At 39.7% G+C, this 144,179-nt stretch overlaps 2 protein-coding genes across 10 annotated transcripts in view; both read right to left on the bottom strand.

Annotated features, from left to right (window-relative positions):
- Window positions 1–29,667: 29,667 nt before the first annotated feature.
- Window positions 29,668–97,550, bottom strand: srek1 (splicing regulatory glutamine/lysine-rich protein 1). Its single transcript, XM_060835542.1, has 12 exons — window positions 97,213–97,550; window positions 89,493–89,626; window positions 81,511–81,623; window positions 73,504–73,710; window positions 69,933–70,111; window positions 66,690–66,820; window positions 62,709–62,799; window positions 55,417–55,545; window positions 49,563–49,703; window positions 46,542–46,904; window positions 34,015–34,192; window positions 29,668–32,208 (listed from the first exon to the last, which is right to left on the bottom strand). The coding sequence occupies exons 1-12, from the start codon at window positions 97,329–97,331 to the stop codon at window positions 31,921–31,923; spliced, it is 2,073 nt and encodes a 690-aa protein (XP_060691525.1). The 5' UTR covers window positions 97,332–97,550; the 3' UTR covers window positions 29,668–31,920.
- Window positions 97,551–120,777: 23,227 nt separating this feature from the next.
- Window positions 120,778–144,179, bottom strand: part of erbin (erbb2 interacting protein) — a 256,213-nt gene continuing 232,811 nt past the window's right edge. For 8 of the 9 annotated variants that reach the window (XM_060835501.1, XM_060835530.1, XM_060835475.1 and 5 more), the window contains 6 exons: window positions 140,809–140,952; window positions 136,685–136,801; window positions 128,643–128,867; window positions 126,668–126,760; window positions 126,355–126,429; window positions 120,778–122,568 (listed from right to left, as the gene is read on the bottom strand). In XM_060835501.1, coding sequence (XP_060691484.1) covers window positions 122,461–122,568; window positions 126,355–126,429; window positions 126,668–126,760; window positions 128,643–128,867; window positions 136,685–136,801; window positions 140,809–140,952 — 762 coding nt within the window. In that variant the 3' untranslated portion in view covers window positions 120,778–122,460. The remainder of the gene's footprint in view (window positions 122,569–126,354; window positions 126,430–126,667; window positions 126,761–128,642; window positions 128,868–136,684; window positions 136,802–140,808; window positions 140,953–144,179) is intronic. The other variant, XM_060835519.1, reaches the window with a different exon arrangement.

Here is a 144,179-nt window from a genome sequence, read left to right as displayed (position 1 = left end):
TCTATTCTTAAACATTGAAACGGGGCTATTATTAGATGGGCTCACATTTGAGATGACGTTCATGATTGCTGACCTTCCTGTATTTGTTTGCTGCAAAGGAGGGACAGCTGCCTGACATCCAGGTTTTACAGTCGGCTTCCTGAGCTACTCTGTTGTGCTGCTAGTGGCTTCTATATGTTACAAGGGGCCCAGTGGCATTCGGTGCAATCGTGTGCTCCAATCAGCAGTTGTTTTCATTAAAGACACAGCCCCTATAAAAGGGGAGCTGCTGCATTCACTGCAGGCATATTAGAAAATCATTTTAAAACATCGAGGGCCACAGAGGGTCCCACACAACATCAGGTAAACGGTTCCCCAATCCAGTGACATTGTCTAAGGCACTGGTCAGACAGACAAAGGCCAGATTTGCGTCATGTTGCACAAATTCATTATGAATGGGTCTGCATAGGGAATGGAAGCAGATGACAAGGGCAGTTAATCCCAGAATGTTGTAACCAGAGCATAGTAGCAGCGTTGTTGGACATTTAATGACCTCACTCAAGGCTAACGTGTGTGAAGGCACCTGGTTGTCACTTCTCAGGCCCATTTACCCCTCTCATTGCTCAATGTCTCGTAACTCCCACCACTCATACAGCATCACCTGTGAGCACAGAGAACTCATCCCTGTCAATGTGACACCACACCAATTACAGCAGCTAAGCACATACCTATACTTGCCTCACCAAACTTACAGCTGTGGCAGGCAAATCACTCAACTTGGTCATAGTCACTGATGTTCTGGCCTCTACATGAGCAAATGTCAGAGGATATTTGAACGGCCTTGAGGGGCTGCTCCAGTGAATCATCAGCACCATGGCCATAGAGTCAGCAGTCGATACCAAGTACTGCCAACGGCAGTTGTATGGCTCTAACACTGTGTTAAATAGGCCAGACTTTGAACAGATTCAGTTATTCAAGACTGTGATTCCATAAGTTGCTGTGGACCACCAGCACCAGCTGAATTAAGTTCAGCCACAATCTGTAGCCTCATCGCCCAGCACATCCATCAATCTACCAGCATGCAATAGAGTGAACTGGTCCCACAACCGATGCATCGGATTTGTATTGTGTAATCCGGCTTCTGTAGTCCAGCCATGAATGATGCTAAGTTGTTGCATTGTGGAAATATTCAACTAGCTCAGCACCCTTACCCTGAAATCTCTCATGACTTGGAAACTGCGGATGGAATAAATACTGAAGACATTTTGCATTCCGATTGAATCCCCTTACATTATACTTCCTTACCATCCCCCATAGCTCCCCCTACACCACTCAACCCCTGGCACTGGGCAATTTAGTCGTCACATGGTGAGTAGTCTCAAACATCAGAGTAATACACAGGGGGCATTGGTTTTAATCCCACCTTAGCAGATGTTAACATTTGAATTTAATCATATTTGGATTAAAAGCTAATATAACTGCAACTATGTAGCTATTGTTGATTATCATAAAACCCAGTGTTTCTGTCCTATAGGGATGGAAATCTGCCTTCCTTTCCTGGACTGGTCTACATGTGACTCTAGGCGCAATGTGGTTGTTTTATAACTGTCTTCTGAAATAGCCAACCAAGCCTTCTAGTTGTATCAACTGCTACAAAGACCAAAGAAGGAATAAAACCAGACAGACCATTTGCAATGACCGAGGCACCAGAAATGAAAATGGAAAACAGAAACCTTTTTACTCTGCAATATCCCCCTTAACAATATCTGGGGCTTTGTGACAATGTTGAGAGATCTCAATAGTCTCACAGACTATTCAAGCAAAGGCCTGGCATAGTCATACTCATGGGATCCAATCTCACAATGGCCCAGACACCACCACCATCACCACCACCACCACCATCCTTGGGTATGTCCCATCCCACCAGTAAGGATATAACCAAGAGAGATTGTGACACAATGGTGTACAGTTGGGAAGGAGACTTGGGAGTCCCCAACATTGACTTTACATTCCAGGAAATCTCAGGTGAAACATGGGCATAGGAGCCTCCTGCTGATTATCATGTGCTGGCACAGTTTGGCTGATGAATTAATATTCCTCCATGTTGACCATCATTTGGAAGAAGCAAGGAAGGTGGCAAAGGCACGGAATGAGGTCTGGATACAATGTCCAATCAGCAAGAATGGCTTGGCAGAAACACTACAGACTGAGCTGGATTTGTCCTGAAGCTATACTGGGACTGTGGCAAGTGGTGAGCAAACCAATGAGAAGGAATACCTCCCATCATGTTGTGTGGCTCTAACACTGTGTTAAATAGGTCAGACTTCAAACAGATTTTGTTATTGAAGACTGTGAATCTGTAAGTTGCTCTAGACGATCAGGACCAGCTGAATTGTATTCATCCACAATCTGTAACCTCATAGCTCATTACATTCATCAATCTACCAGCATGCAATAGGGCGAACTGGTGCCACAACTGATGCATCAGATCTATATTCTGTAGTTCTGTTTCTGTAGTCCAGTCATGAATGATGGTGCACAATCAAACAACTCACTGGAGGAGGATTCATAAATATCCCCATTCTCAATGCACATGCTAAAAACAAGACTGATGCATTTCAGACAGAAGTGCTGAGTGAATAACCCACCTCAACCTATTTCTGAGCTCCCCAGCGTTACAGGTGTCAGCCTTCACTCCATGTGATATCAAGAAGAGGTCAGAGCTACCAGATATTACAAAGGCTACACTCTCGCAATAATACTGAAGACATGTGCTCCAGAACATGACTACAACACTGGCAACTACCTGACAATGTGGAAAGTTTCCCAAGTGTGTTCTGCAGACAAAATAACTGACCTATTATTGCCATATTCGTTTACTCAATTGTCAGTAAAGTGATAGCAGGGATCTTTCAAAAATACCATTAAGCAGTACTTATGAAGGAATAACCATTTACTGATCCTCGGTTTGTGTTTGGTGGGTCACTCTACTCCTGGCCTCATGACAGCCTTAGCCCAAATGTAGAATTAGAGAATCCTTACAGTGTAGAAATAGGCCACTTGACCCAGATTAACGTGGCTCCTGTTCGAGGATGACACAAAAACTCATGAAGTGTTCCATATTTTATGGCCCTCTTCTGGTGCAGTGGTAATGTCCCTACCGCTGAACTGAAAGTTCAAGTCCTACTTGCTCCAGAGGTGTGTTTTGGTATCTCTGATGGATTGGTTAGAAAACAGGAGAAAGTAGTAGAGTTGATAAGCGGGAGCCAGTGTATGTTGCTTACTTGGACATTCAGAAGGTTTACAATAAGGTCCAATAGAAGAGATTAGCATGTTAAAATAAAGCACATGAAATTGGGGGTAATGACATGGAAAGACAGCTGATTGGCAAAGAGAGAACAAAGGTTAAGAATAAATGCCTCTTCTTCTCAATGGCAGCCAGTAACTAGTGGAGAACTGCTAGGATCAGCACTTGGTCCCCAGCTATTCACTTTCAGTAAGGACTATCTCTGAGTTTGCAGAGGACACAAAGCTGGATGGGAGGGTAGGCTGTGAGGAGGAGGCAGAGTTGCTTCTGTGTGAGTTGGTTAAGTTGAGTGAGTAGGAAAATGCATGGCAGATGAGGTGTAATGTGGACCCGTGAGGTTAAAAACAGAGAGGCAGCTTAACTGAATGGGGAAGGTATAACGAGACCTGGGTGTTCTGTACACCTTCTCTGATAGTTAATATGCAGATTCAGCAGGTAGTGAAGAAGGTAAATGGTATGTTGGCCTTCATAGCGAGAGGTTCAGGGCAGGAGCAGGGATGGCTTGCAGTAATTACACAAGGGCTTGGTGACACAACATCTGGAGTATTGTGTGGAGTTTCAGACTCTACATCTGAGGAAGGTTATGGAAGGGGTGCACCAACGTTTTATCAGACTATTTCCTGGATGATGTAGGAAGAGAGACTGGATAGTTTAGGATTATATTCACTGATGTTTAGAAGAAGGCAGGGAATTTCATAGCAACCTATAAAATTCTAACAGGACTAGACGGGGTAAAGGCAATATGTACGTGATGACCAGGGAGTCCAGAACCAGGAGTCATCATCTAAGAATTTGGGGTCAACCACTTAGGACTGAGATGAGAATTTTCTTCACCCAGATAATACTCAGGAAGACTGACTGAGGGACACAGGAAGATTTGCATCAGTATAGGAGGGAGAAGGGAGTCTGTAGAAATGTATATGCTCAATGGTAAGGTCATGGGAGTGCTGCTAAATAAAGAGATCTTACAGTACAGGTTCATAGTTCCTTGAAAGTGGAGTCACGGGTAGATAGGATAGTGAAAGAGGTTCATAAAATCACGAGGGGCATGGACTGGGTAAACAGGCAAGGTCTTCTTCCTGGAAGTGAGTAAGTCCAAAACTAGAGGGCACATGCTTAAGGTGAGAGGGAAAAGATATAAAAGGGACCTAAGGGGGCAAACCCTTTCAAGCAGATGGTGGTACGTGTGTGGAATGAGCTGCCAGAGGAAGTGGTGGAGGCTGGTACAATTGCAACATTTAAAATGCACCTAGATGGGCATATGAATAGGAAGGGCTTAGAGGGATATGGGCAGAATGCTAGCAAATGGGATTAGATGTATATAGGGTATCTGGTCAGCATGGACAAGTTGGACCGAAGGGTCTGTTTCCGTGTTGTATATCTCTATGATTACCTTTCTGATAAAAATGCAATGTGATGTAAAAATGTGACTTGAGCTTTTGGTTAAGATGTTGAGAAAAAATGCCACATTTATAGTTTAGTTTACTCATTGCCTGCTTAGTAATGTTCAGTCAAATGTTGATTTTTGTTGGATTTAACATTTTACAAGATGAAATCTTGTACAGTTTCTTTATGTCAGTCACTGGGAAATTACTAGCTCTTCTTAAAAGCTTTCTGTATGAGAATTGTAACAACAGAAAGAACATCCTGAATGTAACTCTTCAGTTTCATCAGCATATAAAAGAGATTAAAATTCAGTATGGTTAAAGAATATCTTAAAAGTTAGCAATTTCTGTCATTTGGCATTTAACTCACACCACTATGATTCAGTGATTTTCAAAACAAGTAAGAAGCCATTGTGTAGGTCTGGGTGACTGCCCTCAGTCTCCAGGAAAAAAATCCAACTAATTAATTGTTAAAATTTGGATGGAGCAACAGCCCTTGTTTTGTCGGTAGAATCTTACAAATTAGTTTCCCAGCAGGTGCACAATTTTTCAGTTTAATGCTCAGTATTTGATATTCCGAGACTGAAAGTGATTCAAATGTTCATGAGAAAATGTAGCTGTGCATTGATTGACACATTGCAGATTTCTGTTGGTCTCTTTTTGAAAGACTCCCTGAAGCATTTACATCTAGGCTTGTTACAAAAATCCAACTTACCTTGGTTCCAGGTAGATGCCAAGGCTGACAGATCCTGGCAATGTGACAGTATGTTTTGTTTAGCGTTTTACAGTTGATGGCTCAAAGGTAACAGCATGCCTGCATGTGGAATGGTGTGAAAGCAACAACGACAGAATTCAGAACGGCACTGTGTAAAGGGCCCTTGATAAACAGAAGCATGAAAAGTTGAAGACTGGAGGACGAAACTAAAAACATTCTGCTATTAGCAGGTGCTGGGCAGTTAGGGCTTGCGGAGATCGTGGATCAAAAGAATCTAAGACATGGCATGAGGGTTAAGGAGGAGCCCAGCAAGTCAGCCAGTTCAGCTGAGGCTCAGAAGAAGGCATCAGGTGGTAAGGTGGTGGTAGGACATTGCTGGCTCTGTGCTGCTGGCTGCTGTGACAAAGGCAGACCTTTTGAACAGTAGTATTCTGCTCAGACTAGCTAAAGGCTTGGAATCATGTCTAAGAGTCAGTGCTAGAGTGCAGACACAGAAATCTTGGGCAAGGGATTTAATAACTGGGAGGTGAGCAGTCACTGAGGCAGTCCAAGTCAGAGCAAGTTCAGAGGATGGATCTTTGGAATGAAAGAGCTGAAATCTCTCAGGAGAAGAAAAACAATATCTGGAAGATTTTTCTGACTCACTGTGATTACTGATATCCAGTATGGCGTGTTTGACCACATTTTTTGTGATTGCACATTTCTATCAGATAACTCTAGATGCTAGAGCATAAAACAGATAATGTAAATTGTTATGCCTTTCTGAATTTGTACAATATAATTTGTTTATAAACAAAGTATCCAGGATTTCAAATTTACCCTATTACTAAACGATACTTTACTGATCCTGAACTGGAACAGGGATCTGGTCTAGGATCGGAACATGCTAACCTTTTGGCATACAAATTCAGTGCCTCCATCTCATTTGTTAATACTGTTCACTAAGATAGAATCAAAGAAAACCCTCAGCATCTTTTCTTTAGTAATGTTCTTTAATATTCTTTAATCCACCTCCCCGACACTTCATTATTTTCTCTAATAATGTGAGAACTCATGGCTGTCTTTGAGACAATCATTGGAAATGTAATAAAGTCATAGAGTCATAGAGCTGTACAGCATGGAAACAGACCCTTCAGTCCAACCCATCCATGCCGACCAGATGTCCCAATCCAATCTAGTCCCACCTGCTATCACCCGGCCCATATCCCTCCAAACCCTTCCTATTCATATACCCATCCAAATGCCTCTTCAATGTTGCAATTGTACCAGCCTCCACCACTTCCTCTGGCAGCTCATTCCATACACGTACCAGCCTCTGTGTGAAAACATGGCCCCTTAGGTCTCTTTTATATCTTTCCCCTCTTACCCTAATTCTATGCCCTCTAGTTCTGGACTCCCTGACCACAGGGAAAAGACTTTCTCTATTTACCCTGTTCATGCCCCCCATAATTTTGTAAACCTCTATAAGGTCACCCCTCAGCCTCCGAAGCTCCAGGGAAAACAGCCCCAGCCTGTTCAGCCTCTCCCTGTAGCTCAAATCCTCCAACAACATCCTGTAAATCTTTTCTGAACCCTTTCAACGTTCACAACATCTTTCCGATAGGAAGGAGACCAGAATTGCACACAATATTCCAACAGTGGCCTGTACAGCCGCGACATGACCTCCCAACTCCTGTACTCAATACTCTGACCAATAAAGGAAAGCATACCAAACGCCTTCTTCACTATCTTATCTCTCTGTGACTCCACTTTCAAGGAGCTATGAACCTGCACTCCAAGGTCTATTTGTTTAGCAACACTCCCTAGGACCTTATCATTAAGTGTATAAGTCCTGCTAAGATTTGCTTTCCCAAATGCAGCACCTCACATTTGTCTGAATTAAACTCCATCTGCCACTTCTCAGCCTATTGGCCCATCTCGTTGTAATCTAAGGTAACTCTCTTCGCTGTCCACTACACCTCCAATTTTGGTGTCATCTGCAAACTTACTAATTATATCTCTTATGCTCGCATCCAAATCATTTATGTTAATTATAAAAAGTAGAGGACCCAGCACCGATCTTTGTGGCACTCCACTGGTCACAGGCCTCCAGTCTGAAAAACACCCCTCCACCACCACCCTCTGTCTTCTCCCTGTTCTGTGTCTAAATGGCTAGTTCTCCCTGTATTCCATGAGATCTAACCTTGCTTATCAGTCTCCCATGGGGAATCTTGTCGAACGCCTTACTGAAGTCCACATAGATCACATCTACCACTCTGCCCTCATCAATCTTCTTTGTTACTTCTTCAAAAAACTCAATCAAGTTTGTGAGACATGATTTCCCACGCACAATGCCATGTTGACTATCCCTAATCAGTCCTTGCCTTTCCAAATACATGTACATCCTGTCCCTCAGGATTCCCTCCAACAACTTACCCACCACCGAGGTCAGACTCACTGGTCTACAGTTCCCTGGCTTGTCTTTATTGCCCTTCTTAAACAGTGGCACCACGTTTGCCAACCTCCAGTCTTCTGGCACCTCACCTGTGACTATCGATGATACAAATATCTCAGCAAGAGGCCCAGCAATCACTTCTCTAGCTTCCCACAGAGTTCTCTGTACACCTGATCAGGTCCTGGGGATTTATCCACCTTTAACCATTTCAAGACATCCAGCACTTCCTCTTCTGTAATCTGGACATTTTGCAAGATGTCACCATCTATTTCCCTACAGTCGATATCTTCCATATCCTTTTCCACAGTAAATACTGATGCAAAATATTCATTTAGTATCTCTGTCATTTTCTGTGGCTCCACACTAAGGCCACCGTGCTGATCTTTGAGGGGTCCTATTCTCTCCCTAGTTACCCTTTTGTCCTTAATATATTTGTAAAAACCCTTTGGATTCTCCTTAATTCCCTATACCTACCAGCCTTCCCTTTCACCCTGACAGGAATATACTTTCTCTGGATTCTCGTTATCTCACAGGAAGCCATTCAGCCCCTTGTAGGTGTTCCACAATGGACTGAAATCCAGATTAATCTTAACTCCATGTTCCTGCATCGATTCCATTTCTCTTGAATACCTTTGTTTCTTTTAAAAAAAACCTAATTGTCCATGGGACATGGTGGAGGGCAGTAGCGAGGCCACCATTTATTGCCCATTCCTAATTAAATGTGGATTGCTTTCTTGAACCATTGAAGTCCTTGCAACAATTGATCTGTCAATGTCCTTCTGAAATTTTAGCTGAAAGCACTCAGTTAAAACTAGACTAATGCCAATTGTGCTTGGAAAGTGACACTAACTTATAACCAGATATAATTCAAATATAAACCATTGGCTTGTTTGCTATGATAGGGAATATTCTGCAAATACACAACATGCTACTCATTGCAAAAGTGCAGCAATTGGTGATACAAGATGGATCATCTCAGCAAGACAGACGGGCTCAGGGAAACAACTTGATACAGAGAGTGGAGACAAATCTTAATGCAACTTTCACTGTTACATGGCTGATGGGTACAAAACGAGAAGGATAGTGAGAAGAAGTTCAATCAAAGCAGTAATGTTGTAATGCCTCTACACAACTCCAAATCTAAAAAAAAAGGTAATTTTAACAGCTAGTTTCCAGATTAAAAAGGAATCATAGGTTCAGAGAGCTGTTTTCCCTGGAGTGGCAGAGGCTAAGGGGTGCCCTTATAGAAGTTCATAAAATCATTGTTGGTCAAGGATGATATCACGTCTGTGCGAAAGGTCTTGGGTAGTGAGGCATTATAGGTGGAGCTGAGAAATAAGAAGGGTGCAGTTACATTGTTGGGGCTATATTACAGATCTCCCAACAGTGCGTGTGAGATAGAAGAACAAATAGGTAAACAGATTATGAATAGATGTAGAGGCAATAGGGCAAAGGTGATGGGAGATTTTAATTTTCCAACATGGACTGGGATACAGTTAGCGTCAGAGGTCTGGATGGAGTAGAATTTGTACAAAGCATCCAGGAGAGTGTTCTAGAGCAGTATGTCAATAGTCCAACAAGGGAAGGGGCCACATTGACCTGGTACAGGGGAACAAGCCAGGCCAGGTGGTAGAAGTTGCGGTGGGGGATTTCTTTGGGAACAGTGACCACAATTTTGTAAGTTTTAGAATACTCGTAGATAAAGATCAAGCGGGTGACTAGAGAAAGGATTGGTCCACTAAAAGATAATGAAAGAAGGCTGTGTGTCGAACCTGAGAGAATGGGTGAGATTCTGAATGATTACTTTGCATCAGTGTTTTTGAGATTAGAGATAGAAGTTTGATTAGTCTGGATCACGTTGGCATAAGTAGGGAAGATGTGTTGGGTATGCTAGAGATTATTAAGGTGGACAAATCCCCAGGACCGGATGGGATTGTTGGAATTCTTTGAAGAGGTGACAAGTAGGTTAGACCAGGGAAACTCAGTGGATGTGGTCTATCTAGACTATCAAAAGGCATTTGATAAGGTACCACACGGGAGGCTGCTGAGCAAGGTGAGGGCGCATGGTGTTCGAGGTGAGCTACAGGGATGGATTGAGGATTGGCTGTCTGACAGAAGGTAGAGAGTTGGGATAAAAGGTTTTTTTTTGGAATGGTAGCCGATGATGAGCGGTGTCCCGTAGGGTTCAGTGTTGGGGCCCCAGCTGTTCACATTATATATTAATGATCTGGATGAAGGGACTGGGGGCATCCTAGCGAAGTTTGCCGATGATACGAAGTTAGGTGGACAGGCAGGTAGTACTGAGGAAGTGGGGAGGCCACAGAAGGATCTAGACAGTATGGGAGAGTGGTCCAGGAAATGGCTGATGGAATTCAACGTGAGCAAATGCGAGGTCTTGCACTTTGGCAAAAAGAATGAAAGCATAGACTACTTTCTAGATGGTGAGAAAATTCGTAAAGCCAAAGTACAAAGGGATCTGGGAGTGCTAGTCGAGGATTCTCTAAAGGTAAACATGCAGGTTGAGTCTGTGATTAAGAAAGTGAATGCAATGTTGTCACTTATCTCAAGAGGGTTGGAATATAAAAGCAGCGATGTGCTACTGAGACTTTATAAAGCTCTGGTTAGGCCCCATTTGGAGTACTGTGTCCAGTTTTGGTCCCCACACCTCAGGAAGGACACACTGGCACTGGAACGTGTCCAGCGGAGATTCACACGGATGATCCCTGGAATGGTAGGTCTAACATATGAGGAACGGCTGAGGATCCTGGGATTGTTTTCATTGGAGTTTAGAAGATTAAGGGGAGACTTAGTGGAGACGTACAAGATAATACATGACTTGGAAAGGGTGGATGCTAGGAAATTGTTTCTATTAGGCGAGGAGACTAGGACCCGTGGACACAGCCTTAGAATTAGAGGGGGTAAATTCAGAACAGAAATGCGGAGACATTTCTTCAGCCAGAGAGTGGTGGGCCTGTGGAATTCATTGCCACAGAGTGCAGTGGAGGCCGGGACGCTAAATGTCTTCAAGGCAGAGATTGATAGATTCTTGTTGTCTCGAGGAATTAAGGGCTACGGGGAGAATGCTGATAAGTGGAGTTGAAATGCCCATCAACCATGATTGAATGGCGGAGTGGACTCGATGGGCCGAATGGCCTTACTTCCACTCCTATGTCTTATGGTCTTATGGATCTATCCCAGGTTGCTGAGGGAGGCAAGAGAGGAAATAGCTAGGGCCCTGACAGATATTTTTGTGGCATCTTTAAATACAGGTGAGGTGCCGGAGGACTGGAAGGTTGCTCATGTTGTCCCCCTGTACAAGAAGGGTAGTAGAGATATTCCAGGTAACTACAGACCAGTGAGCCTGTTTGTGGTGGGGAAGTTGCTGGAGAGGGTACTGAGAGATAGGACCTATTTATATTTAGAAAAGAATGAGCTTATCAGTGATAGGCAACATGGTTTTGTGCGGGGGAGATCGTGCCTTACCAACTTAATGGAGTTCTTTGAGGAAGTGACCAAGGTGTTAGATCAAGGAAGGGCTGTTGATGTCATATACATGGACTTAGTGAGGCGTTTGCTAAGGTTCTCTGTTGTAGACTAATGGAGAAGGTGAAGTCACATGGTGTGCATGGTGTTCTAGCTAGGTGGATAAAGAACTGGTTGAGCAACAGGAGACAGAGAGTAGTAGTTGAAGGGAGTTTTTTGAAATAGAGAAAGGTGACCAGTGGTGTTCCACAGGGGTCAGTGTTGGGGCCACTGTTGTTTGTAATTTACATAAATGATCTGGACAAGGGCACTGTTGGTATGATCAGCAAGTTTGCAGATGATACAAAGATTGGCGGAGTAGCAGAAAGCATAAGGGACTGTCTGAGAATACAGGAGGATATAGATAGACTGGAGAGTGGACGGAAAAGTGGCAGATGGTTTTCAATCCAAACAAATGTGTGGTGATGCATTTAGGCAAGTCTAATTCTAGAGTGAATTATACAATGAATGGAAGAGCCTTGGGAAAAGTTGATGGGCAGAGAGATCTGGGAGTTCAGGTACATTGTACCCTGAAGGTTGCTGCACAGGTGGATAGAGTGGTCAAGAAGGCATATAGTATACTTGTCTTCATTGGACGGGTTATTGAGTATAAGAGCTGGCAAATCATGTTAAAATTATACAAGACATTGGTTCGGCATCATTTAGAATACTGTGTACAGTTCTGGGTGCCACATTACCAAAAGGATGTGGATGTTTTGGAGAGGGTGCAGAGAAGGTTTACGAGGATGTTGCCCAGTATGGAAGGTGCTAGCTATGACGAGAGGTTGAGTAGGTTAGGTTTACTTTCACTAGAGAAAAGGAGATTGAGGGGAGGCCTGATTGAGGTTTACAAAATCATGAAGGGTATAGACAGGGTAGATAGAGACAAGCTTTTTCCCAGGGTGAAGGATTCAATAACGAGAGGTCATGCTTTCAAGGTGAGAGGGGGAATGTTTAAGGGGGATACACGCGGCAAGTACATCACACAGAGGGTGGTGGGCATCTGGAATGCATTGCCAGCAGAGGTGGTAGAGGCAGGCACGGTAGGTTCATTTCAGATGCGTCTGGATAAATGCATGAGTAGGTAGGGAGCAGAGGGATACAGATATTTAGGAATTGACCAACAGGTTTAGTCAGTACATTTGGATCAGCTCAGGCTTGGAGTGTCGAAGGACCTGTTCCTGGGCAGTAAATTTTCTTTGTTCTTTGTTCTTTGTTCATAAGGGGCATGGATTTGGGAGGGGGAAGAGAGATGGGGGAGCATCCAGAACTAGGGGGCATAGGTTTAGGGTGAGAGGGGAAAGATATGAAAGAGACCTAAGGGGCAACTTTCTCACGCAGAGGGTGGTATGTGTATGAAATGAGCTGCCAGAGGAAGTGGTGGAGGATAGTACTATTGCAGCATTTGCAAGGCATCTGGATGGGTATATGAACAGGAAGGATTTTGAGAGATATGGGCCAAATGCTGGTAAATGGGACTAGATCAGTCAAGATTATCTGATGGGTGTGGGCAAGTTGGTCTGAAGGATCTGTTTGCCTGCTGTATAAAACTCTACATACATACTAACTCTGTATTTTTAGATTCTCTTTGAATATTTCTAGAATGAATGTGATAAAACTATGTAGGACTCAAACATTACAGAACACAGGTTGGCATGGTGGCTCTGTGGTTAGCACTGCTGCCTGGCAGTGCCAGGGACCTGGGTTTGATTCCATCCTTGGGCAATGATCTGTGTGGTGTTTGCATGTTCTCCTCATGTCTGCATGGTTTTCCTCCCACAGTCCGAAGTTGTGCATGTTAGATGGATTGGCCGTGCTAAATTGCCCATAGTCTCCAGCAATAGGTGGGTTAGCCATGGGAAATAATGGGTGGGTCTGGGTGGGATGCTTTTCAGAGGGTTGGTGTAGACTCAATAGGCCAAATGTAAGAACTGTATATAATGCTGTGCAACACATTGTGCATTTTATAGTATATTGTTCTTTACTCTTTTATTCTTTCACAGTATGCAGGAATTGTAAATGTGGCCAGCGTTTGTTATCTATCCCTCAGGTCTTGGACAATTCAGAGGGCAGTTTGGAATTGTGGGCCTGGGGTAACATGTAAGCCAGATCAAATCGATAGCAGACATCTTTTCCTAAATCACAGCTCTGAACCAAATGTGCTTTGTTCAATAACTTGGGACTAAGGAATAGGTGCTGTGAGTGAGCCAAATGTGTGCCAGACATACAGGTATTCATAGTAACTCCTTTGGAGGAAATAGTCATTTCCTGTTATTGCAACAATACTATGCAGGTTCTTCACTTTTTTTCACAAATTGAAAAGTTCCAACAGTTTAGCTTACACATTTCAAAACAGAAACACAACTTAATTCTGAAAGTAAGAGCCTTTACGACATGACACAGTAATAACTTGTACCATCCTGACTTTCAGGAAGGCTGTTTTCATGTAAGATTGAGTGCCCATTACTGTGCACTGAACATGTGTACCAATTTTGCACCATAATAGAAGATTTCAAGCAAAATAGTGTGATTTGGAAATATGCTTCCTGGATTCTATCAAGCTGTTTTTGGTCATTCTTCCAGTTTTGAATCTCTGAACTATTCATTATATATCTTACACCAAAGGACTTCAGCTTTGAATATCAATTTCAGCAATTAATTGACTCAATTATTTTTGTTATGCCCTTACATAATTTTTATCTTTGAAATGTGATTTTAGTTGTTGTCCCTTCAAAGCTTTATGAGGTGGAATATCAAAAATAAATCAATGGCAACCCCAAACCATTTATTTGAATAGCTAAGAAAGTACAACCAAAATGGTTGTGGTAGCTTAGTGTATTATAAAACCTAGGAGACATTTGTTGGTTATATCAGGGCACTGGTACCATGTTATGTTCAAAAGAGTTGCCTGTGCCCTGCTTTAATGTTTCAACACCCCTGTTTATTTTAGATTACTAACCTAAGATAACCAAAATCGAGTTGGAGAGATTAGGAAAGTGTCTTTATGTATGTATTGGTTTCAGAATTCTTTGTCACCATCAGCTCATTGGAAAAATACTGAAGCAGAGTTTGTAATTTATCAATCTGCAATTTAACATGAATGCATAGAAGCAGGAAACGATTTTGGGAATCCTTTGGCTGTGGGCTGTATTCATTTGTGTCACAACCCCAGGGGAGCACTATTCGCACATACACAGTACCGTCATGGTGATCTGTCACTGGTTAGCCATTACTCTGTGGTCAAGGACACATGCTCAACTGTTCCTGAAGTCTTTTCAGGAGGTGGCAAGAATTATACAATGAGATATGCTCCAGTTGCATTGCAAGCTTATTTTTTAAAAATTTAACCTATTTTTCTAATCAACCAGTTCAGAGGTGTTATCACACACCCCTGGAGAAGATGGGACTTGAACCCAGGCCCCTAGATCCAGGGGTAGAGACTCTACCACTACACCAGAAGAGAGGCCATCATTGTAAACTTATTTGATGGAGTAACTCATTGAAAATAACACAGATTAATTGGATGAATTATCCATTGATATGTAATCGTCGTACAGACATAGTTTAAATATTCCAACTGTACCTGCAACCACACTTTCTCTGGCAGTACATACCACACATGAACCACACCATGTGTAAAAAGTTGACTCTTTGTCCTTTTTAAATCTTTCTCCTCTCACCTTTAAAATATGCCACCTAGATCTAAACTCACCCACACTAGGGAAAAGACCTTTGTCATTCATCCTATCAATGCCCCTCATGATTTTATAAACCTCAATAAGGTCACCCCTCAACCTCCAACACTCCCATCTTTGTCAGTCTATTTTTAGATCTCAAACCCTCCATTCCTGGTAACATTCTGGTAAATCATTTCAGAACTCTGTCCAGTTTAATAATAGCCTTCCTATAACAGTGTGACCAGTGTACAACCTCATTATGAAGTCCCAATTCCTATACTCAAAGGCAATGAAGGCAAGCATGTTAAATGCCTTGTTAGTGACCATGTCTACCTGTGATACAAATTTCAAAGAATTATGTATTTGAACTGCGAGGTCTCTACAACACTACCTAAGGCTCTACCATTAATTGTATAAGTCCTGTCCTTGGTTCTGTTACACAAATGCAATATCTCAATGCAATGTGCTGGAGGAATCTGAATGATTTTCTGGTTAGAAAATACAATCAATGGTGTAGTTAGCTTGTTAAGCAGAAACTCTCTCAGAAAATGATCCACCTAGATGTCACCACTGTGCTTTACCTAAAACCTAGCTGTGATTCAGTCAAGTAATTTCCATGCTTAGTGAGTTTTGAGAATTTCCATGCTTTACTGTTGATTCACTGTGAACATGCTTTTATAACAATTTCATGTTGGAGAATTCCATCAAATCACACACAAAGCAACATGTCATCACGTTATAGGAAAATTACTTTTGCATTCATGTATAAAATGCTAACTTTGTTTTTGAAGCATCAAAAATTATGGTTTTCATTCCATCAACTACAGAAATAAATCAAGGGAAATGAATACCATATGTTTTGAAGATGTTGATGTCCCACTCCCTCCACCTGTGGGAAATTCCCTTTAACTCTCTCTCTGGTGATCTTTCTGTCTCATTTGGCATCTTCAGAATCATAATTTTTCTCTGTCTGCTACCCTGTTTTTTTATCAGGCTAAATCTTTACCAATCGCCAGCCTTTTACTGTTTTACTCCATTGAATTTTAATTGTGGTATGTAGTCTGAATCTCTCAATGTATATTCATCTAACACATTGAGACAATTTCTTGGTGGCATGAGCATATATTAGCATTTAAACTCTATAGGCCTGTTACATTTAAATTGTGATAAAATTGCTACTCTACTTCAATGGTCAGTGAATCTGATCTTCAGGATGTAACTCATGTAAATGCCACAAATTAGGTAGTATGGATTTGTAGCTTTTTCAGGCTAATTGATAGATCATTAATTATTTATGCTTATTAATTGCCTATGAATGTCAACAAAGATTTGAGTACAAATTGTCAAGAGCATTTTGGTAGAGGAAATCTGTTTTGTGCCAACCTGGGTTTGAACTCTACACTTGGAATTGTAATTCAGCACTAGACAGTTGCAGAATCACGTAACAAAGGTTTGGGTAATATACTGCCATGATAATAGATACACTAACTATCTACCCTAAGAAAGTACAGTGGCTCAACATAGTGAAGGATGTTTCTTAAATGCAAAGGCATTAAAGGCACAATGGAATTATGAAACTTTGAGCAATGAGAAATTGGCTACAGAAAGGAATCTTTGTACTGACAAAAACACACCCTGGTAAAATGAAGTAATCCACCAGGAAACAATGACTTAATTTGTCCAGTGAGGATGATAGACTGGCTTTGTTCTAATCCTAATTAATTACAGAACGTTCTTCATTTCTAAGATAGATCAGTGGAGATCCTCAATAATATCATGAAGAAAGATTGAGGAGTAATTGAGAGTCGGGTCACCAAGCAGTCTATAAAGGTAATTGGCCTTCAAAAAGGAGATAAACATTGACTTATATTGATGAGGAAAATCAGTGTGGAATTAAACTCTTCAGAATAAAAAAAATTCTTTAAATGAACGTCTTCAGAGTTTAGCTTTTCTCAAGAAAACTAAAATCTCATTTAAATGTGTGCAGAACGGATGAAGGAAACTATGGTGTGTCATGATATGGAGGTGCTTAGTATTTCATTACGAGAATAAGATGTTATCAAATTTATTTAAATATGGACATTCCCTATTACCAATTTTCAGACCTGACCTGCATGTTTGAATGATCAAACGCTTATCTATGTTCCATATTTTCATTTATGAATGTGAAGAAAAACAGTACAACTTCCTTACTCTGCAGACTAGACAGAATTTGCTACTGAATATCAACACAATGGTATAACTGCGTCAAATCTTTTAATCCATGAACTCTGAACTGAATAAAGAGAATTATTGAATTTGATCAGTTCTGTGAAGTATGCACAAAACTCCCTGGCTGGTGTCAGCACAACCTGACATCTGCACAAAACTCAACAGATAACATTTATCTTTTATCTAACCTAATGAATGTGCTTGCTTATAGTCAGCAGTGCAAACGTAGCATCTGCCACAGATGTAAAGATTTCAAGTTAAAACTGACATAGCTAATTTAAAACCATTGAAAATTGAAGATGTGATCCGTGTGATCACACATACTTCTTCCCCATTTGCAGTCTTCTGCTCAAAAGACAATGCTTTGCACTGCAGTGGCCAACTCTGTATAAAGCATCATCTGCTATGGCTCAGGAGTTCCACTCAGGTATAGCAGTATCTACTGCAGCAGACGACAGTGGGCTGCTAGGTCAGCTGAGCTCTGTTTTCTCTATTTCTCTAGGCCCCATTTTAACCAGCTAAGCTTTACATAGCCACTTGTCTCTCAAAATCACATTATTCCTGTCAGCGAAATAACCTGTTGCAAGAGAAAAGCTAAATTCTATACTATTTTTAACTCTCTGACAAAAATAAAACATTTCAAATGTTATGATACACATTTTCTAGAATTATGCATTTCTGCAGAGAACAGATATTCTCTGGAGTGTGAGAATGGGCCAATTTAGTCTAACATTTTGCATGGTCATACAAATCGTCATTCTACCAAAGGATTAACAAATGGACGGAGTTTTTTTCAAAAGAATGTAGCTGGTATGGTGGACAAAATGGGAATGAGTACAAATTCAAGTATAATCCATCTAAGCTCCATTTGATAAGGTACCACACAAAAGACAAAGGGCTCATGGAATAGGAGTAGGAGGTAATAAATTAACATGGAGGATTTGTGAATGAGCATTAAGCAAGGCTATAGCCATAAATATGGCAAAAGTGGATGTGATAAGATGGCAGATGGCTCTGTGATGGTATTCACTTTGGTTATAGGAAAAGAAACACAGACTTTTATTTAGAAGGCCTACAATTTACAAATGCTTGTACAAGAAAATCAGAAGGTTAAGCTATGCAGGTACAACAATGATTATGAAGGTAAGCATCATGTTACTATTTATTGCAAAGAAGACAGAGTACAACAATAAGGGAAATGAATAAAAGAAAGTGGTTTGTACTACTGCCTCACAGCACCAGGGACACCGATTTGATTCCACCCGTGGGAAACTGCCTGCGTTGAGTTTGCACATTCACCCCGTATCTGCGTGGGTTGCCTCCTACAGTCCAAAGATATGCAGATTAAACTTTCTGGCTATGATAAATGCAGGGTTACAGAGATTGGGTAGGGAGGTGGGATGCTCTTCGGCGGGTCGATGTGGAAATGATGGGCTGAATGTCCTGCTTCCAAGCTGTAGGGATTCTATGAAACAATGCCACTAATGTACATCACATTCATGAGAATACACAATGTTTTATGCAGTTCTGACATAACCTCCCTGCTTTTGAACTCTATGCCTTGGCTAACAAGGACAAATATCCCACATGCCTCGTTAACAACTTTATCTACCTGGCCCACTGGCCTGATGGACATGTACATCAAGGACTCTTGATCCTCAGTGCTCCCCAGGGTTATACCGTTCATCATTTATTCCCTTGCCTTGATTTTTCTGCCCAAGTGTATCCAGACTGAATTCCATTTGTCACTGATCAGACCATTTGACCAGCCTATTTACATTATCCTGTAATTTAAGGATATCCACCTCTCTCCCACCCTAACAATTTTTGCATCATCTTCTTACTGATCAACCTTCCTACATTCAAATCTAAATCATTTATATATACCACAAATAGATTGGGCCTCACTGATTCCTGTGGGACCCTTCTGGAAATAATTTGACAACTTTCCTTACGATCACCATCAGTCTCCCATGCAGGACCTTATCAAAAAGCCTTGCTGAAATCCGAGTACATCAAGTCCTTGCCCTCTTCTACACACCTGGTCTTTTAAAAAAATTCAATTAAGTTGGTCAGACACTATCTCCCCTTAACAAAACCATACTGACTGCTCTTCATTAAACCCTGCCTCTCCAACTGCAGAATAATTTTGTCCCTCAGAATTGCTTCCAGAAGTTACCCCACCTCCGAGGTTAGACTGGTTTGTAGTTTCCTGGTTTACCAATACCTCCCTTATTGAATAACAGTACCACATAGGCAGTCTTCCAGCCACTTCTATTCTGGCCAGAGGGGAACTGAAATGTTTTGCCAAGTTGCCCTGCTATTTCAAGCCTTGCCTCAATCAACAGCCTGGGATACATTTAATCCAGTCTTGGGTGCTTTATTCATTTTTAAGCTTGCCAGACCACTCAGAACCTACTCTGCATGTACTAATTTCTTGAAGTATATCACAGTCTTTTCCCTGATTTCTATACTCGCATTGTCCCTCCCACTAGTGAACACCAGCACAAAGTACAATGCGGAAGCTTTGGAGAGGGTGCAGAGGAGATTTACCAGGCTGTTTGCCTGGAATGGAGAATAGGTCGTACGAGGATAGATTGAGAGTACTAGGCCTTTTCTCATTGGAACGGCGAAGGATGAGGGGTGACTTGATAGAGGTTTATAAGATGATCGGGAATAGATAGAGTAGACAGTCAGAGACTTTTTCCCCAGGTACAACAGAGTGTTACAAGGAGGCATAAATTTAAGGTGAAGGGTGGAAGGTATAGGGGGAATGTTAGGGGTAGGTTCTTTACTCAGAGAGTGGTGGGGGCATAAAATGTGTTGCCTGTGGGAGTGGCAGAGTCAGAATCATTGGTGACCTTTAAACGGCAATTGGATAGGTACATGGATAGGTGCTTAAGCTAGGACAAATGTTCGGCACAACATCGTGGGCCGAAGGGCCTGTTCTGTGCTGTATTGTTCTATGTTCTATTTCTATGTTCTAAGTATTCATTTAGAACCCTAACTACATTCTGCAGTTCCATGTACAATTTACTGTTATAACTTTCACTAATTATCTTTTTATTCTAAATATACTTGTAAAATAACTGAGTTCTTTTCCTGGGCTTAATTTCCTCAATTACACTGCTTGGTTGTATTTTAGATTTGAACTCCTTTATTCAGTCCTCCAGTGTAGGGCATCCTTAAGTAAGATCATAAATCTTGTAACTTGAGGTTAAGTCATGTCTTAGTTCAGAATGTGGATGTGCCGGTGTTGGACTGGGGTGGATGAAGTTAAAAATGTCACAACATCAGGTTATAGTCCAACAGGTTTGTTTGGAAGCACTAGCTCTCAGAGCGCTGCTCCTTCATCAGGTAGCTGTGAAGCAGGATCATAAGACATAGAATTTATAGCTAAAGATTAGTGTCATGCATGCAACTGATACTATATATTGATCAAACCTAGATTGCTGTTATGTCTTTCACCATTTAGAATGGGTTGCAGGTCATAAATCTGTAAATCACGTAGGAGATAGAGTCATAGAGTCATAGAGATGTACAGCATGGAAACAGACCCTTCGGTCCAACCTGTCCATGCCGACCAGATATCCCAACCAATCTAGTCCCACCTGCCAGCACCAGGCCCATATCCCTCCAAACCCTTCCTATCCATATACCCATCCAAATGCCTCTTAAATGTTGCAATTGTACCAGCCTCCACCACATCCTCTGGCAGCTCATTCCATACACGTACCACCCTCTGTGTGAAAAAGTTGCCCCTTAGGTCTCTTTTATATCTTGCCCCTCTCACCCTAAACCTATGCCCTCTAGTTTTGGACTCCCCGAGCCCAGGGAAAAGACTTTGCCTATTTATCCTATCCATGCCCCTCATAATTTTGTAAACCTCTATAAGGTCACCCCTCAGCCTCCGACGCTCCAGGGAAAATAGCACCAGCCTGTCCAGCCTCTCCCTGTCGCTCAGATCCTCCAACGCTGGCAACATCCTTGTAAATCTTTTCTGAACCCTTTCAAGTTTCACAACACCTTTCCAATAGGAAGGAGACCAGAATTGCATGCAACATTCCAACAGTGGCCTAACCAATGTCCTGTACAGCCGCAACATGACCTCCCAACTCCTGTACGCAATACTTTGATCAATAAAGGAAAGCATACCAAATGCCTTCTTCACTATCTTATCTACCTGCGACTCCACTTTCAAGGAGCTATGAACCTGCACTCCAAGATCTCTTTGTTCAGCAACACTCCCAATCCATGTTACATTTTATAAATGCCCAGGTTGGAAATAGAACCAGTCTGACCCAAGACTGAGATATAGACAGTCTCTAACTTCACATTGCCTGAGCTGAGATGTCACCTTTTTTAAATATGAGCTTAAGTTTTCTCGAGAATGTGATTTGAAAAACGTTCTGGGATTTACATATTAATGAAAATCCTGCAACCCATTCAAAAAGAGGAAAGACTTAACAGCAACCTAGATTTGTTCAGTAGATCATATTAGTTGCATGACACTGTAATTTTTTGCTATAAATTCTGTGTCTTATGATCCTGCTCCACAACTACCTGATGAAGGAGCAGCGCTCCGAAAGCTAGTGCTTCCAAATAAACCTGTTGGACTATAACCTGTTGCATGTTATTTTTTACTTAACTCAGAGTGATTGTTTTCATCTTGAATTTCCAACTATCACATTAGTTGCTAGGTAATGGCTTCAAAGGGGGAAAAAAAGTCCAATTCATTGGGTTTTTTTCTCCTTCTGGTATTAAATATGCTTTAGGTTGATTCTCATGATTAACCACATCATTCCCATCTTTAATGAAATATTCAATTGGAGACAGAATATATTTGGTAATTTTCATGACCTGTTAGCAAATATACGCCTTTGTACAAAATCAAAAGAATCCAGGATCTAGATACCAGATATTGTAACCATTTTTTTAGTGTTCGTCAGTTCTTCTATAACGTGATGGCTGCGTTCTTATGCAACCCTGCTTAAAGTGTTGGCACTGTACATTCCAGCCAACACACGCTTTAAAAGTTCACATTGTAGAAATAGTGTCCCCAATTTGTCAATCGCATTAGATTGAATTTGTGTTGATGGAACATGCTTTATAATAGAACTTATTTTCATTGAAGTCCCAGTAGGCAAAGAGAGAAGGCAGGCGAAAGGTCGTCAAGAAATAGTTAACATATTATTTGAAATAAATTAAATACAGTTTAGATTTATGCTTATGTCTTTTCTATATATTTCAAATTGTGTATTACTTCATCCACAATTGCAGGCGCATGTTTATCCCCCACTCTTTCTAGACTTCAGGTCGGCTCTATTGCATGCATCCATTTCTGTAAAGTGTATTGCATACATTCTATTCTGCACTGATCAGCTCATACACCTACGTTTGTCTCCCTTTACTTCTGATTTCCACAGCAGCAAAGGTAGGAGCAAATTACTGCAGGTGCTGGAATCTGAACTGGAAACCAAAAACGTTGGAGAACTCAGCTAGTCAGGCAGCATAGCTCTGAAGAGGAGTCATCTTGACTTGAAACGTTTAGCTTGCTTTCTCACCTAGGCTGCTGCCTGACTTGCTGTGATCTCCAGCATTTCTTTGCTTTCAGTCCAGAGCAACTAATACCAAATGTATTTGCTGGGCATTTAAGATAATGCCAAAGAAACAGGGTTGATGTTTGATTCTGATTTGACTTTTCGGAATCCATTATCCTGTTCTTTAGCAGCTATGCCTTTACAGGTTCTTTGCTTCTGGAAGTCGCTTGTTAATTCTTTTCACATCTTTACTTTTTTCCTTCCTTTAAAACCATCACCTAATATCTCTTTGTGCACCCTTCCCTGTATCATCTTTGTTGACTTGGTGTCCATTTTGTTATCTTTACATTTCTCCTGGGGTATGTTCTACATTAAATACACATTATAAATGCAACTCGACACTGGCTAGTATTAGTTTTCCAAATCTTAACTATTCCTTCTTCTCACTAATTTACTTTTCAGTTTTCCCCTAATCCCTTTATTTCTGTTTAATAAATATGTATCTTGCAGATGGAAGCATTAATCTAGGAGTCAGCGTGGCATTGTAAGAGGGGAGGTTAACAAACTTGTAGATGAGGCTAGTGCAAGATGATGTCATCTACATGGACTTTTCTCAGGCTTTTGACAAGTTCTTGCATGGTCACGAAATGAAAAGCTCACAACATCCAGGGAAATTTTCCAAATTAGATCCAGGAATGGCAGGAAACAGATGGTAATGGCCAAAGGATGTTTTTGTGACTAGAAGCCCCCTGTCCAGTAGCACTTCACTGGGTTTGGCGCTGGGTTTATACATCAATGATTTAGACATGAACGTAGGAGGCATCATCTGTAAGCTCACAGATGACACAAAAATTGGTGTAGTCAATACAAGTAGGAAAGCCTTAGAATACAGGACATAGAGTTGGTCTTTTCAGATGATCTTCATAAGACCATAAGACATAGGAGTCGAAGTCAGGCCATTCGGCCCATCGAGTCCACTCCGCCATTTAATCATAGCTAATGGGCATTTCAACTCCACTTACCAGCGTTCTCCCTGTAGCCCTTAATTCCTTGTGACATCAAGAATTTATCAATCTCGTCCTTGAAGACATTTAGCGTCCCGGCCTCCACGGCAATGAATTCAACAGGCCCACCATTCTCTGGCTGAAGAAATGTCTCCGCATTTCTGTTCTGAATTTACCCCCTCTAATTCTAAGGCTGTGCCCACGGGGCTAGTCTCCTCGCCTAACAGAAACAATGTTTTAGCATCCACCCTTTCCAAGCCAAGTATTATCTTGTAAGTTTCTATTAGATCTCCCCTTAACCTCCTAAACTCCAATGAATACAATCCCAGTATCCTCAGCCGTTCCTCGTATGTTAGTCCTACCATTCCAGGGATCATCCATGTGAATCTCCGCTGGACACGTTCCAGTGCCAGTATGTCCCTCCTGAGGTGTGGGGCCAAAAACTGGACACAGTACTCCAAATGGGGCCTAACCAGAGCTTTATAAAGGCTCAGTAACACATCGCTGCTTTTATATTCCAACCCTCTTGAGATAAATGACAACATTGCATTGCTTTCTTAATCACGGACTCAACCTGCATGTTTACCTTTGGAGAATCCTCGACTAGCACTCCCAGATCCCTTTGTACTTTGGCTTTATGAATTTTCTCACCATTTAGAAAGTAGTCCATGCTTGTATTCTTTTTTCCAAAGTGCAAGACCTCACATTTGTTCATGTTGAATTTCATCAGCCATTTCTTGGACCACTCTCCCAAACTGTCTAGATCCTTCTGCAGCCTCCCCACTTCCTCAGTACTACCTGCCTGTCCACCTAACTTCGTATCATTGGCAAATTTTGCTAGAATGCCCCCAGTCCCTCATCCAGATCATTAATAAATAATGCGAACAGCTGCGCCCCAACACTGAACCCTGTGGGACACCGCTTGTCACCGGCTGCCATTCCGAAAAAAAACATTTTATCCCAACTCTCTGCCAATCCTTAACCCATGCTAATAGCTCACCTTGAACACCATGGGCCCTCACCTTACTCAGCAGCCTCCCGTGTGGCACCTTATCAAAGGCCTTTTGGAAGTCTAGATAGACCACATCCACTGGATTTCCCTGGTCTAACCTACTTGTCACCTCTTCAAAGATTTCTAACGACCTCCCCTTACTAAATCCATGTTGACTTGTTCTAATCTGACCCTGCTCTTCCAAGAATTTAGAAACCACATCCTTAACGATGGATTCTAGAATTTTAACATCAACCAAGGTTAGGCTAATTGGCTTATAATTTTCCATCTTTTATCTTGATCCTTTCTTGAACAAGGGGGTTACAACAGCGATCTTCCAATCATCCAGGACTTTCCCTGACTACAGTGACTTTTGAAAGATCTCAACCAATGCCTCCGCTATTTCCTCAGCCACCTCCCTCAGAACTCTAGGATGTAGCACATCAGGGCCAGGAGATTTGTCAATTTTAAGATCTTTTAGCTTTTCTAGCACTATCTCTTTTGTAATGGCAACCATACTCAACTCAGCTCCCTGACTCCCTTTAATTGTTGGGATATTACTCATGTCTTCCACTGTGAAGACTGATGCAAAGTACTGATTAAGTTCTCCATCCATTTCCTTATCTCCCATCACTAGCCTTCCAGCATCAGTTTGAAATGGCCCAATGTCTATTTTTGCCTGTCGTTTGTTTCTTATGTATTGAAAGAAACTTTTACTATCATTTCTAATATTACTGGCTAGCCTACCTTCATATTTGATCCTCTCCTTCCCTAATTCTCTCATTGTTATCCTCTGTTTGTTTTTGTAGCCTTCCCAATCTTCTGATTTCCCAGTGCTCTTGGCCACTTTATAGGATCTCTCTTTTTCTTTGATACATTTCCTGACTTCCTTTGTCAGACATGGCTGTCTAATCCCTCTCTGGATAATCTTTCTTAGGGATGAACCTCTGTACAGTGTCCTCAATTATACTCACAAACTTCTGCCATTTTTACTCTACTGTCTTCCCCGCTAGACTCTGCTTCCAGTCTATTTTCGTCAGTTCCTCTTTCATGCCCTCATAATTACCTTTATTTAACTGTAACACCTTTACATCCAATTTTGCCTTCTCTCTTTCAAACTGCAGACTGAACGCTACCATAATATGATCACTGCTTCCTAAGTGTTCCCTTACTTTAAGATCTTTTATAAAGCCTGGTTCATTACATAGCACTAGGTCCAGAATAGCCTGCTCCCTTGTGGGGTCCATGACAAGCTGTTCCAAAAAGCCATCCTGTGAACATTCAATGAATTCCTTTTCTTTGGATCCACTGGCAACATTATTTACCCAGTCCACCTGCATATTGAAGTCCCCCATGATCACTGTGACCTTGCTTTTCTGACATGCCTTCTCTATTTCCCGGTACATGTTGTGTCCCTGGTCCTGACCACTGTTAGGAGGTCTGTACACAACTCCAATTATGGTTTTTTTTGCTTTTGTGGTTCCTCAATTCCACCCACACAGACTCCACATCATGTGACCCTATGTCATTTAGTGCCATAGATTGCTCTTAATTAACAAGGCCATCCCGCCCCCCTGCTCACCTTCCTGTCTTTTCGATAAGTTGTAAATCCTTGGATGTTAACTGCCAGTCCTGAACCCCCTGCAGCCATGCCTCTGTGGGTGCCTACCACATCATAATCATTCACGATGATCTGTCCCGTTAGTTCATCTACTTTGTTATGAATGCTACAAGCTTTCAGGTAAAGTGCCTTAATGCTAACTTTCTTATCATTAGAGATATTGGAAGTCATAAGATGTCCTAAGTTATCCTTCCTTTTTGTTGCATTCCCAGTCTGCCTCAAGCTTAAATCCACCTGCATACGTTATCCTCCTGCTTATCTTTCCATTTAACTCCATACTCCCTGTCGCTTTCACTTTCCCTTCCCCCCAACTCAGAAGTTTAAAGTCCTACTGACCACCCTATTTATCCTCTTCGCTAGAACATTGGTACCAGATCGGTTCAGGTGGAGACCGTCCCAACGGTACAGATCCTCCTGGTTCCAAAACTGATGCCAATGCCCCAAGAAGTGGAATCCCTCTTTCCCACACCAATCCCTTAACCGCGTGTTTACTTCCCTAATTTTCTTATCCCTATGTCAATTGGCATGTGGCTCAGGCAGTAATCCGGAGATTATGACCCTTGAGGACCTGTACTTCAATTTCCTTTCTAGTGCTTGATAATCCCCAAACAGGTCCTCCGCCCTAGCTTTGCCTATGTTATTAGTTCCAATGTGGACCACAACAACTGGATCGTCCCCCTCCCGCTCCAATATCCTTTCAAGCTGGTCGGAGATGTCTCGCATGCTGGCACCGGGCAGGCAACACACCACGCCTCCCAATGTGAGACTCCCAATGCAGCTTGCATAGGACACTATCTGTCCCCCTAATTATAGAATCCCCTATAACAACTGCTTGTCTTTTTGCTCCCCCCTCTTGAATGGCCTTCTGCACCATGGTGCGGTGGTCAGCTGGCTCATCCTGTCCAGAGCCCTTTTCCTCATCCATACAGGGAGCAAGAATCTCATACCTGTTGGACAAGGTCAAGGGCTGAGGCTCCTGCACTCAGGTTCCCCCTACCTGCCTCACTTACAGTCACACTCTGATGTCCCTGATCATTAACTGAATGTGAATTACTTAATCTCCCAGGTGTGACTGCCTCCTGAAACAAAGCGTCCAGGTAACTCTCCCCCTCCCGGATGTGCCGCAGTGTTTGAAGCTCAGATTCCAGATCATCTGTTCTTCTAACAACCAACACTTGCTGCAGATGTGGTCACTGCCATTCACAATGGGAACAGCCATCTCTGCTTAGTTAATTACTTTATTACTTTATATAAATTTCAGTTAAAATACTTTCTGATAACTCTCTGCTATAGTCTTTTTCTAAAAAATAATTAACAGATAAACCATAAAAAGTAAATTTTTAACCAGTCCCCATCACTTCCTCCACTGCTCCCGCTCCTTCTGTGAAAGAGGCATATGTTAGGTGATGCATTTGGTAGGGGGCTAACAAGGCAAGGGAGTATTCTTTGAGTGCCAGGACTGAGGAAGTAGAGAGGATCTGGGGGACTTTGGTGTGCACATCCATATATCCTTGAAGGTAGGACAGGCCAGGCAGATAAGGTGGTTAAGAAGACATATCAGATATGACCATAATGAAGAGGTACAGAAGTAGGCCATCTAGCCCCTTGAGCATGCTCCACCATTAATAGAATCATGGCTGAGCTGACATTTTTCATATCCACTTTTGTGTGTTTTCCCCGAAACACTGGATTCCTCTACTGATCAAGAATCTATCTCATCCTTAAATATACACAAGGATTCTGGCCCAATTTTTTGCGCTTCATAATTCTGAGACTATGCCCCCTGGTCCTTGGGGGTCCCATGAGGGGAAACATCCTCTCAGCATTTACTCCAACAAGCCCCTTAAGAATCCTCTGTGTTTCAATGCGATCAATTCTCATTCTTCTAAACTCCAGTGAGTACAGTCTCAGCCTGGTTAGTCTTTATTCAGAAGACAATCCCTCCATATGGAGATCATCTTAGTGAGCCTTCTCTGAACTATCTCCAAAGAAATAATACTTTTCCTTAAATAAGAGGACTGAACCTTCTCATACTAATCCAGATGCAGTCTCACCAGTACAACTGTAGTAGAACCTCCCTACTTTTATAATGTAACTCTCAAAATTAGGGCCAACATTCCCATAAGCCTTGATTACCTTGTGCACCTGTGTGCCAGCTTTCTGTGTTTCATGCACAAGTACCTCCAAATGCCTTCGTGAAGCAGCTTTTCTGCTGTTTCTCTCCATTTAAATAATATTCTGTTCTTTTGCTCTCTTAACCTATTAATAGCTCTCTGTTAACTGTTTGTATCTGTCACAATCTGTCTTTTCCCCTATTTTTGTACCATCTGTAAACTTGGCTACACTACATTCACTTCCTTCCTCAAAGTCACAACTCCTCTTTGTTAGTTTTAGTTAATTATTAGTTAAAGCATTGAAATCAAAATCAGAGCTTATAATGGAGCTGATTACATTGTTATTTAAGGCTTCAGCTTGCATACTTTGTGCAATTCTTATTATCACAATACATTAAGGATGAGACTGTACCAGAGAGGGTGCAGAAGAGATTCATTAGGATGTTGCCTGATCCGGAGAGAACCGCTTTCCTTAGAACTGAGAAAGCTGAGGGGTGGGGTGGGGTGGGGGATATCTGATATAAGTGTACAGAGCGCTGAAGGGCATAGACAGGAGAAACCTTTCCCTTTTGTAGAGGGGTCAATAACTGGGGGTGGAAACAGAGAGCAGGAAATTTAAAAGGAATTAGAGGAAAACATTTTTCACCCAAAGGTTCGTGGACATCTGGAACCAATGACCTCAAAAGGGTGGTAGAGGCAGGAACGCTCAGGACATTTATGATGTATTGAGATGAGCACTGGAAGCATCATAGCAGACAAGGCTACAAGTCCAGTGCTGAAAAACGTGATGAGAATTGCTAGATGTTTGATGACTGGCATACACACAAGCTGAAGGTCTTCTTTCCATGCTGTACAAACTGTCTATGTATCCTCTGCATTATTCAGAGATGACTAAACAGCCAGACTTATCAAAAATTAATAATTCAATAAATAAACCATTAGCCAACATTGCTTTGTTTCTTTTTGGCCACTGTTCCCATCTTGCTTGAAAGATATTTCCATAATTCATTAAGAGGATTCCAAAGACATTAAAGACAACTGAAATTTAGCGAAGCCATGCTCTATGAGATACAATAACTTATCAACCAGTTGTCTTATTAATTGTTTAACTATATTTATTAATTATATAACAATTAAAAAGAAACAGATGTACTAAATAATCACATCAGCAATCTGCGACTATTTGTAAAATGGATATCACACAACTACTTTTAGTGCCACAAAGATGATTTCGGTCACATTTTCTGAGAGTACACTGTAATTAGCAACTAAGCAATTTGCATGTTTTGTACTACGGTTTTTCTTGTACTATAAACTTTTAATAGAAAATTGCACTTCACAGTTTAACACAACATACAAATAGCATCCTTGCAGACTTTCAGAGCCTTACACATGCTAAATATTCCAAAATATAAGCAAATACCTCACCCTCTTCACACAAGTATCTTTCAAAATGTAAGCAATACATAATAAATGAAGCTTATTTAACAAACATGAACTATTAGCAAAAAAAAAGACATTATTCACTTTTGTGTTATTAAATCAACCAAGAAATAACATATCCTGTGGCATTCTGTATAAGTGAGGAAAATTTATTTGGACTATGAATAGTAGTGTGTTGGTAAGTAAAGTTCATCATGGTACAGTACTTCGAAGCTATTATAGGTCTTAAATTTCAGAAAGGAGTTCAAATCCCCATTCTCTTTAGAAGGAAAGCAGTAATGTATGGAAAAGGCATCAACAGATTCCTACAAAGTCAAATTAATCTATCAATACTTTAGAATAACTTATTACTTTAACTAGACAAATTATGGCTTCTAAACAGAACTTTTGATGCATATTATTGTATACGGGGCCAGTGTAATGTCGCTGTATCTTTCTTCCCTATTATACCAAAACAGGAAATTGCCACTGAAAATAACAGATTTAAAGAAACAGAGATAATAGCACTATTTTCAAAGAATGTTGAATTAACTATACTGCATATAAATATTCTTCACTATGTTACAGCACTTCAGCCTAAAAATGCAAATGGTAAGATAACATTTTCTTGTTATACACTATACCGGTTTCTTAAATACAAGGAACTATGCTTCCTTTGCTAATTCAATTTTTGTCTCTCTTCTTAATATGGTTCAGTATGGTTTAACTAAAAGTCACCCAGCACTTTGACTCACGTAGCCTCTAGACATGTTGAAGCCAATCTTCATGCATAAGCAATACAGTCAAACGTTATTCTTATCATTTAAAATTTGTATGTGCTCAGTCACTTGCAAGGATCACCGATAGCATTTATAACCATAAATGCTGGCTGCTTGATCCCTTTCCTGTTCCAAATTGTGGAAGCTTTCATATCTTAACTGCCATTTCATACAACACAAGCTACCACAGGCAGATCACTGACTATGGAATCTTCTCAAATACTATAGTTTGGTATCACTGGAAATGATGCATCCAATTATTAAAGTAATTATAGGAGATCTAGTCAGAGAACAGTGAGCCACTTCCTCATGTGTCGTGTTCTTGGTATCTTTGTTCACAAACTCAGAGCTTGTCAGTAGAGTCCAGTATGTAATAGCTGCTAGACAGAATAATAATGAATAATGGCCATAGTTTGAAACTCTCAGGACAAAAACAACTTGTAGCAACAGTAGGATTTGATTCCCATGTTCCATAAACCTGACAATAAATTAGCAGTTTTAAATCTTAATCAAAATGAATAAACCAGTCTTACAAAATAATTAGAAAACCACCTGGATAAATTGAATACTGACACTATAATTTCAGTGAAAGTACTGGTACCACTGCAATGCCGTTACTTATCAAATCATAAGCCTCTCCTTATCGCTGATGCTCAGAGAGAGCTTGATTTTATTCAACTGCCAAAGCTATAAAGTACAAATAGAAAAAAATCCAAAAAGATTGGAATCATTGGTTTTATTTTTCACATGAAACAAAATAAATGATTCCAATCTCTAATGAAATCTTGTTCTATCTGTGTATTTTTCTATTTCTCAACTCTCAGTATCAATACATTTACAAATGGTTAAGTCTACAATTGCAAGGAGGGGATAAAACGTCCATATGAAGATGGTATATGACACCGTTCCCTCCCCTTATCAACATTAGCAAAATAATGTCCGGACATCTTATGGACTTAACATTCTGTGAAGGCAAATGTGTGTATTGAGAGTTTAAGGGAAGTAGTACATATATTTACAAATCCTTTATGACAAAGGCACTACTTTGTCATTTTCAGTCTGAGTGACATTACTTATCCACCCATTCTATGCTCACTGGTTCATGCAAACTCAAGTTAAGCTTTTCATTACAGATTCTCATTTTAAAATGTTGAAGCATCATCCAGTTCTGAGATCCATCAAAGATAATGTCACACAGATGTGTAATCAGGTCAAGCTGCTAAGGACATTCCACCTCAGCTGAAGAAGCAGACTTGTTTTGCAAATCATTTAAGTCTGAAGCTAATGTGTCTTGTTTTTCTCCATTTTCTTCTTCAGCACTAACTACAGGTATATTCTCTGACTTCTCAGACTTGACTTCTTCTTCTTCTGTGTTTTGGTGAATTATGTTGTGGTCACCATTTTCTTTAACATTGACCAATACTTCACTACTAGTTTCAGTATTTTCTTTGTTGTCTTTGCTTGCATCATTAATATGCCCTTCTTCATTATTGCATTCTCCTTCCACCTGAAAAATATTAAACATCCATTAAGACTCCTCACAAATATCATGACTGATAATAATAATCTAAATATAGTATCACAACAAGGTTAGTTGTAGGCCTTAATATTTCTTTTCAAGTTCAAAACACTCAACATGGGACTAACTGGAGATCTTTCTGGATCCACATAGAATTGTCAATGAAGTGATTGTTTTTTTACCTCAGCAGTTCCTAACATAAGGCAGTAACAGCTAATATTTTGGAGCTAGTAACTGAAGTAAACATTGCTTAGCCCTAAACTAAAATCTCACTGAAGAAGTGACCACTGAAATAATGAGTCAAGAATATATGTAAGTTCACATAAAATTGCAGTCCAGATTAGAGTGATGCTGGAGAAGCACAGCAGGTCAGGCAGCTTCCGAGGAGCAGGAAGAATAGACGTTTTGGGCAAAAGCCCTTCATCATAAAATTGCAGGTAGACTTTAAATTCTATACAGAGAAAGTGAGGACTGCAGATGCTGGAGATCAGAGCTTAAAAATGTGTTGCTGGAAAAGCGCAGCAGGTCAGGCAGCATCCATTCTTGAAGGACTTATGCCCGAAGCGTCGATTCTCCTGTTCCTTTGATTCGCCTGACCTGCTGCGCTTTTCCAGCAACACATTTTTAAGCTTTAAACTCTACACACCTATTTTTGAGATCCATTGCCTTGCAGGAATGCTGTTAGTCATACCCTGGTCTATAATTCGCGATACCAATTTAAATAAAAATGCCTTTTTAATTTTGATAATATTGGCAACTTCTATGTACTACCCTTCAGACTGTAATTAATTGGCCATTACTCGACCTGTGGTCAAGAACAATGGTAGATGGACTGCCCTCAAGTGTCTAGGAGAAAGTGAGGACTGCAAATGCTGGAGATCAGTGCTGAAAATGTGTTTCTGGAAAAGCGCAGCAGGTCAGGCAGCATCCAAGGAGCAGGAGAATTGACGTATCGGGCATGAACCCTTCTTCATTCCTGAAGAAGGGCTCATGCCCGAAACGTCGATTCTCCTGCTCCTTGGATGCTGCCTGACCTGCTGCGCTTTTCCAGCAACACATTTTCTGCCCTCAAGTGTCTACCAAAGATACTCTATGCCAGCTACTAAAAGGAACATGATAGTGTCCCAGAGATGTCAATATTTCAGCATTCAGCAGAATTATCTGGTTAGTTTGTTATTCACAATCAAGTTATTAAAAGCAGTTTCACAATTCAGGAAGTTTAATAATAAAGCCAGTTATTTCTGTCAAATTGAATTGGATTTTAAAAACAGCCATAGACCAGAGTGTGACAAAATAAAATCGATAACATCACAATCATGGTTACTTTGCTTGCTGCTACTTTTAAGTATCAGGTGTATTCAAATGCTTCACAGTAGTAGAATTATACTTATGTTATGTGCTATACAAATTTTAAAAAGTATAATTAAGGAGGTTGTGGTAACATCACTGGATTAATAATCCAGAGACCCAAGTTGCCCCAGGCTGTAGAGTGTACACACTGCTGCCACTGTGTATCAGTGAAGAAAGGAATGAATATTTGCCCTGAAAGGTGACAAACATCTTCACTGTTGATGGAGCTGCACTCTTCCAGACAAGTGGAGGGCAGTCTGTCACACTCCTGACTCGAGTCTTATCGATGATCAACAGGGACTCAGGAGGTGAGTTCCTTGCAAAAGCGTCTGACCTACTCTTGTAGCACAGTACTTATGGGGGATAAACAAAAAAAAGCAGAAATCGCGAGAGAAGTAACTGTGCTACAGCTTTAAATTCTTCAATTCCTTTATTAAATACCACCTTGATATCAGTTTTATCCGGCTTGATTTTGCCATCTTTCTCCTTATCTTTCTTCTTCTTGGAGGTAGAATGATCTCGCTTATTCTTATCCTGGCTCTGAGAACTTGAATTTTCTCTGTTCTCAACTCTGTCTTTGCTGTGTCCTCGGTCCTTGTCTTTTCTTTTCTCTTTCTTATTTCTGATAAAAAATAACAAACATTTTTAATCACAACCTCTACTGCAAATGCAGTGTAAAAAAGTGGACTGTTAATATATAATTTACAACAGCTGCATGAATGATCAACTGAGCAGGTTTACTGAAATTTGCAGGACAAGAGGGGCAAGGAATAAAGGGATAAAGAGGTAAGAAAAATAAGCAAAACAATGAAAGACAGAAAGGAAGAAAATCATCCCAAAGCAATGTACAATTAATTTAGCACTTTTGAGGGGTCACTGTTGCAATGTAGGATATACCAGTTTGTACATAATAAGCTCGCACAAAACAAAACACGATAAATGGTCAGGTAGTATCTTTTATTGATGTCAGTTAAAGGAGAAATATTGGTTTGTGTATAACGAAGAGAACCCAATGACTTTTTTTTAAAAAAGAATGTGGTTTTGCAACATTGTTCTGTAGGAACTCGATATGCTCAATGAGATTCCCTAAACTTTACAAGAATGAGAGGCAATGTCTACATATTTCATCCAAACACTTTTCATAGTCTGATTCCTGCATAAAAGAGTTTGTCATAAGTTTGGGAGAAGATCTGTAGCTCGGGTGCTCGTTGTTGTGGTTTTGTTCGCCGAGCTGGGAATTTGTGTTGCAGACGTTTGATACCTGTCTAGGTGACATCCTCAGTGCTTGGAAGCCTCCTGTGAAGCGCTTCTGTGATCTTTCCTCCGGCATTTATAGTGATTTGTATCTGCCACTTCCGGCTGTCAGTTCCAGCTGTCCGCTGAGTGGTCGGTATATTGGGTCCAGGTCGATGTGCTTATTGATTGAATCTGTGGATGAGTGTGCAAGTAACTCCCCTCATATGACAAGCAACGTGAGTGCGAATGGGACAACACTACTATTATAGGACAAGCCAAACAGAGAACTGCCAGGGAATTCCTAGAGGCATGGCACTCATCCACAGATTCAATCAATAAGCACATTGACCTAGACCCAATATACCGGCTACTGCAGCGGACAGCTGGAACTGACCGGAAGCGGCAGAGACAAATCACTATAAATGCCGGAGGAAACATCACAGAAGTGCTTCACAGGAGGGTCCCAAGCACTGAGGATGTCACTTAGACAGGGGACGAAATGTCTGCAACACAAATTCCCAGTTCGGCGAACAGAACCACAACAAGGAATCAGACTAGTCAATGTCTGTAGCGCTGGGTCTAAAGTAAGTATAGACTGCACACTGTAAAACTAAACTTGTACTCCAGGATCTGACCTTATTGCCCTGTATAAATTCAGTAGGACTTCACTCCTAGAGTCAGTCATAGAGAATGGAAACAGATCCTTGAGCCCAACACATCCTTGCCAAACAGTTCTCCTAAACTGAATTAGTCCCATTTTGCCCATATACCTCTAAACCTATCCATATGCGGTCTATATGCCTTTTAAATGTTGTTACTGTATACACGTCTACCACTTTCACTAGCAGCTTGTTCCATATATGCATCACCCTCTGTGTGAATTAGTTGCCCCTCAGGTCCCTTTTAAATTTTTGCCCTCTGGTTTTGAACCCCTTCACCCTAGGGAAAAGACATTGACTTTTATCTTATCTTCGTCCCTTGTGACTTTATAAACCTCTGCAAGGTCACCCCTCAGCCTCTTATGCTCCAAGGGGATAAGTCCCAGCCTATCCATTCTCTCCTTATAACTCAGATCCTCCGGATGTAGTGATATCTTTGTTAGTCTTTTTTTCCACCCTTTCCAGTTTAGTATTTCCTACAGCAGGGTGACCAGAACTGTATGCAGTACTCCAAATGAGGCCATATCAAAATCTTGTACAACCATGACATGACATCCCTTTATCTAACTGTGATGCCACTTTCAAGGAACAGTGGACCTGCACCTCTAGGCCTCTCTGTTTGATTACACTCCCCAGGGTCCTACCATTAACTGTGCAAACCCTGCCCTGGTTTGCCTCATCAAAATGCAATGCCTCAAATTAAACTCCTGTCATTGGACCAGCGGATCAAGATCTCATTGTACTCTTTGAAAACCTACTTCACTGTCCACTAGCCTACCAATTTTGGTGTCACCTGCAAACTTACTATCCATGACTCTATATTCTCATCAAAATCATTCATATAAATGACAAACACCAGTTTGGTAGGGCAAACTAGAGCAGGACTTACACAGCTGATGGTTGGCACTAGGGAGTCTTACTGAATAGCGGGATAATGGGGAGCAGTCTGAACAACAGCCCTATACCACCACCTGTCTCCTACCGTGAAGCCAATTCTGTGTGTAACTGGCTAGCTCTCTCTGAAGTCCATGTGATCTAACCTTACTAACCAGCCTACCAAGTGGAACCTTGGCTCCTGGAAAGTACTGGAGCCGGAAAACTATGCCATGTTCTTCGCAACCTGCAACACATTATCAATGAGGATGAGCACCTCGCAAGAGCTTCCACACACCTCCACTGCTCGCCTTTAAACAACTGCCAAACCTCAAACAGATCATTGTTCGTAGCAAACTGCCCGGCTTTCAGTACAACTCCATACAACCCTGTCACGGTAGGTGCTGGAAGACTTGTCAGAGTGTGGATACATCCCACCATGTATGTGGCAGGTACTCATGCCATTCAGCCAACGTTGTCTATCTCGTACGCTGCAGGCAAGGATGCCCTGCGCCATGGTACATTGGTGAAACCTAGCAGAGGCTACAACAACGGATGAATGGGCACCGCACAACAATCAACAGACAGGAGGGTTCCCTCCCAGTTGGAGAGCACTTCAGTGGTCCAGGACATTCGACCTCGGACCTTCGGGTGACCATCCTCCAAGGCGGACTTCGGGACAGGCAACACCGAAAAGTGGCCAAGCAAAGGCTGACAGCTAAGCTCCGTACCCATAGGGAGAGCCTCAACCAGGACCTTGGGTTCATGTGACTACCACTGCACTACAACACACTCCTACGTGCATGCACGCACACGCAGACATTACACACACTTCTATAGACATGCCCCCCTCCCCCCCACATGCACCCTCTCACAGACTTATCTTTACACTCACACACACACATATACATATACATATACATATACACTCTCTTTCACAGCCACTCACAACCCCCCACTCCAGGCACACACACACACCCCTACAGATACTCCCACTCCCACACTCACATGCACACTCTCACAGACTTAGGCCACTTTACACTCACACGCACATATATGACACTCACAAACCTCCACCCAGATACATACACACACATACACACCCACAGACACAAAAACCCACACATACACATATGCATTTGTGGGGTGAATTTGTACTTGCAGAGTTCCATTGTACTTTGCTCAAACCTGCATGAATCTATGTAAGACTCCGTAAACTCACTTTTTAGATTAGAATCAGTCGAAATATTATGGCATAGATAGGGAACACAGGGGGCTAACACCATCAACATCTCAACGTCTTATCTGCGCTGACACCAATTGTTACAGTCAACCAGAGAATGTAACTTGTAAAAACGTTTTGTGATTTACACATGAAAGAAGTAAAAGCATCATGGTAATTCTAACAGATGAGAGACTTAACAAACAATCAAGGTAATTTTCAACGCATAATTTCATTTACATCACACTGTAAACTTTTGCTATAAATTCTGTGTCTTACAATTGTGTACTCCACAACCACCTGAAGGAGTGTCGCTCCGAAAGCTAGTGCTTCCAATTAAACCTGTTGGACTATAACCTGGTGTTGTGTGATTTGTAACTTTATTTTTCTTACAGCTATCTGCGATTAACCTAAATATTTACTCCTCATTTTCCCACTGACTACTGGTGTGTGCACATGCCCGCACGTGTGTGTTTGTTTGTGTGGGTTGAAACCTTCAGTAAAATCCCATCACCCTATTTTCCCAGCTCCGCTGGGTGATCCCCTAGGAATAATCAGTGTTCCGCAGTGATGTTTTCCTCATCAAAACCACCACTCCCCTCCTTTCTTGCCTCCCCTTCTCTGGCCTATATCCTCTGTACCCTGAAACCTTGAGGTGATAGTCCTGCCCCTCGCTCAGTCACATTTCTATAATTCAGCCATGTTTCCTGCATCCCAATTCTATCAATAAAGTGTAACAAGACCACTTGCCTTCCTAATTGCTTGTTGTGCCTACATGTTAACCTTGTGATTTGTACAATTGAGGTTTCGCTGAATATCAATATTTCCCAGTTTTTCAATGAAAAATGATCTGCTTTTCTATTTGTCCTCCCACTTTAGAGAGGTTCATTTTATGAAGATAAAACAGTTTAGGCCTATACTGTCCGAGTTTAGAAGAGTGAGAGAAGGTCTAATTGAGGCATATAAATGCAAATGGGGATTGATGAAGTAGACACAGAAAGGATGTTTCACGTGGGGTAATCTACAATGAAAGATCATAGCTTTAGGATGAGGTAACCGGTTTGATCCAAACGTAAGGACAAATTATTTCTCTCAAATCTACAGAATTCACTGCCCCAAAGTTTGGAGGACGCTGGGACATTAAGTTTAAATAAAAATCAATCCATCTCCTCCTTAGTCTTAATTAGTTAAAGATTATGTAGAGCAGACGGACAAGTGGAATTGAGGCTGAGATAAGATTGTTCATGATTGTATTAAATGGTGGTGTAGGCTTAAGGAGCCTGGCTTCAGCTCAGCTGGAGCAAAGGGAAGCAAACCTAGAGGTGAACGGCAGCAGCCTGATAAAGCCCGAGAAGTGGGGCCTGAATTGGGCTCGGACATGTGGGAGTCTTTTAAAAGCCAGTTGGTCAGAGTTCAGGAACAGCATGTTCCTGGAAGGAAGTAAGAGAAGGATGGCAAGATTCAAGAACCCTAGATGACAAGAGATATTGAAAGTCTGAAGCATATATAAAGTTTAGGAAACTAAAATTAGACAAGGTCCTTGAATATAAAGGGATCATAAAAGAATTTAACCAGGAATTAGGAGGGTAGAAATGAGCATGAAATATTCTTGGTAAGTAGGAAAAAGAAGAATCTGGAGGCATTTTTATGTATGTTAGGTATTTGGGAAAGAGTAGGTCCACTCAAAGACAAAGGAGGGAATTTCTGCCAAAAGCTAGAGGAAGTGGTTGAGGTCTTTAATGAGTATTTGGCATTAGTCTGTAAGTTAGCTCACTAAGCTTGAAAGTTTGCTTTCAGACGTTTCATCACCATGATTAGGTAACATCATCAGTGAGTCTCTGGTGAAGTGCTGGTGGTAATGTTCCATCTCTCTATTTATGTGTCTTGGTTTCTGAAGGTGGGTGATGTCATTTCCATTTTTTTTCCAAGGGAAGGTAGATAGGACCTAAGTCGATGTGTTTATTGAGAGAGTTCTGGTTAGAATGGCATGCCTCTAAGAATTCTCCTGTGTGTCTTTATTACGCTACGTCCTAGGATGTGTGTGTTGTCCCAGTAAATGTGGTGCCCTTCTTTGTCTGTATGTATGAAACTAGTGAGAGTGGGTGGTGTCTTTTGGTGGCCAATTGGTGTTCATGTATCCTGATGGCAAGTTTCCTGCTAGTTTGTCCAACGTTTTTACAGTTCTTGCATGGTATTTGTACATGACGTTAGTTTTGCTGGTGGTATCTAATGGATCTTTTCGGTTCATTAGTTGCTGTTTCAGTGTGTTGGTAGGTTTGTGGGTTACCATGATGCCAAGGAGTCTGAGTACACTGTAGTCTGGAAGTCACTTCCGATATGTCTTTGATGTAAGGCAATGTGGTTATAGTTTTAGGTTGTGTTGTATCTGCTTATTTGAGTTTGTTTCTGAGGAATCAACAGATTGTGTTTATTGGGTACCCGTTTTCCTTGAAAATTTTGTATAGATATTTTTTTTCTGCTTTTTGTAGAGCTTGGGTGCTGCAGTGTGATGTAGTTCCTTAAAATAATGTCTTACTACAGCCCCATTTGTGGGTGTTGGGTGACTGCTTCTGATGTACTTGGTCTGTGTGTGTTGTTTTTCTGTAGAAGCTGGCTTGAAGCTCTCCGTTAACTGTATGCTCAGGAATGGGAGTTTGTTGTCATTCTCCTCCTCTTTTGTGAATTTTATGCCTGTTATGATATTGTTGAGGGTGCTGTATGTTTCCTCTAATTTGTTCCATTTTGTGATGATGAAATTGTCATCTATGTACCTGACCCAAAGTTTGGGTTGGATAGATGGGAGGGCAGCTTGTTCATGCCTCTGCATTAATGCTTCCGCTATGAGCCCTGATATTGGTGATCCCATAGGTGTTCTGTTGACTTGTTTGTCGGCTTTGTTATTTTGTTACTGAATCCACCAAAAACTAAAACACCTAATTGAAAATTCACCACACTGCATTCCATTCCATCCAAGAATTCCTGAACACCATCAAAGACTCCAAGATAGAAGAGGACGAAATAATGGTCTCCTTTGGCATTACAGCTCTTTTCACGTCAATTAACATCGACCTGGCCAAAGAAATACTGGCATCACTACTAAAAAAACCAATACCACAAACACCAGACAGCACTAACATCATCAACAAAGACAATATCTTCAAGCTAGTGGACCCGTGTCTTACCATCCACTTTACATTTAATAACAAATATCTGTATTTAGCATTAGTATTCACTAAGGAGAAGTACATGGATGATGGTAAAATATAGGAAGGGTATGCTGATACTCTAGGGCACGTCAACATTAAGGAGGTGCTGCCATTGGGTGTGTTGAAATACATTAAGGTAGGCAAGTCATGAGGACCTGATGGGGTCTATACCAGAATACTGAAAGACAAAGGGAGGAGGTTGCTTGGGCCTTTAAAAAAGGTCTTTGTAATCTTTTTGGCCACAGGCGAAGTCCCAGAATAGAGCTAAAAATGTGTTGCTGGTTAAAGCGCAGCAGGTCAGGCAGCATCTGCGCTTTAATCAGCAACACATTTTCAGCTCTGATCTCCAGCATCTGCAGACCTCACTTTTTACTCGAAGTCCCAGAATAGCCAATGTTTGTTCCTTAGTTTAAGAAGAATGACAGGAATAATCCATCATGGGCCTGTGAGCCTTACACCAGTTGTAGAGAAATTATTGGAGAAGATTTTTAAGGATAGGATTTACTCACATTTGGAAAAGAATGGACTTACGGACTGTTGCCATTGCTTTATCAGCAGGAGACCTTGTCTCACAAATTTGATTGAGTTTTGAAGAACTGACAAAGATGACTGATGAGAGTAGGGCAGTGGATGTGTCAACATCAACCTTGTCAAATGTTTCAGTAAAGTCCTGTGTGATAGGCTGGTCCAGAAGATTAAGTCACATGGGATTCACATTGAATGTGCAAGTTGGTTATGAAATTGGCTTGGTCGTAGAAAACAGAAGGTAGTTGTAAAAGGGTGTTTTTCTGACTGGAGGTCTGTAACCAGTGGTATTGTGCAAGGATCGGTGCTGGGACTTCAGTATATGTTATGATTTGGATGAAAATATAAGTGGTCTGATTTGCAGATGATACGAAATTTTGTAAGTTGTAGATAATGAGGAAGGTTGTCAAAGGACACACCAATCAGTTGGAAAGTTAGGTAGAGAAATGGCTGATGGAGCTGAACCCAGACAAGTACAAGGTGATGCATTTTGGAAAGCCAAATACAAGAGGAAGGTATACGGCAAATTATGTGACCTTTAGAAGAACTGATATACAGAGGAATCTGTGGTGTAAGTTCATAGCTCCCTGACAGTAGCAACATAAGTGAGAAAATGTATGGCATAATTGTCTTCACTGGTTGGGCACTAATTATAAAACTGGCAAATCCTGATGCAATTGTATAAAACTTTAGTTTGGCCACATTTGAAGTATTAAAGGATGTGGAGGCCTTGAAGGTACAAGAGGCTTACCACGATGTTGCCCGAGTTGGAGAGGATGGACAAACATGGATGGACAGACCAAGAGTGTCAGACTGAGGAGCAACCTGATAATGAATATAAAATTTATCAGAGGCATAATAGAATAGATAGGCAGAGTTCTTTTGCCCGGGCGGAAATGTCAAATACAAGAGGGGATAGGTTTAGGATGTAAGGAAAGTGTTTTTTTAAACGCAGAGGGTGGTAGGTGCCAAGAAAGCAGATATGGTAGCAACATTTAAGAGGAACTTATACAGCCACATGAACAGGCAGTGAAGAGAGAGAAACAGACCATGTGTAGACAGATAGGATTTGTTTAGTATAGCATCATGATCGGCACAGACTTGATGGGCCAAAGGGTCAGTTCCTGTGCTGGGAAGGGTTGAATTCCCTCCACCTGCTCTAATTCTCATGTTCACACATCTTTGTCCACTCATTTGACTGTTACTCAAACATTTTTTACATTCTCCTGACAGCTTACTTTACCAAGCAAATTTTCCTTGCCACCAATCTTCAATATATGTTACACTTGGTCCCCTCATTTAAATCACCACTTTAGTGCTATAACCATTAGACTACTTCCAAACTTACGATAAATAGAACTTCCTGAAATGCTTATTTATTTGGTGGTGAGGGGAAGTTGCAATGAACTCTATATAATAGACTCATATGACAAGATTCTGAGTCAAAAGTTTTCACCTGACTTTAAGTTAGCACACTGACAAAAATGCAGAAGTAGCTGATTCTGATGCTGGAGACTTGTAGACTCTCATTGTTAATAAGATCTGTGAATTTGTGGAAGGTAGACCCATCATATATTATGGGCTAACCACCAAACAAACAGCTGGTGAGGGTAGAATTCACACAAGATGTAAGCAAGAATATCAGATGTTAGAGGGTAGCATCACCAGTCAAAGATCTTGCCATGAGGAGACAATTCAAGACTATTTCTATGGAGAGTGCAGAATAATGGCGAAACACAGGGATTGCATTTTCCACTGTGCTAAGGTAGGGTTGGGACAGTGATGTCGACCTGTTCTGTAATATAATGTATTAGGTGCCCATTAAAGAATGCCTCTATGATGCTGATTTTACTTTGTTTGTTACAGTAAATGTAAAATGTCATCACATGATTCTTTGAGCTGGTCACTGGGGAAACCACATGAATTTATAGAAGTCATCACCTAAATGGAAACACAAAAAGTGTTTGTAAAGAACTCAATTGCAACCACTGCCCATTGTGGAACCCACTAATTACAGCCTACAAACCAAAATGTTGCCCATTTATTCCTAATCTGTTTTCGGTTAGCCAACTGTAAATCCACAAAAATATATTACCTCAAGGAGGCTAGGTGGATATAATTACCAGGTATCATCTTAAGGCAGTTCTGCTAAATAAATTTAATGGTACTCACTAATACAGCATGCAACCCTCTTTGTGTATAAAATTCATGCTAAATTTAGACATCCCCAGGGAGAAATATATCAACTGGTAACTCTGAAGTCTAAATGCCATAGTCCCAGAGGACCAAATGCAGATGTCACCCTAGACAGAGATGAATCATAGAACCCAATAGTGTGGAAGCAAGCCATTCAGTCCATCAAGTCTGCACCAATCTGATGCACCATTCTACCCTACCCCTGTAATCCTGCATTTTCCAAGGTTAATCCACCCAGCCTGCATATCCCTGAACATTATTTGCAATTTAGCATTGCCATTACACCTAACCGACACATCTATGGGAGGAAACTGGAGCACCCAGACAAAACCCATGCAGACAAAGGGAGAATGTGCAATTTCCATGCAATCATCGAACCTGGGTCCCTGGTTCTATGAAGATGCCATGCGAACTACTAAGCCACTGTGCTGCTCCAAATGGTTGGGAGCTTAATCAAAGAGTCACCACGCCTAAGACAAGGAGTGAGTTTAAGGTCACACACTAACATCACCTGGTACAGAGAGTGAACCCATGCTGTCAGTAACACAGCATCACAAATCAGCTAAGTGACCCCCAATTGCCTCTGGTCTCACTCAACATATTCCATTAAACACAGTAATCCTTGTTCATTAGTGATTCCAAAACAATGTACAGAGGAACCTCAATTATCCAGCATGCAATTATCCAAACAAGATCGCAGTGTCCCCGTGCATGGCTAAATTGTGTTATCTGGCATTCGATTATTCAAACACTAAATTATCTGAACAAAATACTTCCTATCCGTGTCACTTGGATAATTGAGGGTCCTCTGTATATGAAAAATATGCTGACTTGACACTTACAATAACAATATAATTTTGTGGTGAAGTATATTTTAATTAGGTTTGCTTTTACACAATAATAGCATGTTTGCAATCTCAACTATGTTGATGGAGAAATGGTGAGCAGTAAATGTTTCTAAACAAGGAGAGAACAAAACAGCAGTTAGATCACCATACGTTACTTCAACAATGGTTTGAGACAAAAAGAAACTGCAGATGCTGGAATCCAAAGCAGACAAGCCAGGGTCTGGAAGAGCACAGCAAGCCAGGCAGTCTGACGTTGTAGTATAACCCTTCTTCAGGGATAGAGGAAGGGTTAGGGGAATTGCAGATAGAAGGTTGTGTGGAGATAAGGCAGGAACAGGATACTGATTAAGAATGATCAGCCATGGCCATATGGAATGGTGATGCAAGCTCGAAGGGCAGAATTGCCTACTCCGTGTGTGTCCGTGTGTCTGTGTCCGTGTGTCTGTGTCCGTGTGTGTCTGTGTCTGTGTCTGTGTGTGTGTGTGTCTGTGTGTGTGTGTGTGTGTGTCTCTGTGTGTGTGTGTGTGTGTGTCTGTGTGTGTGTCTGTGTGTGTGTCTGTGTCTGTGTGTGTGTGTGTGTGTGTGTGTGTCTGTGTGTCTGTGTGTGTGTGTGTGTGTCTCTATGCATTGCGCTGGTTTGGTAATCTGGTCAACTGGATTCATTCCTCCTATTGATTTACCAGATTGCACCTTTCACCTACCACCAACCCAGCACTTCCCCGACCTTTATCTGCAAATCCCCCCATCCCCACCTCCATTCCTGAAGAAGGGTTATACTTGAAATGTAGGACTTCTCCACCTACCGATCCTGTCTAGCTTACTGTGCTCTTCTAGCCTCCTGCTTGTCGACTTCAAAAATGGTGGTAGGAGAAGTCTTACATGTTTTTAAGGTCATCAGGCTTAGAAGTGATCATACCAGACTGCATTACAAAATCTTTGTAACACCATTGCACAAACACTCCATTTTTAAAAAAACACAGTAATATCAGACAGTTTCCCCATGTTACAAGTTGATGGAATAAAAAAATGACAAACATTTTACACACTGGTCTAAGGAGAACGTAACGAGGACTCTATTTTAGAGTCAACAGTCTGACCTAAATGGCAGGAACAAAATAGTGGCTTGTCACTGCCCAGTGAATTTGTGGTTTGCCAACTTAATTTCCAGGTTTTAGCAGATGCAAAGACAAATTCTAAAGCTGCCAGCAAAAGCTGGAATTACACAAGATCGAAGACCTGAAGGAGCTGAGCTCAGTTAGTTCATTATTTTTGAAGATTCCTGCTCTAACCAGCAATCATGTTATTATCATTGGCAATTGGGTGGGAGTCAGCATCATGTATTGCAAATGAGAGCCTGCAAGTGAACTGAACCAGACGGAGGCTGCCATGCATCCTCATCAAACAAAGCACAAAGAACAGTCTGACAATATATTACATATGGCAAACCCAGGTGTCCCAAAGAATTTAATTGAAATGGGAAGAAGAATGAAGACATGAAGCAACAAAGGGAGAAGATTTAGGTAGACGAATAAAAGCACAGTCATAGAAATACGTATGAAGTGTCTACTGAAGGCACATTAAAGTACAGGACAGAAGAAGAATAAGACAAAGACATTCATGGGGCGGTATTATGAAAGTTTAAAGTGTAAGCGTGCAACTTTAGGTTGTTCATTGTTAAAGGAACATGTACTATAAGACCATAATATGTAGCAGCTGAAGTAGGGCATTCTGCCATTGGGCCTGCTCCACAATTTAATAAGATCATATCAGATTTGACAAACCTCAACGTATCTGCCCTGTCCTTTTTCCCCATAACCCTTGATTCCCTTACTGATTAAAAATGTCTATCTCGACCCTGAATATACCCAACAACCCAGTATCTACAGCCCTTTGTGATAAAGAATTGAACAAATTCAGTACCCTCCAACAAAAGAAATTCCTCATCTCTGATTTAGAAGGACGACACCTTATTCTGCAATTATGCCCACTAGTCCTAGACTCTATCAACATTTTCACATCTAACCCGTGAAGCCTCCCTGAGAAATGTCTGTGTTTCAAATAAGTTGCACCCCACTTTCCAAACTCCAGCAATAGCAGGTCCAACATATTCAACCTCCCCGATAAGACAGTCCCATCAAGTGTTTATATTATGTCAAAAAAAACCTATTTTTGTTCATGTTATAAATCGGAAAGTATGTAAAGTCACCTTTTTGGAGATGGAGATTTGGATAGCTTTCTTTTTGGTGTCCTGGCTCGCCTTCGTGGTGATCTGGATCTTCTCCTTGGTGATCTGGATCTTCTCCTTGGTGATCTGGACCTTCTCCTTGGCGACCGAGACCGCCTCCTCAGCGACCTGGAACGTCGCCTCGGCGACCTGGAACGCCTCCTCAATGATCGGGACCTCCTCCTCGGCGATCGGGACCGCCTCCTCGGCGACCGGGACCGCCTCCTCGGCGACCGGGACCGCCTCCTCGGTGACCGGGACCTCCTTCTTGGAGTCCGGGACCTCCTTCTTGGAGACTTGGATCTTTTCCTTGATAAACTCCTGCTTTTTTTGCGATACTTTTCTCTGTAAACATAATAGTATAATTTTGCAACATGTTCACATTAACAGAGGACAATAAACAATCCTAACGGCAGCATCACCTGGACCAGAAGGATGTGGAAGAATTGACTGTATATAGTGAGCTGAAATTCCAGTGCATTACTGTGGGAGTGCCATACTTTTTCAGGTGGAGTCCTTTAAGTGAGACATTTACCAGTTAAATATTTGACAGCACCATCCAAAGAAAACAAGAGATTTCTTCATTATGCAACACTACCAAAAATAGAATAACGAGTCGATCACCCAGGTGCAATAAGATATTAAAAACAGCACTAATTAGCCAACGCAGACTTCTAAAATAAGCTAGTCTGGAGATTTCAACTGTGTGGATGATGTTTTCAGAGTCAAATGAACAAAGGCAAAAATGGGTGATGCTAAAAAGATGGAAATAGGTCAGATATTTAGGTAATGTAGACTATACTTCTAGCTCATTGTGAGATCCAGCAAGAATTTAACACAATGCCAGGAATCAGCTGAACAAATGCACACACTGCACATTTTGGCCAATGTTTCAAATTTCAGGATTGATCAAACTTCCAAATTAACAAGTGTCTTATGTTTCCTTCACTTCAGGTTTTGCTCAAATAAAACTAGAATATTGGAAGTGCAGACTTTCCACGATTACCATAGCAGCTTTTCTGTGGTCCACAAGTAATTATGTCAGTTTATGCTCTCCCATAGAAGGACTTTGTTTTGAAGTGCACCACAGTACCTCTGGTTGAAAATTGGTTTTAAGAAAAAACTGTTCTCCATGAGTGCTGCGTGAACTTGTGCAATAATACTCTCAGGCCCAAGTTCAGATTTGAAATCCAAAAGTGGCACGCATATCTGAATAATCCTGAGAACCAAACCAATTAATTTCAATTGATATAAAATAGAGTTCTTAGGGAGTGAAGCGACTAGAACTGGTTCCTGCTTAATTTCAGAGAGCTATGAAATTGATGGTTTGAGTTCATTAGAACTTCTTCAGAATTCAGAATGATAAGTAACCTGTTAGAGAACTTGCAGGTGACAGTGTTTCCATGTGCCTCATGCTCTTGTTCTTTGTGGTGCTAAAAGTTGCAAGTTTGTAAGGTGCTGCCAAAAGAGGTTTGGTGAATTGCTACAGTGTATCATATAAATGCTAGAGACCTCCACCACTTAGTGCTAATGGCAGAGTAAGTGTTTATTTAAGGTGGCAGATAGAATGCTAATTAAATTGACTACACCTGGATAATGTTGAGCTCCACATCCTGCCACTTCAAAGACTTATGCATAGTTATTGCAAAATTTCTCCTTTATTTCCCCAACATTGTTTCACATGATGAATGTTAGAAATGCCAACATTTGCTGTTCATCCTTAATTTTGCTGGTATGCGCCACCTTCTTGAAGTGTTGCAGTCCATTTCTATTCCTACATTCCCTTTCAAATATTCTATTTAGCTTTTTGCTCTTCCTCAAAATATATCACTTTTGTAACTGTATACTTTAAATTTAGTATGCTGTGTGCATGCCTAATTTGTTAATTCAAGTTCCCTGAATGATTACTCCGATGCTCAGCATTTGTGAGTTTGTGTCATGTACGAACTTTAAAATTATTTCCTACTACCCAAATGCAGGTTATTTCTTCTCTCCAAACGAACAGCAGCCTTAATTCAAAACACTGGAGGAAACTGCTCCATAACTATTTTCAGTTGGAAGGAAACCATTCATCACTGTTCATTGTTTTTTGTCCCTTGCCCATATGCATTTTAATGCAGCAGTTGCTCCTTTAATCCCAGTTCAAGTCTATTATGTGGTGCTTTATCAAATGAAAACTCATATACTCAATCACACTATCAACAACATTATGTGATACTTGCCCAAATAAAATCAAGTTAGTAGTTGAAAAAAATTGCTTATAATACATCCAAGTTACTTCTATTTAATAACTGATAATTTTGCAAGTGTCAATTAAATCTGTACTGATTATAAGACCCAAGAAGTCACCCGTACTCCTTCTCTTCATGGTACTAAACAGATGCATTCCATCTTACATCACTTTATTATTTACAAAGAAATGGATGACTGTAGCAAGCCTACCCAGAACAGGTGACTGCTCTATTTTGTCATCCATTAAACACCTGATCATTATCCTATTCAACATCTCACAGCAGATTTCATACAAATTATGTTGAGTGTGAAAAATTACCTGTGATTACTTTGGTTGAAGTGTTTACAAGTATTTTCCATGGAAATTCAGTTCTTTTGTTTTGTAGATGATAATTAGACTAGATTCCCTACAGCGTGGAAACAGGCCCTTCGGCCCAACTAGTCCACACCGACCCTCCGAAGAGTAACCCACCCAGACCCATTTCCCTCTGACTAATGTACCAAACATTATGGGCAATTTAGAATGGCCAATTCACCTGAACTGCTCATCTTTGGACTGTGGGAGGAAACTGGGGCACCCGGAGGAAACCCACACAGACACAGGGAGAAAGTGCAAACTCCACACAGACAGTCGCCCGAGGTTGGAATCGAACCTGGGACCCTGGTGCAATGAGGCAGCAGTTCATCAAATTGAAGATAACTCAAACATAAATGAGTACATATATGATTTTCTGAACTCGAGTAGATACCTGAGTTTATCTGGGTGCATACCTGCTTGAACTCCGAGATTTCCTAGATGAGCTATTTCTTCCAGGTGGAGTGCTAGACTTCTTTTCTTTCTTCTTCCCAGAATCTCCATCTCCATCTTTGCTTTCTTCTTTTGCTTTGCTGTCACTTTCTGTTGTCTTTTCTCTATTAGTGAACAAGGATTTCATAACTCTCAGGAACAAACACATATCTTAAGCAAGACCTATTTAGTATGTACACTTGCTCTAAAAATTCAAATTTTAAAGTACTTTACTGCCAGTACTGAACTTCATTTTTAAATCATATTAAATTTTTGCTGAAATATTTAGCCTCCAGTCTCTCAGATTTACAAAGATACAATAACATTTCAGATTAATCTATCTTGCATTTATATTGAAGACTGCTTACTAAATTAAATCTGATTAAGAAAAATAAGCACTTCCTGTAGAGTGGAGAAAACAAAATAAGATCACTTTTTTTTTGCAAGCGTCAAATTACTATGACTGCTTTTGCCTTATAACATGTGCACTTACAGAGTCTTTCATCAGGGTTGTTGAAACATCTCAAAGCATTTCACACAACTAATTACTTCTACAATGCAGTGATATAAACAAGAAAGCTTAAATTTTAAGCTGAGAGCTACAAAATACCTAAGAAAATCACAAAGTTCTTCTAACTTAGAACTCAGGTGAATTTCTGTTCACCTATCATAGGAACAGGCCTGTTAAGTCTTAGACTATGACAAAGGTCTTAATGTTTTACTTCCAAGCAGTACTGTATACATTCTATTCTAGTTACTTAGGAACAAAAGCAAATGAATCTTTGAATCCTAGAAGAAATGTATAGGAGCAATTTAGTGTTGTAACTTCAAGGGTAGAAAAATTTAAAACTTTTCAGATGAGAAAGAAAGCAAGTTAGAGATGCACTTGTAAAGCAATAAAAAGAAAGTTAATTGACAAGATTAATCTGAAAATTAATTTGACATGCCTTTTAAAAATTGGAACACAAAGAGGTTTTGTGTTTTATTTTACTAGTAAAATACAAATGCAGGACTAATGCAACAAGTATTTGTGCAGGTAAAATTTTGGAGTCACTCTTGGTAGACTGAGATGGTGAATCTGTAGATTTCTATGGGATGATAAACAAGTTAGGTTCTATTAGGAGTACTACTGAAGAATGAATTAGATTTCTGAAAAATGCACAGTTTGTTTAAAATGAACAGAATTGAAAAGGCCTCAGGGGCATAGTTAGAAAACAGATAGGTAAAGTTAAGTTTGACAATAGAAGGTATTAATTTTCACTGGAAAGTCCGCAATTTATTTAGTGAGCATGCATTATTTAGTCATTAAAAAGGGAGGTAGACAGTTTTCTGACAAAGAGTGCATTTCATGTTCTAACAGGTCATTTGTGGACCGACTAGGGACTAAAAGGAAATTAATAAGCTGTAGAGAGGATATAGACAAGCCTCAAGTGATGAGTGATATTAAGTTAGTGTGAAACAAATTTGCAGATAACATATAAGGTAGGAAAGTGTCTAGTGGTGCAGTGGCTGTGTCCCTACTTCTGAACTGGGAGTCCCAACTGCTCCAGAGGTGTGTAAAAACATCTATGAACAGGTTTATTAGAAAAATGGGCTAAATTGAAAAAAAAAAAGAAGAATATTTTTTAATAAGTGGGAAAATTGAAATGTTGATGTTTAAAGCAACTTAGTCGTGTTCATTCAAAGAATGCAAAAAGGCAGCATGCAGGCAGAACAAGCAATTCATGTGGCAACTGGTATATTAGCCTTTAATGCAACGGATTAAATTAGGAAGTGGAAATGCAGAATTTGGACAGTGTTTTGGTGAGAACACATCTGAAGTGTTGCATGTAGTTTTAGTCTTTACATTCACAAAACAGCATGAACATATGAATTAAAAGCAAGAGTAGACCAGGAGACGGGAAGAGAATATATTTGTTGGAGGTGGTACAATGCAAGTTCACTAAATTAGTTCCTGGGATGAGGGCATTGTCCAATAACAAGCAGAATAAAGTGGATCCACATTCTCTGGAGTTCAGATGAAGTTGAAAATCTCAAAGTTGCACAATTCTGAAGCACCCCAAGAGATTAGTTCCCTGGGAATATGGGAACAAAAGGTAGGCGCACAGCCTTTGGGTAAGGATCGAATCATTTGAGATTGAAATGAGAAAAAAATTATTTCACTCAAAGGATTGTGAATTTATGGAATTGGTCAACCTAGAGGGTTGTAGAAAGCGGATTGCTGAATATTTTTAAGGTTGGGACAAACAGAATTTTGGTTCAGTTATTTTGGAGTCAGTTATTGGAAATAGAATGTAGAGTAAAGCTTAGCTAAGAGCATAGAAATTCATTAGATTGTTGTAGCGCCTGAAGCCCAAGGAAAACATTGTTCAATTGACAACTCTGATTCTCTGGTCTCTTCCGTTCATTGCATAATTGCTTTAATACAAGGTTAAGAGATTTCAAGTTATTTCAGTTGCTGCTCCTGATACTTTAAAGGGCAAGAATAATTGATACTTTTCATTCAACGGAAACTAATGGCTAATGATTAGTTTTTAAAACTACTTCTGTACATACACTGTCTAAGTTCATTGTTTCCATACATATTGGGAAACGGATATAAGAATGCAACAGACTGGCATATAGGCTTTGGGAGTTGGATGGAGAGGTATAATTTGGCATATGTGACATGGCAATGGGAAACAGTCACATCCTGGCATGGATTGGCACTGAATTGTGGGACTGTGAGGTTAGAGGACCTGGCACTTTTGTTGTTCGAAAAGGACAAAGTCCCACAGTATTTACAGCAGCCTGCCTCAATACTGACAATCTGATTATTTCCAACCTTCTTATTGGGTTGGCTGGTTTGACTACAGCCTGCAGCTGCAATGCAAATCAGTTTCTGGAGGCACTTCCTTCTGAGGTAGCTGAATGAAACTGATAATTTTCCCACTCCCTGCAATAAACCTCAATGATGAAAATCTAAGCTCGTATGTCAAGATTCCATTATCTTGTCAATTTACTATCAAAACTCTGTAATCAGTCAAGATTTTGCTAAATGTTTTTATTCATGGGACCTTCTTTAATTATGCTGATTTTTATATCATTTTGGGAGTCAAAAGTTCCTGCAATGGTTCATTAAATAAATAAACAGACCAGACTAATATCTCTGGCCTATTCTAACTGAGTAACAGTAGTGGTATTGTGACTAACATAGACAAAAAAGCTGAATTTCCGAGGTGAAAGTGACTGCCCTTGCCATCAAGATGGCATTTGATTAAGTATGGTATTGAGGAGCCCTAGAAAAACTGGAGTCAACTGGAATCAGATGAAAGCTCTCTCTAATTGGAATCATATGTAGCAAAAAGGAAAATGGTTGTTGGAAGTTGATCATTTCAGCTGCTGCACATCGGAATTCCTCAAGGCAGATATTTTCTTGTTTTTAAATATCTCTGGAGAAAGTAGATGAACTAAGACCTCCTTGCTCTCAAGTAGGGTCATTAGCACTACGCTACTAGTGCCCGTTAGATCCTCAGGGCAGTAGTGTTTTAGACCAACCATCTTCAGCTACATCATCAATGGCCTTCCCTCCAACATAAGGCCAGAAGTGGGGATATTTTCTGTTGCTTGCACCATGTTCAGCGTCATTCACGACTCCTCAGGTATTGAAGCAGTCAATGTTCAAATGCAATATCCAGGCTTTGGCTAAAAAGTGGCAAGTAACATTTGTATCACATTCCCTGTAAAGGAGGTTGTGATGTTGTGTCGTTGTGTCATTCCCTGAATGGCAGCAGACACATATGCTGCAGTTAAGCAACTTTCGTAACATGGAACTAATCAAGGGACAATGCCATTGTTGGAAGAAACAAATGAACCATACATAGGGGAAGCATTTATCATAGATTAACTGTGAGCCTTCTTGTTTCTTTCCAGATAACGTGGAGCAATTTTACTGTTAAGGGATGGAAGGCTGCCTGACTTGTGTTGGCCTTGGTAGGTCGATGGGAGGGATGAACCTGGTTGGTAGCTGGAAGGGAGGCTGAACAAGCGCATTTCACCAACTTCACTCACAACTTCCACTCTGACCTCAAATTCATTTGGTCAATCTTGGATATCTCCCTCCCCTTTCTTGATGTCCCCAGCGACAGTTTACGGATTGACATTTACTATATTATAAACGCACAGACTGCCCTAAGTACCTGGACTAATCCTCCTCTCACCCCATTTCCTGCAAAAACCCCATCCCATTTTGGCAATTCCTCCATCTCTGTCGAATCTGCTCTGACAAGAAGACGTTCCACTCCTAAGCACCCCATATGAACAGCTATTTTAAACAGCGTGTTTTTTCTCCCTCTGTCATTCAAACAGCTCTCCACCACACTTCCACCACTCCCTGCTCCACTGCTCTAAAACACCCCACTTCAATCTTAATAAAGGGAGGATCCCCCTTGTCCTCGCTTGCCACTCCAATTGTTTCCGCATCCAACATATCATCCTCAAATACTTCTGCCAACTTCATCTAGACCTCACCATCCAGCACATCTTCCCCTTCCCACCTCTCTCTGCCCTCCCTTCGTCACTCCTTGTTTCACACCACTCTTACAGCAAACCACCATCACCTCCCCACACACCCAATCCCCTGTGCCTCCCCTGCAACCGTAAAAGATGCAAAGCCGGCTGGCACACCACTTCCCTCAACTCCATCTAGGGCCCCAACAGAAGTTCACCTGCCTCCCTCCAACCTAGTTTACTGTGTGCAGTGCACCCGACATGGCCTTCTCCACATCAGTGAGACCAAATGTAAAATTTTGCTGAGCATCTCAGCTGGGCACCTTATCTTCCGCATGGGCAGTGTACAGCGCGGAGGATTCAACACTGAATTCTCCAATTTCCAGTAACCTTTAATCTTCCCCCTCCATCATGACTCCCTCTCCAACCCTGCCTCTTCGCCTCCATTCCCCTAACCAACCCTTCCTTCTAGCTACCAGATTCATCCCTCCCATTAACCAGCTAGGTCGTACCCACCACTTGTTCACATATCACTACCTCACCGTTCCGCCCCACTCCCCACCTAAAATCCTTAACCCCTCTTTGCAACACCCCCTACCCCCACCTCTATTCCTGAAGAAGGTTTAGACCCAAAACATTGGCTTCTCCATCACCTGATGCAGCCTAGCTTGTTGTTTCTTCTAGCCATCTACTTTGGATTCCAGCATCTGCAGTTTTTTTAGTCTCTATCCTTTGATAGGGATACAGATGGAAATGGTTCAGAAGGCTAGCAAATAGCATCACAAGTCATTAATGGGGCAACATCCTCCATATAAGCTTTAATATAGTGGAGCTGACATAGTACTGAAAATGACCGCCAACATTGAATATAAAGAACAAACAGCATTCTACAAAACTACATGGACAACAAAACCATTTTGAGTAAAAAAAAAAGTGAAATACTAGCATTTTGAAAGATTGATAGCATCAACATTACAGCTCTGATAGGTGGAGCAATTTTATTTTAGTAGTAGTTTTGTTTTTGAACTGCTAGTTGGAAATATGAATACATAAAGACTTTTAAAATTCATCAGTACACATTTGCCACCGGTTCACAATCTTTTGGCAAAGTCAAGTAGAAATGACTGAAAGATCACACCAGAAATTCAGTGACAGTGGTTTTTAGTTGTGAGACAGAAGCAATGTTTCAGCATCTCATGCTTACTGAGATGCTCTTTGCTGACAGGCCATATATAACTTACTTTCGTTAGGTGTTGTTTTGGCACCATAATTCGAAGTATAAAGAAATGAGACTGCAAAGGACAAGTTGACATTTGGCTCCTTACATTTTAAACCATAACAGAAATTTACCTTGATGGCGAACAGCTTTTTGATTGGTGCCTGTCTTTTGATCGTGAACGCTTCGTATGAGGACTCTTAGAATCATGCCTATCTTTGTGTCTTGAAGGAGATCTGTGTTGTGACCTACTCCTGGAGCCTCTGAAGAATAAAGGTGGGAAGACTTTTGTTGTCACAACACAATTGCAACAGTTTTAAAAAAAAAATGCATGCAGTATTTTATAAATTAATGTCTGGCCTCATATTAGTTTTGATGTAAAACAAAACTAAACATTTCTTTCAAAGTGCTGCAGTTTAAAATCCCAACTTTAAAATACCCATTTGTGATAAAACAGCCGAGTAGTTTTCAGCATTCTAGTCATCATGTAAACTACTATACAAACAGTACTTTTCCTTGGACAGCTACCACAGAAAGCAATATCATGAGTGGCACTGTACATCCAGGTCTGGTTAATGGGTGTCCATATCCAGTGATGACATGGATGCTGTGATGCTGACTAGTGGTTAATAGTCAAATTAGTAGTAGAACAAACAATGCTTTCAGATTTGAAGAGGAAACATTGTCCATTATCCAGACTCCCAAATGCCATCAGTAAGTCACCAGATGAAATAAGTATGGATATTGCTGAGGTGCTGGCCATGGTCTTTCCATCTTCCATAAGATAGGGGTGGTATCAGAGGCCAGTGAACTGCACATCTTAGATCACTGATGAATATTATACTATTGAGTGAAGGCTATTTTAAAATTAACTCAGATAATGTCACTGGTAAAACTATCCTTTATTGCTCAGCCATTGGGAAGATGGTGGTGAGAGTCTTTTCAAACTACTGAAGTTCTTTGTAAGTACATCTATAGTGCTGTGTTGTTAGGAAGACAGTTTCAGGATTTTGATGCAGCAACAGTGAAGCAATGGCAATATAGTGCAAGTCAGGGTGGTGTTGGCTTGGAGGGAAAACTTGCAAGTGGTGTTGTTCACGTATCTTTGCTACCCTTGATCTTCCTGACTAATGGACACAAGTATGGAATGTGCTGTCAAAGAAGCCATCATAAATTGCAGCGTTTCATCTTATGAATAACAGATTGCCATTTTACTTCAGTGGTGGGGAGAGTGACTGTTGAAAATGGTGGATGCGGTGTCTATAACGCAGGCTACTTGGTCTTGAAATGCAACAAATTTATTGTGTTCTCTTGGGACTGAGCTCATGGAGAAGATTCCATCACAGTTCTGACTTGTACCTTGTAAATGGACATCAGGTTTCAAGGAGACAGGTGAATTACTTGCCACATTATTTCCAGCGTCTGTTCTGTTCTTGTAACTACAATATTTATATGGTGAGCCAAGTTCAGTTTACGACCAATAATAATCGCAAGGTCACAGACAGTTAGGAATTCAGAGATTGCAATGCCATGGATGGTCAATGGGAGATGACCAGTAAAAGGACTTCCAGAAGGCATTTGATGAAATGCCATGTTATCATTGGAATAAAGGAAGAGTGACGGCATGGATACAAACTTCACTAAATGACAGGAAACGGAATAGTAGTAAACAATCGCTTTTTTTTTGGATTGAAAAGGAGCTTGAATTCCCCAAAAGTATTGAATCACTGCTTCTCTTAATTTATTTCAACAACTCAGACCTGACTATATAGGGCACAATCTTAAAGGTTGCAAACTACACACCAAAATAAGGAAGCATTCCAAATTGTGAAGATGATAACTAACTTCAAGAGGATATTTACAGGCTGATGGAATGGGCAGACAAGTGTATATGAAATTTAATGCAGAGAAATGTGAAATGACAAATTATGATCGGAAGAAAGAGTAAACAACATGGAGATGGTTACAGTTCAAAAAGGACATGCAGGAACAAAGTGACCTATGCATATTCCTGCACATATATCAAGGTACAAAGGCAGCTAATAAAGCTTAAATAAATCATAGGCTTTATAAATAAGGACATACAGTACAAAAGCAAGGCAGGTTTGATTAAACTATATCAATGATGGTTTGAATTAACCGTAGTATAGTATCCAGTTCTGGGCACAATTTAGGAAGCACATGAAAGCTTCAGAGAAGATTGAGTAAAGGTTCACTGACAGGAATCATTCCAAAGTTCAGGTACTTTGGTTGGGATGGGAAGTTTAAAGTATTTTGAATGGCTGTCAAATCTTATGAGGAGTTGGACAGGGTAGATAAGAAGAAACTGTTCTCATTTGTGAGAAGACTGAGAATTTTTCTGATGATCATGCAGGTCAGCCTTCTTAATTTCCAAAGCTCTTCCTAATAAAAGGATTGTTGGATGTGCACTCAGAACAGAAATGCAAACAATCCTGAAGAAACAGCTGAAAGTTGTGAAAATCATGAACAGTCTCAAAATCTAGACCCAAATATTGATGAAATCTGCCACTTGTTTAAAAGCATGTGAGTTTAAGTGCTATAACCACTACTGGAGTAAATTATTTCAATGTTTACAAGCTAATTTAAGAACATATTTTGGCTAATACTAAGCATGTTGCAAATTTAGCACAGTAGAAAGACATTTTGTTTACTACTGCTGCGTGTTTCAGTAAATTCTGCATGCTGCAAATTTAATATATCTAATTGATTTAATAACCAAGCAGTAGGTTCCCACCAAATTAAACATGGAATCAGTAACAGATAGGAAAAATGCACTTATGGCTTTCAGATTTCAATGTAAGTGGCTTTACCTTACTTAGTCAGTGGATCAATGCAGGTATAATTTCAGAGGTGAATCAAAGAACTGTGTTAATGTTCAAGGAATAGAATATCTTTTCTCACTACATTTAATGAAAATCTTCAGAACCATTGCAAGGAGCTTTCCAGGACAGAATAGACACATTCAGTGTACTTCTATGATTTCTAGTATACTTTTTAAAAATAAACTTACAAGAATTTCCTTTGAAAAAGGACATGTTCAGAAGAAACAAATTGAAAGCTCAAGTTTTCTAATTAATGAAATTAGTAGAATTTAGCATAAACTGGGTCACACTCCTTCAATGATTGGACTCTAACCATGTCACTGGCATTAACAATATTTCAGCAATATGTCACACAGAAGAACAGCAATGAATCTTTAGAAAATGCCCTCACATTATCAATCATTGGAGAAAAGGAAAATCAGACATGCAATGTCTGGTTACAATTGTAAATGGCTGAAATCAGGAATTAAGGTGTAATGGGATAACTAACCCATTGCCTATCTTTTCATTAGGATCTTCAATATAATGCATCCATTTTCAACGGAAACTAGGTCAGGCACTTAAGTTCATTAAATAAAATCATTCAAGTGGTTAGTTTATCCTAATTAATGAGATGACTTCCAAGTTAGCATTTTTCAATGAATGTTAACGAATATCATTTGTGCTTTCATAGTAGCATTATAATTTTAAAATGCCACAAAATATCTTTCAAGATATTCTAATTTTAATATGCAAAAATATTTTCACTTTTGAAAGATCAGTGAAAAGAATCGGCCTTTAGTGTGCAATTATAAAGATTCTTTCACTGAATTGTTACATCCACAAATGTGATGGAAGAAATCAATATAAGTGAATGAAATAACCTTTCTACAATGTTCTAATAATCAAATGTCTTTGATGTGTAAACTAACCACAAATTTGTATTGTGTAGTTGAGATATTATAAGTGCCACTAATCACTGTATGGTATAACAGAGCTTGCCACAACAGAAGTTAACAGAAATTTTGAATGTTACTAGACTAAATGAGCCCATATCCTTAAAATGAAAGGTGAACAAAAAACAAGTAATCTTGGGTATATTGCAAAATCAGTTGAATACAAATTGTTCACAAGTCTTGTTGAAGCTATCAAGACACAAAAAATACTCAGGAGAAAGTGAGGACCGCAGATGCTGGAGATCAGAGTCGAGTGTGGTGCTGGAAAAGCACGGCAGGTCAGGCAGCATCCAAGGAGGAGGAAAATTGACGTTTTAGACATAAGCCTTTCATCAGAATGATTTCAGATGTTTATGCCCGAAATGTCGATTCTCCTGCTCCTCGGATGCTGCCTGATCTGCTGTGATTTTTCAGCACCATTATCTCAACAAAAAATACTCAGTTCTAGGTCAAGCCAAGAGTACTGCACATATTTTATTTGTTTTCATGAATCAGAAAACTATGCTGGCCTTAGAGTAAATACAAGGAAAGCCACATTATCTCAGTGTCAAGCAAATGTCTAAGTAAAATGTTTTGAAAAGAAACAGATCTTCAGGTTCTCAAAAGTGATACTTCAGAATACAAATCTAAGTGTTAAAGGATTGAATTAGGAAGATATAAGTTGTGAATTCAAATCCTAGCAAGTTGTAGAACTTAAATGAATATGCAACTTGTTCAATAACTTCTTTCAGAAACTTCAGTTTGTCATCCTTACTTGTTACGGTCAACGTGACCCCAATCCCATACTATCATTCCTATTTTCAATGTCCTAAAGACAATAAATGTTGTCGTACAACATCACCCATAGCCAAAGAACAAATAATGAAGAAAATAATTACAGGATTGAGAAAAGTGAACTGAAATCAATTTCTTAAAACATCAGGACAAGAATCCAGCAGTTCATGTTGTGAAGATGAAGTTTAGAACAGAACCATATACGTAGACAAAGTGTTTATGGAAGCTGTTCAACTGCAGGGGGTGGGAAGGGTTAAGGGTAGGAAAGTCATTAACTTAAAGAGGCATCTAAATGCAAAAAACAGGGTGGATTTTAGTGGAAAAATAAGTATTTCCCATGTACCTCTGGGCTTTCCTCATTGTGTTGTTGCTAAAATCTCTAATTCTGACAAACAGAATTTTCAAAAACAAACAAATTTGAGAGATCTAATTGTTTCACCAGAATCTACACTTATAGTAACAATCAAAATGATAGTGCTATTAGTTTTTTTGTAATTCATACCCAATAACATGGTAATACAAATATTTATTAATAAGTCACTGAAAATGGAGTTTATCCCAGTTATTAGCGACAGACAGAAGAGGTGCTTCTGCTAAGGAAATGCAGAGCAGAAGAGCGAGAGGGGCAACAGCAAAAGAAAGACAGACACAGACCAACAGGCACCATAGACACACAATCCATTTCACCATGGACTACACCTTATTAATCCATTCAATCAAAATATAATTTTTTTTAAAAATGCAGGCAAACTCCACAACCTCCACCTAATTCTTCATTCCCACTATTCACTCAAGCCAGCCAATCTTCAAATTACATATTTAAATCTTATCTTCATTCATACTTTTTGTCGTAACATTTAATCATTAGCCATAATTTTCTGGGACAAATTCCATATTCAATGGCTTGTTGCTAATACTGCTACAAAGCAATCATTAAAAATTACAAAGTACTTCAGTTATTTATTTTGTTTTCTTATACCACTCTCCTCTTCATTTTCTTCTAACCTCTGTTGTTTTAAGCCCGCTTTAAAAGCTTATACAGTAAAATTACTATCGAAGGAATTTGGTAGTATATTTACAACAATGCAGTTATGTCACTCTTACTGTGGCTACTTCAAGATCTTGAAAAGAAAGACGAGCAAAAACCTGTAATTTCTCTCACATGTATCATCAGATCAGCCATTCTGAGTTCATGGAGGTAGCCTGCATAACGCCATCGTACTCACTGAGTATCATGTTTCAGCAAGTTACTTCCAGCTGCAGTTAGGGGAAAGAAAATACCACAAAATGGCAGGCTAATTTATTATTTACCAATTAGAGGTATGCTGCACAAAACAGATTTGTAACTTTTTTATTTTTGTATTAATGCAAATCTTCATTCAGGATTCATCACAGAAAGGTCAGTGAGAAATATTAGGCAGTATTCAATAAATATAATACTCAAGTTTTGTAAAGGGACCAGGAAAAAATAATTACTTCATGTCACAAATATTAAAATAAACCTGAGATTGAATTAAAAATCAAAATCGATATAGACAGCAGTGTTGAAACTTATGACAGGAATCACCTTTTCAAGACTGAAACTATTTGGATTAATCAGTCTGCATGCTTGAATTGGAAGAAAGATTTCAATACCAATTAGGATGACTGTAGGAGTAAGCAATTATAAGATGGCTAGATGATAACCAGGAACTAGTTTGATGCTAATTCCAAACCAAACCCCGTGCTATTTGCTTTAGAACTGGTCCAATGCTTACCTTCTCAATCAAAACCCCAAAAATGAAACAAGTTCTATGAAAATAATAGAAATTTTTAAAAATATATTAAATGTCGGATAGAAGATGGTCACTTAATATACTCATATGTAGCATGTTTACTCATCTTTCTTTGGATGTGAATATATTAAAATAAACATTTAAGATGAATGCTATATTTGATTTCAATTTCCGAACAGTGCAAGATATTAAATTGAACCGTGCCTGATTTAACCGTCAGCCATTGAAAACTGGGTCAACTGATAAGTATTTGCCATTCGTGTTGTTTTGCAATTCCAGATCCCACAATGTTAACTCACCAGAGAACTACTGTATTAGTTGCCAATCTTTCTGTGCACAAAAGCTGATCAGTACCTTTCAAGCCCTGAATGCTAGTCATGAAAGGCTGAATCCAGTGTATTGCTTCTTGTAAAATGCCAACAAATATTTGTAATAAACCATATTACATATTTACAGATGCTTCCAGTAAATAATGTCAATACCTATGTCAAACAATTACACAACTTCTGTTAAACTTCACTCTTTCAAAAGATCTTGCAGTTGCATTTTTGCTTCTCCTCCTCCTCCAAAAATTATACCAAGTATTTATCATTGAAAATGTTTGGTCAACAAATGTTACATATTTTTCAAAGCATTTTTATTTTTTGTGAAAAATGTGTGACTATGATATTGTACTTACTTTATTATACCTAGTCCCAAATCAAATTTTGATTGCAACAATGTTTACATTTCCATTTAAACAAACATTTTAATACATATTTTTACTAGGTTTTCACTAGGTAAAGAAATTGATCAAGAATTAGAATGGCACAGTCCTGTATTATGTCACAAGTATACGCTGTGAAACAGTGGATGTCTGAAAAATGGACATAAGACATGACAGTAATAAGAAGAGCTGACAATAAGGGATTTTGTTGAAAGGAAATGAAATACCATCTTCATTTTTAAATGTTACTATATTTAGACATTACCAGTTTTAACAGGGGATTTACATTTTTAACAAACTGCTGCATAAATCCAAACGATAAAATATTTAATCAAACTATAAATCCTTAGAGTATTAACATCTGAGGTAAACATAGTTTGTTTAATGCCTCACCTTTGTTTTGAGCTGGAACGAGATCTTCTTTTTCGAGATCGAGAATAGGATCGTGATCTTCTGTCTTTCTCATCGGTTTCCTTTTCTGCAGCTTTAAAAAATAAATGATACTCAGCAAGTTGTATAGAAATACACAGTTTATGTGGCCAGAAAATTAGACATCTCTTCCATTTTATGTATGAGGAAAAAAAAGTGAAGAGCAGAAATAGTACTAAAATATTTTGAGGTCTAATTAAATAAAAACCAATGTGATGAGAAATAATGGCCTTGACATCAAGGCAGCATTTAACTGTCTATGGCACAAGAAGCCTTGGCAAATTTGAAGCCACTGGGAAACAGGGAAATTTCTCCATTGGCTGGGGCTAATCCGAGCACAAGGAAGAAAGACATGGTTGCGAAAGGTTAACCATTCCGGTCCCAGGACATCTTTGCGGTGTTCCTCAGGATAGTGCCTGAGGCCAAACCATTCTTAGCTAATTCATCAGTAGTTTTCCTTCCAACACAAGAACAGAAATGGAGATGTTTGCCGATGTAATATACAGTACAATTCACAAGTCCTCAGATACTAAACCAGTCTGTACCCATGCAGCAAAATTAGGACAACACTGAGGATTGGGCTGTTAGGTGGCAGAATCTGAGTATCACCTTTACATTTCATTGTATTATTGTCATTGAATCCCCTACCATCAACATTCCTGGGGTTACCATTGTCCAAAAACATAACTGGACTAGTCATATGAATACTGTAGCTGAAAGAACAAGTCAGAGACCGGGAATTCTGTAACAATAATTCAACTCCTGATTCTCCACCTACAAGGCACAGCAGTTGGACAGAATAGTCTCCAATTGCCTGGATGAATGCAGCTCAACATGTCGTTGTTGAAACAGCATTACCATTTTAAACATTGACTCTATCCATGAGTTGGACACACCTCCAAGAGATACATTGGAGCAAAGCTCTTTCTTCAGCATCTTCCAAAGCCATGACTGTTAATACTTAGAAGAATAGAGGCAGCAGATGCATAGGAACTGACTGTGACTTCACCTTCAAGATACACACCCTTCTTACTTGGAACTACATTACTATTATTTCATTGTTACTGGATCAAAATCCTGGAACTCCCTCTACAACAGCACTGAACATGCACCTGGATCTCAAAGATTGCAGCACTTTATGGCAGTTCATTGCTACATGCTCAAAGAAAAGCAGGGATGGTCAATAAATGGAATAAAAAAAATTGTTTGTATTATTCTTTAGACAACAAACCAATGTCAAACTGTAAAGACAATAAAAAAATGCTTTATTGGTTCACTTTTGCGATCAAATGTAATTTATATTTTCCTCTGCAAACAAAATTGACAATTTCTCTTGCTGCTATTTGAAATGAAAATATTCATATGCAGATTACTAAACTGCACATTACGTTTCTCATAATTGTGTTCCTTTGGTGAATTTAATTGACAAATTTATCTCAAGGACTGAATTAAACTCTTATTATTCTGGACCAGACTGCCAAATTTATGTTATGACCTGGTCAGGGATCAGAAACTTTGATTTTTGAAGTAGACAATAAGTTAGAGATCCACGGGACTTGCAAGGATATAAAAATCACACGATTCCATGATTTTGAATAAACAATGAACTTCACTAATAAAAGCAAAATCCTCCAGAGACTGGAAGTTGAAAACAAAATTCTAGAGAAACTCAGCAGATCGGGTGGCAAATGTGAAGAAACAGTTAGCATTTTGAATGTGGTATGACTCTTCTGCAGAACTAAGAGGTGGCATTTATTGACATCGACAACTGTGGGCAACCACACATTTATGTTCTTTGGAGAGCACATATTCCAAGCCTTATCATTAAAATGTAACTTTTGTGTGTGATGTCATGCACAAATGCATTAGTGCATGTGTGCAGTGTAGTGTGCGTGATTTTCAAGTGTTAAGGAAACAGTATGTGGAACTGCAGGGCGGAAGCGAGAGAGAAGGAAAGAAAAAGAGAGCGCAGGAGCTGGGAGGCCCTCTCATATGTCTTCTTTCATTGCTCTCCTGGCACTCCCTCCAACCTACCCTTCCTTTTCATGCTCTCCTACCATACCAACCCCTGGTTCTGAATTCCAAACCACTCCCCCTTCACTCAATCTCTCCTCTCCTCCTCCCCCCCCCCCACTCTCTTACTGGGTCCTCAATGACTTTGCCAACCCATCCCCAAAAGTCTGATCACAATCTCTCCCGTTTCCACCAAAATCTGCTCAAGTGTGATTTAAAGTGATGCACAGTGCATGCAGAGTCAGCAAACAACAGTTGTTGGAAAATTGACCTTTTTTCTACTTTTGACAGTCACACTATTAAGCAAGAGAGCAAACAGTATACAAGCACATTGCAAAAGATAAAGGGGCTATTTATAGTCGAGAGTAAAAAAAAGATGTTAAGGTGTGAAAGGGAAAGAACAAGTGCAAAGCAAATAAGACACAAACACAGTATGGCTGTGAACAGATCACTCTTTAGAACTGTAATAAAACATACAACTTATTTCTGTCACTCAAATAGTATATGGTAAACATTGGTAATGGAGTGCACATCAAATAGCAAATATAATTAAGACAAACCCCAAGGATTTCTCAACAAATCCCCTAGATGTTAATGTCTCAGTGGACCATCAAAAGCTCATTAAACTTCACAAGGATTCACAAGTTAGATTCACTGATTTGGTTTGAAACTCTCTTTCAAGAACTGCTCTGTCATTTATTAACAGAATGGGTTAAGTTGGTCTATTACAGTCTATCTGGTCTTTCACACTTCTTTCTTTGCTGTACTTCTGCTTGGAAGCAAAAGTAACACCTCCTGTACTCATACAAACAGCTATAATGACAATGAGCTAAAAACTGCCCATATCTTTCACAGCCACATTGCTCCACATCCAAAACATTCTTCAAACTCTTTAGAATCTGTGAGCCCTGATTCCAACATTTGCCTACATAATTCCTAGAATTTCTTCCCGAGTTTGTCAACACTGCATCACCCAACTGCTTTTAACATCTCGTGACTCTTCTACTACAGAAAGCAAGTTCAGTTGCTTTCCCAGCCTTTAAAGCCAACTGAAACACAGCATACTTTGTTTTAACTGGCACCTTATGACGTGGCATGCTTGATAAACCAGCAACAGTTACATGGCTGAAATACTAGAAGTTTATTGTATTATCATGATCTTTGGGTAGTCAGTTGAGGGTGCGAGTGTGAAGGCTCTCTGCGGATAAGGTTTACTTAAGGCAAAGGTGCACTATGACTGAAGTGACTTCTGTTGTAAATAAAGTACAATAGAGATGTGAACACACTGCATTACATTTCTCGTACTTAGTGTGTGGTTTTACACTGCTTACGTGGACCTCTTGATCATACAGAATATTTGATCAACTGGCAGTGTCTTGGTCCCATTGGTTGCTGGTTAATACAAAGTTTGCAGCACTCCTAACATGGCATCTACTGGCTTTCTCATATCCTCACAGTCTTTCTGAACAACCTTTGAATTCCTCTTCAATGACCTCCAAACGATCCCAAAATGTATCAAAATTCTTTCAACCAAACCTTTCTTTAGTGCCAGGCACAACTGCATCGACTCTTGGAACTGCCAGTTCCATAATTATTACCAGACACAGACCACTAGCTTACTCAATACAAAAACAATGGAAACATATTGTGATTTATATTTATTCATAACTGCCAGCAATTGTGAGAAAACAATCTATAATGCTATAGTTTTTTTTGTAGTTTCATGATTTCTTATCATTACTATGTGCAAATATAATAATTCAATATAAACCTATATAGCTTCAAGCCAAGTCTAATTTTGGTACCATGCATTAACTGCAATACTGAACAATGAATAATTAAGCAAATATATATACTGGGGCTAAAATGTTTGGTGTCAATTCTTGTCATGAAAATCTGAGATTTAAGTTTTCACACTCTCATTTCTTATACCTGGTTCAATAACTGCTGATATAAAGGACTGGGCTTCTCTCACTCTTTTCATCACTTCTTCAAGTTCTTTGGCAGCAGCCTGTGGTGTCATCTCAGGAGGCTTCACAATCGCATTATTTGAATGATTGATTCTAGATACCGAAAATAGAGAAAAAAACCTTTCAATCATGCAGTTTTTCTTGAAAAGGCACATTTGACAATTACTGATCTAAATGCCCACTTGCTGATTCAAGGTAGAAAATGTTCTTAATTTTTTTACAGATTGTTCTGACTTCAAATCAAACTTGTGTTTTATAATCATCTTGCCATTAACAAAACTTATAAAGAACAGGGAAATTTTCCTCCTCTATGTGATGCTTTGACAATATATGAACTAATTTAGTGGCCGTGAAAATACACCTGGAATCTTCATTGGTGCTCAAGAGTAACTTTCCCAACACTGTTGTGCAGTGCCAAGAAATGACTTTCTGACCTTCTTGTATTTTTGTTGGTAATGGTTTCAGAGCAGAGATGGCAGACAGCCACAATAAAATAACTGCCAACTGCAACTGGCAGGTACTTTTGGAAAGCTATGGAATTTTTCTGGTGGCACACATAATATCTGGTGCTTGCATTTCAATTAATTGGGTGGTTTCTTAATTCATCCTCTTCAGGAAGATTGTACATAATGTCCCACCCACATACAATTCGGTGTTCATGAGCAGCAAATTAGTCTGATGCCAAGTTTGTAGGCTAAACAGGAAAACTGAGCAGATAGACATTTCCATAAAATAAATACATGCCTGTCCAAAACTAAGAACCAAAACTAACCTTTTAGAAGAGCCAAATGCTCTGAGATTAGAAGTCAGGTGTGCAATTATAATTGTATTCCCTCCTGCTTCTGGGTTCAAGCTAACCAGGTGCTTCAAATAACATGACTCACCACAGACAAGTGTAGTGAAGTTCTCCCGGTGCAGTGGTAGTGCCCCCACTTCTGGGCCAGGGGACCTGGGGTCAAGTTCCATCTGCTCCAGAGATGTGTAATAACATCTCTGAACAGGTTGATTAGAAAAACAGGTTACAAAAATAAATAAAATGGCAGAGAACAGAGGGGCTCTTGTGGCAAAGTGGTAGTACTCCTGTCCGTGGACTGAGAGACCGTGGTTCAAGTCCCACATGCCCCAGAGATGTGCAATAACATCTCGACAGCATGGTGTCACAGTGGTTAGCACTGCTGCCTCACAGCACCAGTAACCCAGGTTCAATTCCAGCCTCGGACAACTGTCTGTGTGGAGTTTGCGTATTCTCCCCGTGTCTGCGTGGGTTTCCTCTGGGTGCTCCAGTTTCCTCCCACAATCCAAAAGACGTACAAATCAGTGAATTGCCCATGGTGCTAGGGAAATGGGTCTGGGTGGGTTACTCTTCTTCGGGTCGGTGTGAATTGGTTGAGCCGAAGGGCCTGTTTCCACACTGTAGGGAATCTAATCTAATCAAATTGATTAGAAAAATAGGTTAATTTAGAAACAAAACAGTGCCATCCAAGTGGCAAAAGTAAAACTCAAGTATAATGGAGGCTTCTGGTACAGAGTGGCAGTGTCCTTATTTTTTGCCTTGGAGTACCAGATTCAAGCCCCACCTGCTCCAGAGGTATTTAGTAATATCTCTGAACAGTTGACTGGAAAAAAATATATTTATATAAACAAAAATACAAATGTAGTGTGGGCCCTCTTTTGGTATCGACACTATGCCCGAACTGAGACACCCGGGTTCAAGTCCCACCTGCCCAGAGGTCTGTAATAATACCTCTGAACAGGCTGATTAGTAAAATGGAATTCAATATAATGGAGCAAACAAGCGCATTGCAAACCTTTAGGGACCATCCTTGCAGGATATTCTGTTCTATATTTTAAAGATTCATTGTGATGTAAGACTTGATAACTTTCTAACACTGGACAAAAGGAACAGAAGAACTTATCAGGTCCCCTGAGGGTGATATAGGCGGATTTCATTGTTCGGTAGGAAGCTTTGCTCAGCAGGTACCCAATTCTGAGTATTAGAGTCGCATATCCCTCTTATCCTGAGCAAGGGTGCTGCTGAGAACACAAGGTTTTTCTTACAGCTTGGCACTCATATTTGACTTGGTTGTAGAGCATTCATGTCCAATGACATGATGGCATTCCAATGTGGTACCAGGATGGAAATTAGGTTTTTAACTGAAATGCTAAATTAACAGTCAGCCTGCCTATTCAACACGTATGTTAGAAAGAACAGGAGATTCTGCCACGTCCTGGCTAGCTTTCATTGACCTATCAACATCACCAAAACAGTTTTTTTAAATCTCATTGTGACCTGTGGGATCATGCTTGGCCCATTTGTTACTACAATAATAGTAATTTCAATTTGATCAGTCATTCACTGTACTCTCAGATATTTTAACAGGTATATATAAACTATAAAGGCAAAATTGAATAGAAGAAATTCAAAATCAAATTAAGAACAGTAAATATTCTCCTGTTTTTCCTACAAGTATCACAAAGACAACAAGAACATTGATGAAAAAGTCAAACAGCTCATGCAAAGTAAGAGTAAAACTCCACTTTGGCACAGAGACACAAATGACAGCAGTGGATTTGCTGAATTTCCTCCACACTGATGTCAAATCACTCATTTTATGCCCCCACTTAAGCTGAACTTCCCTTGTTTAGTATTTGCAAATTGTGAGACATCCCACAATAGTTCTCTCTCATAAAGCATAAATGGAAAACAATATACAAAGAATATGTCGGACACTTAATGAAATAGCACTTAGTAGTCAACAAACCCATTTCATAGCAGAAGCAACGACAAAGACATAATTCACCACTGAAAAAGTCACCTTCTGGGCTTTAATGTATTAGATTTTTATTATAAACACTGAGGAGACTCATTTTTGATGTTTAAATTAAGATGGAATGAACTGTTGATATTTTATTTCTTTGCTATCAGGTGTCTAAATCTTTTCACTTTGTGTTGACAGTTCTCAACCCATGATTCTCAACAAGCAATTCAACTAATATATTTGTGCGGTTTCTTTTATTTGAAAGTCTAACATCGTAAGCTGTAATAAAGGATATAAATGTAAGAGCGACATCTTTAAAAAAATCAAATCGCAAATTCATAGACATCCATTAGAAAGCTTGATATTCAATTTCTAGATTTTTAACATGTATTTTACATTAGCAGCTGGCTACTATTTTAAATCAACTTAAACAAGTAAAAACTTACTTTAAAGGTCTATCCCCAAACATGGCTCCATTGAAGGCCAAAGCTCGTAGTACAGAAGATTGCTCAGCAAATTCAACGAAGGCAAATCGGGTTGGTTGTGTCTCGTCTCCTGCCATGCGTACGAACTTGACCTCACCAACTTGGCTGAAAAATTCTAGTAGCTGGTCTGCTGTTGTTGTCTTTAGAGAAAAATGAAATAAAAGAATTATTGAAATAAAGGAATTATTGTCATCATTAGAGATAATATTGCAGCTATTAACGGTAAAATGTTGTACATAGAAGATGTTACAACATGGTGTAGTCCCCCCTGCTAATTTAAACCAGCAACACAGAAAAGATTCATCCCTGCTGTAACCTGGTTAAATTTGAGAGGCAAAGAACTATCCCAGAGGTCTCTATTTAAAGTAAAAATTAACAACTTTAAGTCCAACGGAATATATTAAAAACCAGCAACTATTAACAATTCCTTTCTTTTAAACCTGTCTTTTACCAGCCACTCTACAACAGTCCAATAAAAAAAATCCCAATTAAGATTTACAAAAAAACAAATCACGTTTCAAAACTAGTCAGCTTTGCCTAGTCTCCTTCGTAGATTTTCCTCTGTAGATTCTCTCCAGGTCAACTCCAATATTCTGCTATGCAAACTCCTTCCCCAGACAGGTACCTTTCAGAAAGTTCTTGAGCTAGCAGCTTCTGTGGCAGTTCTCTCTCAACTGTTCCAAAATGTCCGGTTTTATACCCCAAAACATTGGATCGTTTTATTGGTTTTAGTATTATCAAAATACTAAATTGAAACTTGATTGGATTTTGGATCTTGGGGCATAATTTAAACTGATTGACCAAATTTGAATTTGTTTTAATCTCATGGTAATGCAGCTGCTGTTAGCTGTTTGACCAAATGTTACATTGTTATCTTGTTCAGAACACTTTGTGCTGTGTCAGGCAGGCCTTGCTAGCTTTTCAACACTCTTAAAAGGTACAGGACCTCCACAAAGAGTTCATTTGGCAATCACATTGTGAACCCATTATGGAGCACAACTCAACCATTCTACAGTGCACAGAATTCAAACAATAATGCTGCAGACTTTCAAGAGATTTTAAAGTCTGAGCTAAAATTTTAATAAAGACCTTAAGAAGAGAGATATTGGCAAATGGATCCATAGAGGGAATAAAAAAACAAACAGTGGCAGTCAACTAGGTGTCAGAGTCAAGGGAACAGAGAAGGATAACGTTGCAGAGTTTTAAAAAAAAGGTTAAGTGTGTTTTATAAGGTTCTGGATAGGGAATCAGTGCCATTCATAATGTACAACCCCCTAGGCCTTCTTAATCAGCATCTTTCAAACCAATAACCTTCAACATCTAGGAGGACAAGGGCAGCAGATGCATGAAAGTACCATGATCTACAATCTTCCCTCAGACCTAAACACCATCCAGACTTGGAACTACATCACCACTTCTTTACTGTTACTACATGAAACTCCTGGAACCCCTCACAACAGCACTGTGGGTTAACCAGATCCCCACACACATCAGCAATACAAAAATATGAGTCACCACCACCTTTCCCGGAAAGTATTAAGATCCAGAGGACAGAGTTTTAAAGTGGTTTGTTAACAAAAGCAAATGCAAAAACGTTTGCACATAGTGAGAAGTAAAGGTGTAGGATGCATTGCGTGGAAATGGTGGAGTGAGGCATTTAAGACGGTGTTAGAAATTCTTTCAACAGAAACATTGTACAGAGTTAAAAGGAAAAGGAGGAAGGAAATACGAAAGCAAAATGCATATAGCTGGTGCAGACTCAATGGATTGAACATCCTCCTTCAGCACGACAACAATTCTGTGATTCTGACAATAAGATAAATTAAATAAATGCTGGTCTAGCTATTAATGCTCAGATCTCACGAACAAATTAAAAAAAAGTAACAGCCTAGACTCAGAAATAAAATAGTAATTTACAACGTCAAATATGGAGTCAACACCAAAACTGAGTGGGAGGGGTTCATCTAGCTAACACAGATCAGAATAATGCCAATATACTGATAGACATTAGTAAATTCACAGAATGGATACATTATCTGCTAATATAAAAACACAGCAGCACTTTGTGGAAGACTGGTCTTCCTTTGGAACACAAATATCTGAATGGAATGGAGAGACCTTCATCCAGATACACAATTAACTAAAAGTAGGTTTATTAGGTACATTAAAAACAAAATTACTAGGGTTTTTTTCTAGATTTTTCAAACGAGAAGCAAAGTTATGTCAGTGTGGTGTAGAATTGCTGATCACATCTTGACAGGGTGGATGAACAGGAAAAGGAGTACAGCCCAAAATGTTGATCAGCTGCAGACCGAAATTCAGAATCTTCACCACTGACAAACAATCCCCACAGCAAGTTTGCTTTCGTCAGGTTTCTAGTCCTGATGGTAGGAAGGACTATTTGCTTTCCAAAGTCTAATCTTCCCAGTCCTCTGTTCCAAAACTTATTTGTAAGCTAGTTACTGTACCTTCTCTCATTTCTCACTGTCAAAAATAATAATGAAGTATTGGTCACATCTGATCTTTCTCTCCTCCCTCTCAAGATTAGTGTCCAGGCTGTTCCAGTTCCTAAAATAGCACATGGTCTCTGCCATAGCTTGAAATGTGAGCTTTTAATCTCTGGAGAAGCAGCAAGATCAGGGAAGAGGAGACCTGTGATTGGAGGAGCTGGAGCAGCCAATGTCTGGAATAGAATTTGAGATTGGAAGAGCAGCTGTCTCTCTTATGCTGGCAGTTCCTCCAATCACAACTTTGCAACAGGTTTCCACTGTAACTGACTAGAGTTTTGATTGCTTAAACCTTGGTAGGAATGTTGGAACAGATACTTAAAATGGTGGATTTCTGAAATGTCAATGTTGGAAATCCACTGAATAACAGAAATTTCTCATTCCTGATTGCAGTTTGTTGTCTACAAAAATGTTCAAAGTTAAAAAGAACTACATTCCTTTCCTTTTATTTTCAAGACTCAGGTGGAAAAATAAGAACAAAGAACAATGTAATTGTAACAGTTGTAATTAATATTGAAACTAAAGTAAAAAAAACTCATTCATTTTAACCGTGGCATTTAAAAAACAATGAAGAAAAATAATAAAAAAGAGCAAGCGAACATATCAGGCAGTAATTTTGAAATTAGAATGCTGTAAAAATTCAGTCACATCGCATTCAACTACATTTTGTCAAGTTTTGTTTTATAGTAAGATGAACTGCAGGATCAAAGTTCTCAACAATTGAAAGCTTTTCCACTGATGGCTGAGTGGGAAACCTTAACACCTCAACCTCTGGATAATACAGATACATTAACAATAAATTCTGAAGCTCTCTAGTACTTGCACAGTCCCTGCAAGTTTTAATGGAGTAATAACAGGGAATACTTAAGGTCTTGCTGTCATTACCATATAAATCTCTAGAGGAAATCAAGGTTTGATTTCAATATACATGCCAGTCAATTTAAACTCTCCAGTAGCAGAATATTGTAAGAGCAAGAAAAGAATACAATGTCCAATTATCAAATTAAATCAACTAACCAAATTACCTGTGAATTCAAGTTTCCAACATAAATGGTTCTTCTGATTTCTTCGATCTTCGAAGGGTCCACATTTCCCATTGCTGGAGGTTGAGAGTTTATTCCTAATGCTGTAAGAGCAGGATCAAGTCCAGCTTGTAGTGCTCCCAGTGTGGTCAAAGGGACAGAACCAACAACAGCTCCCACTGAACTCACAACTGCATCGACTGTAGTAATCTGTCAAAATAAAATTTAACGTGGGAATCAGCAAGTTGCTTCATTGAACAGTCATTTAGTTTGAAACATTACCAACTTCTATCCAAATATGTTGTACATTTAATACCCAACATCTTGAATACACATGAACTTACAAGCAGAAAGGAATGCCAAACTGAACAAAAAGGTTACGAAGAGAGGCAAAACTTCTCTCGCAGGTGTGGGTTGAATGAAGGCTTTCAAATAGGTTAAGACATTTAGAAAATTCTATGACCCATTAAAGCAGCGAAGGGAAATAAGAAAGGGTTCTGCACTCATTTCATGGGACAGTGGTTGCAAATTTTTATTTCCACGACTCAGCATTTTCCATTCCAATGCAGCCAACTATCAGTATAGTAACAATACAAATTAAAAGGAGACCGTTTGATCCTTTGCACTTGCTGCATTATTCAATAAGATTACTTATTTTATTGGGTATAGCTTTTGAGTCCCTGGTTAGTCAAGGTCTTTAAAATAAAATTCAATGACTCAGCTTCCAAAGCTCTCTGGGAAAGAGAATTCCACAGACTCTTAACAATCAAAGAAAAAAGTATGACATCTCATTCTTAAAATGGGAGACCTCTTGTTTATGTAGTTATTGGCCAAGATTTAGTTTCTTTCACAAGGAGTAACATCCTCTCAGCAACCAGTCAAATCCCCAAAAGAATCTTATGCAGCAGTTCAGTGAGATCAGCTTTCATTCTTCTTAATTTAAATGAATACAAGTCCAATCTTTCTTCAGAAGTGTGAGGCCCTTTCGGTCACGGCTGACCATGGGTTGCATCCTCGCTATTCTCGCTTGTCTGCTGCAGCACTCATCAGCTTCTTTTCCCATTTTGAGGTGTTGGTTCAGGGTGCTTCTCCATCTCGTACGGTCAGCTGCAAGCCTTTCCCAGGATTCTAACGATATCAAGCACCTTCATGTCCCTCTTGTAGACATCCTTGTAGCACAGCTGGGGATGCCCAATGAGTCTCTTTCCAGATGTGAGCTCTCTACAGAGGATATCCTTTGAGATGCGGACGTCGTCCATGTGGTGGACACGGCCCAGCCAGCGCAGTGTCCCCAGCCTGAGCAGAGTGTACATGCTGGGAAGTACAGTGCGAGATAGGATTGCTGCGTTGGACACTGTCTTGCCAGGATATGTCCAGGATACAGCGGATATTCCTCAAGTGGAAAGCGTTCAGTCTTCTCTCCTGTCTGGCATATGTAGTGCACATTTCACTGACGTAAAGCAGTGTGCTCATGATGCAGACATTGTAGTCTGACATTTCTGTCTGTACTGTCGGCTTGGGATTTGTCCATACTCAAGTCATAAGGCGAGCAAGAGTTGAGGCTGCTTTCCCAATCCTCATGTCAATCTCTCTGTCCAAGGAGAGGTTGTCAGTGATGGAGAACCAAGGTACATAAACTGATGGACAGAGCTCGTAGACATCGATGGTGATGACCAGCAGGGCCTCTGTGTCCTGTCCTAGGAAGCTTGTCTTCTTCAGACTGATAGTCAGCCCGGAATCCTTGCAAGCATGGGAGAGGCAATATATCAGTGACTGGAGTTCTTGCTGGGTGTGTGCTGCAACTGCAGCATTATTAGCAAACTAAACGTCCCTGCTGAGTGCCGCATGTACTTTTGTTTGGGTCTGAGGCGGGCCAGGTTTAAGAGCCTGCTGCATGATCTCGTGCATAGGTAAATTCCCTCCGTTGCAGTGCCAAAGGCATGTTTCAGGAGTTCAGCAAAAGAAATCCCAAAGAGTGGAGGAGCAAGGATGCAGCCTCGTTTCATGCCTTTGTGGATGTCTAAGGGCTCAGAAAAGCTGCCGTTGAACGGCACAGTCCCCTTCATGTTACTGTGGAAGGATTCCATCGTGCTCAGCAGTTTTGGTGGGCAGCCAATCTTCAGAAGAACCTTGAAAAGCCCGTTTCTGCTGACCAGGTCGAACGCCTTGGTGAAGTTAATGAAATACAAGGGCATTTTCTGGTCACTGCACTTCTCCTGCAGCTGGCGAAGGGAAATGACTACGTCTATTATTGATCTTTTAACTCGGAAGCCGCATTGTGACTCTGGCTATACACATTCTGCCAATTTCTGCGGGTGAGTCAAGATGAGCCGAGCAAAGGTTCTATGGCAGTGCTGAGGAGAGAGATGCTTCTGTAGTTCTCGCAGTCGCTTCTCTCACCCTTGTTCTTGTAGAGGGCAATGATCTTGGCATCCCTCATGGCCTATGGTACAGCTCCTTCTTGTCAGCACTGAGAGGGGACTTCATGCAATGGGAGCAGGAAGCACTTGATCAGATTTGGAGGAATCTGGTCACTACTCGGGGCCTTACCTAAGGCCAGGCTGTCAATGGCCTTGCTGAGCTCTGTATTGATGGCTCTGCATCTAGCTTGTCCATGGTCGACAAGTGATGGCACCAAGTGCTGAAGCGGACACTGTATGCTCTCTGGAGTAGAGATCAGAGTAGTGTTCAACCCACCTCTCCATCTGCTGGCCTTTGTATGTGATTACTTCCTCAGGAGAGGATTTGAGGGGGAAGGCTGTCTTGCTCTGAGCTGGTCCTAGTGCCTTCTTGATGTCTTTGTACATTCTCCTAATGTTCCCAGTTATAGCAGCCATCTGAATTTCCTCACTTAGCTGTGCCCAGTACTCGTTAGCGCAACACCTGGCAGTCTGCTGAACCTTGTTCCTGGCAGCCCTGAGAATCTACAGGTTCTATCCGCTAGCTGACCACTTGTCCTCAGCTAGGGCAACACGCTTGGCTTCAATGACAGGGATCATCTCGGTTGCCTTAGTCTCAAGTAAAAAGTGAGGTCTGCAGATGCTGGAGATCAGAGCTGAAAATGTGTTGCTGGTTAAAGCACAGCAGGTCAGGCAGCATCCAAGGAACAGGGAATTCGACGTTTCGGGGTCTTAGTCTCAAACTAGTCGTGTGTCTTGTAGGTCTTCTTTCCAAAGATAGCTAGGGATGTATGGTGTATGGTATCCCACAAGGTTTCCCACTTCTCTGTGGTATAGTATCCATGTCACAAGGTGCTGAAAGCCTCTTAGGACTGTTGAATAAGGTCTGTCTGGAGCATCTTGCTGACATTAATGCGAGGGTTCCCATGTTGCTTCATGCAATGGAATCTCTTAGGTTGCAGCCTAATCTTGCAACACACTATGGAGTGGTCTGTGTCACAGTCCGCACTGTGGTAAAAGCATGCATGGAGAACGTATTTAACGGTAGTGCACCTAACTAGGATCAGATCGAGTTGGTGCCAATGCTTTGAGCGTGCATGTCGAGGAAACCTTGTGCTGAGGCTTTGTCTGGAAGTAGGAGTTGGTGATGCACAAATTGTGCAAAGTGCACAGCTCAAGCAGTCACTGTCCATTCTCATTCATTTTGCCCACACCAAAATGCCCAAGGCAGGAGGGCCATGAGTTGTGGTCTGCGCCTACACTAACATTAAAGTTGCCCAGAAGAACAAGTTACACCTTCCTAGGGACGTTGCTAATGAGGGGTGCAAGATTGCCGTGGAACTCGACCTTTTTGTCTGGCATGGAGGACAGTGTCGGCGCATACAGGCTGACAAGGGTGACAAAGCCACCAGTGGTTGAGGCGAAGAGTCATGAGTCACTCTGAGCCATTGCTGCCCTGTTCTACTGTGTTCATCAGGCTGTTTTTACTGGAAAGCCCAAAGCTCTCTGGGCTCATCAAAGCTTTCCCCAGGCAGTAAAATGTGTAGTCCTTCTCTTTCAGTGAGCCTGCTTCTGCCAGCCTTGTTTCCTGAAGGGCACCTAAGTCCATGTTGAGCCTCTTGAGCTCATTATTTATGACAGCTGATTTTCCAGAGTCACTGATGCCCTGGAGTTTTTCTGAGAAGCCAGCATTGTCTGGACGTTCCAACTTCCCAGTTTCAGAGCTGGTCTCTTTTTTTGCTTGGTGCAATCTGTTGTTCGGATAATTCCTAATCCCCATGCACCCAATCAGGTAGCAGATGGTGGCACAACAGTACTTCACTGGCTGAGGACTGCCCAGCTGTCCAGTGGGAATTTAAAATCCATCCCACTGTAGGGAGCAACCTCTGGCATCATGTTCTATGCCAATCTAGCAATGACTTAAAATCGGTATCTGCTGCCCCCCACTCCTCCCAGTGTTGTGTCGACGTTGTGGGTGAAGCTGAAGTGTTCTCTCCATGTGTGGTGGTGGTAGGATGCAAGCCTAGGCGATGTGGTATGGGGAACAAGCTGTTGGCCATGAAACACGTCCTCCACTCCATGACACTGGCTAATCCAAAGGAACAGCAAAGCCGTTACAGTTTGGTACCAGTGCTGTCACAGGGGCTGCCAGAACGAGTAGATAACAACAAACTGCCTTCAGAGCCCTGTCTCCAGATTTTTCCTTGAGATTTACTCATGAAGCCTTTTCCACATGTGGGTCTAGTTTCAAACCTCTGCAGCCTTGCGGTCTTCATAAGACAAACTGCTCACCCCAGTAATCAAGTGACCTCTTCTGCACTGTTTCCAATGAAATTATGTCCGTTCTTAAATAAGGTCACCAAAGCTGGTGCATCAAAGCTATTTTAAATGTGATCTCACCAATGCCCTTTACAACTGTAGTAAAATAGTCCACTCCTCTTGCAATATGCTACAACAGTCCATTTGCCTTCTCAACTATGCTGGACTTGCATACTAGCCTTTTATAAGTCAGCTGTCAGGACACCTAGACCCTTCTGTACATTAGAGTTTACCTCACAATGCTGCAATCTTTATTTAAATAATATTTTATTTTCGACACTTCCTACAAAAGAAGGCACATTCACATTTTCTCACATTATTTTTATATACCAAATACTGCCCACTTCGACGGGACAAGTGAGATCCCAGAACAAAACCAAACTGGACAGATCACAGGTTTCACTGTTTTGCTTAGTTAGTTTGCATTGGTTTCTGAATCAAGGTTTCAGATTTTTTAAAAAAATTAACCATTTATTATGTATGAGGTAGAAAAGGACAGCTTTTTAAAAAACAATTCACACACAGAATGTGTGCTTTCCTGGTTTGACCAACATTTTTTGCCCATCAGGAAGTTCAGAGTCAACCACTGTTGTAGGCTTTGGAATGACATGTAGGTCAGACCAGATAAGGATGGCAGATTTCTGCGAAGACACTAGTGAACCAGACAGGTTTTTCCAACAATAATAATGTGATCATTATTAAGACTTTTAATTTCAGATTCTTTACTGAATTCAAATTCCAACATCTACCATGGCAGAATTTGAGCCCGGGGTTGCCAGAACATTAGTCGAGTTTCTGGGTTAATAGTCTAGCGATAATATCACTAGACCATTGCCTCCCTTTGACACACAGAGATATTGCAGCTGTATAGACATTTTGCTATTAAAATATCAAACATTACTAACTCCAACATTAAAACATAGTTTCAACTGGATTCCCAACACTGTACATTACTGAGACTTAGGATCAGAGAATTTATACACGTATCTCAACTCTGTGCTTCCATTTTACTGACTCCTTCTAGTTGTTCTTTCTTGAACTGTGGAGAAAGTATTTTTGATGCCTCTCAGAGTGGCATAAGCATTTCACATTTAAACAATTTGATGATTGCTATCAAAGTTCTCCTGGCTTGGAAGCTGTAGTGGCTGATTGCCTCTGAATTAAACTAAATCAAAACTACTAAGAGATGGCAGCATGGTGGCTCAGTGGTTAGCACTGCTGCCTCATCGCACCAGGGACCTGTGTTTGATTCCAGCCTCGGGTGACTGTCTGCGTGGAGTTTGCACATTCTCCCCATGTCTGCGTGGGTTTCGTCCAGGTGCCTCGGTTTCCTTCCACAGTCCAAAGATGTGCAGGTCTGGTGAACTAGCCTTGCAAAATTGTCCATAGTGATACGTGCATTAGTCAGAGGGAAATGGGTCTGGGTGGGTTACTATTCGGAGGGTCGGTGTGGACTGGTTGGGCAGGAGGACATTTCCACACTGTAGGGAATCTAATCTAATAAACTAAAATCTGCTTCTGAACTTAATTTTTAATTTCTTTCAACTAGAAGTCTGTTATTTTCTGAACTGAACTGAAGAAAACCAACAGAATAATGTGTTTACACTGTCAAAAACCCAAATGTACAAACACTTTTAATATAAACAAAATACCGCAGATGCTAAAGATCTGAAATAAAAACAAAGTGATTTAGAAACTCAACAGATCTGGAAACATCTGTGGAGAGTGAAAGAGAGTCAATGTGTTGAGTACACGACTCATTGGACTCTAAATGTTAACTCTGTTTCACTCTACACAGATGTTGCCAGACCTGCTGATTTTTTCCAGCACTTTGCTTTTAGATTAGTAGAATACAGGTATCCCCTGCTATCCGAATGTAGAGTGTTATGAAACCTTTCGTAAACCAAAATGGCATAAAGCAAAGAAGCATTACTTTATGTGTGATAAATTGTGCATTTTTCCCATAAAAGTGACAATCCTTTTGGTTAGCAAAAACAGATACGAATATAGGTGATGCATAAAAGCAAAGTTGTATAAAGCAAACTTTCGAAAAGTGGGGGATACCTGTAATCTGCTCCATTAACACTCTCAGGATTCTCTATGTCTGCTTGGATTGTTCTTTTGGATCACTGTTCCAAGATGGTTTTCAGACTATTTAAAAAATGCTCCATAGCCCTAACTCATATTCAAATGCTTCCTTTAAATCAATTCAACTTCCAAAGATGATGATACATTTTATCCATCTTTCATGATATTACTTACAGCCTGTATTTTTCTTTTGCACTCTCACAATGTACTCTTCACAACTTACTTTTCAACTTATCTTTGTGTCATCAGCAAATTTAACATTTAGCTCCATGACCCAAGTCATCCAGCATTGATCCCTGTGGCAGCCTACTTGTTACATTTCATCAATATTGGAAAAGGGCATTTATATGTCTATTAAGAGATGATGCTGCTCCTTTAACAAGGTTATGTTGGCCCTAGTTCTTTTCCCCCAGAGAGGTCATAAAAAACACAGACTGTGAAAAGTCTAAGGATTATAGGGTCAGTTTGCTTTTCGCTAAGAGATAGTGCCTCAGGTAAAAGCCTTTTAAGTTTAAAAAAAACACTTGGACAATGAAATGGGATCTAGCTATTTCTCCTAGCTCAGCTTTTCTCATTTGATTTGGCTTTTGGTCTAGCTTTTCTTTGAAAGAAATCAAGCAGTTTTGAAGCTGCTGGACTTAAGAGAAGCAGGTCCATGCTCACCCTCTCTCAGACTTCTCTCCTGTAAGATCCTGTATATGATTTTACCTTTTGCGCCAAGGGGCGCTTATGGGGATTGTTGCAAGTATTGGGAACAGTATCATCAAGTTTGTATAATCTTTTGGATTTTCAGATAGGGTAAGTTATTCAGTATTCTGTTCTCTTTTGTTTGCGTTTCATTTGGTAATTTTGTAAATTTGACCAGCTGCATCACTCATAGAATATCCGTGTTACACCCACCGAAAACAACTAGCAAAGTTACGGTCTGGGTGACTTTCTTGAAATGTCTGAGGGGGGTCTGGCCTGGTCCATAACACTGCTTCCTTTTAGTTAACTAGCCCGCTATTCATACTGTATGCCAATGCCTTTGCTCACAAGCTAGTTTCTCCTCAGACTGCCCTGTGTTCCATTAAGTTTAAGACTGAATTTTACAAAGGAAACTATCAGTCCATACAGCTTCTACACTAATTTCAAACGTTATACTTATCAATAATATTTGCAAATTCACAGATCTTAATATATTTTAAAAAAAAGCATCACTTACCGAAGCAAGGGGGTTTGAAGTCGGGACTGGGAGCAAGCCTGCACCGGGTATCAATCCTGGAGTACCAGAAGGAACTAAAAGGGACACGGCTTTGGCTTCATCTGGGATTTTACCTGTGAAATAAACAAAACAATTACTTAGGAAAATGGAATACAATTTTCAAAAAAAAGAGTTCTTCCCATCTCAAAAGCACAGATTGACTATCTGAGAGCTCACTTCTAGATCCTTCCAAAAACATACAAACAAAGATGTCTTTTTAACCTACTCTGTAATAAAATTAAAATAAAGTGCAAAACTGTCAAAACTGTAAGCAACCATATATTACAGGAAAAGTTGTTTTAATAATTAAAAATGTAGACAATAATTTAACACTTTGAGCTATGGTCACCTGTACTTGAAACTTATTGGTCATGTACCATACGATATCAAGCATGGACGCTTTCCCCAGGCGATCACTCTCAGTGTTCGAAAGTTGTGTTACACACGACAACCGTTCATGTTGGCTGCATCACTACTAGCACACAGAACATCAGATACAGAAAAGAAGAACATTTTTTAAAATTCTTTTTTCAGTCCCCAATAAAATGACATAGCCAAAATCGAAGAACTGATTTTCTTTTTTAAAAAAAAATTAAAAACCAGTTTAACAGTTGCAGCAAGACACCATAATTGTTCACGTGAGATCATAATGTAATGTAATTCAATTTGCCCTGAATGTCATGACAAATTACACGTTACCTTGCCTGTGCAACAATGATATGTGCATCTGCACAAATAATTTTACAGTCAACTGATCGCCAGTTACTGCGCAATAAAATTGGGGTAGGAGATGGCCGGGAACAGCAGGGAGCTCAAAGTTTATGCAGCCCTTCTGTGGCTGAATTGCAACTGCTTTTAGTGAATTACTTAACTATCCTTCCTCCTTCCTGGCCCAGGTAACCTATAGAACTGGAATTAGTTGATCTCCTGTAGCACTGTGTATAGCCTTTATATCGAGTTGCTTACAGCTCTGTTCCTTTAAGGTTACCGTTAAATTATTATCTTAGAAAAGAAGCATAAATTAGGCAAATACTGTAATAAGCTACCGTAGATTAACAAATACTTGTGGTGCAACAACTACTGCCAAAGTCAAAAGCTAGTTAATCAACATCAGAAAAACTGTATGGATATAGGCATTAGCTTAATATTTTTGATAATCTTGAGGTGCAACAGACATAAACTAATTCAAAAGTTTCACATCCAATGATAATTAATATCATTGCTAAACTAATTAATTTTATTCAACAAAGGGCAATAACAAAACCAATGGTCTTGCATCCTCCAAAGGGGAGGAAAGGAGTGGGGGTGAAATGACATGAGATACTGGTGCTACTGCCACAAACATATCTTTTTAGTTCTACAAGCTTCTGTCAGATCTGTTCAACTATGTGCTACGCAAATTACTGAGACTTAATTGTGAGTAACTGCAAGAAAAGAGCCAAATGCAAATAAGTAAGCAAAAACAAGTCAGAAATGAGAGCAGGAACAAGTAGAACAGAGTACTGAGTGAGTAAGAACGAGAAAGAAAACTGACAAGGACACAGAGGCGGAAAAACAGGATTAAATGATTATTAGAAAGCAAAAGGTAATCAGCCAAAGTAGAGCAAAAGAGAAAAGGAGACAGAGCAAGTGGAATTCATTAAATGACAGAGGAAAAGTACTGTGCAGATTTCAATTAAGTAGTTTAATGTAAGCCATACTGTAGCAATATCTGTAGTGCCACTATGTGTCACTAAATAGTAAATACATTGTTAATAAACCAGTTCACAACTTTTGTTTGTGCTACACATAGCATTATGATTTAAGTTTCTTGTTTTGAAAAACAAAAAGACAGATTATTAATATATTATTTTTAATTAAATTTCTGCATTGTAAGCTGGCACACAATTTTTTTTAATTTGTTAATTGGTCAACTCTTATTTTTAGTTTGCTATTCATTCTGATGTTTCACTAGATCCAATAATGAATGACTTTTCAAAATGAGGATTTGGTGCCCATAATATTTATGGAGGGAGGTCAAAGAAGCTGGAAAGTTTATGGACATGGATGTCCTGCTGAACTCTATTGCAGGATCTCAATGCGGTCAGTATCCTAATCATAAGCTAGTCAACCAGATAACCTGTTACCAGTAGTCTGGAGAAAAACTCAGCTGCAGTGGGTGCAGCTCGTACATCCAAAAATAGAACATAGAAATCAGGAGGAAAGGAGCGATGCTGAAGATCAGTTCACAATCACGAGGCTGAAAGCTTCCTTGTAAAGTTAGAGAAAGCACTCTGCTTCCCAACATGCAACAGTGCTGAAAAAGGCAATGATCTCATGAATTCAGTACTGCCTACTTCCTTTTACTGCCATGTTTGTTGACTCCTGGGAAACTCATATTGCAAAGTCAACTTTAAATCAAGCTCCCGACTGCACCGAAATCCAATTTAAGTGTACGTTCAGCACTTTCATAGAGGATATTTGAATGTCAAGGATACTGCCATCCTAAAAACGACAATGGACGCACACACTATCAGGGTCACATTTCAAGCATTTTTCAGTTTAATCCACAGCTTATCATAGAGGGAACTGATATCAATGACTGTGATTTTGCAGTTCACAATATGACAGCTTAATGATTTATCTGCTTGACAGACCTAAACATCAAAGGTGCCAATAGAAAGTATGGCCGGATTCTGGCATTGACCTTTTACATCAGGACTATTTGACAGTAGTGATAGCAACATTTTGAGAACAGATTAAGATGTTGCTTTGGTCAGATACTGCAGTCACCTGTAACAATTCTCTTGCTTTCAGAAACCTGCGATGAATTTCTGAAAGTTCAATACTAATTTTTTCAGGTTTACCACTGGATCCTTTTACTGGATAATATATAAAGTCTCTGCAGGGTCAGTTCATATTTCATACATGTTCTTGTGTTTAAAAAAAAGAATAAGTCAAACTATCAATGCTACCTTTAGGTGCTGAGTTGGTGAGAACACCTTTATCATGAATTAATGCAGGTGAACAAGAAGCGCAAGTTAACTTAAAATTGTAAAAATAATCAGTTTCCAGCCATTGTAGAGTTACAGAATAATATGCATTTTATAGCATGGAATGAGATCACTCAGTTCACTGTTATTTCACTGGGCATCCAGTACCTACTTTAGTCCATTTTCTAACACTTGTTCTGCAGCCTTGTTCACATATGATATTTCAAGTGTTAACTTAAATATTGCGATGGCTCCCAGTTCTAATACCACATCTGTGTTCCAGATGTACCAATTTCCTTTGGTATTAAAAAGGACTATTTTCCAAAACATACTGTGAGGTTACCATTGAAATTTTAAGTACCTCCAAATTTTAAAATGTCAAAATATTTTAAGTTAGGTGAACCCAACTCAAATCTTTTCTAAAAAATAATCAGTGAAAGAGACAGGTTAGTGAATAAACATGACTGTGATTCGTTAGTCACGTGGAGTTGAAAGACCACACATTTATTAATTTCCAGTCTGAACTGACTACAGAAGGCCAGAATAAAGGTAACGGCTAACAACTTGCTGGTTCACCCTTTAAATTGTGGGGAGAAAAATTAGGTAGGCTTCACACTTCTTAACACATTGATCTGTACTTAAAACCATACACATTTGGATATTGGATGAGAACAAAATGCAACTTTGCTGTATTCTTTTCTTATAGTTCAAAAGACAATTAACAATGTTAAACTATATTTATTAGTCTGAAATGTTAACTCAACTTCTCTCTTCACAGGCAATGCTTCTCTTGCTAAATACTTGCAGCAATTTCTGTTTTTATGAATCAGGTGATATTTACTGTCAGACCATCACAAAAACTAATTAGTTATTGAATAAGGGGTCAAAGAGCTATGGGCACCCAAGCAATTTGTACACTAATACAACTCACACCGTAGGTTTGAGGAGAAAAGTCAAAACCTGGATTAAAAAAACACAATGTACTGCTTCAGGCAAATAGAACAAATGCTTCCAAACACTGCCATATTTAAGAACTGTATCAAATATTACCTTATAAAAACAATATCACCATACCGCTAGCTTTTAAATAAGAATTTCTGTGTGCTTGAATATTTAACTAGTATCACAAACTACTTGTAAATAAATTACAAATCTTGTGGGGAAGTGGTGAAAATCATGCAGTACACTGCACTTCACTACTTTCAAATGCATGCTCTGTTTTCTACCACACAACAAATGTATTTTAATAATGGCAGGGTGGAGAGAATACATAGTATACAGAGAATAGCCAGTATCCTGTGACTGGATAGAATACAGGCGGAAATTCAGGTTCACATTATATCAATCACTGTATACAATTTAGTGAAAAGATTACATATTAAAGCGTATGGCTTCTGATCATAAATGAGTACATTGCCAGATGTGAAAATGATGTGTGGTAGAAAACAAATAGAATTTTATGTTATAGCCACTAATCATTATCTATATTAACTATATTGTCCCTAAAAATGTTCCTTGTTAACATACAAGAGTACAAACGCATAGTTATCATTAACTAAAACAGAAAAAAAGAGATTTCACTACAGCAGTCACAAAATTGTGATGAAAGCAAAAGAGATTGGTATCATATATCAATTGAAAATTTCAAAGCCATATAAAAAGCTTTCAAATACTTGCTGAAATAAACTCATGGTTTTAAACATTATAATAATGGTATAATTCAAAATATCTTAAGAAACAATGGCAAAACTTTATCTTGGCATTTTAAAAAAGGTACCATTATAAACTACATATCTAAAAAGAACTCCACTCCCCAATATACACACACATGCACGCACACATACAAACATACACACCAGGAACTGATTTAATAAACAGTATTTTAGTTAGAGAACATTTACAAATAACACAGTACAAAAACAGAAAGGTTAAAAAGTTTAAAGAGAAGATGTATACAAGGGACAAATAAAAAAAAAAGACAGGGTATCCATCTTGGAAGATGTCGACGGGCAGCCTCCAGTCATTATTCCCCCCGTGAAGGTTTTGCTTGGTGTCAGCATTAGTGGCATGGCAAACAATGCCTACAGTAGGCAAGTGCACAGGTCTGCCTTCGCCAGTCTAGTCATCTACTAATGCACACACATCACAGAGAAAACATACAAAACCAAATTAATATTGGTACTGGGATTCCATCGACCATTAAATATGGTTAATAAAGAAAAATCTTAAATTAATTAGGACATACTTCAATTACTTGAAAACATGATATACCTGCAGGAAAAGAACCAGCCACTGTTTTGGCTAATATGCGAGATAATGCAGCCACTTGGACTTAACAATCTCATTAATACTGAACCAGCTTTTAAAATTGGAATGTAACAGTTGGCAGCAATTTAAATGAATTAAAAATGTTTCAGATGACTTAATGCTGCACATAAGAGCATGTCTGTCAATTGAGTAAAAACTTGTTCATTCCTACGAGATTATAAATTCCATTATTATTGAAATGGCACATAAAGACCATATAGAATTTCTTTGCAAAGGCCAAAGCACAGAAATTATAAATGAAATATAACAAGAACCACGCATAGCAAGTTCTATACAACCAGCATGAGAACTTTATAAATTTTGTTTAACTCCAATTCTAAATAAGCATTTTAAGGTGAACCTTTATCTGCCATCATATCTTTTTCAGTTCAGATAATAAAATCAGTAGGACAGCACTGCATTATTAGCTACTCAAAGTTATTGCGTGTGTTATAATGTAACTCCATATAATACATTATAAAAGCCACACATTAGAATTGTTGATCACCTCTGTTAATGTCAAATGAAAATAAAGGTTGTGAGAACAAGGCTAAACATTATAAATTCTGGTGTGGTATTTCTACTTAAAAAACTTTGTGATGGATTCATTTACACTTTGATTTTGCAGTATTGAACAAAGCAGTTGGAACACATTATTGATTTCCAGCAGAACGTTAAGAATTCAGAGTATACTATCTAAGGAGAACAGTGAGTAGTTCAATAGGAGTAAAATCAATTAGCACTATAAATAATTTAAAGGGTCAGTATGGAAATACCAGTATGTTTAATAACATGACTCTGAAATATCACTAAAGTATATGGTCATATTAGATGGGTTTCATTTTTCCCTTAGCTACTTTTGTACACCCAAGTCTGTGTGTGCTAAATTCCATGTACAGAGCTCAATAGAGTTTGGGCCCTTCGTCTCCCACATTACATGCAATTACAGCTTCATAACTGGGAGCACAATGTCAGTTCCATCATAGTTTCAACAGCACATTGACAACTGAGTGCCTTAAAAACCTGTACTCAGAAGTGTGGATTCTCTGCAGTAAATCAACATAATAATCTATAAATTTGTTCCAAAACAATCATCTGATTACCATACAAAATTAAGATACTGGCCCAGAAAATGTAGCTGAAATGATGTTATAACCGTCAGTGATTGCCATCAGTACTGTGTGAAACCAACGGCAACTTCTGGCATCTGTAAATGCAGTTAAATTTGGAGGTTGCTAACATTCATACCATGCACCTCCATTGGATGTGCTGTTGCAGTCTGATCAGATGCGATCAACACAGAATTAGAAAATTTACCATAAGCTCTAAGTTTTAGTGCAGTATTCTCAATGTAAAACACTGAGCATATCGAATGAGGTTTTACAAATTCGAAAAAAAAGGAACAATCCCTCTAGTCTTGAAAATGGAGTGCCATTTCCTCCTCATACCATTTAAAAATATACTTTATTTTCTACTTAAATTTCATGTGTACGTCACAATCTTTATATTATTTTCTGTAAAATTATTGTAAATTGAATTCAAATCCATGCATTTTATTTCCTGGTTTTCCATCAGGATTCTTCAGTCTGAATGGTTGATCAGATTGCTTGAGAATTTAACGGTGAATGGAAGCTAATGGTCCCTTAAAGATTAGATCAGATTAAGTCGAATTGGAATAACCCACTAAGTCTTTGTGGACAAGTCTTTATTCACTTATTTTCCAGCAGTGAGTACATCCTTTTGGCCAAAGGCAAAAAATGACATCAATGTTTTGTATACTTTACAGCATTTATAAAATCTCACCATTTAGAAAGGATTTAAGGCAAAACTAATTATTAGCCAATTAAGAACAAATGGTGTTATTAACACTTGTGATAGTGTTGTACCTTAATTTATGTACTTTTGAAATTAATATCACTTTAGTATTAATTAGATTCCATAATGTTATTGACTCAGAACAAATTGCATCTAAGCATTTCTTCTATAAATAAAACGTATGTATAGCATGTTTGTAATTATGCTTTGCATTGGCTGCTTTACATTCGTTATTTAGTTATGGTCGCATAATGATTTGTTGAATACAGGTCTTCCAACAAATCTTGTGCTACACTGCATAAACTTTGTGTCATTTGACATAGCCTAATAGGTGAGGCTATTGCAAAATGTTTGGGCACCCCTAAAAATTCAATGTGTTAAATTTCAATGAACATAATAAATACCAAAAGACTGATGTTCTGTATTGCAAAATTAATAATTAATGCATGTGTGAGTGAATTCATGTATTTATTTTAACTTAACTAATTTTAGAGATATCTAGTTTAACATCTTTGCTTAAAAATTTCATGCATTAATTACTAATTTTGCACGGTAAAATTTCTAAAATTTCTTTTATATTTAATTCCAATTCCACAACAAAAAATAAATATTTTGTTTTGCCCGTCAGGTGTTTTGATCTGTGCTTTCAATGCAATATTTAGAGTTCTACAAAACAGGCCCAGGCTCAATGCCGTAATGGGCATTCCAGACATTGGAACAACTTGTGTTAAATAAAGACCACTGTCCACCAACACAAATCATTAGAAACTCTTTCCATTCAGCTAAAAAAAAACATAAAAATAATTACCAGAGAGCTTAAAAATTTGCAACAAAGCCTTAAATACCTACCTTCATTGAAGGGTACAACTATGAGGCCTCTGTCTATAAAAACCACGTTTGTTAGATGCTGGGCCACACCAACACTCACAGGATCGTGATATTTAATGTAACATACCCTTGTCGAAACTGGGATGGGCGAACTACTGCAAGAAGAATAACAAATTTAATACATTTAACTTACAACTGCACTACAATATATTCTTTAAAATTACAATAAAAACATCTATAGGATCATCCTGTATAATGAAACATCACATAAAACTTTCCAGAAAAACTGGACAGTAAGCAGGAAGCAGCAAACACACAATCAGAAGAAACAAGTTGAAACTGGCAGAAAGGGAGGTAAAGTTTATAGAGAGAAGCTAGATATTACATGCCCTCTCAGAGGTTTTTGCCATGCAGTATCATGTAAAGTAGAATGGTTTCTAGCCCACCATCTTCACACCCACATGTGCTCATCCCTCAAAACACAGAATGGTGAGGTCAGAGACCATCGGGAATAATGGGTCAATTGAACGTTAAAAATTCAGGGGACCCCAACAGAGAAAATGTTGGCCTAGTGGTATTATTGCTGGACTATTAATTCAGAAATCCAGGTAATACTCTAGGGATCCAGGTTCAAATCTCACCATAGCAGATACTAAAATTTGAATTCAATGTTTTAACTGAGAAGAAAAGGATGATCACCTTATTGGGATTGTCCATGCTACAGAGGCCTCTTTTGGAATATAGTGTGCAATTCTAGTCTCCCTACTAAAGGAAGGATGTTGTGAAACTTGAAAGGGTTCAGAAAAGATACCCTGATGTTACCTAGTATGGTGACAAAACATCTGAAAAACGAACCATTCCAGCTCACTGAGTAAATCTACATCCAGAACCTCAACCTGAGCTACAAATCTTCTCAAAACTTGCTAATATGTTCAACTCTTTCGAAAAAGGAGACATTATAAGAATATGTATAACAGTAGTGCTAACTGAAATAACTTCAAATGGTGGCCTCATGTGTCATATCATTCCGGTTCTACGATATTGCTTAACCTTACTTCAGGCAGTCCCTTTGTAAACAGCATATTGACAAAACTGCAAACTGAAATTCAAATGGTAAACTCGCTTTGTCACGCAATTCTTTTCCCATTCCAATTACCAGTTTATGCTCTTCATTTGAAGTCAAATGATTCAAATTGTAGTTTTTAAACAATACCTCGGGTGCTGTTCTGGAGCAGCTGCAGCTATCCCTGACCCAGAAGGCCTAAGTTCAAGTCTCACCTGCTCCTGAATGTAATAATAGCATCCCTGAACAGGCTGATTAGAAAATAACTACGTTTTTTTCCCTGTGAACAGTTGGAATTCTTTATACATCATTTAAACAATTATCCTGCATGCGAATTTAGACACTGCACAGTAGTACAAGTCATTCATTTTTCAAATTACCACAAAAACTGCAAACACTGTTAACATTGTAATTCACTAAGTGCCTTAGAATCTTATCCAGTAATCTACACCATTCCTAATTGCATGTCACCACAATTTAATTTAGAACCAAAATTTCCACTTTCAGACATTTTTGTGAATGATAAAAGTACAAAAGCAGAGAAATTACACTGAACTTTTATAAACTTTTGGCTAGGCAACTACAGCACTACATCCAGAAATCACATTTTAGAAAGAATGCAAGGAAGGTTCTTGGGAGCACAGAGAAAATTTATCGGAATGGTTCCAGGGATTTTAACTCAGACTTTAGGTTGGAAAGGGTCTCTTTGAGGAAAAGAAATTGAGGGGAATTTTGACAGAGTGCACACAATAATGAAAAGTTTAGGTTATGCTGACAAAGAAAATCTTTTCGAACAGTTGGTAGTGCAGGGAGTAGGGAACAGAGATTATGACTTGGAAAAGGATCGCAGAGGGAGAACCTTTTTTTTAAAAATAGGCAATTAAATGATAACAATCTGGAACATGTGGCCTACAAAGGTTGCAGAAACAGAGAAAATTAATAATTTCAAAAGGAGAGTAGACGAACACTTGAGGGAAATAAATTTTGACCCTCATGTCATCCTGCCAGTCTGAAAAATATCTATTATTCCTATTCTCTGCCTCCTGTGAGCTAGTCAATCTTTTATCCATAACACAGTACCCCTTACACCATGAACTTGTATTTTCAACAACAATGGAATGTTTGGTGCGGCACCTTTCTGTACAATAGTTCCATTGGTTCAGCTTTACCTAAAGCATAAGCTACTTCTTCAAAAAGGCTCCAATAAATTTGTTTAATGTGAGTTCCCTGTGACAAACCCACATTAGCTCTGCCTGATTAACGTTTTCAAGAGTTTTATTTTAATGTCTTTAGTAACAGTTTCTAACATTTTCCCTATTACAAATGTTATGCTAACTGGGCATTAGTTTCCTGCTTTTTGTCTTTCTCCCTTTTTGAATAAAGGAGTTGTGTTGGCTAATTTCTAATCTAAAGGAACTTTCCCTGAAGTTGGAAAATTAGAAGAAATGCATCAATTATCTCACTATTTCTTTTAATATATGAGGAACTAATCTAACAGGACCTGGGCACGCATCAATTTGCAATTCCAACAGTTCTATTTCTGGGATACGACACAAATCTTCTTTACCAAAGACTGACATGAAATATCATTTCAATTTAATTTCTATTTATCCTCCATTAATAATTTCCCAGACTTATTTTCAACAGAACCAACACTTAACTCTTTGCCTTCTTAAATGTTTAAAGAAACTATTCCTGTCTGTTTTTATATTTTAACTTCCTCTCACACTTTAACATTTCCCTTATTAACCTTTTGCTTTTTTTCATATTCTGCCTGATTTTTTTGTCCTGTTACCTATTCTTGTGCAATATGTGTCTTTTCCTGGAGTTTGATACATTTGACTTTTTTTTGAGTTAACCATGGATGGCAGGTCTCTCCCTCAGAATGCTCCTTATTTGTTGAAGTGTATCAATTCTGTGCTTTGAGACATCGTCTTAAAATGTTTGCTACTGCATCTCTATTGACCTCCACCTAAGTTGCCAGTTCACTTTTGCTAGATCTGCTCTCATACACTCATAATTGCAATTGTTTAAATTCAACAAGTCACCTTGGACCCAAACTTCTCTCTGAAAACTGTATATAAAATTCAATTATATTATTGGACTGTTGTAACTGCTTAACAATGAGAAACAATTAATCCTAATTCACCAGTGAAAATTAAATCTAGTGTCAATTTCAGATCTAGTATAGCCTGCTGGTTGGTTCAGTAACATTGATGGTCTAAGAAACTGCCCAGAAACCATTCAATATATTCTTCCTCGAGACTAGTTCCTTCCCCCATCTGATTTTTCTGGTATATCTGAAAGTTAAAAATGCCCCCATGAAAATTGCTGTACTTTTTTCACAAGCTCCCATTGTCATTCTTGATACTCTAACCTACCTTGCTGTTACTGTGCACAACCCCTACAAGTGACTGCTTGCCTTTATCATAACTCATCCCTGCCCAAAGCTCTTTAATAATCCTGGTTTTCTAAATTTAGATCACTTCTCTCAGAGCAGTCGTTCAGTCACACATTCAACTCTTTTCACCTTGATTACCCTGTGCTAATTTGAAAGCAGCTCAGGTCATATTTGAAAGATTACTTTGTTTAGAGGTTCTGCCTCTCAATTTGGTGCCTAGCTCCTCATATTGGGGACCACAGAGTCTTTTTCCTGATACTAACTATGTTATTGGTGCCTATATGGACTATGACAACTGGATTCACTCCCTTTCAACTATAACTTCTTCTTCAGCCCAGAGCAGCTATATGAATCTTGGTAGCAGGCAGACAGTGTGGCTGTCTGAACCTGTACCCTTCACTTCAGTGTACCTCTTTCTTCGGCTCTTGCATTGTTCATTTTTGGTTGTTCCTAACGAAGACGGGAGGGTATGTAGGGCACTGATCTTGACTGATATTGGCTCTGAATATTTATCTGATCACTACTGTTTCACTTTGTGAAAAAAAATGAGTAAAAACGCCTATTAGTTTATTCTTTCCCTAAGGACATAACTCTCCTCAGATGAGCATCAAAAAGTATATACTTGAAAAAAATCCAAACAGGAAAGGAAAATTGGAGGGAAAATAAGTTGTCAAAAAATCTTTAAAATAATCAAAATATAAATGAAATACTTCTGTGCAGCTTATGAAAAAAATATTTGAAGTAAAATATATAGATAAAAGAAAACAATTAAACAAAGAATTCCCAACTGGCTTAGGATAAACTACATATTCCGAAGAGGAGGCCTAGTGAAACATAACACAAAAGCCTGTTTTTGTAACAAAGCTGTAGAATAAGAAATCAACCAGATGAAAGAGGAGGCATTCAAAACAAACAAAGATTTTGTAGAAGATTTACTAAAATTCAGCATTTATTTTACTTGAATAAATTTGACTAATACATACAGAATATTTTGCATATATTTAACATTTAGAACATTTTTAACCTGTCAGCAATTTGTCATTATTTGACATGTTTACAAACAGGGTTCAAAACCTAGCACTGAAACTGATCAATATTTAAACATACCTGTATGATAATACATTATGTTTATGCATCTTTTTCAAAGTACTAAGGGTTCATAAAACATACTTGTGACAACTTTCACAATAACTTGTAGCTATATATTATCCATAACATTATCAATAGAACATGTTTACAGAAACATACTCAGATCAAAATCCACATTAAACAAAAGGAAATATTAGGGTAAATTGTTCAAAACTTTAAACACACGCTAGTTTTTGAAAAGCCTCTTAATGCGGGAGACAAGGAGGGTTAGGACAGAATTCATTAGCTCAGGCCAGTAGCCAAACACATTGCCATCAAACATGAGGCAAAGGGTGTCAGAGGTTACAAGAGTCTATAACTGAACAAAAAGAGCTCTTGGAGGTTTGAAGAGCTAAAAGACATAGATTTGCGATAAAATCACTGAAGGATTTGAAAGCGAGAATGGGAATTTCAAATTTGAGGTGTCATTGGACTATATTTTCAATTCAAGATGGTTTGTGCCACAGAGGAGAATTTTTAAGTATTGGTGTTTCCACATGCGTGTTGTCCTTGCTATCCTAAGGGGGAAACTCTGCAGGCTTCAAAGTCATAGAGATTTACAGCACGGAAACCCACCCTTTGGTCCAACTCGTCCATGCCGACCAGATATCATAACCCAATCTTGTCCCAACTGCCAGCAACTGACCCATATTCCTCCAGACCCTTCCTATTCATATATCCATCCACATGCCTTTCTCAATGTTGCAATTGTACTAGCCTCCACCACTTCCTCTGGTAGCTCATTCCATAACACGTACCACTCTCTGCGTGAAAAAGTTGCCCCTTAGGTCTCTTTTATATCTTTCCCCTCTCACCCTAAACCCATGCCCTCTAGTTCTGGACTCTACCACCCCAAAGAAAGACTTTGTTTATTTTGTTACTGAAAAACAGCAATTGCTGAAGTGCAACTTACAGATGTCAAACAGTACTGCCACACTGTGACGGTGTCAACAAAGTGAATATTTCAGGTGACAATGAGCAGCTTTGTCCTGAATGGTGTCAAGCTTAGAGTGTTGTTGGGGCTACACTCATCTAAGCAAATAAAGAGCATTCCGTCACATTTTTGAGGAATTAGATGAGTTACTCACTGCAGCAAACACAAATGGTGCAGTATCTCATTAGAGACAGATATGGATTACTTCAACACCATAAATCCAAACAAATACACCTCCAAACTCCAAGATCTAGGCCTCAACTTCCCATCTGAAACTGGATTGACTTTCTGACTCATAGATGCTATCAGTAATAGGCAACATCTCCTCCACCATCATAACCCTCAAAACTGGTGTTGCGCAAGGCTATGTACTCATCCCCTTAACTATACTGGTTATACATTCATGACTGTGTGGTCAAACTCTGCCCCAACTCCATTTATAGGTACATTGAAGACACCACTGTTGTAGGACGGATCTCAAACAATGTCAAGACAGAATACCGCAAAGAAATTGAGTGCTTAGCGGCATGGTGTAAAGACAACAATCTCTTCATCTACATCAGCAAAATGAAGGAGCTGGTCATTGATTTCAGGAAGCATAGTGGAGGACATAGCCCTGTCCTCATCAATGGCGCTGAGGTGGAGATGGTCGACAGCATCCTGGGAGTAATTAGGACTGACAATCTGTCCTGGTCCGCCCATGTCAATGCAATGGTCAAGAAAGCACAACGTCTGTATTTCCTCAGGAGATTAAGGAAATGTGGCATGTCAACAAGGACCCATACCATTTTTCATAGATGCACCATAAAAAACATTCTATCGGATGCATCACAGCATGATTTGGCAACTGCTCTTCCTAAGATAACAGAGTTGTGAAAACAGCCCAGACCATCACGTAAACCAGCTATTCATCCATTGACTGCATCTCTACTTCCCACTACCTTGGGAAAGCAACCAACATAATCAAAGTATCTTCAGTGCTCAATTATTTAATTATAGGATAGCATGGCTTATGATACGAACACAAAACTTTTGATTGCATGTACAAAACGTTGCGACCTCACAACCACTCCAATTTTTCCCTGGAATGGGTAAGTCCAGAACTAGAGGGCATAGGTTATGGGGAGGGGAAAACTTTTAAAAGGGAACCCAAGGGGCAATTTTTTCCAGGCTAGGGTGGTGAGTGCATGGAATGAACTGCCAGAGGAAGTGATGAAAACTGGTAAAATTACAGCATTTGGATGTGTAAATGCATAGGAAGGGTTCAGAGGTATAACAGCCAAATACTGGTAAATGGGACTACACGAATTTACCATATCTGATCAAGTTGGACTGGAGGGTCTGTTTCCATACTGTACATCCCTATGACTCCACGACTGCTTGGTGGGGATGAGATCAGGCCTCATTCCTGATGAAGAGCTTTTGCCCGAAACGTCGATTTTCCTGCCCCTCGGACGCTGCCTGACCTGCTGTGCTTTTCCAGCACCGCTCTGATCTTGACTGGGGTTGAGGTCAGGTCGATTCGCACAAAAGGCACGTGGGCCTCTTCCGCCTCTAACTGTAGGCTCTCGACTAAGATGTGGGCAACTTTGGAGCGGTTCACTTCACGCGATTGTCCACGACTGACTGAAGCGCCCGCATTACAAAAGGGGGGGGGGGGGGGTGAATCTTTACTTTTAACGGTGAGCGCAAAACAGGCGGTAACCGTCGGTTTTACCATGAGTTTTGATTTTCTCAAGAAGGACAAGGGTGTGTGGAAAGAAAAACAAATGAACCTTTGGCGGCATCTGAAGGGAGAAGGAAACCAGGACGTTGTACACGATTCCCACATCCCCGCCACTCATGGTAACGTTAGAAATCAATCATGATCCAATATTGTAATCAGGGTTAGTTGGCTGAGCCGCACTCAGGAAGCGGGCCATGGGGGGGGAGGGGGGTATTTTATAACGATATGAATCAGCTGGGATGGTCAAGCTCGGTGGGCGATAGGGCCGCCACCGGGCTGAAGGCAGGATTGTACTTCCCGAGTTGGAGAGGGCACGGGGGAGGGAAGAGAGAGAGAGAGAGAGAGCTCGACGCCAACAGCAAAACCTGCGCAACGCTCTCTCGGCGTAAAATGGCGGCAGCCTCGGGACTGGGAAGTGAAGGAAGAAAGAGAGAGATCGCAACATCCGCAGCCCCGATCCCCTTCTCCCGGCCGCAACCTCTCACTTACTCGGAAGGGAAGACGCGGAAATCGTCGATGTCTCCCAGGAAACTGAAGAGAGTGGTCAGCTGCTCGGCGCTGGCCACCGGGGAGATGTTGGTGACCTGGACCACGCAGGTGGACATCATGGAGGACCCTAAACCGAGGCTGAGCTCTGTTTCTTTCTGCGAGCGGTCTGTCTATTAGCTTCGCCCCTCTTTCTATACCTCTCTGGCTCTCACACGCCTGATCGGACGGCTCCTTCTCCCGATTGTTTTCTCTCGAATTTTTTTTCTCTCTCGCGGCGGTGCTGGAGCGTCTCGCTAGGCCCGTCTCCCGACAGCCTTTGCCTCACGAGTGATTGACAGTCACCTGGCCCCGCCCCTCCCGGTGTCTGCAGCCTCCGGCCCCACCCACTCCTATTGTTCCGTCGGCCGGTGACGGGTACTTCGGTCCCGCCCACTCTCACCGGTTCCTCAGAGGAGCCGGTGTGGGCAAAATTTAAAAAAAACACAATACAAGGGTATAGTGCAACAGGTTAATTTGGAAGCACTAGCTTTCAAAGCGCTGCTTCAGGTGGTTGTGAAACACGTAGCGTTGTATCACTTTAATCTTTTGCTATGAATGCTGTGTTTTATGGTCCTGCTTCACAACCACTTGAAGCAGTGTTTCCAAATAAACCTGTTGCACTATAACCTGGTGTTTTTTTTTAAACTTTGTCCTCGGTCAGTCAACTGAGTCGTCCAGCCTCCTTTCTGGCGGTGATGGCGTATCGTCCCCAGGCCCCGCCCATCCATTGTCCCGTCTGTCGATGATCAGGTCATCCGGCCCCGCCCCCTCGTACTGGCTCCTTCTCGCTGCATAATCCTCAGGTTCCCGCCCCCTCACTCTGGCTCCTCCCCCAGTGACTCTTTCCTGCGGCTCCGCCCCCTTGCTCTGGCCCCTCCTCCCGGTCGGCCGGGTAGAAAAGGAGGCGGTAGAATTGGAGCCCAGAGAGAGATTTAGGGGGTAGATAAACTAGAAAATTATGGATAGCAGGTTAGGACAGAAGACCACATAACTATAGAAAGATTGTTGGTTAAGGCCATAGTTGGAGTACTGTATGTAATTCTGGTTAGTTTTTACCCATGACACTAAAATCAGTGGTGTAATGGACAGGGCACGTGGTTAACTAAGAGTACAGCATGCTCTTGGTCAGCTGGACAAATTTTAAAAATCACACCACCAGGTTATAGGCCCATCAGGCTTATTTGAAAGCACTAGATTTCAGAGCACTATCCTGCATCACGTGCATAGAACAGTACAGGCCCTTCAACGTTCAATGTTGGGTTGACCTTTTATCGTTGTCTAAGATCAAACTAACCTACATACCCTTCATTTTACCATCATCCATGCACCTATCCAAGAGAAACTTCAATGTCCAATATATTTGACTCTATTACCAACTCTGGCAATGCTTTCCATGCTCTCACCACTCTATCAAGAATCTGCCTCTGACATCTTCCTGAAACCTTCCTCCAATCACCTTAAAATTTATACTCCTTTGTGATAGCCATTTCTGCCTTGGAGGAAAAAATCTGACTTTTCACTCTATCTGTGCCTCTGATCATATTGTACATCTCTATCAAGTACCTTCCACACTTCGCTCCAATGAGCAAAGCCTTAGCTCCCTCAACCTTCCTTCATAAGACATGCCCTCCAATCCAGGCAGTATCCTGATAAATATCCACCGCACTGTCTCTAAAGCATCCACATCCTTCTTATAATGAGGTGACCAGAACTGAACACAATATTCCAAGTGTGATCTAACCAAGGCTTTATAGAGCTGCAGCATAGTCTCATGGCTCTTCAATTCAATCCTCCTGCTCATGAATACCAACACAACATAGACCGTAACAATCCTATCAACTTGGTTGGCAACTTTGAGGGAACTATGGACATGGACCCCTAGATCCTTCTGATCCTCTATCCTGCCTTTAACCCTGTATTCAAATTTGACCTTCTAAAAATGAATTACTTCACACTTATCTAAGTTGAACTCCATCTGCCACTCATCAGCCCAGTTCTGCATCCTGTCACTGTCCTGTTGCAACCTACAACAGCTCTCCACATGTTCCACCACTCTACCAACCTTCATGTCTTTGGCAAACTTACTAGCCCATCCTTGCACTTCTTCATCCAAGTCATTTATAAAGATCCAGAACAGAGGCAGCAGGAGTCCTTTGATCCTGTTTACATAACTCTGCAATGATGTAGATGAAGGAGCAACACACTGAAAGCTCGTGCTTCCAAATAAACCTATTGGACTATAACCTGGTGCTATAGTCCACCCCATTCCAACATCAACACTTCCACATCTTGGTGAGCTGGGCCGGTGGGCCAAGGAATGGCAGAAGGAACTTAATTTAGATAAATGGGAGATGTTGTACTTTAGTAAGACAAATCAGGGCAGGAGTTACACAGTTAATGGTTAGGCCTGAGGAGTGTTCTCAAACAGAGACCGAGGGGGGCAGGTGCATAGTTCTTTGAAAGTGGAGTCACAGTAGATAGTGGGATATACAACTGCACAAGATGTTGGTAAGGCCACATTTAGCGCACTGTGTACAATTCTGGTCAGCCTCCTTTAGGATGTCATTTAACTGTAAGGGTGCAAAAAAGATTTACAAGGACGTTATTGGAGTGTTTGAGTTAGCTGAGACTGTACAGGCTGAGATTTATTTTCTTCTGGAGGCGAAACATTGAGGTTTAAAAAAATCACGAGCATAGATAAGGTGAATAGTCAAAGTCTTTTCCTCAGGGTAGGGGAGTCTAGAAGGCATAGATGAAATGGGAAAGATTTACAAGGAATGTGAGGGACAGCTTTTCACAGGATGTTCTGTATATAGTACAAGCTACCAGAGGAAATGGTAAAGTCAGGTACATTTACAACATTTTAAGATGTTTGGACAGGTATATAGATATGAAAGGTCTAGAGAGATATGGGCCAAATAGACTAGCTCACTTCAGGAAACCTGAGGTTTATAAGATCATGAGGGACATGGATAGGCTAAATAGACAAAATGTGGGTGTTCTTTTTTAAAAAGGGATGGAATCAGGCTCTAAAGTGATCGAACATGACGTTAAATCCAAAAGGCTGCAGGGGCCCCAGGTCGAAAATGAGATGCTGTTCTTCAAGCATGTGTGGACTTGCTGGAACACAATCTACAACAGAAATGTTTATGGGAACACAGTGGCATTTTGAAGTCCCAGCAACTGGAAGCTAGGTGTCATTTTTGCAGTTAGAACTTTGTGTTCTGCAAATTATACACCTAGCCTGCATTTAGTCTCTCCAGTGTAGAGGAGACCCCATTGTGAATACCGTAGACCAGACTGAATGAAGTGTATGTAAATGAAGGTATGACGGGGGCCTTGAATGGTGAGAAGGGAGGAGGTAAACAGGCAAATATTACACTTTTTGCAATTGCATGGTAAGGTACAGAGAGCGGGGAGATAGAGTGGAGGAGGAATGGACTAGAATGTCTGAGAGAACAGTCCTTGCAGAATTTTGACAAGGTAAGATGAGAGTCCTGTGCCTGTCTTTCCCCTTCCCCATGTGCCTTAGCCAATAGCAGAGGTCCTCTTCTAAGACTCACCAGCCAAGGGAAACAAACATGCCACAACCCATGGGGCTGCTTTCAATTTCAATGAGATCACCTCTTATCCTTTAAAGCTTTAGAAAATACAGACCCATTTTCTTCCATCTTGATGTAAGATATATTCTAGTACAAAGAATGTGGACAGGCAAAAGACAAGGGGTAGAATTTCTAATGAGGTGCAGAAGCAAAAGATTTGAATGTGTATCTGCACAGAAAGTAAGAGGACAGGAAGAGAGAGTGGAGTAAATAAAGCATGCAGAACCCTAGGTGTTCTATCAACAGATACAGAGTAAGGATGTGATGCCAAACTTACATAATTGCTTGGCCTAAGCTGACTTATTGTGTGTGTTGTGGACCAGATTCCCCCCCACCCCCCTCAAAACATAAGGAGATAGCTTTAAACAAAATAAAGGTTAGGGTCTAGGCTATGGGTAAGACATTGTGTTCTGGAGGTTATTTGATTGGTCACATTACTAGACTTTAAGCAAAACAACCTTTTCTTACACTAAACCTAAATTACTAACAAAAAATAATTGGCAAAACTTAACTCTTATCAAAATACTTATCAAACTCATGTTATTACCAATCAACTGTTCCAATATATAGCAGCATCCCACAAACATACCCTTGGCAAAGGTAAACGCTACAAAACAGATTTCCCTCACTTGCTATCTCCTCCAGCACAGGAGAAAGGGACACTAAGAATGAATCTAGCAGCAAAGTGAGAACTCAAGTTTTTTGCAGCAGCAGCAGAGAGAGAGGGAGATATGTATTTAGCAGCTCCAATTCCACAAGCCCAGTTTCAACAACTGAATGCAAAAACTAAATTCCTGGGTCTGTGCAAGCCAGATTCTACCCACTCATGCTTCTGCTGTTTTCTTTAAACATTCAAAGCTATTTATTCTGCTTTCTATGGAGCAGAAACCTGGTGCCAGATTTACAACACCCCTCCCTTAAGAGAACCTGGACAGATAAAGGCACATCTCATCACAGATGCAATTCTGAACAAAGTACTGTAAGGATGTGAATATATTGGGAGTGCGGAAGAGATTTACAAAAATTGTTCCAGGAATAGAAAACATCATTTGAGGATAGATTAGAGAGATTGGGATTGTTCTCCTTGGAGGGGTGGTGACAAAGGAGATTTGATAGAAAATATCATAATCATGTGATATATGATCAAATAAGGAGTGAGAAACAGTTTCCATTTGTAAAAAGGGTGAGTGGGCACATGGTTGATAATTTGCAAAGTATAAAGCTTTTCCACATAATGAACAAAGAACAGTACACCAAAGAACAGGCTCTTCGGCCCACCAAGACTATGCTGACACATGATGCCTTTCTAAAGTAAAAACTGTTTGCCTCTATATATCCTACATATATTCTAAATGTTTGGAGAGTTGGTACAAACATGATGGGCTGTATGGCCTCCTTCTGTGCCATAACACTTCAGTGATCTCTCCTCCTAAGACAAATTGATCATTCCAAAGTTTAGTCAGGTGAACTTCAAATGCACTGTCTCTGTTGCAAATGTATCCTTCCTTAGATAAGGAGATCAAAAGTGTACACTGTATTCCAAGTGTCAGAATTTGAGTTATTACCCCATTACTACAAAAACTCAATTGTTCCATTTGCCTGGACAAACTCCAACCTTCCACTTCTCTACTCCTCAAATATGCTGCCACCTGCTAAAGCTACGTTCATCTTTCCCAGAACCTCGTCAGCCAATCGAATCTCTGCTCCTGTCACTCTGTTAAAACAGTTCTGATCAAATGCACAAATTATACCCGATATGATTGTAACAGACATAAACTTTCTTTCCTCATTCTTCTTAACCCGATCTCAGCTTTAATATGGTCAATGACATAAGTCTTTTCCAACTCAGACTTACCCTGCATGGATTTCAACTCAAGTTGGTATGCTGCAGTGTTCCACAGCACAAACTGAAGGAACAACATCTCATCTTCAGAGTAGACACTTTACAGCCTTCTTCTTCAAAGTGTGAATACATTTCTTCCCTTTCTTTTAGCATGTTACATTCTGTTATCATGTTCTCTCTCCCCTCTCTCCACTGAAGCGGGACTGTCTGTCCTTTCAAGTCTGGCAGGAGACACACCATTGTTCTACCATTCTCACATTCCAATCACTTAATCTGAATTGTCAACATCTTTTCTCCACCAGCACACTACACCCACTATCCCCACACCTGCAACACCCCTCCCCTCAAACTACAGCATAAATGCTGTCCCCTCCACATTTCACTTCAGCTCCAAGTCATCTAGACTTGAAACATTAGCTTGCTCTCTCTTCATGGATGCTATGATGGGGAGGTGCCAGTGTTGGACTGGGTGGACAAATCACAACAGCAGTTTATAGTCTAATACGTTTATTTGGAAGTACTAGCTTTCAGAGAGTTACTCCTTCATCAGGTAACTAGTTGGGCAGGGTAATAAGACACATAATTTACAGCAAAAGATCAGTATCATGCAATTAAAGTGATATATTGAACAGACCTAGATTGCTGTTAAAGCTTTCACCTTTTAGAATGGGTTACAGGTTTTGGTTTGTTAATATGTAAAGCCCAAAACTTCTTTTAAAGTCACATTCTCGAGATAACTGAAGGTTTTTATATATAAAAAAAAGTGACATCTCAGCTCAATGATAATGTATTAAACATGCACGGTCTGTATCCCAATCTTGAGTCAGACTGGTTCCATTTCCAAAGTCGGAATTTATAAAATGTTACATGGATTGACTGCCTGCAAGTTGTGCGCTTTTTGAGCAAACTCTGATTAGAATAGATTACTTAGTATGGAAACAGGCCCTTCGGCCCAACAAGTCCACACCAACCCGCCGAAGCGCAACCCACACATACCCCTACACCTAACACTACAGACAATTTAGCATGGCCAATTTACCTGACCCGCACATCTTTGGGCTGTGGGAGGAAACCCATGCAGACACGGGGAGAATGTGCAAACTCCGCACTGTCAGTTGCCTGAGGTGGGAATTGAACCCGGGTCTCTGGCGCTGTGAGGCAGCAGTGCTAACCACCGTACCGCCCAAGACAGAGACTCTCTGTCTCTCTTCCCACTCACACACATGTAAGTCTATGGGGTGAATTTGTATTTGCAGATACATTCTGACACAATCACGCCAACTTACCGCTGTCTGCTCTCCCACAATGTACCCTGCGTAAACTTGAGTTCATTCAAGACTCTGCTGTCTATGTTTAGAAAGTGCCCTGCTAAAACTAAGGACATCCCAAAGCAATTTATAACCAATGACACCAACAATGTGGATTCAATTTCCTCACCTGCTGAGGTAACCATGATGTTTTCACCTCTCAACCTCGTTCCTTGCCTGCAGTGGGACTTAACCATATAATCCTGACTAAGAGACATGTATATAACCAACAGAACCATTGGTAATACTGGTTTAGCTGCAAAGGTTGTGTTTTTTCTGTAACCAAAGTCTCAATACTCCCAAGAATATCGACAACACTTAATTGGTCTTGTGCTTTGGAACCTGCTGCAGCAACTGTTACATTTAGGTGAGAAATGGGACACAGTAAATAGAACAATACCATTAACAATCTGCACAGCGTCCCTGGCTATTCCCTTGTTGAATGTGTTGGAAGGAAAGCAAAAAAACAACAGCTGTGTGTTTTTCAAAAACAGATAACAACTGCTGGTTTCAGGCAGATTTTCAGGATTTGCTGTCTACAGAGAAAATGGACGGTCAGTTTCAAATACAGTAAAGGGCTTAAATTCCATCTGCTAGGAGTGAAGTTTCCAAGTAGGAATTGGAAAATGTCAGATATGCAAATTGCACTGATGCATTAAAATATTGAGGGAGTTTTAAAAATAATGTAATATTAATATGGCATATGTAATTAAAATTTTATGTAGTTAACTGAGGGCTCATTCATACTTTGGACTATTGGGAGACTTTCTCAAGAGCAATTAGGGCAGATTATAAACGTCCAGCAATGCCAAAGAAGGTTTGCATATGTGAGTGAGTAGAAAAATGCAGTGTTGCATACATGCGTATGGTGGACTGTCACTTTAAAAGTCTAATTACATGACCTAATAACATCATAAGCTATTTTGGGTGGATAAACAGCTCTATAACATTGCTGCCTGTTAAATGAACACATCCATAACAAAGCTCCTGGCTACAGCGCTTTGGCCTCCTTGAAATTTAACATTCTGTCTATGTCCTTTGGGAATTGTTGGAGGTTTTGTTTAGAGAACTATTTGGTTGTTAAAAATGTTAATAGTTCCAAGAAAAAACAGAGAATGAAGCTGTCAATTAACAGAAGCCCTTCACTTGAAGAATGCCTGCATGATCTAATCGTTGTCATTTATTTAGTGCTTTTAATCATTCCTGGTACCATTGTGGTAAATCTCATCTACAATTTCTCAAATGCCTTGGCATCCTGCTTAACGTATGGTGGCCAGAATCAAACAGGGTGAAGCTCAAGCTGAGATCTACTCAGTGTTTTACAAAGATTTAACATAACTTTCTTGCTTTTGAACTCTATTCCTCTATTAATGAAGTCGCGAATCTCTTCATGACATTTTTTCTTAGAGGGAGATCCTAAATAACTAAATTACATAGAACATTACAGCGCAGTACAGGCCCTTCGGCCCTAGACTTTGTGCTGCCCTGTCATACTAATCTGAAGTCCATCCCACCTACACTCTTCCATGTGCGTCCATTTGCCTGTCCAATGACGACTTAAACTTGGTGAATCTACTACCGTTGCAAAGCATTCCATACCCTTACTACTCTCGGAGTAAAGAAACTACCTCTGACATCTGTCTTATACCTATCTCCCCTCACTTTAAAGTTGTGTCTCCTTGTGTTTGCCGTCCCCATACTTGGAAAAAGGCTCTCCTTGTCCTCCCTATCTAACCCTCCGATTATCTTGTATGTCTCTATTAAGTCACCCCTCAACCTTCTTCTCTCCAACGAGAACAGCCTCAAGGCCCTCAGCCTTTCCTCGTAAGACATTCTTTCCATATCAGGCAACATCTTAGTAAATCTCCTCTGCATCCTTTCCAAAGCTTCCACATCCTTCTTATAATGCGGTGACCAGAACTGTACACAATACTCCAAGTGTAGCCATACCAGAGCTTTGTACAGCTGCAGCATAACCTCCTGGTTCCGGAACTCAATCCCTCTATTAAAGGCCAAAACATGCCTTCTTAACAACCCTGTCAATCTGGGTGGCAACTTTCAGGGATCTGTGTACACGGACACCGAGATCTCTCTGCTCATCTGCACTCCCAAGAATCTTATCACTAGCCCAGTACTTTGCATTCCGATTACTCCGTCCAAAGTGTATCACCTCACACTTGTCCACATTAAACTCCATTTGCCACCTCTCAGCCCAGCTCTGCATCCTATCTATGTCTCTCTGCAACCTACTACATCCTTTGTCACTATCCACAACTCCACTGACCTTAGTATTGTCCGCAAATTTACTAACCCATTCTTCTAAGCCCTCATCCAGGTCATTTATAAAAATGATGATCAGCAGTGGACCCAACACCGACCCTTGCGGTACGCCGCTAACTAGACACCAAGATGAACATGTTCCAACTACAACCCTCTGTTTTCTTTCAGCAAGCCGATTACTGATCCAAACTGCTATGTCTCTCACAATCCCATTCCTCCGTATTTTGTATAATAGCCTGCTGTGGGGAACCTTATCAAACACCTTGCTAAAATCCATATACATCACATCAACCAGTTTACTCTCATCGACCTGTTTGGTTACTTTGTCAAAAAAGTCAATAAGATTCATTAGGCACGACCTACCCTTCACAAAACCGTGCTGACTGTACCTGATCAGATCATTCTTTTCTAGATGTTTATAAATCCTCTCTCTTATAACCTTTTCCAACACTTTACCAACAACTGAAGTGAGACTCACTGGTCTGTAATTACCAGGGTTATCTCTACTACCCTTTTTGAACAAGGGAACCACATTTGCTATCCTCCAGCCCTCAGGCACTATTCCTGTAGACAATGATGATTTGAAGATCAATGCCAAAGGCTCAGCATTCTCTTCCCTTGCTTCACAGAGGATCCTAGGATAGATCACATCCGGCCCAGGGGACTTGTCTATTTTCACACTCTGCAGTATTTCTAATACCTCTTCCTTGTGAACCTCAATCTCTTCTAGTCTAGATGCAAGTATCTCTGTATCTTCCTCGCCAACATTTTCATTTTCTATAGTGAACACTGTCGAAAAATATTTATTTAGTGCTTCCCCTATCTCCTCTGACTCCACACACAACTTCCCACTATTATCCTTGATTGGCCCTAATTGAACTTGCGTCATTCTTTTATTCCTGACATACCTATGGAAGGCCTTAGGGTTAACCCTGATCCTATCCACTAACAACTTCTCATGTCTCCTCCTGGCTCTTCTGAGCTCTCTTTTTAGGTCTTTCCTGACTTCCTTGTAATCATCAAGCGCCCTGAGTTTTCACATTTTGTCCTAACATAAGCCTTCTTCTTGCCCAGGGATTCCACTTTCTTAGTAAACCACAGCTCACATGTTCTATATCTTCCTCCCTGCCTGACAGGTACATACTTATCTAGGACACAGGAGCTTTTCCTTGAATAAGCTCCATATTTTTAATGTGCTCATCCCCTGCAGTTTCCTTCCCCATTCTACGCTTCCTAAATCTTTCCTAATTGCATCGTAATTTCCCTTCCCCCAGCTGTAACTCTTGCTCGGTGGAGTACACCTATCCCTTTCCATCACTAAAGTAAACCTGACAGAATTGTGATCACTGTCTCCAAAGTGCTCACCTACTTCCAAATCTAACACCTGGCCAGGCTCGTTACCCAGTACTAAATCTGAAGTGGCTTCGCCCCTTGTAGGCCTGTCTACATACTGTGTCAGGAAGCCCTCCTGTACACACTGGACAAAAACTGACCCATCTATAGTACTCGTACTGTGGTGATCCCAGTCAATATTTGGCTAGTTGAAGATACCCCATGATAACCACTCCACCTCTCTCACTCCTATCGAGAATCATCTTTGCTATCCTTTCTTCTACATCTCTGGGACTATTTGGAGGCCTATAGAAAACTCCCAGCATGATGACTTCTCCTTTCCTGTTTCTAAAATTATTTAAGGTTTTTGAAAAGGTGACCAAATATATTGACGAGTGTAGTACATTGGATGTGGTTTGCATGCCGAAAGGTCGACTGCCAAAAGTTCATTTACCTGCAAACCAATCACAGATGTTGGCAGGCCGAACATATTTGACACTTGTCTGAACTAGTAACCAGTTATCAATCAGCTACTTAAACCAATCAAAACTCCCTACTATTCCCAAAAGGTACACAACCCCTTGGCTCAAATCCGTCTACAATCTATACCTTCAACTACTGCTGGAACCAGCACCTGTGCAAACAGTATTCAAAATGAGTGTCAGGCTCCTTGCCTTCAAAACATGCAATCCTCCAGCAATCAATGATTTTAAAGAAGTTACTTTCTAATTTCACTCAAAGTTAAAATACAGAAAAAAATAAAAGACATATATGGAATATATGTCTTTTAAAAAATAAAAGATATATGGAATAGAAATGAAGAGTTTTGTCCTCAACTTTTGGTTTATGATCCCTAATGTCCTCTTTGTAGAAGTAAAGGTACAAGCCAGCAATTGTCCCTTACTTTGTGATGTTACAGTTTGGAGCTCAGCTTAAAAAGGCAAGGTAGCATCCCATTTCTCTGACAAAGATCCAGCTGGATGGGTTGATTGATTGAAGGCAACTGAGACGGTGCAGTCTCCAGAGTGAAAAGCAATGTCCCGGTAATTTCAATCAAAGTCACACAGGCCGACAACTCACCAAGGACTGCGATCATCAGTAATGCATGCACAGTATGCCCACCTTCTACTCCCAACTTAATAATCCTTCCTTCTTTTGCACTTCCTATACACCACTGGTACACCTCACCACCGCTCCTATCTCCATATCCTCTCCTATCCACTTCCATTCATACTCAATTGCTCCCTTTCTCACTGCAGCAAAAACTGTCACAAGTCCAGGCTAAGAGGGCAAAGGCATGTAGCAGCATGACAGACATTAGTTTCCTCACACATTGAGGAAAAATAAGGGGATGTCCAGGGCAAGAATAAAATTTGGCATTTTAACATTCGGATGAATAATGGGACTTTGTTGGCAGTAGGGTCTTTTCAAAAGGGATGGGGATGCCAGAGACCTCCATGGGCATCAACCAACTGAGCGGTATTGTGCTGTGCTGCTCTCCCATTAATGCCAGTGATAACTCACTTTTAACCTGAACAAGCCTTATTAAAATCAAGTCATCACTGAAATATACAGCCAGGTCCAGCACCCTCAACACCTCCAAAAAAGATCCTTCACTATAGTGAGATTGCGGGGCGGGGGGGGGGGGGGTGTGGAAACAAGGACTTTAACCTCATTCCAGATGTTCCTTTCCCCATATTGGGAGGGAAACCAACAAAAACCTTTGAGGGTACTTAGGTGGCACGAGTGACACTTCACACGTAAATAAACCAGCACTTTTGTGAACAGAAAATAAAAAGGCACTTTTCACCATATGGAATTATCTTGAAATGGGTTTTCTTGTTGCTGTTGGACCTGGTGAAGTCACACTGATTTAATCTACAAGAAGCCCCTTCAGATATCCTCAATGTTGAAAGAAGCCACAAGAGGACAAACATTACCAATCTCTCACAAGCAACTAACTCTTGACTGCAGATGGCCAAAGACATGAGGGATTGTTGAACCATCACATTGATGACTGCAGCCAAAGTGTTAACGCTTTAATGTGGACAATACTGAGGTTACAAGCAGTGTGCTGGGATTGTGATAGGGCCTGCCCAACAGAGCTCATTTGTACTTACACCTACCCCATGAGTGACAGCACAAAGTCAGTGATGGTTCTACAACGCTCTCAGACAACTTTGCATTCTTTCCGTTTTTCAAGGCTAGGTGGAGGACAGCAGGAAATTCACAGTTCCACTCTCCCTCATAATGCAGCAGTGTACTGAGACATTGCACAAAAATACTACCACCTCAGGTGAAAATGTATCCTTCTGGATGCTTAGGCATTTCAAGGTAATTCCACAATCTATGCTAGCTCTGAAACATTGAAGGCCAACCAATGATACAAGTGTATAAAAGGAGATGGCTCACAACTTTCTACTTATCATGAGGGATTGCACTGCACAGCAATCAGGTTCTCTCTGCTGGTTGATGCCTTAAACGTCATCCAACTTCAGCACTCTGATATTCCTGCCCTGTCTCACTGACTTAAGAGTCATAGAGATGTACACCATGGAAACAGACCCTTCGGTCCAACCCATCATGCTGACCAGATATCCCAACCCAATCTAGTCCCACCTGCCAGCACCCGGCCCATATCCCTTCAAACTTCAAACCCTTCCTATTTACATACCCATCCAAATGACTTGCAGCCTTCCTTGGGCCTGTAAATTGCAGATTCATGATGAGACTATACATATAATCATATGGATAACAAAACATTTATTCATGCTGTTATGAAGGTGTAGGTGTGTACTGTATCTTTAAGAGAGAGAAGAAGTGAGCAATGAATTTCTGAAAGCACAGTGTGCTGAACAAGATAAAAATATAACACTTTGTTTCAACCAATAGTTAGAGTTGTGTTGTCATGGAACAAAAACAAACTCAAATTCAGCCAGTCAGTTTAAATTATGCCCCAGATATCGAAGTCGAGTCAAGCTCAAATGTTACTGTCTGGTATGACATCAAACCAATGAAATGATCCAATTCTTTGAGGTATAAAACACTTTGACATTTTGAGCAGTTAGGGGAGAACTGCTAAGAAAACCAGCAAGAACAGACTGATAGCTGAGTAGCTCGCCACAAGATACCTGTCCATAAGAAATCTGTGCAACAGAAGACCGAAGCCAATCTAGAAAAATCCACAAAGGAGAATCGACAAAGCTGACTGGTTTTGAAATGTGGTTTTCTTTCAGTAGATCTTAATCTTTTTTTTAAAAAATGGAACAGTATTGTAGAGTGGGAGGTAAAAGATAAGTTTAAGAGAAAGGAGTTGTAAATAGTTATCTAATGTTTTCTTTTGGACTTAAAAGAATAAAATTGTTAATTTTTACTTTAAATAGTGATCGCTGGGATAGTTTATTGCCTCTCGAAATTTAACAGATGATGGCGAGAGGTGAGATTCTCTGTGTCTGGTGTAAATTAGCAAAAGGGGTAACCCCAGGTTGTAACAATGCGCAGAAATGAATAAGTCCAGTGGATTGACCACGGGCCGGGGGGGGGGTGTGCTTACTATATAATGAACAGAAAATTACACAAGGGGAAGTTCAAATCCTTGGTTCAAATCCATTGCCTTTGGAAGTGGGTCTCAATTGAGAACTTTAACTATCATCTTCATAGCTTTGTGTATCTGAGTGCTGATGCAAAGTTCGCCGTGTTCACAATTGCTTGAGGTCATTATTTGTCATGTGTTTATGATTGCCAAAAGAATAAGCTGCTGAGTGAAATCAAATTTGATAGCAGATCGGTGGACAATTGAGCTTCAATGGATGCATGATTAATATAATTGGCCTTAGAGGATCTTGCATGCAAACCACAATTCCAGACTTTGAGCATCCTTCTTTTCCCAGTCTCATGACTGTACACAACCAGCGTTCCGCCAGGACTGACCGTGGTCCACCACCAAGATGTACAAGCGAGGACAGCCCAGACTGGGCACTGTTCGGTCCTGGAACAACATCTCCACACCACCTTGATGGATCAGCCTGTGACCCCAGCTGAGTAGCACTTGATGCAGAACTAACTGTGGCCCAAACCCTTAACAGCAGCACATTAGTCCCTAGACTCTTTTAACCAAGCACACCTCCCTGGACTACAATTGTAAAAGGTCCTTGAGCAATCCCTGAATGGCCAGAGCCCCATCTTACTCCACTAAGGCTGATACCCCTTGACTTTCAAACATGACCATTAGCTTGAAGCGCATGCAATAATTTGCTGTTTTACAATGTAGGTGTGAGACTGAGGTAGCCTAATACCAATAGGTACCATGTCCACCCTCTTTCCTGTTCAGTGTAGACAATGTTGACAAACTGCTAGCTTTCTGTCTATGCTAAATAATGTCAGCCAGAGTAACGGACAGTAATTTAGATGCTTATGAGGAACAATAAGCTACATCAGGTTGGCAGCTTCATTGCGAATGAGTGCAAGTTAGGAGACAACCAGTGAGACGTATATGTCCATGCATGTAAAACAACCTGACGTAAGTGTACTAAGCATAATATCTGTGAGCTCCAAGCCAAAGTCCTGAAGTGGAGGGTGTGTTGTTTCGAAAGCAGCCACAATGATGTATAGAGATGATGCCCATTTCCCTTGAAGGATGGAACAGGATGTTGTCTATACAGCCTGCAGGGAAATGGTGACAATACTGGAGCTGGATGAAAGACTGGAGAAGCAAGTGATGAGCTGTGGTGCCAGGTATTCACTTTGATTCTCATGTTGTGAATTGAGGCGGTCTGCTTTTTCTGGGAAGGAGGGGAAATGGGAAGTTGCATGGAAATGAGGTGAGATGAGCCAATAATGAGATGCAAATGCATGAAAATAGACAGTTGCCATCCATTAGTGAAATTTAGAAATTGCCATTCAAAACCTTGAGAGGAACAGTCACAAAATATTTTTCAATGTTGAGAAGCTGCTTTTTAAATTCTTTCTTGCTATATCCTCCCAACTTTAGACAAATGCTCATATCATTCAAGACCAGGTAGAATTTAATCACAGGATAAAAACAGTACATGAAAATGCAGGAGACAACACAAACTGCAAATTGAAAGTCAAAAAGATGTTTGTTCAATAATCTACAACAAGACCACTGGGAGATTTGCAAAGAAGAATATTAGGGAGTTAAATTGAGAGGCTAACGCTGCAAAATTAGGTCCATCTGGTCATGCATTCAATAAATCTTTGGCTTCAGGTGATTCATTCATACAATCTGTGGATTCTTTCTTTCATTCATTCAATCATATGAGGAGCAGAAGTAGGCCATTTAGCCCATTGAGTCTGCTCCACCACTCAATGAGATCATGGCTGATCTGACAATCCTCAGGACCATAATCTTGCCTTTCTATACAACCCTCAATTTCCTTACAGATTAAAAATCAATCTTATCCTTGAATATACTTAACCACCCAGCCTGCACAGCCTTCTGTAATAAAGAATTCTACAGATTCACTATTCACCAAGTGAAGAAATTCCTCATGTCTCTGAAGTGTGCGGCCCCTAATTCTGAGATTACATGCTAGGGTCCTAGATGCTGTCAATTGTGGAAACCACTTTTCTGCATCTACCCTGTCAAGTCACAGAATTTTGTATGTTTCAATAATGTCAATGCTCATTTTTCAAAGAGTACAAGCTGAACCTACTCAACCTCTCCTCTGAAGACAATCCCTCCATACCTGGAATCACCCTAGCTATCCTTCTCTGGACATCCTGTGTTTACATAACCAAAACTGTTCACAGGATATTCCTAACTAGTGCCATGCATAATTTTAGAAACATCCCCTTACTTACATAAACCATTCTCTTTGAAATAAAGGCAAATATTCCATTCACCTTCCCTTTCTCCACTAAATGTGGATGGTAGCTTGTGATTCGTGGACAAGGATTCCTAAGTCCCTCAGTTCTGTTGATTTCTTCAGTGTTTCTCCACTTAAGTAATATTCAGTTCCTCTATTCTTCCTGACAAAATGCATAACCTCAAATTTCTCAGCTTGCATTTCATCTGCTGAGTTTTTGCCCATTCACTTAACCTGTCTATTTCCTTCTGGGGAGTTTGTCATCCTCATCACTGGCCTTCCCATGTATTTTATATTCCAAACTTGGCTATAATAACGTTCACTTTCCTTATCCATTAAAACATATTGTAAATTGTGTTCCCAGCACGGATCCCTGTCGCAATCCACTCATTATAGATTGTCATCCTGAAAATGCCTCCCTTATCCCAATTCTGTGTCTTCTGTTAGCCAATCCTCTATCCATGCTCAGACACTATTTTCAGTTCATAGTTTCTTATCTTAAGTAGCCTAATGTGTCAGGACATGCTAAAAGGTCAATATTCATTCATTCACGCATTCAATAAATCTTTGGCTTCAGTGATTCATTCATGCAATCTTTGATTCTTTCATTCATTCATTCATTCAATCTTTCAATTTATTTATTCATTCATTCAATATTTGAATTAATTGTCTCTTATCTTAAGTAGCCCAATGTGTGATACCTTACCAAATGCCTTCTGAAAATCCAAATACATTGCATTCATTGCTTCCTTTTTATCTAGCCTCCTTGGATTTTGGAATTTGTTGAGGTAACAAGAACAAAAGAACTAGGAGCAAATGTAGGCAATTCAGTCCCCCTGCTCCGCTGATCTGCATTCCACTCTCCTGCCTGAAAGTTCTCCATAACCTTTTAGCATATTACTACATAAAAATGTCTCTCCTCAAGTTTATACAATGTCCCAGAATCCATCACCTTCTGGGGTAGTGAATTCCACACGTTCATGACCCTTTGAGAGAATTTAAGGTAGCCAGCAGGAAGGATCTAAAGAGAGAGCTAAGAGCAGCAAAGAAGGGACATGAAAAGTCCTTGGTTGGTAGGATTAGGGAAAACCCAAAGGCTTTCTATAGGTATGTCAGGAATAAAAGGCTGACTAGGGTAGGAATAGGTCCAGTTAAGGATAGTAGTGGGAAGTTGCGTGTGGAGACTGAAGAAATGGGGGAGACACTGAATGAATACTTTTTGTCAGTATTCACTCAGGAACAGGACATTGTTGCCGATGTGAATATTGAGTCACAATTAATTAGAATGGATGGCTTTGTGGTATGTAGGGAAGAGGTGTTGGAAATTCTGGAAAGGGTGAATATAGATAAGTCCCCTGGGCCTGATGGCATTTATCCTAGGATTCTCTGGAAAGCAAGGGAGGAGATTACAGAGCTATTAGCCTTGATTTTTATGTCCTCGTTGTCTATAGGAATAGTGCCAGAAGACTGGAGGATAGCAAATGTGGTTCCCTTGTTCAAGAAGGGGAGTAGGGATAACCCTAGTAACTATAGGCCGGTGAGTCTTACCTCTGTTGTGGGCAAAGTCTTTGAGAGAATTGTAAGGGATAGGATTTATGAACATCCGGATAGGAATAATGTGATCAAGGATAGTCAGCATGGTTTTGTGAAGGGCAGGTCGTGCCTCACAAACCTTACTGAGTTCTTTGAGAAGGTGACCAAGGAAGTGGATGAGGGTGGACGATGTGGTGTATATGGATTTTAGTAAGGAGTTTGATAAGGTTCCCCATGTAAGCTACTGCAAAAAATACGAAGTATGGCATTGAGGGCGAGTTGGAGGTTTGGATTAGGAATTGGCTGGCTGGAAGAAGACAGAGGGTAGTAGTTGATGGTAAAGGTTCATCTTGGAGTGCAGTTACCAGTGGTGTTCTGCAAGGCTCTGTTTTGGGACCACTGCTGTTTGTCATTTTTATAAATGACCTGGAGGAGGGGCTAGAAGGTTGGGTGAGCAAGTTTGTGGATGATACGAAAGTCAGTGGAGTTGTTGACAGTGAGGAAGGATGTGGCAGGTTACAGCGGGATATAGATAAGCTGCAGAGCTGGGCAGAAAGGTGGCAAATGGAGTTCAATGTAGCTAAGTGTGAAGTGATTCACTTTGGTAAGAGTAACAAGAAGATGGAGTACTGGGCTAATGGTCGGATACTTGGTAGTGTGGATGAGCAGAGGGATCTTGGTGTCCATGTACACAGATCTCTGAAAGTTGCCACCCAGGTAAATAGTGCTGTGAAGAAGGCATATGGCGTACTGGCTTTTATTGGTAGAGGAATTGAGTTCAGGAGTCCTGAGGTCATGTTGCAGTTGTATAAGACTCTGGTGCGGCCGCATCTGGAGTATTGTGTGCAGTTTGGTCGCCATACTATAGGAAGGATGTGGAGGCACTGGAACGGGTGCAAAGAAGGTTTACCAGGATGTTGCCTGGTATGGTAGGAAGATCGTATGAGGAAAGGCTGAGGCACTTGGGGCTGTTTTCATTGGAGAAAAGAAGGTTTAGGGGTGACTTGATAGAGGTGTACAAGATGATTAGGGGTTTAGATAGGGTTGATCATGAGAACCTTTTTCCACGTATGGAGTCAGATATTATGAGGGGGCATAGCTTTAAATTATGGGGTGGTAGGTATAGGACTGATGTTAGGTGTAGATTCTTTACTTAGCGAGTCGTGAGTTCATGGAATGCTCTGCCAGTAACAGTGGTGGACTCTCCCTCTTTATGGGCATTTAAACGGGCATTGGATAGGCATATGGAGGAAAGTGAGCTAGTGTAGGTTAGGTGGGCCTGGATCGGCGCAACATCGAGGGCCGAAGGGCCTGTACTGCGCTGTATTTTTCTATGTTATCCTCATCTGTTTTAAATATTACTACCCCTTATCCTAGAATCTGGTGTTCTAGTTTGCACTACCGGAGGCATTCTTTCTGCACCGACTTGCTCAGTCTCCTTTAGCATCTCATGTACCTCAATTAGAGCTCATCTCATTCCTCTAAACTTCAGACAGTTTAGCCCTAAACTGCTCAATCACTTTGTAAGACAACTCTCATCTCTCAAATCAATCTAGTGAACATCCTCTGAACTGCCTCCAATACAACTACATCCCTCCTCAAGTCATGGGATCAAAACTGTATACAGTACACAAGGTGTAGTCTCAGTAATGCCTTGTACAGTTAAAGCAACGCTGCCATACTTTTATACTCTACTGCTTTATCAATAAATGCCCAAATTCCATTTACCTTCTTTATTACCTAGTGTACTCGTTTTCTGTGACTCGTACAAAGCACATCCAGGTCACTTTACTTTGATGCACTCCGAAGTTCCTCTCCATTTAGGTTATAAGTTGCCTTTCTATTCCTCCAATCAAAGTGGAAACCTTACACTTATTTACATTTTGGCTAATTCACCTAACCTACTCATATCCCTTTGTAAATTTCTTATGTCTTCATTGCAATTTAATTTCCCACCCTTTTTAATGTCATTTGAAAATCTGCACACTCTTTCACCGTAGTACTAAGTCATTAAGAAACATTGTAAATAGTCGGGGCCCAAAGACGGAATCCTGTAGCACCCTACTATTTACATCTTGTCAACTAGAAAAAGACCCGACTCTCTTTCTATTGGTTAGCTAATTCTCCATCCAAGCTAATAAATTACCCCTAACCCCATGTGATCCTACCTTATATATGAACCTTCTGTGCGGCACCTTATCAAATCCTTTGAGAAGTCCAGATGTACTACATCTATAGGATCGGTATTATCCACTCTGCTTGACACATCTTCAAAAATCTCTACAGCAAATTAATCAAGCTTGATTCAACTTTCATAAAACTAGGCTGATTCTGATGGATTGCATTTTGACTTTACAAATGTCCTGTCATGACTTCCTTGGATTCCAGCAATTTCTCAACAATAGCTGTTAAACTTACTTGTCTGTAGTCTCCTAATTTCTGCCTCCCTTCCTGCTTTTTTTAATAAGAGTGTTAAAACAACATTTTTACACTGGACCCTTTCCCGCATCTGGGAATTTTGGAACATTACAATCAGTGGATCCACCATCACTGCTGTCACTTCCACTAAGACCTCGGACATGGGTAATCACACCCTGGGGATTGCCTACCCAATAAATTTGGTCAGTACCTTATTCCCTAGTGGTGATGATTATTCTATGTTCCTCCCTTTGGCAGAGTGGACTCGATGGGCCGAATGGCCTTACTTCCACTCCTATGTCTTATGTCTTATTACCTGTTACTATTGGGATTGTACTAGTGTACTCAATTGTGAAAACTGAAATATTGACAATATGATTTTGCCATTTCTGTGTTTCCCATTAATAACTCCCATTAATAACAGTGATAGTTATTGCATTTATTTCCTTTCCATCTTTTGCCCCTCAGTTATTCAGTCATTTTGGAATGCTATTAGTGTCTTCTACTGTGAAGCCAGATACAAAAGGATTCATTCAACTCCAGTGCCATTTCTTAGTTCACGATTATTATTTACCCAGCCTCGTTCTGAAAAACTGCGTTTCTTGGTAATTTTTTTATATTTAAGGAATCCCTGGCTGCATGTCTTGATATTACTTCCAAGTTTATGCTTAAAGTTTATCTTCTTCCTCTCTATGTTTTTTTGGTCATCTTTCATTGGTTTTAAATCTTTGCCACATCGCATGTTTTTTTCCTTGAATTTGATGCTATCCTTAGCTTCCCTGTTTAATAATAGTTGGTTTATCCCCTTCCTAAAACTTTTCTTCCTCACTAGAAAATGTCTTTGCTGGGAGCAGTGAACAATTTTCTTAAGCACCTGGCATTGCTTCTCTTTGTTACTAAACTCCTTTTTTAGTCGGTTTCAGCAGCTTTGCATTCAATCCTTTGTAATGATCCTTAATTAAGCTTACTACAGTCGTTTCTAACCCAAGTTCCTCCTTCTCAAACTGAACTCTACCATGTTATGGTCACTGTCTCCTAAGGCATCTTTTACTCTACCATCATTACATAGCACCACATGCAAATGGTCTGATCCTTGGTCAGATTCACAAATTATTATTCTTTGAAATGTCCCAGTTACGCTATGAATTCTTCTTCATGGCTACCTCTGCCAATCTGACTATTCCAATCCCCATGAAGATTAATATTATGTATTGCCTTTTTTACATGACCTCACTAACTCTTATTCTCTGTCCTGCTCTATAGCTACTATAGACTACTTCTTCTAGTGTCTTCTTTATGTAAATCATACATGGAAGACAGACAGATTGAGAGAATCACTTGTCAAGGAGAATTTGAACTTGACAACTCCCTTATACCATAACTATTTGACAGAATCAGTTATGTTAATTAGCCAAGTTAGCCTTGAAATGCTATCTAGGATAGCATACACATCTTACCTTACCTGAATACGACCAGGTATCACTGACTGGTACATAAGATTGTATGACTTTTATCAATATTTACTGAATGCATTTAGGACAGTCTTATGGTCAATATTAGACAGCTGGTGGGTTGATTAGGGCTAAAAAGCTCATTACATTAGTAAAGTACATTAACATCAAATACAAGTTTACTTAACTAGCAGGGAATTAAAATGAATATGTTCACGCACAACACAATATAACATTTACTGCTGGATAATCATATCAAAACTAGAATTATTTCAGCCTGTCTGGTGACGCATACTTCTGCCATCTCTTCAGACTGTCTTCAATTTGTTCACTGTCGTAATGGAACTGTAACAGCAAGGTACCAAAACAGAGTTTAACAACTTATCTTTGCATTGGATTAAATGTTCATTGCACCTTGAGAACTTGGACATAAGCCCTAAATAAAGCAGAGCCAAAACAAAAACTTTTATAAAGTATTCATTATATTTAATGTACAGAATATGGCATGGAGCGTTCTTTTCTATTAAATATATTTTTAAACCAGTAAAAATAAATTCATGAATGTGACTGCAAGCATTTCATTTTTTGTTTTTGAGACCACTTTAAACATTGAATTGTCAGATCTATAAAATATAGTTTAAGACAATAAACCCCAAATCAATAATTTATAAACAAAACCAAGAATTTATAAATATGACTGAAAGTGGACTTGACTTCAAAGTTTTTGTTTTAGGAATATGCTTTTAAATGACAATACTGTTTGTAGAGTTCACTTCATACAATTAATGTTACAATGAGTCCATTTTGGATAAGACTGCAACCATGAAGTGCTTTTGTGTAGTATAGAAAAAACTTCAAGATAAAAAAAACACAAAATGTGGTCAAATAAAGTGAGTGATTGGATTTTTTTTAATAAACCACAATAGGAACAAAGAAGCAATTTGCATTTTTGTAAATTAAGTGGATTTATAAATCAGTTTCAGTTGTCAGTGGGACACAGCAATTTTAACTGGCCAGTCAAGATTTCATATACAACAGACTGCCTTCATTAAAACTAAAACTGTACAAATAAAACAAAGCATTTGTTTACCCTAATCACCATAGATTGTGTCAGATACCATCTAGTTATGTACAAAATGTGGAATGTTGAACAAATTCTGCTTTTTCAAACATTATAGATTTCCTCAATTAAAAAGGCAATGTTCAAAATATAATCAATGTTAGTGTGGGGACTGAGTTAAGTACAGTGGCTACTGCTGGTTCATTTTAAATTGGTTCCAATCCAGGTCATGTTCAAGTATATACAAACTTTTGAAAACTGCAGTGCACAAGAAACCATCTAAAATAAATAAGTTAGATAATAAATAAGGGAATGTTCAAAACTTTCCAATTTGTTTCTGGTTTGCATAAGCAGCTGAATTTTACCTTTTATGAATTGGCCATTCATCGTGATCCACTGGTTACTTCAAACACAACAGGCCTAAGGTCAAGCTTTGCTTTGTAAACCAGTGAACAGAAATAAAACTTTTTTTTATAAAAAGATTTATGTAAAACAAGGTAGAATGAAAACAGAAACAAATCGCTTTGAAATCAAGCCTCTTGAAATTCATAAATGTTGCATCACATTGGTTACAAAAAAAAGGTGAGATTTTGCCTTACTTTTGTCAAATAGCTGGTATCCCCTCCATTGCTATGATCCAGTCCAATCAATGGATTTACTGGTACTGTTAAGTCTGGTTTCAAAATCATTTCTACAGGTTTCCGAAAAATCAATCCAGAATTCGCAAATTCCTCAAATAAATGTGATATTAATAAGCTCTTTGATCCAACAAATTAATAGTCTGAAAGTGCATACGTAATGCAAAAATTTCAAATGGTATTTTTATGTTCATGAAAGAAAACATTTTACAAACGTCAATTCTTACTAAATGGCAATTTCATTGAAATATAATTTATTCTTTCAGTATAAATTCTGTTACAGTATTACCATGCAGCTGAACAGTATCATTCCCCCATCAGATGAAACATTTTTTTTACTTCTTTAAAGCTGTTCCCACACTTTTAAAAACCATGCCTAAAACTGTGGGTAAAAATCTTTTAAAATACCAAGTTAGCAATCAACACAGCTTGTGACCTGGTGTCAAATCTTATTTAAAAAAAACGAAGTTTTTTTTTAAAAAAACTTTCAACACACACAACAAACTCTTATACAATTTACCTTCATGGGAATGCTGCTACAGAATACCAACAATCAAGAAATATGAAGTCATGAGCTGATGCAAAATACAGAAGATACCCAAGAGGGTTTTGTTTCTGCTGACATATACAAATATTTCTGCTATACCCTTAGAACAACTTTATTGATCAATTTGATTCCAACATTAGGAAAATAGCCTTTAGCACCATCATGGGAGCATTTGTAGGGCTTCATTCAAATAATCTTGAGTGTACATTTGATAAAATAAATCAACTCATTTAATGCTTAACTTGGTATAGAAATTTTACAGGGAATTGAGATTAAAAGATAAGCACATTACTAAATTCAGATTTTTTTCTTCTAAATATACAGACAGTATTGCTTCTTTGCATGGGTAGAATCTATTAAAAACTTAATTCTCGGTCTCCTATGGCACTTCCACTGTGATACGCAAGGTTGACCAATATGTATCAGTATTGTTAATGAAACCCACTTTTAGTAAAGATAGAAAGGTTTTTTTTTAAAACATTGGCCAAATGTACTAGAAATGATAACAGTGTAACAAAATAACATTCTCATACAGTAATAACATAACCACAATCCCCGCTTTGTAAAAACACTAAGAAACCTTGAATAACTTTAGAATCCAATCATATTTCAGAACATGCTGTTTGTAACAGACCATCTCAGACTGACAGGTTTCATTTACTCTTCCTTTCCCAATCCAACTTTGAATAATAACTTCTCCATCATGTAACCACACTGTTGTACTTTTTGGCAACCTAGCCCCATATGCAGTTTCCCCATTTCCTCATAGCAAGGTCACTTTATTGTATATGCTCAAGCCATTCGCCTACCCATTCGTCTAAACAATGCACAAACATCCATTTTCCAGCTCCTGTACATCAAACATATAGGTTTCAGCGTTTAACAATTATACAAAGGTGATTAAAAATAAAGGCATACATCTATGGAACAGATAGCCCTGCCACCTGTTCATAAGCTAAAATCAGGCTCACTACTTAAGCCTTGTACAATTTATTTAGTGATGTATAAGATTATCCAAAAATAAACCTAAATTCTGTACAGAAAAGCACACAGGTTTGTTCATATTAAGAGTGATTTTGATGTTTACTATATTAATTCTTCATCCTGCAATATTTGCTTCCATAATCTATTTCAGTCCCTGGATCCACACCCTTACCATTATACAGAGTGGTTGTGCCCCTTATACCAAAGCTCTACACTGCCAACAAATTACTTTACAGCCTAAACTTATCTGACCATTTTATAGTCCATTGATCCCTCTCCCAACTCCCAGTAAAAAGTGATATCAGCTGCATTTTGCTATGGAATTACTTATTTAAAAAAAAACTGGTCACAATGGTTGATTTCTTTTTTGTCCATGATTTACATCATTAGGATGCAACTTCTCTCAGGATAATTAAGTCCACTGCATTCTGGAAGGTTTTTAATAGTGACACCGCTTGTCCATGCTCAATTTTAACAAAATTGTATCCATTTGCCTGTAAAAGAAGTCCATCCATTAATACATAATTTTAAAAACATAGTACAAGCAGCAAAATTCAATCCAAGTTTACAAAAATCGAGTCTATTCATTTGCAAAATTAAACAATGCCTGTTTCATTGTTTAATAAGTATATTACTAAAAGGTTTACTCACTAATTTTACTCCAATCCCTTTGTAATAAAGACAAACATACCACTTGCTTTCTGAATTGCTTGCTTTATCTGTATGTTAACTTACCGTGAGTCCCTCAGAATGCCAACATTCTTTGTCTGTTTTTCTACTTTTCCCAAAGTGGATAACATATGTATTTCTCCACACTGTATTGCATCTGTCACACATTTTCCCCCTCAGTTAATCTGTGTACATGGATATAGTCTTCTTTCATGTTTCATACAGTTAGCTTTCCCATCTAATTTTCTCCCATCAGAAAAACTGGTATACATCATTCTCAGTCCCTTCAAATAAATTGATGAAAATTGCAAATAGCTGAAACTCAGACACTAATTAATGTAATAGTCTACTAGTTGCAACATGCAATCTGAAAATGAACCATATTCACCTGTTCATCTATCTTGATTGTTACAGCCTCAAAAACTGACAGTTGTCAAACATTATTTACTTTCATATATGTACAGCCTTTCCACTCATCTAATTTCTGTGTACCTCACAGATATCATCATGTACTTAGTAATAGATTCTAGGGTTGCATGTATGACTGACGTTAAGCTTGAACCATACACAAACGATCCAGAATCTGCTTTCTATTTATTCTCCTCTCAGCTCAAACAGGGCCAGTTAATCTAATCAGTATCTATCATTCAATGCTGTTCTCCATTACAGAGGCAAAAAAAAAAGTGCAATGTCAAGAGTCTCATGGAAATCAGCAGAGTCCCAAAGACTAAAGTCCCATCTTTACAGACTAGGAAGTTGCAAAAGGGGAAACAAATTGAAACGTGACTCTCCTGCCTTGGAGATTAAAGCCTGAAAGAAAAATAAGAATAGACAGAGATGACTTGATCTTTGCTGCTACCATGAATTTTATGTAACTACTACCATCTTTCAGAACAAACAGCAACATAAGTTCAGCTGGAGAAATCCAAGTTCAAGGCACTGAAATTGATTTGATCAGCACCAGTTGTGAATTTCTGAACAGCATTCTCAAAACTAACATCTACCACAATGCTGACTGTGATACAGTCTGTCATACCCTCTGGTGTGCAACAGGGTTACGATACAATTCCTGAAGGTTTTCATTCAAATCAGAAATTCTGGTCTCACATCAATGTTAGTCACCCTACTTACTCCTTAAAAGACAGTTTCTTGATGGATTTGAACTGGCATTGTTTGGCATTTCCACACAGCACGGAAACAAAATGGAACATACTTTGAGAAACTGTCTACAACACATATACTCTCAACATATGAAAAACAAGAGTCTTCAAATGATGACTCCTGAGGGGCCATCATACTGCAAAACCTGCCATCGACGTTAAGTGGTGTGTTCTTAGTAATTATATATTGTATAGATGTTATGGGGCAGAAAGCCTCAACTTATTTAAAAAGGTGGCTGGATGTGTATCTGAAACCCAGTAACATGTCGGGCAACAGATCAAATAATGTAAAGTGGGATTAGTCTGGGTGGCTTGCTTTTGGGCAGGTGCTGACAAGGGCAAAGTGACCTCCTTTAAGCTGCACACTTTATGAATCTATGAAAGTAAGCTGTCTCCTGATAAAAATATTGAACTTGGAGCGGAAGTAGGCTAATCAGCTTTTCTAACCTGCTCTTCTATTCAATATATGATCAAAACTGAAATCTTATTCGGTACCCTGTACCCACTTACTCCCCATACTATTTGATCCCTTTAACTCGAAGAAATGTATCTAACTCCTCCTTGAAAACATACAAAGTTATGGCCTCACCATTTTCTATGGCAGAAAATACAACAACAAATTCATCTGTATCTTTAAACTGTGACCCCTGTTTCTGGATTCTCAAGTTTTATTTTTATTCATTCATGGGATGTGGACATTGCTTAGATCAGAGTGGTACTGGAAAAGCACAGCATGTCAGGCAGCATCGGAGAAACAGGAAAATCGACATTTCAGGCAAAAGCCCTTCATCAGGAATAGAGGCAGGAAACCTCCAGGGTGGAGAGATAAATGGGGCGGGGAAGGCCTGGGGAGAAGGTAGCAAAGAATACAAGAGGTGAATGGGGGTGGGGATGGGGGAGATAGGTCAAAGAGGAGGGTGGAGCAGATAGATGGAAAGGGAGATTGGCAGGTGGGACAGGTCATGGGGACAGTGCTGAGCTAGAAGGTTGGAACTGAGATAAGGTGGGGGGAGGGGAAATGAGGAAACTGGTGAAGTCCACATTGATGCCCTGGGGTTGAAGTCTTCCGAGGCAGAAGATGAGGTTTCCAGCATCTGCAGTCCTAACTTTTGCCTATGTGGACATTGCTGACTGGCCAGCATCTAGTGCATCCCTGGTTGATGCATTTGTGGTTTCAGAACTGGAAACTTTACAATTGACTTGATCTTCTCAGTGTCTGGTAGCTGCAAAACAAATGCCACGAAGGAAGGACATTGTTTATTTGCCCTCATTGATCTCGTCAAGGCATTTGACCATCTTAGTGACAGTGGTCTATTTAAAATAGTAGAACTGACTGCCCAAGTTGTTCAATGTGATCGGCTCTTTCCGTGACAGCATGATGGGTAAGGCCATCCAGAGTTTGAGAGCAATACTGGGATCAAACAGGGCCTCAGAAAAAGGACATTAATTGTATGGGGGGGGGGGGGGGGGGGGGGGGCAAAGTTGCACAACAAAGGGAAAAATCAAGGAAGCAAAGTGTGATCTCATGGAAGAGATGGAGAGGGTGAGTGTAAAAACTGAAAGCATGAGAGATTTGAGATTTGTAACGAAGTGGCTAGGAGTATAAACCTGAGAGACTTGTGCATATCGTTTTCACTCTTAGAAATCCATGAACACTGGTATCAATGGGGTGAGAGAAAGGGACAGGTGAAAGGACTAGACAAGACAGTTCATCTTTGTCCAGCGAGGGGTTATTAGCTTCCTTACCCTTGATGATCCTAAAATAGTGGAAGAATGGGAGGCAGAAATGGTTCAACCTGACTGATGATGGTGAACAAGATCAGTCACGAAAGAAACGTAGAAGTATTTTGGAAGAGGCAACCGGTAATTTGGTTTTATTCTAATCAGAAGAAAGTAAAACACAACTTTGGGACAAAACAAAATTGTGCGACGATTCTCAAAGGTGTTGTATGTACTTCAATCAGTCATTTACATTTAAGTAAGGAGTTTCAGAAGAAACCTGATGACAGATATGTACATCGGTAATCATAGAAAGCATAGCAGCTATAAAGAAAAAGCAGAAGTTCACATGAAATTATGAATGCCATTTCAAGTTAAACAATGCCATGATAAATGTCCTATAGCACTGGTTACATTTGTTCATTTGACCTAAAATGCATCACTTCACATTTGTCCACATTAAGCCCCATTTGTAATTTCTTTGCCCAATTAATCTATAACTGATCTGATTAAGTTTAACATTTGGAGATGATTTTAAGGCAAGAAATACGAAGGAGAAAAAGCTATTTTTAACTCATCTGGAGCACATGAATGAGAACATGTATAATAGAGAATAAAAGAAATAACCTGTGCAAAACATTGAAGAAAACATAAGTGCAAGTACTTTAGAGTTCAAGTTTTTTAAACACAGCATGGGCATCAGAAGATAAAGTAAGATTAATGAGAAATTACCTGAACTATTTTATCTCCAGGCTGCAACAGTTTTGAAGCTGGCCCTTCTGGTTGAACTCTAGTTACAAATATACCCTAAATAATGAACAAACATTAAGAGATTTAAACCATATTTTCATATAATCTTTAATAATTATAAGGAAACACACATGTAAATAGAACTCAATAGTAATAAACTTATGACACTGAATTTTGAAAATATCACATGCAATTCTAATCAAACAAGTTTCAGCGATCTTTAAAAATTTACTACAATTACTTGGATTGCAAAAAATTATCATGGTTTGAAGTAAATATATAGTGAAGTACTCACATTATCATCAGGTCTGAAGGGGTTCCCTCGACCTCCAATACCTCCAGATATACTGAAACCCAGCTCAGGATTCTTATCTATTCTAATGTGCATCTAGAAAATTGGATACAGGAAACAATTTAAGTAAACTGAAATATGCTGCTGTTATTTAAGTTGGCATCGATAACATAAACTGAGAGGGTAGAGGGACATTGGAAAAACAACGTAGATTAAAATCTTTTTCATTATTGTACCTCTGGGATGTGGGCATGAGTCTTGCCTGCTGCTGGGAATACTTTGCATTTCCTAAAAAAAAATCCTAATTATAATACATTTTGGCAAATTATAACTCTGAAGTACAAAGGTTTCCCACAACTTTAATAAATATTTCAAAACTCTCTGTCAGCCGCTCAGTCACGAACACCTCTATATGTTTCAAGCTCTTCAGTCAGCTCAATGTTTTTTAAACCAGTGATACCAGGCAAATACAATGGGTATAAAGCCAGTACTGAAACTTTATTGTTAAACTGCATTCATTTTAAACTTTAACTGTAATAACATCTTAAGAAAGCTTAAAAAGGTCAAGATTTGCACGTCATAGAAGTACTCAAGGCTGCACATAAGATGAAAGAGACTGATAGTGTATTCCAGACTATGAAAATTCAATGTTTATTCACTAATATGCTATTAACCAATCTCAGTTAGGTAGTGGTGGAAATGCTGCAGCTTTAATGCTCCTGGACAAAGTGCTGTGAAAGGAAAAGATCCAAGATTTCTGAATCTATGAATCAGTGAATCCAATCTACGAGTTAACATAGCAAGATAAATGAAGATAATTATGGCCCATATGACAATATCCTGGGATCAGTTATCTCTGATTTCTCTCCACAGATGCTGCCACACCTGCTGAGCTTTTCCAACAACTTCTATTTTTATCTCTGATTTACAGCATCTGCAGTTCTTTCAATTTTCCTGGTTATCAGTTGTTAGGTTCAAAAGTAGAAGATGTTACAAATACAAAGTTTATAAGATTGCAACATCTCGGGATTCTCTCTTTGAGTTAGGGCAAAATTAAAGGCTGAAGAGGATTATATAACCTGTTCCGAATTGTACCCGATAAGTGGTGATAAAGAAGGGGCCCAGATTGTTGTACTTGGAACAAAAACAGGAGTTGCTGGAAAAGCTCAGCAAGTCTGGCAGCATCTGTGAAGAGAAATCTAACTATAACAATTTGGGTCTGTGATCTTCCTCAGAACTGAGCTTTGAGGGGGGTCACCGGACTCGATTAGTTAACTTTGATTTCTCTTCACAGATGCTGCCAGACTTGCTGAGCTTTTCCAGCAACTTCTGATTTACAGCATCTGCACTTCTTTCAGTTTTTATTGTATTGGGGAACCAGGTATAAAATGCTTAAAACCTCTAAAGATGGTGAGGCAACAGAATGAGAGCATGAAAGAGAACATTGCAGGGAAAGAGAGAGCAGACAGAGATAGCGAGTCTATTATTTGCCAATCAATGTGGGAGAAGGCTTATGTTCAGACTAAAGGGACAAGTTACTGAGAATTTAAACAAAGTTGAAAGGTTCACCAAGCTCTACTTAGCAGTATAACAGTTTGAAGTTATCCAGTGGAAAAGAGAAACAGATGCAAGGCACAGGGAGTTGAGAATAACTTTGAGGTGGTTTCTGTAGAATGAAGCTCTGTTTACGAGAAGAGGAATTTTGATTGCTTTAACAGTTAAATGGAGGACCTTTTCTGGTGTATAGAGTATAAGTTGCTTATGCAATGGTGGTTAGACATTGTTTCTTTTAGTTTGTTTTCAGCAGAAGCCTGAAACCTTGAGAATTTGCAGTGTGGACCTTCCACGAATACTGGAAATTTAAATATCCTTTTACAAGGTTTGGGTCTCTATGGAGAATCTAACAGGGACAAGAGAGGGGAAAAAAACAGCAAAATATTAGGATTATTAGGAGAGAGGACCTACAATTAGTTCTTACCTCCTGCTGTATAATATCACGACCTTGTCTCATCAAATGGTTTGCTGACGCACTTTGTGTTGGACAATGTGGAGGTTGGTGGGATACTTTTAGCATTAAATAATCAATCAGCTGTTCCCGAGAAGGATGTCTCCCAATGGTTGCTTGAGACATTGTGTGGTGGGGTTGGTTGCAGTTAATTGGAACTCTGGAAGATTGGTATGTCTGACCATTTGTCAAAGGCACCTGGGGAGGAAAGTAGCAATGAAAAGTTCAACACACGTGCTTCAAACTTAATTCCAAAAGATTTCTGAATATTTTTGTGACCAAGTATCAGAATTCTAAGAATAGATCACACAGTTATAATCTCTTAGTTTATCATCTTGGGTCTGTTTTACCCAAACTGCATGATTTTCATCTTTTTCTATTCGGAACCCATCTTTCATAACTCAAATCCCTAGCTAAATTCCTTGATTTTGTATTTCCACACTAGGTGGCAGCATCATAGAGCAGACAAGACCATATTATACATATTTATCAAATAATGAATAAAACCCCAATATAATCATAAGAAACATAAGGGACGCCTGGTGACGTCTTTCCTCCTTTTGGAAGATATTCCTCTCTCTCAACAATCATATAGTGAATAAGACACTCAAGCATGTAGGAGATCATGGGAACAAACACAGACACTTCCATTCAAGCAAAGCTTTTGTGCTTTAATGCACCGGACTAATTTGCTCCGCCAGGTTTAGTTCAATAATCCAAACGCAGCACGCTGCAAATAACTCAATAACATTTTGAATACATGAAAACCAAGAGATCAGGACATAAAAATGCATTAACTACTGGCACACAGACACATTCAGTTGGTGATTTCAAATCAAAATAAAGTCTCATTTCATGAGAAATCCAGCAACAAGGGCTCGCAGGTTGGTGAATTAATCAGACTGAAGGATTTGCATTCACAGCAAGTCAGGAACTTTAAAAAAGTGAAGATATTCTATTTGAATTATTTATTATTACTTTCAGCCGCTTCGTCAAAGACTTTCCCTCCAGCACGAAATCAGAAGTGAGGATGTTTGTTGATTGCAAAATTGTTCAGCACCATTCACAATTCCTCAGCTACTGAAGGAATTTACGTTACTGACCACTGAACATAGCAAAATAAACTGAAGAGTGTGATATGTAGATAACTGTGTATATTCAAGAATATGTTAAATTGAAGTAGAGACCTTAACTTTGGCCAAAAAAAAAATCTGGTATTTTCCATATATTTCATGTATATGTTGACCCTACTATATCGTACTAAAATGCATACATTCATTCATACTGGTAACTCTATTCACTGCTCTTTGTTTATCGCATCTCTATTCATTCATTCATTATTCTACTCACCTTGATTTACAATAGCATGTTTTAATTCATTCATTCAGACCGGTACTAGAGTCATAGAGATGTACAGCATGGAAACAGACCCTTCGGTCCAACTCCTCTATGCCGACCAGATATCCCAACCCAATCTAGTCCCACCTGTTAGCACTCGGCTTGTTATCCCTCCAAATTGTACTCATCTCCTCCACTTCCTCTGGCAGCCCATTCCACACACACACCACCCTCTGCGTGAAAAAGTTGCCCTTTAGGTCTCTTTTATATCCTTCCCCTCTCACCCTAAACCTATGCCCTCTAGCTGTGGACATCCCCACTTCAGGGAAAATATCTTGTCCATTTGCACTATCAATGCACCTCATGATTTTATAAACCTCTATAAGGTCTACTAAGTCTATTGGCATTTATCGCACTTTGTTCACTCTATGTTCTAAAGTTAATATCGTTAGAAGGTTGATCATTTTAATTGTGCCATTATATCTGAATAAAATTGAGATATATTAGCTACATACTGGTATATCATTAATTCTTTGACAAATGTGTTAATGTTACTGAGGTTCATAACATACATGAGGAAATGGAAGAATTTGGCAGGAAAGTTATTAAATTCTGAACGTGTAAGCTTCTTGAAATGTTTCATTTTACGTGTGCCATTCTACCAGGCCATGATGATGTTGAACAGTGTGATTTTGCAGGATTTCAATGAATCTTTGACATGTTCAAATTTCATACCAGTTTCTTGCTTGTATCTAATAATTACCTTTACTGTAATTCATTGTGTTTTTTCTCTTTACGCAGGATTGGTTGTGAGATCTAATCAAGTTTTGCTTAGGAAACGGTACTTAGAACTGCAGCATGAATTTCAGCCCCTCAAAGCTTGTAATAAAGGAAGATCCTACTATCTCACCTCTCCAAAGGTAGGCAAACATCTCTGGTAGTGTTTTTGGTGGTACCTGGAACATGCTGCCAGTGGAAATGGTAGAAGCAGAAATGACTGCAACATTTAAGAGACATTTAGACAGATGCATGAAGAGGCAGCGAATGGAGGGATATGGACCATTTGCAAGTAAATGCAATAAGTTTAGAATAGCATTACGGTCAGCACAGACATTGTGGGCTGAAAGGTCTGTTCTTGAACTGTACTGTTCTATTTACCCCATAGGCATCAACTTAAAATAACTGAATCTTCTACATGACCACCATATTGTTCAGACTTAATCAGAAACATTTTATTGCCATCTAAATTACACATTCAGTTTGATTCAGACAAGTACACAAGAGTTGAATGCCACTGAAAAGATGAGAGGACCTGATCTTCTAATTTATTAACTGAGTTATGGAATGGATGTAAATGAAGTCAATGTGGGTCAAAAGGAAAACCTTCCATTCACTGGAATTGTACCTAATGCAAAGTAAGATGTGGTTATGAGAAGCCAGCAATTATAGCTATTGGACAACACTTCTAGAGTTCCTCAGAGATGCATCCTTAGCCCAATCAACTTCAGCTGCTTCATTAATTAATTTCCCTCCATCATGAGGTCAACAATTAGGCCAAATCTACATATTCCAGTGTTCAGCTCTATTCATGACTCCCTCAATAATGATGAAACCCCACTGAATCACATCCTGCTTGGGCTGAAAAGTAGCAGGTGACATTTATAACAAGTACGTGCTGAGTAATCAGTACCTTAAAAAAAAGAGAGAAAAATTCCACCATCTCTCGAAGTTTAAGTACCTTTATTATGCAAATTCCACCATCAGAATCTTGGCAGGCCCTATTGACCAGGAGTTGAATCAGATGCAGCCATATCAACACCACAGCTCCGAGAATTCAGTCAAAGCTGACTGTTCTGTGAAAAATGGTTCACTTCCTAATCACTCGATGTCTTTCCACTATCGACAAATCTGAAGGAGTAATCACTACTAGCCTGAAGAGGTACAGCTGCAAAATAATCCAAGACAAAGCAATTCGCTTCATCAACTTCCTGACACTGGACAAATATATACTGCCTTCTCTATGAGTACACGATATGACAGAACTTACAACCTGCAGCATGCAATGTAGTAACTCAGTTCACTCCTGTGATTGCTCAGTCAAGATCAACAGCAACAATGATGTCAGGTCACCATTACTTTCCAGTTTACTTTCAAGTCACAACACATCAAGAACAACAGCATTTCAAATGTCCCTCAGAAGGAAATCACATGGCAGACTTAGGCACTGGAAAATACAATAGCAGAAACAGCCCTAACGATCTTGAAAAGTCCTGCATACAAACATATTGGGTGGATATGGAGTGGGTGACAGCGAGAGAGAGAGAGACAGACAGACATTCAAACAGAGCGCCAGAATCACGAATCAAGCAACAGCCTCACAGTTATCCTCATAGCATTATAACTGAAAGACAATGTCACAGTACAATGTCACAGTACAACTACCATCACTATCCCCAGATATGTATTGACCCAGCAGCACAGATCTAGCAAAGATAGCGGAGGCACACTGGCAATCAATGGGAGGAAATAGCCCTAGGAGTCCTACACATTGACTCAGGACACAAATAGTTCTCATGGTTTCAGGTTAAACATGGGCAAAGAAAGCTCCTGATTAACATATACCATTTTTTCTCAGTTGAAGAATCAGTATCTCTCCACATTGTGCTTCCTCCAAGTGTTGTTCAGAGTGTGTCAAGGGTGCAAAGTGTACTCTGGTTGGAGGATTTCAATGTCTACCACCAGGAGTGGCTTGGCAGCAACACTACTGATCGAGCCAAGAAGAGGAACAAACATACTCAACATCATCCTTACCAATCTGTCAACTGCAGATGCTCCATGACAGTATCAGTAAGAGTGACCACTCCACAGTCCTGATGGACACCAAGTCTTGCCTTCACATTGAGAATAATCTCCACTGTGTTACATGGCATTATCGCCGCACTAAATGGAACAGACTTCAAAACAGATTGAACGACTGAAGACTGAGCATCCATGAAGTGCTGGGGGCCAACAGCAGAATTATGCTCCAGCACAATCCACAACCTCATGGCCCAGCATATCCACCAAATCAACCAAGTTATGGGATCAAGAAAGAGTCACAAGACCAGAAACATTAACTCTGATTTCTCTTCACAGATACTACCAGACCTACTGAGCGTGTCCAGCAACTTCTATTTCTGATTTACAGCATCTGCAGTCCTTTTAGTTTTTAACAGGATCAACCCTGGTTCAATGACAAATACAAGAGGGCATGCCAGCAGTAGTAACAGGCAGGTCTCAAAATGAAATGTCAACCTGGTGAAGCTACTAAACATGATTACTTTCATGTCAAGCAGTAAGTGAGAGACAGAGCTCAGCTATCCCACAACCAGATTGTCAGTTCTAAGGTCGACACATGTCCCTATCCTCAATGATGGGACAGCCTCCAGCACATCTGTGCAAAAGATAAAGCTGAAGCGTTCGCGACAATCTTCAGCCAGAAATGCCATGTAGGTGATCCATCTCAGCCTTTTCCACAGTTCTAAAGCATCACAGATGCTAGTCTTCAGCCAATTTGATTCACTCCACATGACATCAAGAAATGGTTAGAGGCCCTGGATACTGGAAAGGCTAGGGCCTGACAACATTCCAACAATAGTACTGAAGACTTGTGCTCCAGAACTTGCCGTTCCCCTAACCAGCAAAGGTTATAACAGTGGCATCTACTAGCACTGTGGAGAATTGCCCAGGTATGTCATGAACTCAAAAAGCAGGACAAATCTAACTTGCCAATTGCCACATCATACTGTGCTCTCAACCATCAATACAGTGATGGTGGTCATCAACAGTGCTATCAAGTGGCAGTCAGTCCAGTTTGAGTTCCACCAGGGCCACTCAACTCTTGACCTTATTACAGCCTTCGTTCAAACATGGATAGAAAGGCTGAATTTCCAACATAAGAGTGACAGCGCTGGAGACAAAGACATTTGACATTATGGAGCCCTAGCAAAACCAGAATCAATGGGAATGTGGGGAAAATCCTTCTTTGACTGGAGTCATACTTGCACATAGAAAGATTGTTGTGGTTGTGAAGTTAGTCATCTCAACTCCAGGACATTTCTACGAAAGTTCCTCAGGGCAATGTCCAAGGCCCAAACATCTCCAGCTGCTTCATCAATTACCTTCCTTCCACAAGGCCAGAAGTGGGGATGTTCGCTGATGGTTGCAAAATGTTCAGCACCATGCAGATACTGAAACAGTCCATGTTTAAATGCAACAAGACCTGGACAATCAAGTGGCAACTAATAAATGCCAGGCAATGGCGTGAGTGAGTGAGTAAGTAAGTAAAATAAGTAAGTAAAGCAAGTAAGTATCAATCTAACCATTGCCCTGTCACATTCAATGGTGTTACTATCACTGACATTCCCATTATCAATTGTAGCCTGGCGGCTGGATTCACCATATAAATACAGTGATTAAAAGATCAGGTCAGAAGTTAAGAATGCTGGCGGTCCAAAGCCTGTCCACCATCTACAAGGCACAAGCCAGGAGTGTGATGGAATGAATCTCATATGCCTGGATGAGTGCAGCTCTAACAGCATTCAGGAAGTTTGCACTATCCAGGACAAAGCAGTCCATTTGATTGGCACCTCACCCACCTCCTCCACTACTAATGTTTTTTAGCAACAGTGTATACTATCTTCAAGATACAGTTCAGAAATCTGATAAAGGTTCTGAGTCAACACCTACCAAATCCACAACCACTTCTACCTTGAAGGACAAGGACAACAGTTACATGTGAACACCACCAAGTTCCCCACCTAGCCACTCATCTTCCAGAGGTGGAAATATATCATTGTTCCTTCACTGTCACAGAGTCAACATCATGGAACTCCCTCCCTAACCACATTGTAGGTCTACTTTCAGCACATGAACTGCAACGGTTCAAGAAAGCAGCTCACTACCACCTTCTCAAAGGGCTGCAAGAGACGGGTCAATAAAATGCTGACCCAACTTGTAACATTCACATCCCACAAGTGAATTAAAAAAGCTCACCATGAGTTTCTCAAAACAATTTAACTGCATCCATGTCAACGGTGCTGCATCCAGAGAACACATGAAGCTTAATTTATAAAATTTGTGAAAAACTACTTTAGCTATTTGATTGATACAAAGAACATATATAATTAGTTAAAAGGGATACTAATTAGAAGTTAAAACCATGTTTGTGGGTTAACTTTTGATTAAGTAGGAGTTCCTCCTTGCACAGTTGTTTCATAGTTTGACGTTTTTGGCTGACACTTGGAACAAGGCTAGGACGCCAATCATGGCATTGGTTTGGACTAACAGCTGTTATACTGTGGATTATGAAATTACATTGCAGTCTACTTATTTTGCAGTCACATTCTTTTCAAATCGATTAGAACTTATTATGGGCCAGGCCAGAGCCCCTCAATCCATTTTATGAGTTGCTTTACGCTGGTGGAAGGGTAATATGCCAGGAGCAATGTAGCTGGTCAGACCACTCTATTTTAAACAAAACAGAATTTATTTACAAACGAACAAAAGGAAACTGAATTTTGAACATAGCTATTTAAAAATCCAACCGACAAAAATGAGTTGTTCCCGTTTCCTGTAATATCCCATAACACACCTCTTGGGCAAAAAAAAGGTAAATCCAAACAGGTTTTGAGAGGAGAGACACGGCAGAGAGAGAGAGAGAAAAAGAGAGAGGGAGGATCAGCATGGAGCAGTTATTTTTGAGTCCCCAACTAAAACTAACCCAAAACCAGAATAAACCCTGAACGGAGAGAACTGGCCACTCCCCTTTCATTGTACAAGCATTTTAAAAATAAACTTAAAAGCCTTTATGAGTAGATATTTACAGACATATCAGAAACCCTGCTTTTAAGCTTCCTCAAAAAAAACCGAGAGCAAAATAACCTTGTTAAAGGGGCAGCATCAGTGCAACTTGAAATCCACAGCCAGTACAGTTCATATCATCGAAAGATGAGAAACACTGATGTCTACAATTATTGTATATGACCTAAATATCTGAGTAGATAAATATACGAGGATGAAGATACATGCAGAGCTTTAAGATACTTCTAGCTGCAAGTTTAGTTGCATTTTAGTAGTGAGTAACTCGGAGGAAATCTTCACCTGACAACATAATGACAGCAGCACTAGCACTGTAAATACAGTTTCAAATCAAAACCAAAATCTGTTTAAAGAATGTAGCTGTACCTTTTAGTAATTCTGATGAACCAACTTTAATCATGAGAAGAAAAGATTGCAACTCATTCAGGAATGAATATATTTAATTAAAAAGCGAACTAATTGCAAATTAAAACAATGCTCATAAGCTTATTTTGAATTAAGTTGGAATTCCTACTTTTACTGTTGCCTCACAGTTCAACATTTCTGGCTTGACATTTGGGATGAGGCTGAGATTCCCTAACCTTTTCGATCAAATCTAGAGTATAAAATACGGCACAATACCCACTGCTGTCATTGACGATATCATTATATAGTTTCTGAAGTGTTTAGATATATTTGTAATTTTTTTTCAATACAAACAAAATATTAAGCTAGTAAACGGCAAGGAAAATATATAGTGTAACACTGAAAAAGATCGAACCTTCTGTCGAATTGCTCTGTACAATACTCTTAGGGATGACCATTTGTAGAACACTTACTTTTCTCATACTGTCTGGTGGAATATCCTTCATCACATGTGTGCTGGTTGAATAATTCTGCTGTCCGAAAACATCATCTTGACTTGGGTCTCCAATACTGTTACCTTGTGATGGGTACTATTATGAAAACGTGAAAACACAAAACCAATTAATCCTAAAGAACTGATTAAAATGACTGGAGGGCTATTTTTTAAAAAAATTGTTCAAATTTTATTTGAAGAAAATGCTTACAGTTTATGTTTGATAAATTCAAAGTTTGCTCTTATTGTAACCACTGTATCAATTGATAATGTTAAAAAAAATGAACAAACACACCTAATGGACTACAAACATTTTAGTGAGTTGCAAAATTTTCTGTCTTTGGGTAAATCAAAACTTCAGGAGCATAATTTCGTTACTTTGACAAAAGCAAGTCAAGCAACATAAGCATACACAGAAGAAATGGTCCATTTAAAACACATTTTTCAAAATAATCTTGACCTGAATTAACATAAAGCACATTGACAAAGAGCCAAGGAATGGGATAAGACCACGTGCAGGCAGACGGGATTAGTTTAGAATGTTCGGCATAGACCTGACAGGCCGAAGAGCCTGTTAGTGAGTTTTGAGAAGATTTGTAGCTCAGGTTGAAGTTTTGAATGAAGTTAGAGCCTGTGCCTATGCTGTTAAGTTCTATCTCTGGAAAATGTTATAAAAGGTATGCTTTCAATGCATAAAGATATTCTATATTTATAAATGTGAAAAAACCTGCAGCATTTGGCAACAAGACAATTCAAAAGCTTTGACAAAGGGTCAGTTAGACTCGAAACGTCAGCTCTTTTCTCTCCTTACAAATACTGCCAGACCTGCTGAGATTTTCCAACATTCTCTTTTGGTGACAATTCAAAAGTGTTTGTTAATCACATGATCTCAAAACAATGAACATGGGAAACATTCACATGCTAAGATACAGAAATTCAAAGGAATTTGAAACTATCACATAGTAATACCTCGTTTAATGTTGGCCATTTGAAAATATTTTTGTTGCAAGGTGGACAATACAGAAAGTATTGTTGACCTTTCAAAGTCGACCTTTGAAAGTATCCTTTCAAATGTCACAGCATCCACTAGTGTTTTACACCTGACACTCACCATGATCATATAACCACCACTGCTCCCCAAACCACTTGCCACTTCATTTCCACCTTGACCAGTGTTTCTACATCCAGGTAACAGATTTACAAGAACCCTTACATCAGGGGGTACTGGGGCATGTTGGAAGACAGAATTCACTCGGGCTCCATGGGATTAGGGTGGAATGGGGAACAGACCTGTTCACTGGGGCTCAGGAATATGTTTGTCGTGTGTGAGCAAGCACATTGAGACCACACAGTGGGTCCCAGAGTCAAAGATTCCACTGAAACCCTGGGGTAAGGAGACTTGCTGGGTCCCTAGTTATGCATCAATTGTTGTGGGAAAATTTAGATTATCTAAATTTGTTTACTTCAAATTGCACCTGTAAAGAACAAAAATCAACAATAAGTGAGATTTATGCAGTTGTTTATAGTTGTCTTTTGAACCTACAGGTTACTTCATGATTCTTAGGTTATCTCAATCTTCTGGAAATATGCTTGAGCTATCTGGGATTTTGTTGCTCCCTTGACATTTGTGTAAAAGGCACACTTTAATAATACACAATGACATCCAAAAAAAAATCAGAGCTAAGTGGCTGTCAAGTCATCACCAAATATTGGAAAAATAATTTGCTAATATTGGGGATGCATAAATCTGCTAATGCAACTTTGCACAATGTCACAAGCCACATCTACATTTAACAATGCACTTTTAACAGCTAAAATTAGCCCTAAAACTTTCTCAGGGATTGAACTGAATGGAGGTTTACCTTTTGGACTCGAGCACTGAACAATATCTCCCCGTTATTTTTACAGTCACAAAGCTGTAATGATTGTAGGACAACACTAAATTATACATGTTATAAAAATAAGCTTGGTAGCACAGAACATCCAGTGGTTTGGAGTCTTGAGATTGATTATTTTGTGTTTAAGTGTTAGCTTTTAAACAAGTTACATTCCAAGCTTTTTCAGACATCTTTATGACGTAAATAACAGTACAGTAAAAAATTAGCTTTGTAGCTATTCAAAAGAATGGCTGAAATTTAAAAATGTGAACACAGTGGATATTATTGAAAGGGAAAAAAGTTCATTGACTATTTCAGGGTAGACAGGATTCTTCTTATAATAAAGTTTAGTCATTGCCATTGGGAAAGGTCAGATTTGTTCACTGCTCACTTGGATAATCTCGGTCAGAACAGCGACAATGATCCTGCTACAGTTCTCAGTTCTGGCTGAAGGTGGGGGATACCAGTCCAGGCAGCCTCCTGGTATATCTCCTCTCCATCCTGCTTCCACATCCTTCCTATAATGAGGTGACCAGAGCTGAACACAATATTCCAAGTGTGGTCTAACCAGTGCTGTATAAAGCTGCAGCCTAACCTCACAGCTCTTAAACTCAATCCCCCTGCTTATGAAAGCCAACACACCATACACCTTCTTAACAATTCTATCAACTTGGGTGGCATCTTTGTGGGATCTATGGACAGGGACCCCAAGATCCCTCTGTTCCTCCACACTGCCAAGAATCCTGCCTTTAAACCTGTATTCTGCATTCAAATTCAACCTTCCAAAGTGAATCACTTTACACTTTTCTAGGTTGAACTTCTGCCACTTCTCAGCCCAGTTTTACATACTGGAAATGTCCTGTTGCAACCTACAACAGCCTCCAAACTATCCACCACTCCACCAACCTTCATGTCATCAGCAAACTTGCTAACCCACCCTTCCACTTCCTCATCCAAATCATTTATAAAAAAATCACCAAGAGCAGAGGTCCCAGAACAGATCCCTACAGAACACCATGGGTCACCAAGCTCTAGGCTGAATACTTTCCATCTACTATCACCCTCTGTCTAAGGGCCAGCCCACTCTATCTAGACAGCCAGGATTCCCTGTATCCCATGTCTCCTTACTTTCTGAATGAGCCTCCATGGGGTATCTCATCAAATGCCTTGCTAAGATCCATGTACACCACATCCACTGCTCTACCGTCAATGTATTTTGTCACATCCTCAACTAATTCAATAAGGCTTGTGAGGCATGACCTGCATCTCACAAAACCATGCTGATTACCTCTAATCAAACTATGGTTTTTTAGGTAATCATGAATCCTGTCTCTCAATGTCCTCCTCAATAATTTGCCCACCATAGACATAAGACTGACTGGTCTGTAATTCCCAGGATTATCCCTATTTCCTCTTTTGAATGGGGGAATAACATTTGCCACTCTCCAAGCATCTGGCACTACTCCAGTGGACAGTGAGGATGCAAAGATTATGACAAAGACGCAGCAATCTTTTCCCTCACTTCCTGTAGTAACCTTGGGTATATCCTGTCAGGCCCAGGTCGCTTATCTATCCTTATGTTTTCAAAATGTTTGGCACATCTTCCTTCTTAATATCAACCTGTTTGAGCATATCAGTCTGTTTCACGCTGCCCTCACAAATGACAAGGTCTTTTTCAGTTGTGAATACTGAAGCGAAGTATTCATCAAGGACCTCCCCTACCTCCTCCAACTCCAGGCACAAGTTTCCAGCACTATCCCTAATTAGCCCTGTATGCATGTTGAAATCAAGTGAGTTTGACCCCTGAAGAATGGTCAGGCCAGTTACTCTTTTCACACACAAATATGAAGAATACAAGTGAGGCAACAGATACCTGCTGCACCAATGGAGCTCTAATCCAGCTTAAATCACATGCTCACGAGAGGCCGAGAAAATGCAATTATATTGCAGCTGGTGGAGAAACACTTAGTCAAAACAATGACAATTTTTCTTTTACATACAATTAAGATTAATCATTTTGAAATCAGAGTTGTGTATTAAGATTTGCTAAAGCAGAAAATTGTGAATTTAAATAGTCTGATAAAGAATTTTCACACCAAAGAGAGAGCAGTGCAAAAAATGTACCCTGAAGACAAACATTGAACTTTAAAAAATTCTTGTGGCTAGGATTGCTCAAGTAGTCACTACAAAACTCATTCATGATAACGGGCCCATTGTTGGTACTCACACGGAACATGTGCACTCCAGAATTCCTTCTCTCTGCAACACTCAAGGCAATGTTGCCCTGGCTGTCGTGCAGTTCCCTACAGCTTCCAGAGTGCATGCTGCCAAAAGCAGCATAATTGAAATTAAACGATCTAGACAGCATGCTCTGAATAAAGAGGAACAAGAAAATTCCACAGCTTTAACACAGAGATTAGTGCAGCATGCAGCAACAGGATAAATTGCAAGAGACAATTTCTCCCCAAAGACTCAACATCATGCAAAAAGAAATAGCATGCAAAACACAAAATGTATTCTGATCAAACAACTCTCATTAAGGTTAATCTGAATGTGCACTTGTGTTCTTAGCAAAGCTTTTACATACATCCAGCCAATAAGCAAGCGAAGGTAACTTAACTTTGGACTACATGATACATTTTAGAAAAAAAAAGGTTTTTCTACCAGTATAATACTTGTGATTTGCAATATTCTTCCGATGTAAATTGATCAAAAAGGTCCAAGTGTGACTGACTGGTTGAACATTAGTAAGGTAAAAGTAAGGTCTCCATAGGACTGCTCTTTCATTAAAGGGGGAATGGCTGCTGGTGGTTTAACCTGAGGGTCACCATGTCAAAGGTCAGGGGAGAGGGTGAGCAGGAGAGTTCTTCATGGTAAATTCAGCCAGTGAGGGAATTGAATCTACACTGTGAGCATCTCTCTGCATTGCAAACCAGCTGTCCAGCCAGTTGAATACAAAAATTACTTTCAAACCGTGGGGTTTATATAAAGCAAAATTAAAGCTTTAGGTGGAACAACCTAGGTCTACACACTAGATTTATTTCCAACAAGAGATAAAACAATACAAGCTGAAAATGATTGCAGTGAAATGAGAGGGACATGTCAATAAAAACTGAAAGTCTAGTTAGGTGCCATTCAATTTTATTCGTATCAGCTGCAGATGTTATTGAGGGTGAGCAACTGGACATGCAGAGGGTGTCGAAGCTCCTGACAGCCAAGAGGTTAATGTTTCTAAATGTTAACTTGAAGTGCATTTACTGCAAATTAACATATATACATCCAGTTTCAGGAATGAATCATAAAATCATGCAATTATGACATTTAATAATAGATTTTACCTTGAGCATATCTTTCGCATTTAAAGGAAAAGCAAGATGATTTTCTAACTTTCTTTTTGTATCTATAGCATTGATCTCCCAAACACTTGAATACAAATGTTATTTCCCAGAACAGCGAGGTTAAGAACTATTAGGAGTTCATGCAGTTAACAAGATGGTTTTGTTCATGCAATGTTTTGGAATAAGGATTCCAAACAAAAAAAAGTATGATTCCTAGTAAAAGGATACAAACAATGATGGTATATTGAAATTGCAGTATACCTTTCTCTAAGCTATGTCGTATCTTTCTTTCAAAAAGAAATCAAACTTTATGTATTGTGCAGCCATTTCAATTAATGACTGCATTTTCTCTGATAAGGTTAAATAGAAATATTCACACCAACAAAGTGTTACTAAAAACGGCAATGGAAATAATTGCAAATTCTGAAAAAGGATGCACACACATCCAAACGGTAGCTGCTTCAATCACAGATTGGGTTCTTCCATAAATTTATCAGTGTCTAGTGCTGTGAATATAATGTATATGTGCACAAAGGAGTGGAAAGGTATAGGGTGATACGAAAATGAAATTATCTTTTGAATTCAGTATTATTTGGTAATGAAGAGAACATAGGAATTTGAAAAAAAATTTTAAAAAGCCATACATTTATTCATCAAGAGTCACTATAAATAAGTTGTTCAGTTAAGATTTTGTAATGAAGTGGTGATTTCCCAAATCTGATTTTCTTTTGTCTTGTGTTCCAGAGTCGATATACCTTTATGAGACATAGTATGTCAATATACCATTAAAAGGTGAAAGCTTGGTGATCTAAAAGATCAGCAGTTTCTATCCACAGATGTTCCCAGGCCCCTGAATACTTCCAACATATACTTTTTAAAAACTTTCAAAGCTGTGTTACAACAGTACCTTAAAATTATTGTTAATCAATCTATTATGACACACCTCTGGGGCAGATGGGATAGCACCCTAACCTTTTGGGCCCAGAGGTAGGGACACTACACTCTGTCACAATAGTTCTTTCTGTAGTCAGGCCAGATCTGGTAATAAATGACTAAACTGCATTTTTTTAAAAATCACATATAAAATGTCCATCCTGTGGAAACACAAAAAAACATTGAACACCTCAAGTCTCCTCCACCATTCAATGTGATCATGACTGACCATTAAGCCCAAGACCCTAAACCAACCTTCTTCCCTATCCTTTTTTTTAAGCTATAAGAGCGTTATCTTCTTGAAAGCACAATGTTCTGGTCTCAATCACTTTGCATGGTCCACTCACTGGGTGAAGAAATTCCTCATCTCAGTCCAAAATGGCTTACCCATTATCCTTAAGTTATGACCCCTGGGGCTCTGGATTCTCCCCAACATCAGAAACTTCCTTCCTGTGTCTAAGCTGTCTAGCCCCTGTTAGAAGTTTAGAGAACATCCATCATTCTTGTAACCTCCTGTCAAAACAATTCTAACCAACTCAATCGTTTCTCATACATTAGTCCAGTCAATGTTTGCTGCCCTCCCTCTAAAGCAAGAGCACCTTTCCTCAGATAAGGAAACAAAAGGTGCACACAGTACTCCAGGTCTGGCTTCATGAGTGTCCTGTATAATTGTAACTGGACATCCTTGTGCCTGTACTAAATTTTCTTGCTATGGAGTGGACAAAAAGGAATGATTAGATTGGATTCCCTACAGTATGGAAACAAGCCTTTCGGTCAACAAGTCCACACAGACCCTCCGAAGAGTAACCCACCCAGACACATTCCCCGACCCTATATTTACCCCTGACTAATGCATCTAACACTTTGGGCAATTTAGCATGGCCAATTCACCTGACCTGCGCGTCTTTTGGATTATGGAAGGAAACCGGAACACCCAGAAGAAACCCATGCAGACACAGGGAGAATATGCAAACTCCACACAGACAGTCACCCAAGGCAGTAGTTGAACCCAGGTCCCTGGTGCTGTGAGGCAGCAGTGCTAACCACTGAGCCACCATGTCGCCCATGAAGGATGAGAATGCTTAATGGCTTTAATGGAGAACAAGGCATCAAAAGATAGAGATGAATGCAGCGTTCAGTAAATCAGAAACCACAGAAACGTTGTGGCGAATGCAAGGCCAAATGTTTGACAGTTGGTATGTTGAAAATGTAGCTCAGAGGGAAACAGGAAGATTCTTTTCTAGGATGAGCTTTGAAGGACTGATGAGTCTGTGCAGGGAAAGAGAGTGTGGTTAGAAAGTGATTGAAGGATATGTCCATTGATATC

This window comes from Hemiscyllium ocellatum, chromosome 2 (genome assembly GCF_020745735.1).
Source record: "Hemiscyllium ocellatum isolate sHemOce1 chromosome 2, sHemOce1.pat.X.cur, whole genome shotgun sequence".
In the NCBI taxonomy this organism is placed as follows: Eukaryota; Metazoa; Chordata; class Chondrichthyes; order Orectolobiformes; family Hemiscylliidae; genus Hemiscyllium; species Hemiscyllium ocellatum.
Note: the sequence above shows the minus strand (reverse complement) of the source record. Positions and strands in the feature narration are given on the sequence as shown.

What these genes read in the sequence shown, in the direction of transcription:
- srek1 (XM_060835542.1), bottom strand. Translation starts at nt 97,331, where the DNA reads ATGATGTCCACCTGCGTGGTCCAGGTCACCAACATCTCCCCGGTGGCC. An exon ending in TTCCGCGTCTTCCCTTCCGA is followed by an intron (nt 89,627 to 97,212) that starts GTAAGTGAGAGG and finishes TTCTTCTTGCAG; the next exon opens with TAGTTCGCCCATCCCAGTTT. An exon ending in TTTGGGGATAGACCTTTAAA is followed by an intron (nt 66,821 to 69,932) that starts GTAAGTTTTTAC and finishes TTCGGTATCTAG; the next exon opens with AATCAATCATTCAAATAATG.